This window comes from Xiphophorus couchianus, chromosome 6 (genome assembly GCF_001444195.1).
Source record: "Xiphophorus couchianus chromosome 6, X_couchianus-1.0, whole genome shotgun sequence".
Classification (NCBI taxonomy): Eukaryota; Metazoa; Chordata; class Actinopteri; order Cyprinodontiformes; family Poeciliidae; genus Xiphophorus; species Xiphophorus couchianus.
Genome location: NC_040233.1, coordinates 12,233,351 through 12,344,821, shown reverse-complemented (window position 1 = coordinate 12,344,821; position 111,471 = coordinate 12,233,351). Strand labels below are relative to the sequence as shown.

At 39.4% G+C, this 111,471-nt stretch overlaps 2 protein-coding genes and 1 long non-coding RNA gene across 6 annotated transcripts; 2 read left to right on the top strand and 1 right to left on the bottom strand.

Moving 5' to 3' along the window:
- The first annotated feature begins 4,038 nt into the window (after positions 1–4,038).
- Positions 4,039–9,204, top strand: tm6sf2a (transmembrane 6 superfamily member 2a). 2 transcript variants are annotated; one of them, XM_028020893.1, is made up of 10 exons: positions 4,039–4,350; positions 5,456–5,559; positions 5,640–5,737; positions 5,828–5,928; positions 6,015–6,097; positions 6,187–6,311; positions 7,194–7,295; positions 7,384–7,476; positions 7,568–7,687; positions 8,347–9,204. In XM_028020893.1, exons 2-10 carry the CDS (start codon positions 5,475–5,477, stop codon positions 8,554–8,556), a joined length of 1,017 nt encoding a protein of 338 aa, XP_027876694.1. In that variant the 5' UTR covers positions 4,039–4,350; positions 5,456–5,474; the 3' UTR covers positions 8,557–9,204. The 2 variants fall into 2 exon arrangements, with proteins under 2 accessions (XP_027876694.1, XP_027876693.1); XM_028020892.1 differs by lacking the exon at positions 4,039–4,350 and adding an exon at positions 4,357–4,633.
- Positions 9,205–10,166: 962 nt separating this feature from the next.
- Positions 10,167–59,340, bottom strand: LOC114146628 (neurocan core protein-like). Of its 3 annotated transcripts, XM_028020890.1 has the most exons (21): positions 59,191–59,340; positions 58,951–59,097; positions 43,526–43,608; positions 40,662–40,865; positions 37,377–37,559; positions 36,797–36,971; positions 34,921–35,048; positions 33,875–34,159; positions 33,250–33,387; positions 33,037–33,132; positions 31,488–31,645; positions 31,255–31,411; positions 26,767–27,909; positions 22,755–22,871; positions 19,807–19,920; positions 17,337–17,388; positions 17,073–17,179; positions 16,710–16,792; positions 13,591–13,735; positions 12,469–12,651; positions 10,167–11,502 (listed from the first exon to the last, which is right to left on the bottom strand). In XM_028020890.1, the coding sequence occupies exons 3-21, from the start codon at positions 43,596–43,598 to the stop codon at positions 11,384–11,386; spliced, it is 3,660 nt and encodes a 1,219-aa protein (XP_027876691.1). In that variant the 5' UTR covers positions 43,599–43,608; positions 58,951–59,097; positions 59,191–59,340; the 3' UTR covers positions 10,167–11,383. The 3 variants fall into 3 exon arrangements, with proteins under 3 accessions (XP_027876691.1, XP_027876690.1, XP_027876692.1); XM_028020889.1 differs by having other exon boundaries at positions 58,951–59,311; XM_028020891.1 differs by having other exon boundaries at positions 43,526–43,605; positions 58,951–59,311.
- A 30,097-nt stretch (positions 59,341–89,437) lies between these two features.
- LOC114147114 (uncharacterized) lies at positions 89,438–103,646 on the top strand. Its single transcript, XR_003596025.1, has 3 exons — positions 89,438–89,642; positions 94,279–94,373; positions 102,921–103,646. It is a non-coding gene; the product is annotated as an uncharacterized LOC114147114 (long non-coding RNA).
- Positions 103,647–111,471: the final 7,825 nt, after the last annotated feature.

Sequence of the window (111,471 nt, the reverse complement as noted above, 5' to 3'; positions counted from 1 at the left end):
GGTTTGTAAATAAACAAACGTCTTTTCGGGGTGAGAGTTCCTTGTATGTGAACGTCGTACCCGTTCTTATATTTTTCAGAGACATAAAATCTGGCATTTCTCTTCCTACTCCCAAGAGACTTTCTAGGTGCCCTAGGAGCATGAAACTGAGAAGTAGGGGAATGTAGGACAGACAGAGTTAATAGGATTGAGTGGGTCATAGACCAATATCAGCTTTCCATCTGCAGGGATTAATGATATCTGCGAGTAGAGGTAGATAGTAATGCGGAAAAGAGGCTTATGGTCATAAGTGACCGGGCTGCACACTGAGATATTTACAGTGCCTTAGAAAAGGATTCATAACTTTTTAACTTCTACAATTTTTTTCACACTACAGTACATGAAAAACTGCAGTGTTTGTAGTGTAGTGTGTTGGAGTTTAAAATGAGTAAATAGTAGATAATTGTAATGTAGGGAGCAAGTGCTACATTGTTTTTCTTATAAATAAAAATCTAAAAAAATAGAAAAAATAAAAACAAAGAAAGCCATAATTTCAGTTTATCACAGTAAACATCAGGAAGAAGGCGAGCTGATTAGATGAGTTTAATTACCGTATTTGACCTGCATGCCATGTGTGGTGGAAAAAACTAAACACATCAACCACAATGTGAAACATAGCATCATTAATAATGATAACGATGAAGCATCATTATGGTGTGGGATACTTCTCTTCGTAGACACTGGGGAAACTGGTCAGTGTTAAAGGAATGATGCATAGAGCAACATAGAGGACAACCATGAAAGAAAATCTCTTGGAGGCTGCTAAAGAGTTTCCAGGGTGGAGGTTTGACTTCCAGCAGAGCAACCCTGAACCAAAGGTTTAATTCAAAAAACATTTTTTGTTACGATGACCCAGTCAAAGAGAGAGCAAAATATAAGAATCATTTAAAACTTGAAAATCTGTTCAATCCTAACGCTGGCAGAGGTTTCTCAAAAGACCTTCTGTCATATATAATGTTATTTGACAATGAAACACTTTGGATTTTTGTACCACATAACATCACAGTGCAATTTTCGTGATTTAAATGTCAGGATGTAAAAACAGTTTGAGAAAAATATTATTTTCCCACAGCTTTAAATAAATAATTGCCTTGTCATCTTGAATTCCTCTTAAACACAACAGGCTCTAGTATGTTATAATAATTTAACATCATTATTTTAATATCACATAATGCTTTGTAGCTTCTTAGAAAACCCAGTTCTGCCTCATGAAATGTTATAAAAGAGCAAAAATGTCATCATGCTGTCCCACATGAAGAAAAATGACCAAGATGAGAAAAAGAGATGGATGAACTTACCAGTGGTTAGGAGAAATTACCGCTGCTCATCTTTTTTGCTTGAATCAGGGAACAAAAGGGACTCCAAACAGGATTAAACTCTATCGTATCTCTGGAAGCAAACACAGAAAGGACAGAAAACGGTTAGTCAGGTAAACAAGAGTTACCGTGGTGAAACTGACTATTTCTGCTTTTCACCACAAGAAATGCAGTCATTTCTTTTATCCTCACAGATCTATGTGCTGCGTCTCTAAGAGGCTGGCGTCGTCTCGGGTTTAGACTCTTCTTTTTGCAACTGGAAATTCTTGAAAAACTGGCGAGTGAGAAACTGCCACTCAATGATGGTGATGGTTATGTTTGCGAAGAGAATGAACCAGGAGACCGGGTGCATGCCATAGTAAAAGACGGGAGCCATGAGCAGAGGTGAGGAGACGACGGGGAGGTCAGACAGAACCAGCGGCCGACAGGCTATTAGAAGAGCAACGCTGTGTGTGTGTGCCTTTATCAAGGTGTTCTTCAGTAATCCTTGACAGGATTTGGTTGGCATAAACTCATCGTCACCACCTTTTCTTTGAGTCATCAAATGACAGAATAGAGTGGTTCATTTCAGGCCACCCTAACAAACCACTACCAATATGAAAGATGATAAGGGAAGAAGACTTCATTAAAATTACCTGTTAGGAAGATTCCTGGTGCATTTACTTGAAAAGACAACTTTCCCCAGGTACAAAAAAAAAAGCTGAAATCAGAACGAATTCTTCTCCACAGAAAGCACTACAAGCTGAAAAGCCCCTGCAGACTAGTCCTAAGCAAAAACAGCAGCCAGTCACTCAGTCGGGTGCATCCATGCTGCGGCGCTCAGGCTGGGGTCACTATCTTCTTGGGCTTGTCCTCTGGCTCTACCATCCACTTTAGGTAAGCGTCGCCCAGGATGAAGGCCCAGTAAAAGACGGTCAGAGATGTGTTTACGGTCATGATGCCGATGATCAGAGGATGTATCATGGTGGCAGACTAGGTAACACCTACAAAAAAAAACTGTGTCAAATCAGATGAAACAAAGTGTGTCTGGTGTGTGGGCACAGAGTTGACTGTGTTTAATCGCCTCGCCGCCTGCTTCTACTCTCTTCCTGAACTCCCCACCCTTCTATACTCGCTCTAAGTTTCTGTGGCAACAGCAGCCTAATCCTCTTCAGCAGCTTTGTTGCAGAAGATAAGGTTGCTTTGAATGCATCCTTGCAGTGTAAATGCCGTTCATCTGTCCGAAGGTGTTGCATAATGAATATTTATTCTTCACAATGAGCCCTTAAAGAGGGTGGAAGCCGATATTTATTGAAGCAAAAGTGAGTGAATGTGCTTCAGATTACACTGTTACTGACACAAAGGAATAATCTTTGTTCTGGACATTATGTTCTCCGTCCGATATAATCCACAATTTAATCAAGACTGAAAACATCAGACGCAGGAGTTCTTAATCATACACCAAGCAGGACAGATGGATCCTTGAATGAACCGCAGGGACCACCGGAGACAAGACAACGTGTGCAGATGGACCTCCACATGTGCGCCTACAATCCACCAGCTGTGTGGCGTTAGAAAGCAAAACCGAAGAAATGGAGGTCAGCGTATTAAAAAGAAAAACACACCAACTCTATCGTTGGCAATTCGACGCTAGGCAATTCTCACAAAGTTCTGTGTTTAACCCTGCTAAGTAACAGCGAGAACAATCTGCTGGTAAGTGCAAACATGAATTACGTTCTCTAATTGCTGTCTTTGTATTGGTTTTGTGTCTAGTTGGACATTAAGTATGTCCCAAGTGTTTGCATGGTGCACCAATTATCAGATTTGTTTTCATTTTCTTCAGGTCACCGTCTTGATTAGTGACCCAGTAACATCTTGTTGTTGAGAGACGTGTATTTTTCACCTGGGCTGAATGAACTTTCTCACAAGCACCTACGCACCCAAGACTAAAAAGCCTTGCCTTATTATGAAAAAAATATATGTAGAATTATATGATCAGGTTTTTAGTTACATAAAACCCCCAAAACAAACATATATAAATTATTGAATAAAAAATCTTATCAAATTGGGTCAATTTAATAAGTACAGAAGGGAGTCCAATTAAATAAGTAAAGAACATTAAATGGAGTGAATATGTCCTGTACCACTGACTTTCCTTTAAAGGAAATGTTAAAGCTAGCATTGCTCATTGCCTAGCTACAAAAATATTGCTCATTTCAGTATGAATAGTACAGAAGAGGATTAGGACCACTGAAAAAATAATAATTCTGACTTTAATCTCAGAATAATGAGGAAAAAAGTCAAAATTCTTACTTTTTTTCCACAATTCTGAGATTACAGTCAGAATTTTATTTTTTTCTGTGGCCCTAATCCTCTTCCGTACAATAGCGGTGCCATTAATTATGAGTTGCACTGAAAGAACTGAACAACCACAGGTTGGTGGCTGAATATAGATTCACCGATAGGGGGCAGTGTGTGCAAACGTCCCACTGACCTGCTGTGAAAATGACAAAAAAAAACCAAATTGCTTTAATCTTTGTATCTGTATCTTCTAATATCTGTGCTAAAAATTGCGCTTTTATTTAGGAAATTTTGGAGGTCAAAAAAATAAAATTCACGATTAGTCACTACAACAAAGAAATTGCATGATTATTTGACTAAATAGAAAACATGGCGCATGGCTGAAGTTTGCGGCAGATAGAGGGAGACAGACAATAGAAATGCTCCTCTGTTTTATATCTAGAGATGACAAACAAGCCAGAGGATCCAGGCTAAATGATGAAATGCGGATGCAATAATAAACCACAGCGTAATAATTGGTTAGTCTCTGTTTAAAGCGGCATTTGTTTTCATCCCTCTGCTCTGACCGAACCTGCGAGAGGCAGCAGCGCGCTGGGAGGCCTTTCTCCTTTCTGACAGGCGCCAGAGGAAGAGGAGTCCTAAGCTGAACTTTGAAACGTACAACCTGATAGCTGGCGTGTTGGAGCAACACCATTGCTTCATCACAGATCAAAAGGTAACGAGTGACACTCCTTTAAAGCTTCTACTTCCCATCTGCCGCACTGGAGAGAGCTCTTGGCCTTGGTCATGCCTCTTTATGCCGCCAGTGAGCACCTTTAGGCTGGGAACGCTTCTGTCTGCAGCGTGTTTCTTTTTTTTTTTTTTTTTTTTAAACACACCTGGAGTTTGAAGAACACGGCTACAGAGATGAAGCCACCGGTGGAGGTCAGCGTCTTCCTGCTCTCTCTGTTGGGTCCTGGAGTTTTATTCACAATGAATCATATCCCTGCATTTCAGGAGTAAGTTCACCATCGTTTATCCTGTCTCCACTCTACAGGTGGTGCTTCTCTTAAGTTTTTTTCTCAGCAATTTAGATCGAAAAGGGAAACTCGCACAACACAGAGATTGACATATTTCACTTGTTTATTTCTGATCTGATCATTTTTGATGAATACGGCTTGCAGATATAATTAAATCTCCAGAAAGAAATCATATAGAAAGGTCATGTTGTGACCACCACAAACTGCTGACTTGACAGTATAGCCCAGCAGTCAGGCATTCCGACCAGCTTCAGTGAGGGTAATAGAAAAATGGTCATTGAAAAAGAAAGCATGACTAATATTAATGGAAAGTTAGGTGGAAGAAAGAAGGCTGAAAGCAGCATAGATAACAGCAGCCCTGTTAGATTTGTGATTTAAAGGCCTGACACAGGATTTGCAAGGCATGGACAACTGCTTTGGTGAAATAACTGCGTAGGTTCATTTTGGGCACAGCAATTTACTGAAAGTTATAATCACGTAGAAATTCTGTTTTATTTGTGAATTAAAAGGATGAAACCAATCAGCAAATTCAGAGCAACTCATTCTTTTCTTTCTTTCTTTTTTTTCTTTACATTTCTGTGCAGTTTCAGGGAGGTCAGTGCATCTAAAGTTATATGGCACAAAATTAAAAATGCAAGTGTTATCTGATAGCTGATACATTTTGGCTGCAGGCAACAGCTAGCTAAACAATAAGCTGAGCATAAAACCACGTTTTTTTATCAGACATTCATGCTTATTTGTTCTAACTTGGATAAATTGTGAACTTCATCAGAGAAATCATTGTTCCCTTTGTCACCATAGACCTCTTCCTATCCTGGGAATGGGAATGTTTGTCCTGGGATCCGTTCTTCTTTTGCTCATCCTCACAGTGCGACACAAAACAAAAGTGGACCCCTTGTTCTATGGTACAGACACATTGCTTAATGCTAATGTGCAGAATAAATAAGTAGTTCTATTATTTCATTGGTTTCCTCTCTATTTGTAGTATTTGCAGAGTTTACGTTTGGCGGCATGGTGGGTTTGACCAACGCTTTAGAGCAGGACAGGTTCATCTCCGGCTTTATGGACTTTTACCTAAAGATGGTAAAGTAACCAAACTCAGATTTATGCAATTAATCTTTTCTTTTAAAAACAAACACAATAAAACAGTATTTTGAAATCTTTTCTCTCCAGGGTGAGCCTCATCTTAGCACCTCCTATGCTGTGATGATGTCTTATTGGGAGGTTGCTCACCTCATCCTGTTGCTCACAATCATTCACCGCATGTTTTCAGGGTGAGCTGCTGCATCAGAACCATCCCAGATGTTTCACTGTGTGTTTTCACCGAGACCCCTGATGGACTCTGTGGTTTCTTTCACAGGAAGTCCTACCGAAGCCTGGGTCTGTTGTGGGCTGGGTCCTCCATCGCCAATCAAATTGTCCTTATTCCGGGGGTGGTAATTGGTGAGAAATGCTAAACATTTAACTCCTCTGATTGGTCTGAATGTCTCTCTATGCAGATTTTTATTTTTTTTGCTTCTTGGTTTTTGCAGGCAAGTATGGGTCCAACATCCGGCCGGCCTTTTTTAGGAATGCCCCCTTCTTCTTGGTGTCTTTTTGGGCAGCGTCGCTGTTCTTTAGCAGACCCAGAGAGATGCCAATTGTCACGGCAGACAAGGTGCAGTTCTGTCTCAACTCTGAGGATGGGATTGATTTGTTTTATTTATCTAGACATGCTTTCATTAGTGATAGGAAATCTCTATTTTATGATTTAGAAGCTTGTCATTTTTTTCTTCAACATTTCAAAATTTTTACTAAACCTTCAATTTATGAGTTACTCCAAGTTTTCAAAATGACTAGCCTAAAAATATTTTTGATTAACTAGCTTAATATCTGTCATATGTAAGATTTTTTTAAATAGATATATTTTTGAAAAACTAGACAAATTGAAATATTTCAATAATCAAAGCTTTTTTAATCTATGTTACAAAAAAGAACAGTTAATATTGATTATTAATGCAGAATTTGAGTAGCAGGAAGAACTTAAGATTTATTGTAGAGTTATCTTTTTAATTTTATTTTAATATTAGAGAATGTAAAAAGTTCCAGCTTGGCTGATTAGACCTTCAAATAAGGTAATTATAGTTAAATAAAATTTTTATTTAAAAACCAAAATTGTATCTCAGGAAGTAAATTTGTCATAAAGGAAAACATCAGAATCAGCTTAATTCACCAAGATTGTGCACGCAAACAAGGAATTTGATTTTAAGTCAACATAAGTAAACATGATATTGCTAATAAAATATTGACATTTATTTATGTCCTTTCTACTTCTACAAACAGTTATGAGTTTCACTCATAACATTCACTTTCCAATAAAAGTCCATTTGAACCACACTGCTTTTTCTAATTCTTTATTAAGCTGGAAAACAGAAGCATAAATTGTGATTTATGTAACAGAGCAATAGCTGCGTTTGTTGGTGTTCAATCACAGTGTTGGATTATTGCATGTATGCTATAATCAGTAGCTACATTAAGTTATATTGTTTCTTCTGATCAGATTGCTGCAGAGCAGAAGAAAGGTCTGCTGTCTCGACCTGCCGACCTGCTCCTGTCACTCCTCTTACTGGGAGCTGTGGCTTTCTTTGTGTTCAGAGGCTTTGTGAGTAACACAGCACAGGCCTGACTCCTTCTGCAGACTCATTAGGTCACAGGTTTGAATACCTGTCTGCCCTGCTGTTTTGCTCCAGGTGGTGTTGGACTGTCCTCTGGACGCCTGCTTTACCTACATCTACCAGTATGAGCCGTACCTCAAAGACCCAGTGGGCTTCTCCAGGGTTATGGTCAGTCCAGAAACTTAAAAAAATGATCCCGCGGCTGAGATCAGACGCATGCATCCTGTTCACAAACTCTATCTCATCTCATTTATTACAGATGCTGGTGTATTTTTTCTATGCTGTGCCCCTGGTGAGCATTCTTCTCTACGGCCTGAACACACCTGGATGCAGCTGGATGTTGGACTGGACCATCTTCTTTGCTGGAGCCATGGCTCAGGTACAGAGCATTGCAAAACAAGTTTTACTGGGATTTTATGTAACGAATCAAAGCATTGGTGAATTGTGAAATTAACATGACAAATCTTGCTATTTGTTATAAGCCATGTAGGGGACACAGTAAAATAAGAAAAGTAACAGTGAAAGTATTGAGCTGAGGGGGAAGGGTGCTTTTTTCAGCTAGTCAGAGTTAACAGGAAGACATGTAACAGAACAATGACACCAAGCATGCAGCCAGACCTCCTGTAACAAGTTTTAAATAATATTTGTTTATTAGAATGGTCCAGTCAATTTTGAGACCTTAAACCTTAATCCAGCTGAGAAACTGTGGCAGCAACGGAAATATGATGTCTACAGAAACTCTCCAACCTTTTCAATTGAACTAGAGCTTTTTTATAAGAAGAATTGATTGAAAATTTATGGAAAGCTGGTAGACATGTATCCTAGAAGACGTGCAACTGTGATTGTAACTAAAGGTTTAGATGTCATTTTCCTTCCATTTCTCCATTATCCTAATTTAATACATTCTGTGCCTTGAAAACAAATGTAGGAAATGGATACTTTTCCAAGATGCTTCAACTGTGTTTCTATTTTTGCTGCTGTTAATGTTTCACTGCCCCCTGATGACCTCTTCCTCCTCGCCTGCTGCTTTACCCCCAGACTCAGTGGTGTCATATCGGAGCATCTCTGCACTCCCGTACTCCCTTCACGTACCGAACCCCAGCAGACAAAAGATGGCCGGTTATCGCCCTCAATGTGCTGCTCGCCATTGTGCCCGCTCTGCTGGCCCTCCGCTGCCGCACCAACCCGGCTTTTCTCATGAAACCTGTTCCCAAGGGACAGAGCAACGACGACAAGAAGAAAAACTAGGACCACACACCTGGCACTGAATGTCGAAGAATACTTCACGTGTTGAAAAGGCGAATGCTTTCAGGGGAGTGCACCAACTGAAAGAAACGGTACTCTTTTTCTCCCCCTAATCTTAAAACCCAGAGGGGATTTAGAAACTTTGCTCTCTGGATCAACTTTTTCAAATCGGCCATCTCACACGGCACTCCCTCTGTGGACTGTTGGACCCTGATTAAGACGTGCCGCTGATGGAGGTGAGGGACTGCGATCAGATCAGCTTTCAGGCGACTCATACAGATACCTGGTCGCAAAATTTAGATTACGAATCTTGATCTAACAGTTTATTTACACGTGTCTGTATATCCCAACTAAAATTCTATTTATTTCAGCTTTGTTTTACTGTTGTGAAAATGTTCAGATTTGACCCTTTTTGAAAACAAGTGTGTGAGACATTTATTGGTATTCCATCAAACACAAGGGTGTGTCCTCATTTTCTTGTCTAGTCCAAAAATGATCTCACTGCAGGTCAGAGTTCACGTTTTTGACCTTTTGCTTAGTAAGTTCAACAGTTCAATAACCAGATTTACTACTTTATGCTGTACTGGTCGGTGCATCTCAGTGTTTCATGTTGTGGTTTATTTTGTACAATAAAGAAAAAATAACACAGAACTGTGAATATTTTTTGCACTGATGAGCAGGAACATTGATATTCTCCCCTCGTGCTCCTTGTCGTTTGTGCCTCTAGAAAACCGTATATAAAAACTTAAAATGACTCGGGCTTTTATAGATTTAACAATACTGTTTCAGCAGCTGTCAATATTGTCCCCAAGCAGAAACGTATTCAGCGCTGTGCAGAGTGCACCGCTGCAGTTATCAACCTGATAAGAGGTGAACCCTGTAAATAGGTGAGCTCTTGCATGTGTTTGTCACATTCACACAAAAAAAACCCCACTGGTCAGGAGTCCATATGCCTTAATCAGTGAGCCAAAATGTAGGTCACACGTGTTGAATTCAATGTAAAAATGGATTTAATTAATCAAATATGTGTCGAGCAAAGTGTGATTTTTTAAAATTTATTTTCTCTTAAAATATCTTGTTCGCAGAAATGCAAAAGGTTGAGGACTGATTTTTGCGGTTGAATCAAAAGTGTAATTATTGAGTCTAGAGACTGTTTGGCTGTTAAAACTATAGACTGTGTCAAAGCTCATGGCTTCACAACACGACTGGCAGCATTTTTCATTCAACATTCATGGCTTCATTATGAAAGTCACTGGTTGTTTTCAGTTCCAAAGCTGTTTTTATTTTAGCCAAGTTATGTGCTTTTTTTTAAGCACAAAAGAAAAATAAACCGCATGAGATGACTACAGAAGACTTTGCTTATTCAATAGCATCACATTACTAGGGATCTTGTTCATCCCTAGTCCTCTGCAGCACAGATGCATTTATTTTTATTTGGAAAACCATTTTAAAACCAGCCTATTACTTTCCTTCTACTTCTTAGTGATGGCCTATTTTTTGTTGATTTGTCAGATAAAATTTAAATAAAATTTAAATAAAAATTCACAGGGTGCAGAAACTTTTCCAACACCTAGTATATGTTGTTGGTCTCGATTTAAAGAAAACGTATAAAGTTTAGCTTTTCCTTTTGTTCACTTTATTAAGAATGAAATACAACAGCAAGACAAAAAGTCATTGGAACACCAAAAAAGTAGATGACTGATCCAATATCAAAGGGACTAAAGAGAAAAAATAGTGACATTCTACTCATCAGATACACACAGCCGTGCAAATTTTCAAGATGTTTAGCAAATCCGTTACAATCAAGTGTTTAGCTCAAGCTTTTTCCTTATCCCAGCCACACAATCTGCTGTATGTCTATGGGACACATCTATTAAATCATTCTGAAGGAGTTGATTTGAACAAAGTCCAGCAATGGATCAGCTAATAACACAGAACATATTTACAAACCAGAGATTAGAGAAAAACCAAAGGATTTGCTACCGACTGGTATAGAAAAATGGTGTTACACAGACTTCCTGGAGTGTAAGTACAAAAAAAAAGCTTTTTCACTAGCAGATCATCCGTAATAAATAGTAACATTACACAAACAGCACGTATTAGAAAAAGCATGTCAGTAAGAATAAAACAGAGCAGCTATTAAAAAAGCTTAATGAAGAAAAAAAAAGCAACAGCTCACAGCAAAAGCACAAACAGCTCAGGGTTACAAAGAAACGCACGCTAGCTTGCATCGTAGCCGTCTGTGGGAACAGGACACTAGGACGAGTTAATTTTCATGTAGACCAGTGGTTTTCAACTCCAGTCCTCAAGAGACGGTGTCCTGCAGCTTTTAGATGTGTCCCTCGTCCAACAGACCTAAAGCAAACGACTGAATCACTTCCTCGGTATTCAGTCAACTCCTGCTAATTAATTGGAACAGAAACACATCGAAAAGTTGCAGAACTTTACACGAGTTGAAGACCACTGATGTGGAACAAAAGATTGAAATTAGATTTTTTTTAAATGAGACATTTCTCTAATTTTCCATCTGACATGCATACACTCACACACATTTACACACTGATGTCTACCTGACAGAAAGGGACGGGGTCATCGTTAATTAGGATGACAAGTTAGAAAGGTGTTCACAGCCCAATTAAAAGAAGCATCAAAACAACCAAACTCAGAGATCAGACAGTGGAGGTTAGCTGTATGTTAGAGACGACCTTATTTATCAAAAGTAGTAAAAGCTAAGCTGAGAGCAAGGGGAGAAGCAGGAACATAGGAACTACTCTCTTCCTGTACGGGCCATGGTTAGCACCTAGGCGTTGCGGATGTTGTATTATTTGGTTCAGTAGTAGCTTTGAGCGTCCTCTCTGGGTTTGTGGCCTTCTCCTCCGTGTCTCCGGTTCCTGCGATGTTCATGGTGCTGGTTGTGATGATGGCGTCTGTACCGGTGCGAATGCCGAGCTGGAGGAAAAACCGTCGGTGTCAATTTTCTTTGAACAAAATGTTTCAGTGTTGGACACAAAATGATCACAAAGAGAAATAAAGTCGGGGTTTTTTCCATACTATGAAACCACAAACTCAGACATCACAAACTCAGCTTTGTCAGCCAGCACAGCAGCTAACAAAAGTAGCAGCATTTCAGAAAACAAAAAATACAGCCGTAAATTAAATTAAGACAGAGGCGAAAAGTTAAGTGGTGTTGTCAAGCTGCACTTGAGCCGAGCGCAACAAAGTAAAATGCTTTTCATATTTCTAAAAATTAAACAAAAAATTTCACATTCTACTTTGCTTTGGCTCAAAGATATAATTGATTTTGGGATCATTTTATAGGAAGTGGCAGGATTCAGGAACCAGATAAGTTCTAAAAAGTTCCAAAAAGTGCCTGGAAAATTCCCCAATATGTATCTGATAAGTTCCAAAAAGTACCCAACAGTTCCTACAACAGGGGTGGGCAATCCTGGTCTTCGAGGGCCAGTGTCCTGCAACTCTTAGATATCTCCCTGGTCCAACACACTTCAATCCAACAGCTGATTCACCTCCCAAGTGCAATCAAGTTCTCCAGAGCCCTTCTAATATTTGACTCAGTTGTGTTGAAGTAGAGCTACATCTAAAAGTTGCAGGAGACCGGCCCTCCACCCCTGTTCTAGAAAGTGCCATGTATACCTTCCTGAAAGCAACTAATAATATCCCCCCCAAAAACAACCTTTCAGATCCAGGAAACGAACCATCTATTCAGGTTAGGTTCCTGGAAAGTATCCGGGGAAAACAGCTGGTGAGTTCTAGGATGTAGATGATAAGTTGCAGGAAAGTTTCACAGAGGTTAACCTTTGAGTTCCTAAAAAGCTCTAGAAAGTATCTGGAAAGTTCCAACAACAACACAGTGTTCCCTCTAAGACCACTGACGCGAGACCACAGAGTCAAACTCACACTTTGTGCAGATGATCCTGGGACGCTCCCAGCTGCCGTCGGCCCGGCAGCGAGAAGTCGGGATGTGGCGTTGGTAGAAGCCCTCGGAGCATTGGTAGCGCACCACAGAGTGGATCTCGTAGTGTGACCTCCGCCGGCCAATCAAATGAGCGTTCTCCACTGCTGGCGGGGTCCCACATAACACTGTCAGAAATATTTCAAATCACATAAATTAACAGGAGACAGCTGAATAGATATCCTTTATCCACTGTTTCTTTTTTAATGTAGGAGGAAAACATTTAAAAGTCGCTCTAATGAGAGACAGTACACACACACTGCCACCAGATGGCAGTGTGTATGATGAGTCAAGCTCAACTACAATCAAAGGGAGGTTTGAGTATGTCTCTGCAGAGGACTAATCTATGAGATTACAGACAAACAAACAAACACCTTCATCTCAAACAGCCTGTCCTTGTGTTTCCTCACTCCTTTAGCACCTCATAACTTTACTTCATGTCTTCAGTGTACTTCCTTTGCTTCCTACAGGCTCTATCTGCATTCACAGTAAGAATGGTTTGCTCCCAAACTGCGAGGATGAATACTAAGGCAACCTGGTAAAAAACTGTCCAGAGGACATTTAGATGATATTTATGAACCTGGCAATAACCGGCAATAACTGCAACATCAGTTCTGGAGCTGGAGTGAGCATACATGGGACCGAAGGCACCTATGGGAGAAAGATTGAGATTAATATCACTTTCTCTCAAAAAATCAATATGGGTTTGGGCAGAATTGCAACTTCACTTAAGTGTGTGTTTGTCATAAATTTCTTTTAGGGGATGAGACAGTATCAGTAAGGTGAAGCTTTAAAGTTTGGGTCAAGCGAATGAGAAATTTTACCAAAGTAAAAAAGCAGGAACAACATGAACAGGGAACAAAAGCTGGTGATGAGCACTGATGACTAAAAGGAGGCCAGCTTGTCACACACACAAACACCCAGGTGGTGTTTTTCCTATGAATAATGCATTTTACATAGCGAGGGAACTTTATTGATTTATTTACTGTGAAATTCTGAACATTGTTTTCTGAAGTTACAATGACAGGGAAGGCTTTCCCAGGTGATGTGAGCAGATTGTTCCCTACCTGTGCCTTTCTTGCAGATGTAGGGCAGATTGTAGTTGCAGGGCACGTCGTTCCACTTGCCATCCTCATGGGCAATAGTCACCACACAGTCCTCACCGCCTGCAAAGAAATTATCTGGCTGGCTTTCCCTCCAGTTCTCATAAACCTGCATAACAACAAACAGCAACCGTCAATATGTGCTTTCATGTAAGTCCTGCAAGAATGGACCATTTAAAGACGTAATTCAAGTGGGCTCAGTTAAAAGCAAAAAAGCAGTTTTCTTACTTGTAGTACATAAACCCTTCTTAAGACTTCATTTAGCATAAATACCAATTAGGTGGTTCCAGAGGGCGAAGCTATTTGCTTGTTGGCGAAGGATGAAGGTGAAAGTGGATCTCTACTGTCTTAAAACGACAAAAATCCCCAAAAGGTCGAGGCGGTTTTGTGAGAATATTGTTTGACGAGCTTTTAAACCGCGGCTAAACAACTAATCTGTATGTGTACAAAGTGAAGATGCCAAGAGACTTTTGAATGAAACTAAGAAATTATAATGCATCAGAATCTCACTTCAAATTTCCCGAATTATCACTTTAAGAATGTTAATAATGCAATTTAGAAGAATAATTATGAGGTTTAGCAAACAAATAAGAACAAGTTAGAATTTTAATTCAATGTCAGAGCATGCTACTCTGAAAAAGTGTTTCCATTCTTATTATATCATGAATCAACTGTGGTCAAACAAGTTGTTGTTTTTTTTTCCTTTATCTTGATCCATAAATCACCTAAACAGAGCCTGACTCACAACATGAAGTAGGCTTAAAGTTTTAAAAAAGTAACACATCATGCCCGGATCTAAATAAAATTAAAAACAGATGAGATACAAGATCGTAGTCTGGAAAAGTTTAGGAAGTCTAATGCTTTGTATGCCTTGAACTGTCCTTGGAGTGGCCAGCGTATCTAAACTAAGGTCACAAAAAATGCCTGTTTTCCATAAATTAAATTCATATTTATAAAGACTTTTTTCTATTTATCCTGGTTATGTTTGTCTGATTTAAAAATGTAAATTTTTACACGAAGATCTGAAACATTTCAGTGTGATAAGTAGCTGAAGAAATCTGTAATAAATTAATTGTTAAGTAGCTTTCAAAATTCAGTCACTCAGGTCCAAACTATCTTTTTTTTAACTCATCAAACCTGTTGTTATTTAAAAGAAGAGTCAGAGGCCAATTTAGTTACTGCAAACATTCAAACTTAACCACAGCCTCCCTGATACAACTAAAACAACGCAGTAAAACAGCATCAGTTCAAAGCTTAAAGAAATTATTTCAGATGAATGAAAACCTTAATTCTGCTTTTAACATGTAGATGTGGGAAGTAAAACTGCCCACATCTTCCCATTCTTTCACACACTCCATCAAAACATGTTTGCATTAAACATTCATAGGTGAGGATGAACGAGTGTGTGCCTTAATCATACATGAAGGAAACTGAGAAGACGACAATACGATGATTCAAACGATTGTTGCCCAGAAAAATGTTATTTAAAAGAAAAAAAAGTAAAAACTGAAAAAGTAATACCACACATTTCAGAAGAAATGATTAGAGGAGCATCTCCAATTAGCTATTTTAGAACATCCTACCACAGGGATTAAGACAGGCTTAAAGGGATTTTTCTCCTACTCGTCTCTGAGAGTGTGAGGATCTGGTGTAAAGATCTTCATGAGAGACTGTGTGGGCTTTTTTCTGCACTCGGTTGTGCTGATATTCATTCTGCTCATTCAGAACATTACAGCTATGTCTTTTGGCATTGATATCTTCTATGGTTTATGAAATATTCATCTTTTTGTGATCTTCTTGGGCCACATTGAAATGAAAAGAACATCCGATAATTTCAGAAAAAATCTGCAAAACTCTTTGCACTCTTTTACAGCTTACTACTTCCAAATACTTTCAGCTGGAAATGCCGTTCAAACATTCAAATATACTCATATTGTTCATTGTACTTCCTTTTATTTCAGCTTGTTCATATCTTTTACTGATTTAATAAAATCCCTCTTCATGTTTTTGCTTACATTATACTCAGTCTTCAGGAAAAAAACATGGGTTGATCTGGTCGATAAACAGATAAGCAACAATGGCTCACTAGCTCTGAGGAATCCCAAACCTTCTAACCCTACTTCACACTGCACCTGACCTCCTGGTGGGCCCAAATGGAGAGGACTTTACTAGTTTTGGTCTAAACCAGGCCAAGCACCAGGAGCCAAAGTTTGATCTAGTTGCTCCTCCTAAGCCTGACATCAGGACATTTCCAAGGTTCACCAAATGACATGGTGTCGGTTCATTGAGATCCTTGGATCAGTTCGATAAATTTCCTGTGCTCAGTTTGCCATGGGAGGCCCAAAGCTGTCCCCAGGGTCACAACCCATCAACTTGGTTGTTCTCTGGAGGTCTAGGATCAGTTTTTGCCTCAAGCAGAGGAGCTCAGATATGTTGGTTTCTTGTCCATGATTAATGGTAAGATGAATTTGGAGATGAATAAATGTACTGGGGCCTTAATCAGCTTCTTCTGTAGGTTTGCTGCATTCAGCCTGAGAGGCAGGGACGGTTTGAGCTCCATCATTCAGGGTTCTGGCAAAATTGAAGAAAGAACTTGAGGTTTGAAAATCCTTTTTGAAGGAGACATTAAGGCAGAACCAGAACTTGCTTGGACTACAGCAGTTCTGGTCTGGGAATGCCTTGGGAAACTCTCATGGTGTGTTCACACCAAATGCATCTTGAACATCAGGTGCATCTGGTTCACATCCAAATCTATTGGAGGTGTGTTTTTAGCGTTTAGCGCTGCGTGATTTGTACCGTTTGGAGCGTTTAACGCATCAAGCGCGTCCAACGCTTAACATAGATTTTGAATATACACCAGACGCGTCTGACGCTCAAAACACGGTTGTTGTGAACGCGCCATCAGAATGAGCTGGAGTATGTTGTAAGGCCAGTTTTTGTATGACACTAATAGATAGATGACTGTATATTAATCATATATTATCCAAACTTTCACCTCAGCATTAATATTTCCATCAAGCAGGAGTTAGTGCTGTCCGCATATTTTAAAATCTGTTATTTGTGTAGTGTGTGTCGTAGCTGACCAGATCATTGCCGTCTGTCCACTGAAAGTCCTCCTCCACTGTGCGATCATTCAGACCGAACCAGGCGTTGTCATGACCCAGACCTAAAAACAAGCAAACAGTGTAAGGATGAGATTTGTTTTATTACCCCAACTAGTTGATTTTAACACCTTTTTTTTAGTCTTGTGGGATTTGCTTAGTTTTACTGCCTTTGTCTTTGTTTTCTCCTGCATTAGACTCTTAGAAGATGATGTTTTTTATGTCCTGCTTCAATTTTAGTCACCTATTTGTTTTACTTTAAGTTATTGTGGTTCTGACTAAAAAGTGCGGCAATTATTTTTTTTGATTCTCTCTTGCGTTACGTTTTTGTTGTGTCACACATACCGTTAATAAACTCCTGCTCAGCGACAGAAAGGACGCTGCTGAGATGGGCACTGTGTTCTCTGCAGTCCTTCTCTGCATCCTCCCAGGTGTGTCTGTGGCTGAAGTACCTGTGAGAAAACAGCGAGTGAATCCACATTTAGCACAAATTCAGGTTTAAATGGTTATTTGTGAGCAAATAATGGACAATGTGTAAACGTGTGAGCAATACAAATGAATGATATCAGCTTTTTTTTTTCAGCATTGTAACATCATCTGCTCTCATACCTGTAGCAGTGGCCATGAAACTTCCTCCAGCCATGCTCACAACCTTCAACATCTGAATAGAGCGAGAGAGAAATGAGAAGTAAAACTAATCTCCCCCTCAAATTGCAGTTAAACGCAGAAGGCCAGATAATCATTAGATGAAAAGCCTGTGGAGGATGCGAGGAAGACGGAGTGTTCTGTCTCATTTGGCAAATAAAGACTAAAATATATGACTGTGGCATCTGGAGAAGTTAAATACTTGAACCATAATTATATGTGCCTACTTTCCATTCACAGCACATGTGGCCCTGTCTCTGCACTATTGGTATTCATTAATAACACCAAGGCCTGTGCATTCATTTATAACTGCAAAGCTCAGATATTCATTAATTCTCATTAAGCTGGTGCAGACACACACAGAGAGGCTCCCACCTGGAGCTGGATGTGACTGGAACCAGTGAGGTGAGGAGTCATTACATCTGTATGTTGGAGTGTATTGTGATGAGTGTGAATTGTTTTGTTTTGTGCACGTCAATCAATCTGGCTGATAGAACAAATAATCTTTAGTTTATTTTTGTCAAATTGTTGACTGAAACATGCCTCATGTTATATAGCATTGGTTTCTAGATTTTAATTTATATTCATGATATATACAATTTTTAATTTTATTTTTTACTCTTTACAATTTTTAAAAAAAAATATATATATATATACAAATTTTACATTTTAACATTTCTGGTTTTTTTTTTTTTACTTATCCTGTTGCAATCACAAACTTCAATGTGTTTTATTTGTATTTTATAAGGTCGTGCTACATAAATTAGTGCATGATTATGGGTAGGAGTAAGTAGGGGTAAATATTAACGCTTGGGTTTGATTTAGGTCTGACTGGACCGTTCTAACATGTCATTATGTTTTGATCTAAACCATTGCATTTTTATTGATTTGGACTTGTTGGTTTCAGATAAACATTCAATCAGTGACTCTAATCTTACTCTTCCGAAGCATCAGATTTTATGCATGCACAGATAACTTTTGTTGACAAAAACTCCTACTTGAGTTGTGGATTTCTGATTTCTTGGTTGTTTATCTCTTTCCTTTCATAGCCTGTCATTCTGGCTGGACGGCCATGTTTTGGTAGGTTGCTGCCATGAAAATCTCCATTTTCAGACAGTGGGCTGAATAGAGCTCGTGGGATGCTATTTCATAGCCTCACCTTGCTTTATAATTTTCCATAATTTTATCTCTGACCTGTCTGCTGTGATGTTTGGTCTTCATGATGCTGTTTGTCCATTAATATTCTCTAACAAACCTCCGAGGCCTTCACAAAACAGCTGTCTCTACAGTGAGATTAAATTACACTCAGGGCCACTGTGCTGACTAATTGGGTCACACCTGAAGGCAATTGGTTGTACTGGATTTCATTTAGACTAAAATAGACCGTTAGTTGAATACTAATGGATGTCACATCTTTCATGTGTGTTGCTGTAAATGAAATTAAATGAAAGGATTTACTAAATCTTTCCAGTTTACAGTTTTAGGCTAAATTGTGTTGCTTTATTATATGAAATCTCAGTAAAACACATTAAACTGGTTGTCGTTTGGTTTCTCCATCTAAACACACTTGGGTTTAACAGGTACAAATAATTTATTTGCTGTATTTTTACTAGGAGATCGATTTTTTTTTTTTTTGTCATTTAGCTAGCTTTGCAGTGTAGCACAAGTATTACTTATTGCTCTTTCATCTGAAGCAAAATTGTTTCTTTTATGGTGTCTAAGATTCTTTTTGCTCTTTTCATGACAGATATATCTGCAGTAAAGGGTAGATGTTCAGTTACCTGTGCAATAAAAACTCTAAAATATTCATGCAAATATTTTTTTCCAACAGCTAACACTATAATATATTCAACTACACTGCTGCTGGTGCATTAATCATAATGTATGTAGTTGCTTAAAAAAAACAAAACAGACTGGAACGCAGTGCTGCAAATTAGGGATGAAATGCAGATTCCTGCTGCAAATTTTGCGATCGATTGAAATCTGCCCTTGCTCCTTTTTCTGCTGACTGGAAAAAAAAACGTGCAAATCATACACAATCCAGGCATAAGCATTTGATCGCCGTTGAGATTTGAGTCAGACTTCATCATCCTGCAGCTGTGACACACGCAGACACCTTGTCAGAAAGGTGAGCTAAGACGTGGCTGTGCTTTGACACACAGCGCCAACAGATCCTGCACATTGATTAGGATTATTTCCTCCTGCAGAGCAAGCTTCAATCCTTTCAAAGCCAACAATGGGGTGACTGGAAATCGTTGAGAAGAAAACTCGTCAGCGTGGTCGCAAGCAACAAATTAGTTGCCGCTCTGCTTTCTACCAACATTTCTTTTGAACAAGCAAAAAAAAAAAAAGAGAGACAAAAAAATGTCACTCCCTCAGTTGGGAATCATCAGATTTCTCAATGTGTGCATGACTGCAGCACTCCCTCTCTCACCTTTCTCACATGTGTCTCCTCCGTAGCTTGGCAGGCAGAGGCAGAGGAATGAATCAATCTTGTCGACGCAAGTTCCTCCATTTTCACAAGGCTCGGACTGGCAGTCGTCGACGTCTGTGTGGAGGGGAGAAAAAAAAGCAGCAGGAACAGACCAGATTCAGATTTCATTAGGGTTCAAATTAGACATAATGTATTCTGCTCATGTCTGGTTTACTGAGAGATCTGGAAAAAAAACAAAAACAAAAAAAAACCAGCGTTGCAATTCAGATTCCGAAACAAAATGAGCTGGTGATTAGTTCTGCCTTAAATAGTAAAATGTGTCCTTGTTGGTGAGTACATTATCATAATTCAAACAGGATGTGAGGGGAATACAAACAGGCTACCCCCACTTTTATTGTTTGTGCTCATTCTCTTGTAGAGGAAGGCACTTTGAGAGGCTTTGAAGTGTTATTATGTTTACAGAGCCTAATGCTTTCTTATGCATATTGTCTTTATCTACAAATAAAGGCATGAGAGCAACACGTCTGCCTCTATACATTATGTACGTTAATTCAATGACAGTGCTGTCATAAATTTTGTTGTATGACTCAGCAGATCAGTCTGCACCCAGCTGAGGGTCTGGGCTGAGCCCCCCTTGTTCTGGCAGATCCCCCCCTGCTGAGGCGGCTTTCAGAAACTCAAGGCAGCTGCTGTACAGTAGCGTACGCTCAGGGCAAAATCAAGGCAGGGGAAGATAGTATTTCTCTGCAGAGCTCAATAGAATATCACTTTATAATGGTAAATAGATGTCTTCTCCTTGGCACAGCACACAATCACCAGGACTAAAGAAATACATTTAAATTTAAAGCAGACGTGAAAGAAAAGTATAGCCATTTACCGGATCAAATTTACTTTCCGACATTCTAATGGTTTCTTGGTTTGAAGCAAAAACAGGGCTAAGCAGGAAAAAGGTCAGCAGCTGAGAGAAGCTGAATGTGTTCGACAGATCAAACCAAATTGACCTTCAGCCTCATCCAAGACATCCACATTTCATCATTAGACTCTGAGCGCAGGCGGCGACAGGACATCAATATTCACACAGGATACTTTAGGCTCACACAGAGTAGGATGTACTGTTCTACTATAAAGGCAAGTGAAATTATTATATAAAATAACATTCTAAGCCGTTTGTCTTTGTTGAGGTGTTTTAGTGTTGTGTCTGACTTTAATCTGACAGCTTGTACATTTGTGATTGTTCATCTGGTCTAGTTAAACCTTTAACCACTTAAATTTATATCCAATCACACAGAAAATATTTGCGTTTCTGCTGTAAATAAAATGCTAATTCATTAGAGATTCTAGATTTATAAATTTCTCCTACAAGTTGTGCAAGTTACAGTGCGATACTAGTTAGAAACACTTAAGAAATAAAAAAAGAAATTGATGAAGATTCTCTATTTATGCAATATATATTTATATATATCATGTGGATTCCTACATAGCTGCAGCTGGATGCTTCTGATCTTTGGAGAATAAATGTTCTCCAAAGCTGTAGTTCTCTTGCAGATGGGAACAAATTGTCTTCCAGTATTTCCTCATATTTTGCCTGTAGCATAAAGAGCTGATTGCAGCTCTTCATACCGCAATCACTCGAGTCACAATCGCTGAACTTGGGTCCATTTCACTCATCGTGAGACAACTCCAGCTGAATGGACCTCTGTTGAATTGGGTCAGTCACTTTAAAGAGGGGGAATATGTATATAATCACTTATTTTAGGTGGAGTATTTTTTGTATTAATTTGTCATTATTTTGTAGAAATCAGTTTCCACTTTCACAGAAGAGTTTTTGTTAAATTTTGTTGCTCATTACTGATATGGAAATGCAACAAAAAGAGTAAATCTGAGGTTGTGAATAGTTTTTATAGGCCCTGTATATCGTTGTGGTAACCGTTTGCCAGAAACAAATTGCATAAAGATCCAATAAAAGCAGTTCTTTTCTAAGGATGCTGTTGTGCTTTGAAACAGCCCTAGTTTTCTCTTTTATGTAGAAGCTCTTTATCTCAGAGTGATTCATCGATAATGTTCCATAACTTAAACAACAACAACATTTTTCTAAGGATGATCATTTGCTGAGCTGAAAATTTCTAAAAAGCTGCAAAACTCCAAAGAAAAACTTTGAAAGACCTTCAGAAAAGCTGAAGCACTACAGATGAAAACAACCTTAAAAGATTAGAGGTGAAACTGGCTGCTTTGAGGCTAACAACATAAAGAAACAGAATAGCTCAAAAATTAGAACTACTTTAAAGCTATATATATACCTCTCAAGAGACAATATGTTGTTGACCTAAATGAATAATAAGACAGCAGCAAGTAAACCTACTGGACGTGGAATAATTGTCTAGCAATGTATTAGACGCAATTTAAATGTTTTTACAACTGAATCAAAATCGATTCTTTTATCATTTTTAATTATGATCATTAGAGGAGCTATTGTTTATTTCTCAAGGGGCAAGAGATCAATTCAACCTTAAATATTTAAGAAACTCTATTGAATTGTTTTGAGTGTAATGGAAAGTTATGGAAACGATTCAGAGCAAGCAGACATTTGAGCCAAACTAGAGCACCCACCAAGAAGCAGAAAAATAAAATAACCCCCCCCCAGAAATCTTTATGTAAACTCTGAAGTTTAACTTTGAGGAATCCAAATGATCATCCTACTCTGACAGTCTCATGACCTTGAAGCCTCTCCTCCATTCTAGGGGGGAGCAGCGTGGCCTTTGACCTGCCAATCATCCGTTGGAGAGCCTCATTTCATTATGTAAGGGCTGACTCACTGAAATCATGTCAAACTGTGTGTTCGCTTGGAGTGAGTGCGTGTGTGTGTGTGTGTGCGTGCGTGTGTGTGTGTGTGTGTGTGCGTGTGTGTGTGTGTGTGCGTGTGTGTGTGTGCGTGCGTGTCGCTCACCCACCGATCTCACAGTTCTCCCCAGCGTATCCTTGTGGGCAGTAGCAGCTGTAGCCCGTCCCCTGAGGAAGGCACTTTCCTCCGTGCAGACACGGGTTAGTCACGCAGGGCTCCACCTCAGCTAAACGAGACAGAAGAGCACGAGAGACGGAGTTAATTAGTGATTCTGTGAATTCATGGTCAAATAGATCCAAGCCAGTCATTATTTCCGTGTTAATCCTGGATGATTAGGAGGATTTTGATGTGAGATCAGTTTATTAACCAGAAACAACAACAACAAAAAAAACAACATCCCAAATAGTTTATCATCGGTGCCGTTCACCCAAAAAACATATTCCCTCCCCACGTCTGTTCAAACGGATCCGGATCGCATCAACCCCGCCATCCACTTACAGCCACCGTTGTCATGGTTACCATATGGAAAGCGAGCCTCGGCTAGCTCCGCCAGGCGTAGTGGGCAGCGTGAGAACTTCAGACATTAGCCATCCTCAACAGAAATGAGCAGACCTCCCGCTGAGTGCTTCATTCATCCCCTAAATGTCTGCGTGTGTGTGGTCGCCCCCTCCTCCCTCTCCCCCTTCTACAAACACAAATTTCCATATCAATGGGCCAGTCACCACGTGTTTCCCTCCTGATCCGCTCATTATTGCAACTTAAGGTCTTTGGAAAGCTGTGGCTCGTTCAGTCTGGGCATAGAAAAGCTCAGTTGTGGGAGTCTTTGTTCTTCCAGCTCCGTCTCCGACACTGAAGGCTGCTTTCCGGAGGACGGCCGGGGGAGTGGGGGTTGCAGGCTTGTCTGTTTGGGTTTGGTGCGGGGTACAAAATAAAAATAAAAACATCATTACTTTGGCTTCGGTTTGCCCTGAAACTAAACCCAATTTTATGCATGGTACAAAAATTATATAATTGTTTTAAATGAAGCAAAATCAAATTCTTGTTTTCAAAATTGACTTAAGTTTGGCTATAAAATATATTTTAAAAAATCAACGAACATAAAATAATTCATGAAATATTCACGATATGATGAAAGTATGTAAACTTCTCACGGGCACCAAGCTACAGCCTTGCCGCATAATTAATATGTCCCACTACTCCTCTCTGCTGCCTCTTTGAATTCTGCTGAAGTCAGGAGCTGAAAAACATCCGTGCATTTCATTTTCCGTACGTCAGCCCCAGCATCAGTCAAGGTCATCGCCCATCCTGACAGACATATCAGCTGTTATAGCAGAAGAAGATTTATGAAAGAACTCATGTGAGCGCTGGGTAAACCGTGCAGGATTTGGCCGTTCATTAAAGCGAGTGGTGCAGAAAAATCTATATTCTCTGGGAGGAGCTGACAGAGTGGCCTGCACACCAGCAGCAGCTCAAACAACGTCAACAATGAGCTAAAAATCCTGATAATAAGCTAGTATATTATCTGTATTTGGAGAGTGATGAAAGTGTGAGCTAGTTTTTTAGAAGGACAGCACACAAAAAAAGGGTGACAACAAAACATAAAAAACCTTCGATGGAATATAAAGTTACGGAAAGAAGCTCAGGTCAGTGGAAAGTAATGTGAGAGTTGACGAGCTGCCGAATGTCCTGCAATCCAACCTGAGGTTTCTACTTTCAGTTCGCTCTCTGTGATTGAACCGACAGAGGAAGTGCTCCATCGTCCATTGAGCCGAACACATGCTGACCGTCACCAGCATCCAAACTCTACAACCAACAGGGGCGGAACACGTGCTGAAGTTCACGAAACAGAAGCAGAAGATGGGGGTCGTTATTCAAGTCCAATCTCCTGCATCCATTCACTTCTGCTGCTGTTGTGGCAAAGACATCAGCGTGGGTGTGCGTGTGTGTGTGTGTTTATGGCCCTCTATGGCTCCAGGGTCTCTCAGTCAATCAATCAGCCCTCATACCGAGCCCCAGCAGCCCAGATGGTTGCCCTCGGCTCCTTTGTCGATACAGTTTACAGCTGTTCTCCATCTGCAGAGTCCTCTCTCTCCCCCCGAGGAAGTGTTTCAAAACGCCTGCTGCAGACATGAGCCGCTTTCAGAGGCAACAAAAATACATCGGTGCGAAAATGTGCGATGGCATCATGCCCACGGGGGGTTCTTTAAAACACCCAGAGTTGGGATGTTTTGTGGATCTGCCCTCATTATCAAGCAAGTAATATGTAGTAAACCAGGTGGCCGGTTCGGCGCTTGACTGAGATGTCGTCGTGCTAGCAGACTTAATCATGGAGGTTTTTTGTTTGGTGGAAGGCGCGTGCGTGGCGTCGACTTGTAGTGGAAATAAAAGGCTTGCACTGAAGAGGTGGGGCGGCGGAGCGGGGAGTATGCTGAATAAATCAGCCAATGGCAAGGTCAGAGAAAATGAAAAACAGACTTAAAGGAAGATTCTGCTTCTTTTAAATGATCGGAACCAAGATTAATATCTTTTTTATTCATGCAGGCAGACATGCTGTAATGGAGGATTATTTTCACACAAAGCATCTTCAAAAACAATGTGTCTCGCTGGGACATGTGTTGTCTAGCTCGCTGGCATTATCACAATAAGCTAAAAAAACAGAGATTATTATCAGATGGTGGAGAGAAATTTTTATTTTTCCCATCTGAATCCCATTTTCCTGAGGTTATCCTTCCTCCTACCCTTCTCTGGACGCCTTGGCATTAAATTCAGGTAGTGGTTAAAATAATTCACTGACACATCATCTGTTTTTATACATTAAACACACTTGACTTTTTGCAGACATGTTTTGTACAAGTCAAATATAATCTAAAAATACATCTAAGAAATGTAATAGCATATTGCCAGCGTCCAAAACATTAGACTATATTTGGTCCTGACTAGCTAGAATTTATTGATACCTCTGGGAGATTTGTTTCTAGATTTTTAGGTCATTTAAAAAAAGAAAGATCAACATGTTTCTTCTGATTGGCAGTAATATTGTGGTTTTAATTGGTCTAGCCAGAGTCCAATCTTAAATCTGATAGAGACTGATATACAAAGTGATGCTCAGCAATTAAGATGGCTTTATTTTGCTGCAACAACAAAAATGGCCCCTCTGCCCTGTCATTATTAGGAGGGGTATAAATGATTTTCAATAACTTGGTCAACTAAGAATAACTTGTAAATTAAAATTATTACATCTTTTATATTGTTTTGTTATCTTTTCAGATATGCATGATTTTTTGTTATCAGAAACAAACTGATAAAATTTTAGGTTTAAAACTGGAAACAATTTTAAACCTAAATCTGCCAGGAATAAAATCAGCATGAATTTTATTCCTGCTTGGTCAAAAACAGCAGGATTTAAGTGCAAAATGTGAACTTGCAATGCTTCCAAACTATGCTTTTAGGGCACACTCATGTTGTGATGATTTATTTGTGGAGCATTTTTATACCTCAAAAACTTGGGTTGGAAATTTGCAAAGGAAGAAAAAAATGGTAAAAAGGTAAAGAGACCACCACCTGAAGGGAGAACAGAGTGGATGGCTCAGAGGTCAAAGGGCAGATGTTTCCTCCAGCAGTTTTTGGCAGACTCCCTCTGACAAAAGACTCCCTCTTTTGTCAGAGCTAACAGACAAAAGACACCCTCAATGTGTCAGAAAATAAACTTCCAGAAGAAGCCAACATGGCGCCCATGATCTAAATTTTACAAACAAGTTTTCAGTCGGGTATGTTTATTCGGAAAGCAACATTTTTGTTTCTCTTTGGTTTTCTGTTGATGTTTAAACTACTTTAAATAGAGTAAAAAAGAAACCCTACATTATCCAATAGGGAGAAGAATTAGCCAAATTGCCCAACTTTGGATTAGTTGTTTGTGGTTTGATATTAAATCACACATCGTAAGTTATGAAACTACAGCATCTCTGACTGTGAACCTTTCTTTGGGGATGCATCGGACACAATAACTGCATGAGGTGAGGTCCACCACAACAACAGTGAAAGAAGACTTTCTTTGACTTGCTTTCAAAAAACTAACATATATTGCAGCCAAGTTTAATGTCTAAAATCAGACTCATGCTTACCTGTTGGACTGACAGTTGTGGTGCTGATGTTGCCTCCTTCTCCCCGGACGCTGTCTTCATCCGATACACCAGGTAAGATGGTCCCTGATCCCACAGCATGAGACCAAGCGGACTCCTCGTCATCCTGGGGCCCCAACAGAGACAGCGGATACTCCAGAGAGCCATTCACCTTCTCCTCTAGGACAAAGGGAAGGGATGCTAGGGAGTCATTGGAGTTGTCCTTGACATTTGCCTGAAGTGAAGGAACCAATCCTGTGGTTTGAGTCTCAGTAGTAGAGTGGGAAGAGGTTGGTGGTAGTGATGGAGTCAGGGTTGAGATCTGGGAATAGGATGGGGAGAAGGAACTGCTTGGAGGTGAGAAGGAGGAGGTAGAGGCGTGGGATGGGGATGGGTGGGAAGGTTGAGACTCTAACAGGGACTTTGCTGATGGAGAGGAGGATATGGGTGGTGAGGGTGATGAAGTTAGAGATGGAGAAGATGACAGAGTTTGAATTGTCTCCTGCGGGGTAGACAGAGAGGAGTTTTCTGTTGCCGATAGCGTGGTCTGATCTCTGGCTGTAGAGGAGTCGTCCTCAGTCCCAGTTGTGGTCGTCTCTGTGGTCACCAGTGGACCTGTGGCTGTGGTTGTGGTGGTTGTGGTGGACTGTCCTTTTCTATGACCCCTCTCTCTGGATCTTTCTCTGGATCGCTCTCTAGGTTTACTGTCAGCCGGTCGCCGTGAGACTTGAATCTCCCCTTTTGCCTCTGCACCGGTGATTTCACCACTCCCCTCCTCCTCTGCTTTCCCTCTCTCCTCTCCTCTCCTTCTGTCTTCTCCTCTGCTCCTATCCTCCCCTCGGTGTTTCTTCCCCCTTCCTCTTCCTCCCCTGCCGCTGGCCCTGGAGGTCACGGTCTCTGCTCTCTTGTCTGCCAGCTTGGTCGTGGTCTCCATTTGGACAGTGATCCAGGGTTCCTTACTGGAGACTTCAGGTGAAGAGCTGGAGGGAATGAGGGTGTGGGTCTCCGAGCTTGTGAAGGTCTCTGTTGTCAGAGAGTCACTGGAGGAAGTCAGAGTGGATGCTGGGTGTGTGGGAGAATCTTCTCTGGACGGTGCAGACGCTGCAGGGGGGCTGCTGAACCATGAGCTCCCCCAGGAAAATAGACCTGTGAAAAATAAGAAAATAACGACGACAGAGAAGCAAAAGACAAAAATAAGACTTTGTAAAAATATTCACATCACTTGAATGCTTCCAGATTTTGTCAATCTACAACCACAAACTTTGTATGTTGGCATTTTATGAGACAGGCCAACACGAAGCAGTGAAATATTAATAATTGGGAGGAAAATAGTGCATCAATTACAAAACATTGTATGTAATTAAACACTAAAAGGACAAGTGGCAGCACTGGTTAATTGAGATATAAACCCTCAAAAGGGCAGACATGCTTTATGGGTGCTTCACCCAGCCATAATCTATTTTAAATCAGGTCTTCTTATTGATCTTCAATGTCCAAGAGGAAATTCTAACCTCAGAATTGATATTTCCGACTTTGACCTTGGAAATTCTGACTTTTAAGAACACATCAAACACACAAAAATATGTTTAAGTTTCCAAAGAGCTAAATCAGCAGGGTAAACCACCTCCATCTGGTGTCAATATACAGTATACACCTCTGTTGAACTCCTGAAACAATGTGGGAATATTGTAAAAATATCTGTAAACGGTTGTATTCACTGCATTTCCAGAAATTACTCTGGAATCAAGTGTGAAGGAAACTTGAATTTGTCAAAGTAAGTCATATTTATGAGTGTTAAAGGACAACTATGTACTTTTTAAACTAACGATTGTGTCTAATATTGATGGTAGCTGTTAGGCCTGCCATCAATCACAGCTTGTTAAGACTCCTACAGAAGAGGCAGACTGAGCCGCACAGAAAGGTCAGCCTGACTTCAGTTTGTCGGCACTCTTCAATCCTATATAGCAGTTTGCGCTTTTCTTACACATGTACCTCCTCCGCTGTTCACACTGAAATCCTTTATTTACTGCAGTGATGCCTGCAAGCATTTTAGCTTGCTTGACACCGTATTTGGCACACACTGCATGTTACATCTAAAACATATCCTTTGGATATTTCAGACCTATTTCAGCTGGAAACCACTCCAGAGCCACAGTATCTACCTGCAGGCTCTGAAGTTGAACAGGCTGCCATTTCTTTGAGGCATGTTGAGAAACACAATCATGTAGAGTTGGACTGCAAGTTCCAACTACACTATTTCATAAAGTAGTAAAATAAAACTGTGGCAATGTGGAAGAGAAGGTGAATAAATCTCCCAATGCTAAGATTGCGCACAATGCATGGGAAAAATCTGCATGTATTAAAAAATCATATCAACCGATCAATCATAAGTCTCTTTTTTTATATTTGAGTCTCATGTTGATCAAAAGTCTGTTTCTCTGAAGAGTAAATTATCTTTTTGAAATCAGAAAATACAATTGAAGCCGGGAGTTTACATACACCAAATAAAAAGACTTTTTTTTTTTCCACTCTGTCTGAAGTTAACTTAAATCAGACTAAACTTTTTGTTTTAGGTTAATAAACTACAAAATTATGTCTATTTGCTAAATGCCACAATTCTGAGAGAAAGAATATGTCAAATGTATTTATTAATGACATCAAAATCAGAAGTTTACATACATTTCCACAGCATTTCGAATCACTGGCTTTAAACTGGATGACAGGTGTCAAACCTCTTAGGTTTTCTTCCACAAGCTATGAAATCGCCTCACTCTAACGCACCTTTTCAGACCTACCAATACAATCTCCATAGGATTAAGATCAGAGTGGTGTGATGATTGCACTAAAACATTAACTTTGTCATCAATAAGCCACTTTGTAATCACTTAGCTTTATGCTTCAGGTTATTGTCCATTTGGGAGACCAATCTGTGTCCAAGCTTTAACTTCCTGGCTGAATTCTTTAGATTTTGCTTTAATATTTCTACATAACGGCCTTTCTTCTTGAAGCCATCTATTTTATGAAGTGCACCAGTTCCTCCTGCAGCAGTAATAAAGTCCCACAACATATTTTGAAATTGGGGTGGTGTTTTTCCTCCAAATGTAATGATGGTCAAATAGTTCCACTTTAGTTTCACCAGACCTTAGGACATGTCTCCAGGTATGAAGATCTTTGTCTCTGTGTGTATGTTAAACTATTAATAATCACACTAGTATAATTAATAGGTAAGTAAGAACACATAAACAAACAAACTCTGAAAGAGCTGGAGATTGAATGTTATGGTTGTCTTCACCTGATAAGGATTTTATCAAATGGTCTCTCTCTGGAAAGGTAAACTCACAGCTTGTGTACATAATTGGGATTTTTATCAGCATCTCACCTGATCTGGCTGTTTTCACAGGTGTTCAAACTTTTAACGTCAACTTGTAAAAAAAAAAAAAAAAAAAAAGTGAAAATCTATTTTGATCAAAGATTATGGGATGATCCTTTGAATAAAAACAATGCAACTGAATTATTGTCTACGTTCTAACACAGATAAAAACCAACAACCTGATTTTGAAGTTAGTGGTTTTAATGAAGAAATGTGAAGCTAAAGGGACATAAATCTTTCCACAAGACAATGTATCATTCGTACATTAGAGTAACCTGTTAAAATCCTCTTCTTCGAACTTATACCTGAACTCAGAGTCACTTCCTAATCTTGGTGCTTGGGGCCACCTGCCCTGCATGTTTTAGATGTTCCCTCACTTTAACACACGCGGTTTAATTGGACAAATTACTCTCTCAGCATGTCGTAAAGTTCAGAGGAAGCCTTTTAATGACCCCATCAAGTCTTGTGTAGCAGAGAAACATCTAAGATGGGCAGAGTAGTGGATCTGAAGGACTATGGTTAGAAAAAAACACATTAGCTCATTTAAAAAAAGAGAAGAGGAACACAGTTTCTCCTCTCATGTTCTAGTCCCTTTCCACAGGGACGCTATGAAGCGTTAGGAAGAGATCCCAAGTAAAAATGTTACAGATATGACTTTAAGCTGCATGAATTAAATCTAAATATTACAATGTTTGGAACAATCACACAATTTTTATTTTTAAATGTTTTTGCATCAGTGGGGAAATGTGTTTAGATCAGAAAAACACCTTCTCTGCTGACTTCTAGCTCCTTCTTTAACCTCATCTGCTTTTGCACCTCCAGGTGCATTCAGGGACAAAAATATCTTTTAAAATTAGATCCATTTTTAGATCACCAGCAGAACGATGTTGGAAAGAGGACATGAGGGGGCCCAGTTTAGGAAATGAGATGAGCCTGCTGTGGTCCTGTGAAAAGCAAACCCATTCATCCTTTACACAGCAGAGTCCACTTACAGGTTTCAGGCGGTCCTGGTGTGTATTTGAAAAACTTGAACTGATTAAGATGTGCAGACAACCACACTGGTGTGTGTCTGAACAGGCTACTACTAGCTTGTGGTTTTAAAGTGTGACAATTGTATTTACCAGGAGAAACCGGGCTGGGATCTTTTTGCTCGTTGAGTGTCTGTTTCGTTGTAATTTCTTCATCATGTCCGCTTGGTGCTTTGGTTCCTTCCTCATCCTCTGTTCCCATCAAATAGTTCCAAGGTTTCCAAATTGACTTCACGATTTTTGTGATCGCCTGAAGAAGTAAGACTGTGGTGAATATGTGTTGAAGCTTTTTCAAATGTTCTAAAATAATTAGAAATAAAACCAACTTTTTTCTCTGTGGGTGTTGGGTGAGCAGGAGGCTGCAGAAACTCCCCAGAATCGGGCCCAGGCTCCGGCAGCTCCCCCCAGTCAAAAGAGCTCTGCCCTGGGGTCAGCTGAAGGGTCACGAACGACTCTGAGGACTCAGAAGACCAGGGATCCAAAGCTACGAATAATCACACATGAAGTTACTCACAACTGGTTTCAATGTCAAAATCACACCTCCACATTTTTCATTGTTCCTGGCTGGTTTCTGCTGCTGATCTTCGCCTGGTTTCTGTGTTGAAATTTTTCATGTCCTTCCAGAAGTTGGAAAATTTTACACACTCCATCAAGAATCTATCGATACCCCAGCTTTGGAAAAAAAAATTAAGAGCTCATTGCACTGAATCCCATTGAAAACCTCGTGGTTATTCCACCAAATATTGATCTCTGAACTCTTCCTGACTTAAAACATTAGTATTGTTGGTTTCCCTTCATCCTGGCATATCAGTGAAAGAAGGAGGAGTTATGAAAAATTATATTTATTTTTAAAAATTATAGACGGCCTGCATAAGATTGTAGCTCTCCATGGCAGCAGAGGAAGTACACAAATCTATTCAGTCCATGTCGGCCACACTTCCAAAAATATTGAGCAATTAAAGTTGGATCAAGAGGAAACTTTAAGACATTTTATTGTGGGCAAGGATATAGTGATCCTAGTCAAGCTTACAATTTCTGGTAAGTTTCATAATTATATACTTGCTGGATATCCCCAGGCTTTGTAAATACCTGTACAATTTTATTGTTTCTTTTATGCGTTTTTTAAAAATACTCCAGCTCAAGATCAAGCTGGTGTCACAACAAAACATTAAAAATTGGGTAAAATCAGGCTAGCTGTAAGCTTAATCGGAAATACCATATTTTTCGGACTATAAGTCGCTACTTTTTTCCCACGTTTTGAACCATGCGGTTTATAGCCCAGTTCGGCTTTTCTGTGGATTTTTCTTCAATCACTAGGGGGCTCTTTAGCAGGAAGTGAATCATTGGAAGTCAAAATCAAAGAAGAAAGTGCTAATCTTAATGTAGAGCAAAAACATGCTAGCAGTAGGCACGACGGAGAAATGTTTTCAAACTTATCCCCCCTCATCATGGAAACAACATGAAGAAGTTCATATGATGCAGTTTTTAAGTTGAAGGCTATCGATCTGGCAGCAGAGGAGGGAAATAGAGCCGCTGCACGTAAGCTCGGCGTGAACGGATCCATGGTTCTGCGTTGGAGACGCAGCGCTGCGTCCTTAATGGCAGCTTTATTGTGGAAAACCGAAAGCGGCGGAGATACCAGCGGCTCATAGCCCGGTGACGTTTCCAGTTTGTTTGTTTGTTTTTCTTTAAACTTTGTGGGTGCGGCTTATAGTAAGGTGCGCTCTATAGTCCGGAAAATACGGTATATGATTGGAAAACATCACACTGTAACAAATCTGATAGAAGAGTTTAAGTTTTTGAATTGGATGTAAGAACTGTTAAAGCAAATGATTTAACATCCATTCAAGCAGCAGTAGAAGTTCTCAAACTTACAGGTTCTGTTAGAGGACTCCTCTTCTTCGATGTCAACCAGTCCTGTCCAGCTGGACAGGACTGGTTGTCCAGTTGGGCTGCTGCTTTCAGAGGAATCTATACGAAAGCAAAATTAAATCATCACTCACTACCAGTTTGTAGTTTGTTTCTGCTGTGTCTGATAAGCTAAGTAATTGGCTGATCTGAGACCCAAGTTGTAAATGGATGTAAAACCTGTGAGCGTGGCGGTTTGCTGTGTCGTCACATTGGAGCTTTCAGTCTCTGCAGAGTCAGCATCACCTGTGAGATAGCTCCAGGGCTTCCACGGGGAGCTGTAAATCTCAGAGACGCTCCCTGTATCCTTCACTTTACCTGGGAAAGAAGTTAAAGAGCCGTTCCCTTACATTCATCCTTTAAATACCTAAAAGCTCTGTGTGTTTGGATTTAGCTAAAAGGAAAAAAAAAATGGCAGCATAATTCAAGGCAGATCGTCTCGACATCTTGGTATTTAAAATTTCCTATCCTCTGTCTCTTTCTCCCGTAGTGACTGTCAATCCAGTGGTTTCTTGGATGCACAAAGTGAGGATCAGAGAAGAGTGTTGCCATAGTTACACAGATCAGCAATTACTTTTATTGTCATTTTTATTGCGTTAATAGCAGACGAGTCTTCAGTTAGAAGTGATATGGTCCTTTCAACCTAACACTCCTTTCTGTCGACATTTTATGCAAAGTTGATTGGAAGCAATATTTTCAGCAAATATCCATATTCAAATATAATATTTGGTTCTCCACACTATATATTGTCATAACAGCTGCTGTTAATCCAGCCAGCAGCTTTCTTTACATAATGAAACAATACCTCTGTAGCAGTAGGTGTCATATAGCGCAGTGGTGTTGTCATCAGTGGCGTTGGGTGTGATGGTGTGGACTCCTGGCTGACTCCCACCACATTCTGGGCGGGGCCAGGCGACGGGGTAGCGGACGCTGCCGTCAGAAAGCCAGCCCGGGGCGCAGCTGTCCAGACCGGCCCTCCACGCCAGGTGAAGCTGCCCCACGGTGGCCAGCTGGCCCCCGAGGGACACGCAGCGGTCTGAGGCTGAGGAAAGCGAGAGCCGGCCTGGAACTGAGGTGTGAAAGACTTCGCCTGATGGAGACAGAAATATGACATTAATAAATCAATAACATTTTACTTTTATGCAACTTAGTTCCAGACATTTAACAATTAACATTTGAGGCTATTTTGAAGCCGAGAACCTGATCTGGGCTTGGTAACACTGATGAATTAATTCTTTGACTCTAAACGGAGAAATTTTAAACTTTTTCTGCTGCTCTACTGTAAAAACAGAACACCTGAGTCATGACTATCATAAATTAAAACACACCTCTAGTTTTGCCTCCACACCAGGTCCTGCAGGCTCATGTGGGGGTGTAGTCAAAGGAGAAGCATCATAGTTCAGTTTTTGGCTTAGACAGTGATATCTAATTTTTTAAAACTGTCCAAAGTTGATGTAAGCTTTGTCAAATCAAAAGCAAAGATTTGTTTGAAGACTGACATTAAAAGCCTTAACATCAAGTTTTTTGTTGTTGTTGTTGTTTTAAAAATACAATTAACTTATGCTTTGGACTGATGTTTGCTCGTTTCCAATTGACTTTTCACAACAAAGCAGATCTCTGACACTGGTGGAAATAACTCTGTACCAAAAGAAAACCAGAAACAACCTTATTAATGTCTTTTTCAGAATTTTGTGAAGGTGAAAAGAAAAAAGGTTTTATAAAATACTTTATCCCCACTGTGACGCTCTGATGTTGCAACAGAATGTGATGCAAGCAACTGTATAAAAGCCAAAGGCTGTGACAGGTTTTGATGTGTTTCATGTGTGTGTGCATGCTTGCGTGTGTGTGTACCATCGAGTTCTTCTGCAAAACAGTACACATCAAACATCTCTTTCGGGTCTCTCTTCCCGTAATTCCTCACTCCGGCAGAGTACTCCTTGTGTCCATAGCAACCCAGCTCAGGCAGCTGGACCGAATATCTGTGGACATGAACATGTAGGAGTCATGAATGGGTGTTAACCTCGTTATTTAGAGCTAATAATAGGAAAATAACAGCTTAAATGACTCATGAACATTTTACTGCACACATCTTTTCTCAGCCTACATGCTAAAGGTTCTTTGCTTCTTCAAATTGTGATTTTAAATGTCATTTAATAATTTCTTATCTGTATTCACATTTAAAGGGCACAGGATTTGTTTATATTCTGGAATGATGACGAGAGAAGAGATGGCTAAAGATTACATGACAGCAATGTAGATGGAGGGTCAAAGCAGAAAGACAGAAAAATAATTGAACCGGAGGAGAGAAATAAAGATGTCATATAAAGGAATAAGAAAGAAGTAGAGGTTATTTTAAGGAATATAAAATCTGTGAACCAGATTTACAAATAAGCCTGTTTTAAGCAGGGAATGCTAGTTGCTCACACTGAGACTGAGATTCCCCCCTAATTCACACTCTTCACACTTTCTCATGCCAAATATCCAGGTTTTTACACAGTGAAAAACAAACTCACTAGCTATCATGCTGTGGTGAAAAGCAGGAGCCTCACAAGCCCTATTTAGAGACAAGATAGCTGCACTGCAAAGGAAAAGGTTTCATACCAATCAGGAGCAAGTGAGAAAATTTCCACTGGCTTGTTCATTAAAAGTTTTCCACCAGAGTTATCACCTCTAAATAACTTCCACAATCACAAATAAATTATACTTTCCAGCTGAAGTCAAAGCATTTCAACCCTGCTGTACAATATCTGATTTTGTAGTCAGACTGAAGAACATTTAAGGTGTTTGGCTTCTAAGTTTTATTGTCCACAAACTCTTAAAGAAGCAACAAATTAGCATTTATTCAAAAATGTACTTGTGCACTGAATTTTATGAAACTGTAAGCTTTATACTCTAGCTTTGCATCATCAAACCAGGTAACACATACATATTAACCACAACATACTTTTTGCTTTACTTGGAGACTAAAAAGGGTTCTGGATCCAATCTAGTCATTTAAGGGACTCCCTTTTTCTACAAGAAATGTAGTTTGTTTATTTCCATAAAGATATTGCATGCTTAGTTTGTTGTTCAGCACGAAAAAAGAATCTAAAAATTTATAAGGAGTTTGTTTTTGGTGGGGTTTTTTTTTTTAACAAACTGATTAAGATATTTATGCATATAACAAAAAACGTTTCACATGTTCCCCTTCTAAAATACACCTGGATTGGCACATTTACCAGGCCTCTCTAGAGCATGTTGACATGCTGAAGAGGTAATTTAGCTGCCCGAATCAGCTGAGTTGCAGCAGTAACTCATCTAAAACACGCTAGATTCAAGCCCTTGACAGCTGGAGATGGAAACCATTAGGGTAAAAACAGCAACACGTGGATATGAAATTGGGATAAAAAATCTGCAAAGGACTGAAATGACCCAGAGCCAAGAGTAAATTATTGATTCAGCCCTGGTTTAGCACACATTCAGGAGGAGCACAGCAAAACGTGTAAGTAATATTAGCTCTCTGATTTGCATGCATATTAATTGCATTGTCAACCCAGTCTCTCAAAATCTCCCTTAATTACAATATTCTGCTTTAATTTAATATTCAGCCGTGGCTGTAATACCAAAAAAAAAATCATCTATTTAATTAACAGATGCATCAGTAATAAAAGTAATCATTTGTTTACTGTTCACAGGCATTACGACTAGAGTGTAACTGGTGGACATCAGGCGGCGGTCGTGTCCTCACCGGACAGTCTGATCAGCCAACCATCCAGCCGAACAGCTGGCCAAGCCGTCACGGTGCGCCGCCCACAGCTGGGCCGGCGACGCCATCTGAGCCGAGTTTTCCTGGCAGGCTCGCTGGGCCTCGGTGAAGGAGAGGGCATAGCGGGCGTTCGGAGCCTGGTAGTGAAACACCACGCCTACACACGGAGACAGACACAGGTGGTAAACCGACTCACTTCTCCTCTTTTGACAGATTCACCAGCTCAGGTTTTAAATCAATAAACACGTGGAATGCATCTGCGAGCACTTCAGTGTGACTGCAAACAGATCAATCCAGCATAATCTGCGTTTGAGGGGGAAAATACGCAACGTTACATGGATTCCGCGAAAATACTTTAATTAAATTATTCATTATTCAAGAGCAGAACAAGATAACCGAAGCAGCACAGGCACGGAGAGCACTAAGTTACATTAACTTAGGCACTTAGTATGAAATGAGTAGGCTGTATTAATGATATAAAATCACAAATTATCTGCTCTGTATTAACACGTTCAGAATAAATGAATTGGGTTAAAGTGGCCTGTTGTGTCTGTTGCATTACCGGAAACCAGTAGGGGCACAGCGTCCCTCTCATAGTCACCGTCCACCACAACCTGACAGTGGTAAGTGCCTGAGTCGTTGGTACGGAGACTGGAGATCTCCATAGTAGCATTCAGCGGATTGGCAGAGTATCCTGGCAGCGCGACACGGCCACTGAAAGCCTTATTCACCTTGACTACGTCACCTTTGGCACACAGAGAGAGAGGTTTCTTCGTTACAAATGCTTACTGGTATTCTGTAGGTTTTAGAAGCAGCACAACTTTAAAAGTGTCGGACATAAAATGTCCGACACAACGTCTTCTGTGTCTTGCAAAAATAATGAATACCCCATGAACTTCTAATGATGTGATTATATGTGTTGGATCAACACAATGTAGTACATAATTATGACTTGGAAGAATTACATTACAAAGTTTTGACTTGGCTTTTTTAACAAATCAATCAACAGCTCAACAATATTAATTGTTCTATTTACAACTACAATGCCTTGGTTAAAGTTATGATTGAGACACAGCAAACATGTGGATGAAAGTGATCTGCTCAGATGTGAACAAAATTAACTTTTTGGCCCAACTGAAAAATGCTGTATAAATAATAAAACTAATATTACTAATAAAAACAATACATTTTGATTATTTAATCTGAATACACTACAATATGATTGAGGAATTGTGTGCAAGGGCTGCACAGTGGCGCAGTTGGTAGCACTGTTGCCTTGCAGCAAGAAGGTCCTGGGTTCGATTCCCGGCCGGGGTCTTTCTGCATGGAGTTTGCATGTTCTCCCTGTGCATGCGTGGGTTCTCTCCGGGTACTCCGGCTTCCTCCCACAGTCCAAAAACATGACTGTCAGGTCAATTGGTTTCTCTAAATTCTCCCTAGGTGTGAGTGTGTGTGTGCATGGTTGTTTGTCCTGTGTGTCTCTGTGTTGCCCTGCGACAGACTGGCGACCTGTCCAGGGTGTACCCCGCCTCTCGCCCGGAACGTAGCTGGAGATGGGCACCAGCAACCCTCCCGACCCCATTAGGGACAAGGGTGAACAGAAAATGGATGGATGGTTGGAATTGTGTGCAATAGACACATGCACAAAATGCAGGTACTAAAAAGCATTGACTCAAAGAGAAGTGAAAACAAATACACCCGTTTTTTTGCGTATACCCAGCGATCATTGAGTGAGAGTTGAGGCACTGGTCACCAGTCCATCAGAGTGCACACATCTTTAGAAAAACAATTACTCATTTTACCTTCATTCACAATTATGCACTTGTAACCCCCATAAACTATGCTGATCTGTCTGTATGTTTAATGTGTTTGTTAGTTCTTAGAATGTCCTGTAGAGGGCACTAGACCCACATTTCTCCTGTGTCGGTACGAGAAGAAGAGTAAAGAAGAGAGAAGAAGAAAAAAGAAATGGCAGACTAAGCACATTTCAGCAGAAGTAGAGAAGTTACTACGCATAAGTGCTGCTGTGATATGAGAGAAATCTGTTTATTTTGAACTGGATAATGTACATTCTGTTCTGAGATTTCTCCGGTGAGTCTGTTGTTTTATTTTCAGCTGCTTACTTACGCAGAATGGCTACCTAGCTGGAGCTAACGTTGCTCAGTTTTATTCGAACTGGATAAAAACCCAACCGGGGTATAAAGTGTCGCTCTGTAAGCAGCATAACTCTGTGAAATGAGACTGTTTATGATGACGTGATGTTTATTAAGTCACTTCTTTATTACTGATAGTTTTTGGTTTATTTTAAACGCTAATTAGATTTTCACTGAGAAGTAATTGAAAGATTTCTCTGATTTGCGTATACCTGCATGATCGGTTAACGCTCTGCATGCAGGTTGTTGTTTTTTTTTTTTTGGACGACCGATATCTGAACGAACCAGTGGTTCCAGAACCATGAGGGTTCCGCCGCCATCTTTGTGACTCGGACTGAAGCCTGGAGAGACGGAGGGCCTGGTGCTGCTGGATGTTTTGCGTGGACAACAGATAAGCTTATTGAACAAAAAGGGGGCCCCAAATCTTTTTTTTTTTTATTCCACGAACTATTTGTTCATTAACATTTTCATAACGGACAACTTATGTGCACATTGACTGAACTGACTGAACTGTTATATGGAAGGACTAACTGGAATATGTAATTTCTTTTGTTGAAATAAGCTTTAAAGCTACTGTTTAAAAAAACTACCCTCAATTTTCTATATATTAATCTGATATTTTTATATAAGGGTGGACAATTTAAGTTTTATACCTTAATTTTATTAAGGTAATTAGTGTTACCTGGATTATTATTTTTTTTGTGGGGAAAGAAAAATAAACTTGAGTTGTTAAAACTTGTATGCTTATCATCCTCCTGTGTGACCCTAGAACAAAAGTAACTTTCCTACTGAATTTATTGCTAATTAAATTAAGCAGTGGTTACACACTACTTTGTTTTGAATTATCTTACAGAAGAACAATAAAATAGATTGACATTAGGGGTTGTGGCATGATAAATTGTGAAAAAGGATAGAAATATTTTTGTAAACCATGAGCCCAGTTTGCTTTATTGAGCAGAGAATTGACTATTTATATGTGGTGACGTGTTTCTGAGTTTGTCTCCAAACTGATGAGCAGATTCTTACTGAACGATGAAAGCTGAGATGAGCTCTTAAGCTGTCGGTTTCCTCGAATCTAAACCTGAGGTAAAACTGAATCTCTTTAGATGTTATTTGCTCCCAGCTGTCAAGCTGTAAACTAAGTCTCCCCCTTGTGAATATTCAGAAGGTTTTTTTTACCAAAAAACATCTGCCAGTGCAGCTCCTGAAAGCTGTGAAACTGACTTAAATCTGTAGAACAACAAAAAACACCAAAAGATAGTGTCAAAGAAAACAGTGGGTGTACTGAAACCTTTGATCTGTGCACATTATCTGGTGTAAATATAAAACAGTTTATTTCGTGGAGGATTTTTGAAGTGTGGTTCTGTTGTGTTCATATAAGGAGGTAATATCTACAACAGACGACTGAGGGTTGGTGAAATATTGCATTGGCTAAGTGAAAACAATTTTTTTTTTGACTGTTAAAAGGTTCATAACAATCTTTAATGCTTAATCAATTATAGTTATTTTAAAGAGATAAATGCCCTCTTAGTTTTGAACTAAGTCTTTGATGAGCCATTATCTTCAGGCACCACTATCTTGGTGTCTTTACATTGTTGGTAAAGACACCAAGAATGTTGTCTGCTACCTCTAAGACAGTAACATCTCATAAGCCACAAATAAAAAATTATGATTTTAAAGAAAGCATTTATTACCTTTAGCTGAAAGTACTGTCTGCTCCAGTGGAGCGCCATGCCCTCCCGCCGGTGGCCTGATGTGAGTCCACAGCAGGTGTGGAGGCTGGTGGGAGGAGCTGGTCCTGAGGGTGAAGACACATGGGAGGACAGCTTTGCCTGCAAGCATTTGCTGGACTGTGGGATACGTAATCCTACGCATGTTAACTATGGAAGAGGCTGCACCTAAAGAAGTAAACAAAAAGTAATTATTACTTTTATGGAGGGTATCTGTGTATAAATATACCATATGAAATGAAGTAAAATGTAAGTATTTGACTCGTAGTTTTTTTTGGTAGTTTTATTTTTAGGCACAGAAACAGACTATTAGTCAAAATTAATAATTGATTTCATGTCATTTAGTGAAATAAATCTTAGATTTTTTGCCCGACCAATCAGTCAACAGAAGGAGAAATTGTGAATGATGATTTTCTCTACTGTTTTAGCAATGACCTAACGTTTTTTGCCAACTGCCAATAAATTTCAAGAAGAAGGATTTTAGCAATGGCTGCAGAGGAAGTTCAGTCTGTGTTGGTCTTCCAAATATTGAATTAAGATTAACAGCTTCTTAGCATCAAACTGGCGTGTTACGTATGTAATAATTATCCAAATGTTAGCAATTGGGTAAAATTTAAAACCTCAACACTGCCCACATCTCCATGAAGCAATCGTTTCTCAACAGCAGAGGATCCATACTCTCTGTACGAAACAAACTAGCGTAGATCAAAGGGCTTATTTTTAGTTTTGAGCCAATGTGGGACATAGATTAACTTGTCAGATTATGACTCCAGGCGGACACCGGCATCCTCATGACTAAATAGATTTTAAAGTCATTCAGTCACACGTACCCCAGATGTCTGCGTGAAAGACTTTTATATATGCACACTTTAAATTGATGAGTAAGGTTGCTATAATAATGGGCGTCTGCCAATTTTTGTTTTTGAACAATTCTAAGCTTTTTTGGAGTAATTCTATGAAATTTGGCTCCTTTTTCCCCTCCCTGGTCCAACCATGTCATCTCCATCCCGTCCTAGAACTACAATCTACAGAAAAAGTCTTGCAGAAGATATTTCATTATTCTTCAAATGTTTCAAAAAGTTAACATCTTATCTTTTATTGTGTCATGAGTGCCAACTTAAACCAACTACTTTAGCAGCATAAAGAGCAATGTTTATTAAAAAGCTAACATGACTTTAAAAACAGTCTTGCAGAAAATCACAGACAGAGAAACTGAATCCCACAGAGTTGTTTTCATCTGCATATAGATTGGGGCTTTCACAAGCTGACCCCCCAGGGAGGCGCTCTGTCAGCAGACGACGCCCTGCTGCCTCCCTTTAAATCACATGTAATCATAACAATCTCAAAAGAAAAATACAGAGCCCAGGCACAGTAACAAGCAGGAATGATGCAGGGGAAAAACAATGCAGAAACCAAGACAGGCAGCACAACAAGCATGACTTCGCTCTGTGATAACAATTAGAGAGAGACCAATAGAAATCAAGGACAATCTTGTAATTTCTTTATTTTCTGTTTGATACCAAACGACGACCTTAATCAACCTGCAGCACATTTTTCTCTTTTCTGTGTCTTAGTCCTTATAATAAAAAATAAATCTGGATCAGCTAGGAAAAGCCAAACACGATGAACTAGGCTTTGCTTTTAAATGAATAGTAAGCTGTAGCAGATATTAGTTATGTATTTGTAAGCTTATTTGTAATCCTAGCAGGAGCCTGTACTGTAACCCAGTTGTGTCTATCAAGTGAAAAGATGAGGATGAAGTAATTTCTTTTGATTCTATACAAACATTTTCTTCAATATCATTTTTTTAGGTTGTATTTTAAATATTATTGTAAAACCGCTCCCTAACTTGCCGAATCAGGTCATATTACTGAATCTCAAGAGCCTTATATCTAAGAGGTACTGGCTCCTTTTACACTTACTCCTGTTATTCACCTGCTCTCAATTAACCCATTCAAGAACATGCTCCTCCAGATGTTTTTTAAAAAAAATATTGGTTACTCTTTCTTTTGTCCATACCAGCTTTTTGAGACCAACAAACTTCAGATGAGTTAGAATTTGTCATGAAAATAATGCATTGAATTAAATCCATTTTTCATTTAAATTCTGCTTTCTTTTGTCAAATGTCATTTCCATGTGCTTTCTTCCTTTTGGCCGTAATCAGTTCCTGCTGCAAATGTTAACATAAGTCCTGGTGGGAAATCCTGCTTTAATTCGTTGCATAAAACAATTGTCTGGCCTGTCCACTTTTGTCCTTCAACAGAAACAAACAGAACATGATTGAATGTGGAGAAGAACCACTATCTGTTGAGGTAATGATTAAATTTAGCAAATCATTGATGCAGGTGCAGTTCAATAACAATCCCAGGCTGAAGAGCACAATGCATGCCAATTTCAGAGAAAGTAATTAAAGCCAAGAACTTATCTGCGTCGCTCTCAGCCAGCGAGCTGCATGAGGTACAACAAACCTGTAATAATCCAGCTGCAACCTGCAGCTCTGAGATTTTCTGCCTTTTGTTTCATAATCAGAAATTTTCAAAGATAATTGTGACGGAGCAGATGTTTGGCTAAATGGCTCTGGAGGCGCTCCAGCTTTATTCCTGCGAGCTTGTTCGCCAACATCCTCTGCATGTCAGCTCTCGCAGCATTCATATTAATGCAAAATGTGTTTATTTTGTCGTGTAAAGCACTTGTTTTGTATTCCGATCCAGTTCTTCCACTTTTTCTGTCGGTATCACCACGAACAGCTGTGTGCAGACATAACTTTTACATCCAACCATGGCAAGGAGGAAACTAAAATATGGAGGGGAAAAAGACTGAGGACTCACCAGAGCCTGAAGAGAGCAGCAGCATGAGAGCAAAAAAGATCTGATGCCCAGCTGCAGTCCGACTTAACACCATCCTGGACCTGCTGAGAGAGAGAAGAAAAACAAGATGGATGGGAAGGAAAACTGAATCAGAGGTGCTGCACCCAAAGACAAACTGCATGTACTGTTGTAACTCGCAAGAAAATATTTATATTTATGCACAACAGTAAAATGTGTTCTTATTTCAAGACCAATGTAAGCTCTAAACAAATTGTCATAATTTGTTAGGATCCAGAAACATTTGGGTCTCAGTCCTGCCCAGAAATAGTTATATTTTCATTCAGAAGCAGGAAAAGAACATTTCAGTATGTAATGACATTTAACTTTGTTTAAAAAAATAGTCAATTATTAGTCATGTTACATACCTAAAATGACTAATATCCTCATTTCTATCCTCATCATAAAACTATTTAATACTTATATAAAACATTAATACAAACATTCATCCATTTTGCAAAGCCAATCTACTCAAAATCGCTGTGGAAATAAGTTAGACGCTGCACTGCATTAGATGTTTATTCATTAACAGAATATGACATCGGGATGTAAACGTACATCCCACCCAACAATATTCATGTTATCAGGCCAAATTTTGTGCTGAATCAGTCTGATGTCTGTGAATCTGAAACTCAAACTGTACGTATAAATATTAATTTTTAATGTAAGCATGGAATGAAAGCATTTCAGATAAACATGTTAGTCTTACAGACCTCATCTTATTGTGGTTCTGGTGACCCAAAGCCTCTGAAATGGTTCTGAATCCCTTTTCAGACTGATAGATGTTAATGAGTCTCTTTCTCATCTGTTGGGGCATGGTGCGTTGCTTTTTAAGACCTTTTAGTCTACTTCCCTTAGCCAGGCAAGTTGTAATTAAGTCTGACAGTAATCAGGCTACTAAAACTGACTAATAACCTGTGGTTATTCACTCTGAGTTCATGATTTGACAAATCAAATTACATCTTCAATGAGGGTCAGGCTAATTGACTCATCATTTGGCAACTATATTTGTCGTGAAAATATTGTTTAATGTCTACCAATAAAACTATGCTCTTGTTTCGAAAACATTTAGCCTGTTTTGTGGGATTCCATCACGACTATTTACAGACAAATCACAAACAAGAAACTCTAGCACTCAGGATGTTCCAGACAGCACACAGCACCAAGGTCTTGAGAAACTGTGAACAAAAGAGGTGTTCTTCAAAGAACAATAAAATCAAAATTACAAATGTAAACTTTAGTATCTGAAGCGCAATGCTGTTTAATCGTCTGCCATGTTTAAGAATTTGTTTACTTTTCTAATTACTAGGTATCTATAGGAAGGGCTTGCTGCAGTAAAAAACGAGGCTGCTGCATCTCTTCTGCACAACACTAGGAAAATCCTGCCACACATCAAAAATGAGTTGCTGACTTTGCCAGAGGATTTGGCTTGGTGCCTGAAGCTTTACAGTTCAATGAAGAGATGCCTGAGACAGGGCTGGCATGAAATGGAGATGAAGTCGGGAGCATGAGATCTGAAGAAAACGCAGTTCTGGTGTTTGTTTTAAGGTGAAATTAGGAAACATAAACAAATTTAAATTCTTAATTGACCTTCATTTGTGCCTTCATGTAACTGCACAGGTTACAAGAAGAATCACACATTAGTCAGAGCCAAAATTAGGCATCTAGATTAGACGGTCTCAGTTTCACTTACATAAACTAAATAATTCATCCAAGACGGGCCTCTTTGCATTCACCAAGGTAACAGCAACACATGCCAACAGCATCCCTCATGCTTTGAATGACGATTATGCAACAGCAGCTCAGCTCAGGAACGGCAAGAATAATGGTGGCTCTCTTTCCTGACCATGTGAAAGTTTAGTCAAACCTTCAAAACTAGAGCCGAAGTGTGTGAGTCAAAGGAGAGTGTTTCTCTGCCAAACTACACTTTCATTAAGCAACAATTTGTTGTGCAGGTGTTATTAGTGGGCAGCCATTTCAGCCCTCTGAATGTGGGTAAGGCGCCACTCTGCGGGCATCCTGGTTCTGGGGACCTCATGATGGGCTGTGACAGATTGGGGGCGAACCGTTGGACTCTGTGCATGTAGAAGACCTGAACCATTGGTAGATCATGTTGGGTGGCTGACAAGTGATTTCTAAAAGCCTGGAGAGGGTCGTGACACCAAGGAGTTTACCCGGAGAGTATTGTATTGGAGGGGGCGAGGACTGGCAGGGACCCACCAGCAGCTCTCCACAGTGACATTACTAAAGGTTTAGCTCGATGGATAACGCACCAAAGTACAACACTTTATGCCCATAGACGGCAACCATTCAGAGATTTGCCAGTGGGCATTTACAACATACAGTCCACTGGAGATGCAATCACACCAGCAGCATACTAAACCAGACTCATCCTTTGTTCAGGACGAGACATCAGATGTTGTGAACGCCTTCTTCTAAATGTCCCCCTTTCAGACTCTCGGGCACAGTTGTGTCTCAGAGGAAAAAAAGAGCCAGAAGTTTCTAAAATGCTTCAGTGGACTTCAATGTGAATGTCCATCTGACACATTTTTGTCATGTTGTCTGAATGGGATGCGTTCTAGGCTCATTGTACGAGCGAGCGAGCAGAGTGACAAAGATGTAAAAGGAGCTAACAGACGGGGCTGGCAGGCCTGCATTATGGCTGTCACTTTGTTAAAGCAGGACACCAAGTGGCCCCCGTGGTCATCGCGACGCAAGCACCAGGACTCGACTCACATCTCCTGTAAAGCTGCAGCCGGTGGGAAAACGTAGAGAGAAGCCAGCAGGAGTCTGGAGTGCTAGAGTTAGCTACTCATAAAAACATTCTTATCACCCAAACCCAAAAAAAACACTTAAAACTTATTGACCACAATGTGATATTTACCAGAGATTTAAGCTCAACTTCTAATCAAGCTCATCTTGCTGATTCTTGCTCTCCAAGGACAGACTTGCCTCGTTTATTTATTGTTGTAGGTTCTGTCTTTTCCTCTATCTCTTTTAGCCTCTTTTAACTGCTTACACGCACATACTGCAGCTTACATTACTATGTTTATGTGTGTCTGCCGGCAGTCACATATAAACTGCCGACAGTCAGTTTATGTGTGACTTTTCTACATAAACATGCAGAAAAGAATTAAAAACTAAACATGCGCTACAGTCTTTACCTCACTTGGTTTCATCCATAAGGTTTGCTAAGTGTGGCCCAGGGCTGGATGGTGAATGTAGCTCTGTGTCTGTTCCATTTGTATGACATGTGTGGCTTGTAACATTTGATCATTTTTTGGCATGAAAACCTGCTTTTATATGTAACCAAATCTCATTATTTCTCGAGCTAATTTACACTCAGGGGTTCTGGTCGGGTCATGAAGCTGGTAAACGGACCTGGTGGAGCACAGAGACAAAAATGAATGAACTCCAACACAGTTGAACAACTCTTTCCATTTTCAGATCATGCATTGAACAGCGATGAGATGATAACACTTTATGTATAACATATCAGGTAAAGAGACCTTTTCATTTTATGAAATAAGTCCTGACTTTGATCTAAACCCTTAAAGATCTGGAAGCCATCACCAAAGAAAAAAACTTCAAAATGCCACTGAAGCAACACTTCCCATCAATTATAAAAAAGGCTTTTCTAGAGAATTTTCTATCGATATATGATTCTATTCAATGAGCCAAGTAAGGTAGAAAGCACAAAAATTTTGAACTTTTTAAAATCTTTCTTTGTAAAAAAAAACAAACTTCTAAAGCAGGGGTGTCAAACTCCAGTCCTCGAGGGCCGCAGTCCTGCCACCTGAATAGAACAATTAAGTCATTAGCAAAGTTCTGGAGAACTGATCTACACAAGGAGGAGGTAATTAAGCCGTTTCATTCCAGTGGTTTGTACCTGTGGCACATCTAAAATCTGCAGGACTGCGGCCCTCGAGGACTGGAGTTTGAGACCTTCTACTTCTACTTTTTGTCGGTCTGTTGAACAAAATCACAAGTGAATACATTGAAATATGTGGAATCTCACAACCATGAGATGTGACAGGTTTTGCATGTGAAATACTGCAAAGAGTGCTACTTAGCTCGCTTTGACCAGCTGGAGGTCCCTTTATTATCCCAAATATTTTAAACTTTCTCCATCTGGAAATATTTCCATTACACTGAATAATCTTGAAAGCTCATCTTCATACTTATGGATTCATTACACGTAGCTAAATCTCAAAATGTAAAAGTCCTGGAGTCCTAAATGATTAACGCAATTTGACATCAGTAAAGCAACATGTCTCTCCTGCTAAAGCCTGTAAGACTAAGTGAACATGCAAATCAGTTTGTAAATACATACACTTTGGTGCCACCGGAGGCTGCTCCATCTGGGGAATTTTTCATTTCTCTATTTAACTCGGGAAACTCTGATGTTGGAGGCCTGAGTGATGCATGATTGAAGACCCAATGTTTCTTCATTGGGTTTATTGTAGGGAGACCGTGTGAGTTATGGCGCTTTGAGCGGAGCACATCAGTCAGCGGATCACGCAGAGATGTAAATGCTCTGTGGCAAGAATCACTTTGTTTCCTGCAGTTTCATAAAACAGGCAGAGAGAGGTTTCAGACATTTAATGTTTGAAAAAAAATCGAATTTGACAAAGTATGGAGAAAGAAGAATGTGCACCCCCTCTGACTTTGGTGCTTCACTGAACAAAAGGAACATCAGCTCTTGAGTAAAAGAGTAAGAAATTGTAATCTAATTTCCTAAACCAATGTGGTCCAAAGGAAAAACTTAATATTAACCTATAAATAAGTCATGCTACTAAAGCTGGACCTGCTGGTGTGTTTTGGATCGTCCTGCTGCATAACTAAAGTGCATTTCCGTGCAAAATCACAATCCTGAATCAGGATTTTCATGGTTGCACCACTTATGATGAAAAAAAGAGATCTCTTGTTACTGGCACCTTTTTTATTTTGGTAAGACTTTATGAGCAGATTTGCACTTTAGCACTTTATTTAGCACTGCACTTTATGCATAAATTAGCACATCAATAGCATCATTTGCATACTAAAAGTTCTAACTATTTGTTAAATATTTATTGAGTCTGTTCATAGTTAGCATGTAGCATTTTTCCCAAGTCTTGCACAGCTGCTCTTCAATAAGACGTGTGACAGCTGATCATAAGAAGAAAAGAGTTGCTACTTGGAGCAAAAAGGATTTACAGTGCAGTGAAAAAATGTTTGTGTCTAAAGCCAAGAGGTAAATGTGTTGTTAGTATTTTATTCTTACACTATGCAGTTGCTCTGTTTGCACTGAGGAAAATTCCCTCACCTCCTGAATATTTAAAATTTAGGCTCCAAGTGAAAGCAACCTGACCTACTTTTTGATTAATTCTGCTAATATTTTGATGTCTTGGGGTGATAAAAAAAAATTAAAATGTGATACCAACCTTGAATATGTATTAAAAATGTATTAACTTTTACATGTAATTTACAAAACACACACATAAAAGAATAAATATGTTATTGCTGTACTGAAGTAGGCTGTTTGATAATGGGTGTATTTGTTTGTAGGTTATATTTGTGTGTGTGGGGCTCTGACAGTCAGAGATGTGTGGCTAAAAAGTCACACAAAAACACTTTAAGGACACTTTTCAATCTCACAGTTCAACCTCCGACTGTGACCCAACAAAGAAAGCCTCAATCATACCTAATAATCATTTTCTCTTAATAGTAAGGTGTGTGTCTTCATGTTGCTTTTTGTACAGCATTGTATTTGCAACAAGCATTTCAAATACTATAAGTAACACCGATAGGGTGAGAAATCCTACACCAAAGCACGTTTTCATGGAGAAAATTGCTTTTCCAAAGACCCTTGTTGCAGAGAGAGTGGAGTTAATTCTGCTAGAAGTTACTTTGGTGACCTATGCAAGCACACCTGAAAACAGTGTAGTGTACAAACAATAACCAGCACTTTAAATCTGACATGGCGAATTGCCCTTTCTGAATAATTGCAGCCATCTTTGTTCTCGCCATTTAGAGCATTTTTCTCTGCACCAGAGCAATTCTAGGCACATGTTTTCCTCCTAATAATCTTGTTTATCTGTTAAAAAAGAATCTCAGGTTTAAAACTACCAGGATATTTTTTTTATTAAGTTGTCTCTTCGTCTTCTTGCTTCAGATTTGACAGAACACGAATTATGGAGACTTAGGACTCTGTTTTCCCATAAGAGAAATGGTGAAAGAAGTTTAAAAAGAAGAGCAAATGCTGTGTTTTTCAAAGGAGGTTTTAATCCTTTCATGTAAAGAGCATGGTGACAACACTAAAGACCAAGATTAATTTGAACAACTATTAAAAAGTTCTGCTAAAACCTGCCGGAAGAACAGGAACAGACAAGAGTTACAGGAAAGGGTTTTTTTCTCTCCTCCCTGTAGGGAGCTGACAGGAGAAGGCAATTCCTTCCCTCTCCTTCTTCTTTAATCATATCTCACAAAACTATTACCTCCAGAGAGAAGCAGAGTGAGCAGCAGAATAGCAGCTCTAGATAAGTGACAGACAAAGTGGTGTGGGGAGAAGGATGAAGGAAGACGACTGAAAGGAAGGTCATCTTATCAACATTTTAAAAATAATAACGCTGCCATGATGAAAGCTTCTCAGAAAAGGCGCCTGCACAAGCTCCATGAGTCTTATTAATTTACATTTTGTCCGGGAAAAAGTAGGCAGCGGGTAATTCGTGCATAATGACTGAAATTCATGTTTTTGCTTTCACAGAAACACGTTTTGTCAACAAGTTCCAAGAATATGCAGGGAAATCCAGCCAGAGACCATATAAACCACGGTCTGTTTTGTTCCACTTCAAAAACAGAAAACCGAGAACCAGAAGCAAGGTGAACCCAGCTGAATCAGGTATTCACTGCATGAACACAGGTCCACAGCTCGTCTTTGTGTTCTGAATGCCAGCATGGCGACTAATCACTCTCAAAGCAGCTAATGACTCATGCAGGGTTCAGATCGAGGGAGAACTCTGACAAGATGCCAGTCCTCCCAGCTTAAGATTATACATGAAGGGTTGTTCAACGGGCTGCAGACAGGCCAGCGTAAACTCTGGCTTAATGTATGAGCAGTGAAACCAGGCGAAGGAGGCAATTTTGTTTCATTTTGAAGATTATTTAGCTGAAAGGTTCAAGAAGAGATAACGGGGAAAATCTCTTGCCCGCCGAGTAAAAGATGTAATTTCAGCACCGACTGCAGACGCAGCCTTGATTTAGACTTAAATTTCTACAAAGAAGCTGTAGCTAAGCAAAAACCTTTTTCACATTTTGTCATATTACAGCTGCAAACCTTAATGCATTTCGTTGGGATTTGATGTGTCATACTGTGTCTGTATTCAGCCTTATTAAGTCTGTCTTGTTGAACCACTTTTCGTTGAAGTTGCAAATATTGGGGGGATTTGTCTCAACCACTCCACCCATACAGTCAGATCAAAAATCCAAGCTTCTTCTGGACATTTCTCATTTTAGTTTGGAAGAAGCTGCAACATATGCTAAGTATCTTCATCCCACTGCCTACATCCAAAGATTTATTTGTTCAATGATCATTTCAGCTGCTTTTAATCACTCTTTTGGTTAAAGGTCTACAAGACAGTTTCATTAGGAGTAACTCTGAAATATGATTTTCCTTTTACAATTTGCAAAGTTGTTTTTGTAAATGAGAACTAATTCTCAATCAGCTTACCTGGTTAAGTAAAGGTTAATTGTCTTTGCACAACAGCTCAAGTTCAGTCTAGAACGAGAACTTCTCTGAATATCCATTTTCAAGTCTTCCCACCGGTTCTAGGTTGGATTTAAGTCTGGACTTTGACTAGGCAATTCTAACACATGAATTAGTTTTTACTCAAACCATTGGATTCTAGCTTTGGCTGTGTATTTAGTAATTATCCCGTTGAAAGGTGAACGTTTTCCTCAGTCTCAACTGATCACAGCCTCAAAACATTTTTCCTGAACTTAGCTCCATCTACTCTGATCAGCATGATGCAGCCTCCACCATGTTCTAAGCTAAGATACACATCACAACACCATAGATTCTGCAAAAATACAAGCAAGGACCAACGAAGCTCCAGTCACTGACGAAAAAACAGTTGTTTTAAACCAATTAATCTAAATACATTTGGTTAGGAAACATTATTTAAATGTGTGCCTGTAAATGTGTGAGAACGAAAAATTGTCATATAAGTTCCAAAGGAAATGGAAAGCAGTGGGCGCGATAGATCCGTCTCTGTGTAATTAAGCAGAGCTTGTTTCTGTAACGCATAAATCCAAGCAACTTCAAACAATTTTTAACCAGACATTTTATTAATAGGAAATAAATATGTCAAAACATAGAAGGGATGAATAAATCATTAAACTCTGATATCTAAATATTGATATAGATATATAAACTGTGATGTTGTCTTTAGAGTCAGGACAATTTCCAAGTGTTCCTATCAATATAGGACCCTGTCTACTGTATCCAAAGAAAAATGACATTTTATGGATTCAACAAATCCAATGAAAGGACTTCTAATTAGCCTGTCTGCACAATGAGAGGCTTTCAGAACGGCAGCCAGTGGATTTGTTGGTCTAATATGATTGTTTAAAGAAAATCAATTCCTCTCTACCTTTTTAAGTAGGTGGCAATATCAGACTGAAAATGACAAGAGAGAATTGGGCTTTGTCTCAGAAAATAATTTAACAGAAAAATCCAACAAGGGAATGGGTCTGCAAATAAGCTGCAAGCTGGAAGGTATATTTATAGGCCATGTGTTGTCCACTTGAATGAATGAATGAATGAATGAATGAATGAATGAATGAATGAATGAAAAGCTTAATTATGATTATTTATCGCCGATGTTGAAATCATGAACCTTAACCTCAAACAAAATTCACATAAAATAATTTTTTTCCTAATTTCTTTGTGATCTTTTTCTACTTCAAAGAATCTAATCATTTGGTTAGAATTTCAATTGATTAAGTGAAAACTGGCGTATCACATCCCACAGACGGACTGGAAACTGCAGGAACCATTACCGTTCTTTCACTGTAAAAAAAAAAAAAAAGAAACCCCAGATTTTAGATTGTTTTGCATTTCATTGTAGATTCACAAGAATTTCCACTTTTCTGAATCAATAATATGTCTGTTTAGATCCTTGTTTATATAATCGTTTAGCACCAAGATTATATCTGAATAATTTTTTACCACTACAGATCATTAATCAGTTTGAAAACTTGTCTTTGGTCAAGAAGACATTTTTGTCCCCTGCGCTGCATCGTGTCTACAGTGAAACGTGTTGGTGTTTGTTTTTAGTACCGTATTCCCAAATGACAAAAATAAATAAATGCCTCTACTGCAACTTTTCAAACCAAAGATCAATTGGATTTATTTTCACTCACTGCTGCAACTGGAGAAACCTGAGAGTGAATACATGAACTAATGCGTTTATAAAGTTTGCTTTTAAATGAATTTTTGCTATTTTTGAGCTAATTTAAGCACAGAAAATGTGTTTAATGTAATTAATTCATCTGGGGGGTCAAAGGTTAGAGTCCTGAGGCTTTTGAATGTCAATGAGGGCTCAGGTGCAAGAAGCGCAGCTATCACTGAATACACTAACTCTGGGGGTTTACGCCATCTATTTCTCTAAATCAAAAGAGATGGCCAAAGGGAGCTCACATTTCTGTCCCCCAAAAGAAAACAGCGCATCAATAAAATAAAACAGAACAAATGTGGACAGGACGGTGGGACATCGTCCAAGAGCCCCACATCCTTAATGACGGTCTAACTCTGCCAGAATACAAATGACGAATGCAAAGAAAAAGAAAGCTCTGCCCTTCAAGTGTTTATCTCCAGAAGCTGGAGCATCTGCTCCTCCATACATCAGCACCCAACAATAACAGCTAAAACCTGCTGAAAGGAGTTGCTTCAAATCGGATGACATTAATAAACATAGAGGCGGCGGCTGCTGAGCGTGCAGAAGGTGAGTCATTTTCCTAATCCCCGTGTTGCAGAGGCTGATTTGATGCAGCCTAGAGGAACTCTTTTCTTATCCAACTGTGAAGCCAAACATTTTTCTTCTCCCAAACCTTCAAGGAGAGCCGCAGCCAGGTCCAAAGACAAAAGGGAGGAATTCGGTCTTTGTGTGTTCAGATGTGGCCTCATCTATGCTTCTAATGATTGGCCTGTTGGCCTGCTTTGGCCCCTCCCTGTCTTAAGACTGAAGTTGACTGATGGATTGGTGCATCCAATCCCCGGTGGGTTTTGGCGTGAGGGCACTCAGTCTGAAAGAGGGACTCGCTCCTCCACATGAGAGAGAGGCAGAGTGTGAGACTAAGTCCCCATCCGGCAGCTAGAACACACCAACTAATCACTTATTCCCCTGTTTCACAATGTTTGGCAGCTTGATTACAGGAGCGAAATATTTGGGAGCTGTCCAGTGCTGAACCAGGGATCCTTTTGGCTCCAGTGACTGGAAAGGTATTGCTAGTTTAAAGCATATTACAGTGAGCAAAGCACAAACTAAAAACAGATGATAAAATTCCCACGTCAGTTCGGTCTGGTTCTCAGTCGGCTCTACAGTGAAAACCTCGACAGTAAACCAGTGCACCAAATGAAATAAATTCTCCTTAAAGGTGGCGTGCTTATATTGCATTGAGCATGTGGTTTGCTCAGAGGTGAAGCTTATTTTGATCAGAAGTTGGCCGCTGTAAGTGAGAGCTGGTGCTCATTTGCATTTATATAGCCTCATTCTATTAGCTATTACCACTGTATTAGGGCAGGAATTGAAGCTATAGTCACATAAGTGACATATTAGTGTGAGCACCTCCTTACCAGAGAGAATATCAAACTATAGCTGAGTACTACTTTTGGCTTGTAGAGAAAATACAACCTCAACAAAAATCTTAATGGAGACAGCTGAATAATCTATTCACTTATGATCTATTTTGTAAAACTTTCTAGTTTTTTAATAAACAAAATGGACTACTTTCATTTGAAATACTGAGTCAGCTCAAAGTATTCTCCAGTTTACATTGGATAATCTCTACGCGCTCAGTTGTTTACAGCAGTGTTTTCAGAAAGCTTTTGTCAAACGGGAGCCACTTGACCAACCTGAGGATAACATGACATCAGTTTTATTGCTTACATGCTGTTGTCATGTATCAGCTGGAGACAGGCAGGATAATGAGCCACTGATATCTTTTAAAAATTTCATACAGTCAAAGTAAACAAATGAGTACATGTACAGCTTCTAAAGACATCTGCTGTCCTGTCTTAGTTATCTTTATAAAAAAATACCTCCACCTATTGTGGATTCAGGAATCACCTATCCGCAGATTTTTCTGTGGAATGTAACTCCAAATTATTCTGCAATACCGATCTGTTCGTGGATTTGTTTTTTCATAGAGCATATCTAAAATATTCAAAGGTAACGTTGCTTGGGAAGCTGAATTATGTAATGCTGCTTGACGTATTAATGGTTGGTTTTTACAGAGCAGGATTACTGATAATATGCCACTGTGTTGAGTTTTGAACAAACTTGAGTCCTCTATTCCTCTGCCTTACCACACCCACTTACAAAGATGTAACAAAGACTTTAAACTTGACTTAGACGTATGCTTTGCTTCAATGCTGAACAGTTCAAAGTTAGCTCCTCTGGGTTGCCGTAGTGTACACAATGATTGGTTGTCATAGTATCGCTCCGGAGCGCAGGTCATTAACCAGAGCAGTAAATAAATCACCGCTGTGAAAAAGATGCACACATTTTCCTGTAAAAAGGTGTTTGAGTTATTAACCTGGAATGTTTCCAGTTCATTGGACAACAATACTTCATAACAATCTGTTTCTGAACACTTTCAAAAATGACTTTGGGTCATTTCAGCATTTTCAAAACCAAACAAATTTAACACATTTATGAGCTCTGACTCTCTTGCTCTAGGGGCCATCATAAAGACACACATCAGAACACAGCACTTCCTTTTGCATTTATTTATAAAATAAAACGTCCCTGTGATCGACTCAACACGTCATACTTCATTCCTTGTTTTGTAATTTTATCAGCTACCTCAAAGCCTTTGTTGTTCAGACTTAACAAGGCTTTTAATTGCATGGTTTCCAAACAATCTTTGAAATCCTTTAATTCAAACTAAGAAAGAATCTAAAATTGTCCACAGGGGTAAACAAACGTCAACAATGGATTACAAAGATTGTAGGTCCTTAATAACAAAAGCCAATCCCCTTTAATTTTATTCAGAAAATCAATATTAGATGGTGTTATAAGTTATCTTTGAACATGAAAGCATGTTCATATATTCCCTTTTAATTTACAAAATAATTCACAATCAGCCTTTTTAAAAGCTGAGTTGAATGTTCCAAAAAAGATGAAGCTGTTGAATGTTTTATGTGCTCAATTATTATAAAGATTTGAATTTATAACCTGCAGCAATTATGAGTTTAGGCAGAATAAACAATTTCAGTGAACATCTCTGGCTTTTCCAGAGAAAAAACTGAATGTGTTTATTTTCAAAACCAATCAGCAAATTGGACAACAAATAAAAATAAAATTCTTTCCGTCTGCTTGAAAAATGATCGAAAGTCGACATTTAAGTTCATCGTGATAAATGATTAACTAACAGCTCCGCAGTGTCTCAAAGGATTTGACGAAGCTCTTCCACGTTCCACTCACTGCTCCAAACTGACTCCAGGCGGTGCCGAGTCAGACATGATGCAGTAAACCAAGGGTGAGAAGATGCAAAGTGAGCAGCAACATGACGAACGGCTGGAATAAGCGGGTACTCTATTTGAGAATCGGAGCTTTCTTCTTCCTTTTTAACTGTGCTCTCTGATGCGTCTGCTCCCATGCACTCATCTGCAAACTTGATTTATCACCCATGCCAGGTTCCATCGAAGCTAATTCTCTAATTGCTATATGCTCTCATTAACACACGTGGACAGGAAGAAGATGCATTTTGGCCCTTCCTTGCCTTATTCCTGGATGTGGTCTCATCCTGGAGGCTCCACCTCCCCGTCCCTGTGTCACCCCCTCACATGCATACATATCGCCTGAGCTCCAGCTCCTCTCCAATGTACCACTTCCTTGTTAACCTTGTCTCTCTTTGTGTCGCTGACACACAGCCAGCGGTGGGCGTGCTAACAGGGGCAGCAGGAGGAAGACAACACTTGGACTTCTCCAGACTGAAGTGGTAAATGGAAACAGAATAGGCTTTTATTGGTCGACGGGAGGTCTCTCATATTCACAGACAATACAGCTCATTTGTCAAGGTGACCTGATGTGTTCTTCCCCTCCGCTGGTGATTTGTACATGCCGGGGTTTGTTTACAGAGGGGCTCTCATCAATGACGTGGGATGAATGTCCTCTCGGCACCACAGAATCAATCTTTTTTTTCCCCGTCGTTTGCTCGCTTTATGTGGCGTTCCTGCAGTTCACGATTATTCAGAACTAATAAAAAGTTGGTTTGGTGAGACATGAGGTGATTTGTAATCATCCAGGGTGAGTGGCGCAAGTGTTAGCTCTGAGGGTGGCTCGATGGGACGTCTGATGTTGGTACTTCCTCTGCAACATGTTGCCTGTTGATTTAAACTACTACAGATTCGGGAAACTCAGGGGCACAAAAAAGAGGGGTTCAGGAGTGCCTAGTGCCCCTCCTTACGTATTTGATGTCCCCATTGCCTGGCTAGACAGCATTATATGAAAAAATATATATTTTTAGGAACATAAGTGTAACAGAAAAAAACATGAGTTGATATAACTTCTAACATGTCTTTATTTATCTAAAGATGCATATGACATTATTTTTTCCTTTTTAGAAACGTTTAAATCTCCCTGTTCTCTGGAAGAACATTTATTGTAAAGAAAACTCTCTTACTTACTTTTCCAGTAAATTTTAAGTCTAAATTAATGGATTTAAGTCATTCATAGAGTTCAAATAGGCTACTGCAAGAGCGGGATTTCATTTTGGAGTATCAGAGTAAAATGGGTGAATACAAATTCACACCACACTTTTTGGATTTTTACTGGACGGTTGCATATAAAAAAAATGTAAACTGTGCATACTCTTTCTTTGTTTTCTTTCATTTTGATTTATATCTGGCTTCACGTTGCCATCTCATGTGCACAAACTGTAATTTATCAATGAGGAGGGGCTGAGGGTGCAACTTCAATCCCCAAGAGCTTCTGTGCTTCAGAGGTTAAAAAAAAAAAGTCCTGCACAACCTGGTGACATGCTGAGGAAGTAATTCAGTCATTTGAATCAGGTGTGTTGGAGCAGGAAGATATCTAAAACATTGGCATAAATACTTTATTAAACAGTTTTACCCTCTAGTAATTCATTAAAATCAGTCTTGAGCCAATCAAATTTGAACTTTTTGTTGAAATCCGATTGGTTGCCCCGTGGCAGTTTTCGCCTGAATGGCGCCTTGAGCAAGTCTCTCCTTCTGCCACCCTCCAAGCTACTGAAACTGAGAAATTGAAATTGATATTCTGCTACTCAAGATGTCAGCTCCCCGCTGACGGTACATGCCTAAAAGCAACAGAAAACCTGTTCAGTGCACAACTGACAGATCTCATATATATATATATATATATATATATATATATATATATATATATATATATATATATATATATATATATAATGCTTGTATAACCCTCTCCTTTCCCCTACAAATGCTGCCATGTGCAACTGCCCAAAATAGCCAACTTTAAAACCAAACCTCAACATTATTAGTGACCACCAACCTATGGCCACTCCTTACAAAAAAAAAACTTTCTGGTGTTGCCCTGAGAGGAACACCTGTTCAAGTGTTCAGATCTGCTTTTATAGCATAAACCAGCAGAAATCACCACTTTTGATTCCCCCTGTCATCGAAGAAGAAATGCAGATGGGTTATTGCTCTCTTGAGAGAGAGCTAAGTAAGGACGCGCTAACAAGGTAACTTGCTGGGTCGATGATTAATGCATGGAGCTACACAGGTCATAAATATAGTCCAATATTAAAAGCTCTGAGTTCTGAATAATTGAAGACATCCCAAACTGTGTGATTTGTGGGCGTGTGGAAAGCTCATGCCGTGATTGCGCGATGTTGATTGTTCCACATGAAAGAAAAAAAAGACTTCTTTTTTAATTCGTTGAAATTTGTAGTTTTTGTTTCAACTCAACTTGCTCCAGAAGAGTGTTTTTCATACATAGCTGTCTAAGAATGTCAAACCACTTTTTAAAAAAAAAAATAAAATAAAATGCTCTGAAAGCGCACGATGAGAGCGAGGCAGGCGCCTCCGGTCACTTGAAGGCTTGAGCAATGACACACTGACCAAATGACTTGATTTCATAAAGCATGCGGGAGGTGAATACTGATTCCCAGATTCTTACCGTATGTGTGACAGAAAAGATGCGTCTCGCTGGTGCAATCCTCAGGAATGTCAGGAGGAAGCTTTGCGCCTCGGAGCAGGTGCTCTAACCAAAAGCCCCGAGCGGCTGCACAAACCGACGAATTAGGCTCGAAACAGCACTTTGCAGCTGCAGAAAAAAAAAAAAAAAAAAACCCGAGCTGAGTGCGTGCACTAAGCGCTCCGGGAATTTTCTCCCCGCCACACACACACATACACACACTTTTCACTCTTTTCTCATCGTAATTTTTTCCTTGCTGAGAAGATACGCGCCGGTCATCCCAGCAGACGCTGTTATCTGCTAGATCAGATACAGAGAAGAGAGAGAGAGAGAGAGAGAGAGAGAGAGATGCTCTGTCCGTCCCCCTCCGCACCGGTAGGGAGAGAGGCAGAATCGGGCTGAACAAAGAGGCAAGCGGGGGCAGCCAGACGCAGCGCCCCCTTTCCAAGAGGTGATGGAGAGGGAGAGAGAGTGGGGGTGGACTTTATGAGACCATAATCCGATTCCTACATAAACCCCAAACGCTGATCTAGTCTCTGAGCAAAGAAAGTAGAATTTAACCCCCCCCCCCCCCCCCCCCCATGAGATTACAGTGACCATCCCCTGAACCCCACTGATGTCTCTTCTTCATATAATTTTTATACACATCCACCAAGTGACACATCTAATCTCATGTTTCTGCCAGTCTCCTTCGTTAATAAGACAGAAACCAAACATCTTGTTGCGGTTTTTTTTCTCCAGCTGCAGTGTGCAGAAGTTACTGTTTTCAATAACGCTGAGCAGATTTAAGTGTAACACATCTGTCACGGAAGCATCTCCAAATCTGCCCAAATCTCAGAGCTGCAGCTGTGTTCGTGCAGCCTCATGCAACCAGCAGCATCTTTCATCTCAACGCTGAGGACTCACTGTAAGGCTGCCTGACCACAGGTTGAGCCTCCAACACTGATTTCTGTCGGTGATAAAGTGAGGGAGAAGTGCAGAACTCTACTCCTCTTTGTTATTTATCAGGTCTGCAGTTTTTCCGGATGGCTTTAAATAATGCATCTTTCCCCTGTGAGACTGAGACAGGAGTTGGTTTTGGAACAGATTCTTAATAATCAGTAATCGCAAAAATGGTTTTCATTGACTTGTGTAATGTGTTTGTGCTTTGCAGGAAAGGGAAATTCTTCTGTTAGATCAGGGGTCTCAAACTCCAGTCCTTGAGGGCCACTGTCCTGCAGTTTTTAGATGTGCCACAGGTACAAAACACTGGAATGAAATGGCTTAATTACCTCCTCCTTGTGTAGATAAGTTCTCCGAGCCCTGCTAATGACCTAATTATTCTATTCAGGTGTGGTGCAGCAGAGGCACATCTAAAAGTTGCAGGACTGCGGCCCTCGAGGACTGGAGTTTGAGACCCCTGTGTTAGATGTTAATAAAAAGCTATTGGTCATTTTAAGCTGATTTTGACTCTGCTGACTTTCCGCTCCTTATCTTATTGAACAATCAGTCTGAATTGACAGTTTCTCTCCGCTTGATATTTTTAGAACATACCCAATAACATTTTATGGCCAGTATCAAGATAAATCATATGAAGTGGTTTTAGGTTTAGGCGGTGCAAGCCAAGGGAGGTTCCTGGTTCAGATATATTTTATTGTCTGTGTGAAGAAATGCTTCTTCATTCTGACCTGATTCATTGCAGATCTGTCTGTTTGCATGGGCTTGTGTCTTGTGGGAAGGTAAATTTCAGACTTTGCAGAAACCTGACTGACTTTCAGCTGGAAAACAGTCACTATAAAATGCCCTGCTTCTGTACTTTTCTTTAAAGCACCAACATCATCACTATACACTTAACAACCACTTTATTAGGTATACCTTGCTAGTACTGGGTTGGCCCCCCTTTTTGCCTTCAGAACTTCCTTATCGTTTGTGGCAGAGATTCAACAAGGTACTGGAATCATTCCTCAGAGAGTCTGGTCCATATTGACATGATAGCATCACGCAGTTGCTGCAGATTGGTCGGCTGCACACCCATGATGCGAATCTCCCGTTCCATTACATCCCAAAAGCTACTCTTTTGGACTGAGATCTGGTGATTAGGGTGGAGGCCAATCGACTACAATCAGCTCATTGGCATGTTCAGGAAACCAGTCTGAGATTATTTGTGCTTTATGACATCCTGCTGGAAGTAGCCATCTGAAGATGGCTAACGGGACTAATGGACCCAAAGTGTGCCAGGAAAATATCCCCCACACCATTGCACCACCACCAGGCTGAACCGTTGAGACAAGGCAGGATGGATCCATGCTTTCATGTTGTTGACACCAAATTCTGACCCTACCATCCGAATGTCGCAGCAGAAATCGAGACTCATCGGACCAGACAACATTTTTACAATCTTCCCATGTCAAATTTTGGTGAGCCTGTGTGAATTGTTTCCTGTTCTTAGCTGACAGGAGTGACATCCGGTGTGGTTCTCTGCTGTTGTAGCCCATCCGATTCAAGGTCGATGTGTTGTACGTTCAGAGATGCTCTTCTCCACACCTAAGTTGTAACTAGTGGTTATTTGAGCTACTGTTGCCGTTCCATCAGCTTAAACCAGTCTGACCAAAACATTGCTTTCAGATGGTTTACTTGTGGTTCAAGGTAGTTGGTGGTGATGGGGGATGTACTAGACACTATCATAACATTCACATTCCTGGAGGGATGCGGGGGTTTCATGTTGCCCCCTACAAGATGCTGCCCCGGGTGGTTGCCCATGTCGCTCCCATCAGGACCCGCCACTGAGAGTAATTAATCATCACAAAAAGAATATCTTCCAATGAAGTTACTGCTTAAACGCTCGCTTAAAATAGCTCATTCTAGACTTCTGCTTAATAAAACTAACTAACCCGACAAAGCTTTAAAAAAAAGCAACGCCAAACAAGAATGCAAAGACAGATCTGAACAACCTAAAAGGACTGAAAGCTTCACGAGACAGTGAGCTGCAGGATGTTTTAAATAGGATTTACAGTTAACTGTTAGGAGCAAAACACTTAGTGGCCACGGTGTGCTGCGCATCAAGCTTATACATGATGTCTGTGAACTTCTTATCACTTCTTATTCTTGCTGCAAAATCTTCACTTCTCCACAGCTTTATTTCTGGCATGTCTGGTGTCTTTGGTAATCTTTTGGATACTTAGAGAAACACACAATGTCTTCACAGAACAGCTGAATTCAAACCAATTAGTTGAACCAGATTTTATTTCGGAGCATCAGAGTAAGAGGGGGTGAATGCAAATTCACACCACATTTTTTTTAGATTTTCACTAAAAACATGTAAACTGCGTGTAAAAGTTATGTGCCACTTGTGTTGGTCTGTAGCTCAAAATCTCCCTAAAGGCTGATCTGGTGGTGTTTGGATAATATATGTAAGTTTTTCCAATTGTTTATGGAAATTATCTGCAGTTCAGCATTGACTGGACGATAAATGAGATCAAACAGATACAGTCATTATAATTCAGCTGGAAATTGATCCGGTGGAACTGAAACCAAGGCAGCAGCATCTGAAGCATGTAGGAGTTTCATATAACAAGTATTGATTTCTCTTATCAAACAGTGTAGACTTACAGCTCAGAGCTCAGCTGAGGTAAAATGATATAAGCATTGTCTTAATTTTCCTTTGTACGCTGACTAAAAGCTCAAGATGAAAATGATGTGTGGATAATTGTCAATTTGGTTGCCTCTTTGTTGTCAGACGTGTAACAGAAAGCGTGCAGCAACAAATGATCGCGCACGCCAGCGAGCCGCAGCCGGCTTCGACAACCTCGGGGCAAAGTCGTTCAACCATAGAAACATCTTTTCATATCTGTTGTTCTTTGCCTCGTGATAACCGAGCAGAATATAAATGCTTCAAAAATAAAAAATAAAAACACAATCAATTTTTGCAACAACAAAAAAATAAAATAATAATAATAATAATTGCTTTTTTTTTTCTCGTATCAAGTTGCATCTTTTGGCTCAGTTTGAATCCCTGAGCAGGTTTTGCTTAAAGGGCAAAAATTAGTTCTGACCAAACGCCATGAAATGTTTTCTGTTGTATTTGTGAACAAGAGAAAGAGAAACACAAGAAAAGAAATACTTTTAATCACTTGAATACAGAAAATAATTTTTGTAGGCTGAACTTTTCCACATTTTGTCAAATTTACTACTACAAACCTTCAAAATGTCTGATTTGACTTTTATGTTTCAGACCGACACACATAAGTGCAGAGCTATTAAAAAGTATGACACAATGTTTTATAATTATGCTACAAATGTAGGAGTAAGGTGTGATGTTCAGCCCCCTCTACTATGAGCCCCTCAAAGGAAATATAGTGCAACCGTCATAGAATTAGTAAACAGAGTCTCTCTACGTGTAAGTTAATGTCTGTATAGATACGAGTTTTCTCTGGAGGCACCAGAGGTTTGTTACAGGACATTAGTTAACAAACAGCATCGTGCAGAGGAAGAAACACAGCAGACAGCTCAGGGAGAAAGAGTTGGAGAATTTTATAGCATCATTGTTCGACCTGTCATGTTAACACATCCTGCTGGACGATAAATTGTCCCAGAATTGATTGCGATGAACAATAATGTTGTTTTGAGAACATTTTCAATTAATATAATAGTTATAATGGCATAAAAATGCAAGCACACATTCACAAAGATCAATAAACTTTAAATTCTAATTAACATTTAAACACTGGAACTGGAAGAGATTTGGAAGATCCCAGATAAATACAGAAAACAACAGAAACAACAAACCTTCCTTCCACAGGACATTTTGCACTTGTTTGTGATAGTCTGAGAATCCCAATAAAACAGATTAAAGTTTTTCAACATAATGAGACATGATGTGTAGCGAACTCGTGTGGTTTGAATACTTTTACAGCATATTTTACAAGGCAGCACATGCACAGACAGGATTTTGTTGACACGGCTTATCAGTGCTCTGGAAGTATCAGGGAAAAAGAGACGGGGGGGAAGAGGGCTCATAAACCTCCTGCTGAATCTTAGATTGCCTCAAAAATAGACTGAGGCAGAAGGAGAAAGATTAACAGGAGCACTAAACTCTGCTCTAAGAGTCTAACAGCAAAGACTTGAGGGAGCCGCTCCCCGGAGCTATGAGCACACGAAGCAGCCCATCATCATCTGCACACAGGAACAAACAACTATAGAGTAAAAAATGTTTGCACCGTGCTGCTTCCTGTTTGCTCTGTGGCCTTATAGCTGCAGCACAGGAGATGCTGTTGGGACAAAATACACCGAATTACATTAATGTTATTTACAGTTTCCTGCAGAGGCCGAGAGCTAACATTTAGATCTGCTATGAGATTATATATTGAATTACACAGTATGCAACTTGTAGCTCACAGACGCACAACACATTCTTGTAAAGCACTTTGTATTTTTCTTTGTGTGAAAAGCACTACGTAAATAAATACTTACTTGCTTACTTAAGTACTTGCTTGCTTGTTTACTTATGGGAGCTGGTTTCACTCAGGCTTGATGTTAGTTGTGACTTTTGGAAATGTCATGAACCTCAGCAGCACACAGATAAACACTGCCAGTCGCTCCTCTGATATAAAGCTGCTGTCCCTTCACAGAAAACTTATCGAGGGCAAAATCTAAAAGGCAACACAGGAACTATTTCTGGGAAGCTCTTCCAAGTTCTTACAGGGAGCGAAGTGATTCTGTTGGTGGAGCATGTGCAACTCTCCAAAGGATTCAGGAAAGCATATAACGAGGCTGTCTGCAGCTTTTTCCAGTGCTGGTTGATGAGGTGTGTTCAAGCTCCTGAGTTGACTTGTTATTTACAGGGTATGGGGTTAACGTAGAAAGATCAAAAGAGCCACATAAAACGAGAGGAAGCCGGATATCTCCTGGTGGAGCGAGAGGTCCCCTGAACTGGATTTTATAAAGTCTGCTATTAAGTTTGCTGATGGGGCAGATTTGGTGTTAGCCACCACGCTGCGTCTGAAACGTTTCCAAGCCAAAGCAGAGCCCCATTTGCATGGCGGCAGCCATGGAGGAAGTCACAGAGACGTTGTTGGCACGGCGCAATCTACATTTCTACACTTTTTTATACAGTCAGGCCACATATTCACTGGATTCTCTTCGCTTTCACCTCCTTTTCTTGTGGTGGTTTCAGGGATTAAGGCTCGCCTGTTCCTTTTGGATGCATCTGTTTCTGAGACAGCAGCTTATTTTGGTGCTCCCTGTCAATCACTTTGGCACTGTTATACCACACCGTAAATCTGCTGAATGGTTTACGGAATGTTGCAAAAGTATAAATAACCTTTGAACCATTTCACATTCGTGTCAGATTTCCACAACAAATTTCAATGTATTTCATATGAAGATGAAGGATAAATGATACATTATTTCCTCTTGCTCTTCTTCTCTTTCTTTTTTTTTATTGAATAGAAATCTGGAACATATTGCTACATTCTGAATTTACCTCTACAGAAAGATTTTGCTGCTAATCTTTACTACACATTGATGTTTTTTTTTAGTTCATTCTTTTTGGCAAAATATCTTAATTTCAGTCAGGTTGGACAGAAAATATAAGCAAACTTCAGTTCTCAATTGGGTTTAGGACAAAAATACACACTGACATGCTTTGATCCGAACCATTTCAGTGCGGCTGAGTTGCCTGTTTGGGGTTGTTATCCAGAAGATTGATGTCTCTGGCATTAATCTTCATTACTACCAGAAACATTAATAAAGATTTCCCCTTCCAAAACGGGAAATCTTTCCTGTCAGATTTGTCATGTCGTGGTCAGTGTTCAGCCTTCCTTGTGTCTTTACGATGCTGTTTTGAAGACCTTGTCATTCTCTTCTGTTTCACAATTGTGAACCGGATTGTGTTGGTCTACCAAATAAAATCCCAATGGCACACAATAAAACATGACGCTTGTTATGTGACAAGAAGTGGAAAAGGTGATGTTTCATCTCTGCAGATGAGTGATGATGCATCACGGCCTGCTGCTGCTCCTGCTCTCTGTAGAGGAAACATCACAGCTTTGACTCGACATGTGAGCCGTGTTGCTTTTGAAATGTAATTCTGTTGCTTAAGTTCATGTTTTTCTGCTGCTACTTCTGGTCATTACTCTGTCTGGTAGACAGGATATATATATAAATATATATATATATATATATATATATATATGCCTCCATTTCTTTGTGCGAGTTAAAAGATCCATCTTCGCAGAACGGGGGCACCGCAGCCGGTCTCAGCGTAACCTTTAGCTGTTCTTGCATTTCAGTCACAAAATCCATGCAGCTGTGGCTTCTGAGGTGACGACTCTTAAAGAAAGAGTCCAAAGACATCTCACAACCCTTCTGTTATTTAAAATAAAATGAATTGAGCTGTATAATTTTATCAGACATTGACGTTTATTAATTTTAAACACAGTATTTTTGACTTCATTGGTAGATACAGTTTATTCAGTTGTCATGGAGACGTTTCAGCTATCGTAGCTTTTGCTGACCTGAGATAGTGGACAGCTGGGGGAAAATGAAGGGAGACGTTCAGATCAAAGCTGACATTTTAATTTAAAAGGGGAATAAAGTATTTTCATGAATATGATTTATGAGGACAACTCATCTGAAATTTATACCTGCCCAAGGAGTTTACGCACGGTCATCAACATAAAATGCTCTCAAGAACAAAGCGAGTCACTTACCAGAAACATTAATAATTTCCACAAAACAAAATTTAAAAAAAAAGCTACTTAAAGCAAGATTTTGTGTTGCTACAGTTTTATTTTAGGTCATGACACTAAATATGTCTCAGTTTCAGCTTGGATCCAAATAATGAGGAGGTCCTGGCTACCTGGGAAAGAAGTGAGAAATTAAAAGAACAAAAAAACATCACAAAGCAGAGTGGAAGCAAACAAGGAAGCAGAAATAAGGAGGAGGAGAGAACAAAAGGCACTACAAACTCCAAATCCGAAATAGATTCGTCTCAGTGATAACACATGCTTGAGCTCCACGCTTCTGAGGCACACTGATACTATTTTTGGTTTTGCATTTCTTTGAGTTTTTCCATTGTTCCTTTCTTTCTTTCCTTCTTTCTTTTTTTCTTTCTTTCCTTCTTTCTTTTTTTCTTTTCTTCAAATGTTCTGAGTGTTTTGTTTGGGTTTATTTACGGTTTGTCAAATAATCCATCGTGCGGACCTTAAAACCAGTTTGTAAAACTATTCACTCTCATGTGACACTTCTAGCTACACAGACACATCCAGCCCCCGCCCCCCCCAAAAAATAGCAAAAAAGAATAAGTAAATATAAGTTTGTCGATATGCAAAAGTAAGCATTCGTTTACCTTGGCAATTAAAATTCAGGTCATATGTGACGGAGCAGCTGTTTGCGTGGGTGTGTGTGGGGGTGTGTAAGCTCTCACATGAGCCCGTTCTCCTGCATGATTGGGGCGTGAACGTATGACTGGAACATGTGTGAGTGTGTGTCTCTAATGAGGTCTGCTGTGCAGCGTCTGTGGTCCGTTCACAGTCAGCCTTCATCCTGCTTCTCGTCCTCTGCTTTCTTTCATCCAGCCTTCATTACAGCACAGAAAGTAAACAAAAAGAAAAGATGCTCTATAATGGAACCTCTGCTGTCAAGGTTTTTAGATGCATTCACAGAAAAACACACATATACATCCATAGTCTTGAGTTTTATCATTTCTCATCTCCTGTGCTGAAATAAAAGTAAAGTTTTTCTTATTTTTTGTCATGTTACTTTGCTGTTGATAAATTTCTCCATAATAAAAGATTAACATATTATATTCTCAGAAATAGCTTACTGACATAATCATCTGTTCTCCCACTGAAACTTTATTTTTCACAATTTATCAGAACAAACTCTGTTCTGTTCTGTTTACTCCAAGCCACTATATTCTTTTAAATCCAATTTCCTCTCTTGTCTCTCGTTCTTCCCTGCAATGCTTTACTGTAACTCTATTATTGATTGGGTTTTTTTTACACTGCTTTTAACAAAACCAATCTCCTGTACAAGCGTTTTATTTTCCATAGGTACAAGCCACCATATATCAAAAAAAAAAAAAATTGTGATTTGTTTGAAATGTGAAACGTTAGGTCAAGAGAGAGTTCACCGATAATTACATGTTGGCTGACGTTCCACTGGCCTCCGTGTTGTTGCAGTAAAGATATTGCAGTGGCACAATTTCACTGAAAATGTAAGAAAAACTTTAGCACCTCTTTTCTACATCCATTCTCTGTATACAACTCTAACTTCGCTCTTGATTGAATTATGAAATAGTGAAATAGTAAAACAGGTTGGACTTTCTCTCTTTGTGCGTCTAACAGCGTGTTTCAGTTTTATTGCCTAACAACCGTGTCTCTCGCCGAAGCCCCAACCCAGTTTCTTTGCACTCATCTTCTGCTTCCTTTTGCCAGAAAACATGCTCCACTTCCTCTGCTCTTCGTCTGAACATCTCTCACCATGTTCAAGGACTGTATTTCATGAGAGAGTAAACAGCTTTCATCACGCTTGTCTTGTCATCACTCTCTCTCTCTTCTGTCTGACGTTGAAACAAAACAACAACAAAAAAAACACCAACCTTCACCATTTACTGTCACTCAAAAAGACAGAGGCCTTTGCCCAAAACTTCATTTAATTTCCTCTGAGATTTACAATGAAGTGTATTGGCTGACAAAATCTAGAAATATATCTGCATCTCTGTAAAGATTGGCCTTCATAAGATATACTAAACTAAATCAAGCTACATAAATACATATGCCTCCAAATCTATTAACATATGATAAACAATAAAACAGTAACAGATTCAATACAATGGAAATCTGAAAATCCCACTAGAACTGGTCATTTCAATTTTAATCACCAATATGCTTATTAATGATTTACATAAGTTGTCAGAAGTGCACAGATATAGGATAAGAACATAGATAATAACAAAATGAAAAGTATATTACTAAAAGGGTAGAGTGGAAGTTTTATGACCAGAATTATGATTAATTACAGCCCAAATTTTATCCCAAGTTTGTTGGGTTTATTGGAGGAAAGGAGTTTTCATAATGAGTTATGATGTTAAATGTTTATCTGAGGGGAAAAAGAAGGAAAAAATGAGAAGGAACTAAAAGAACCAGCTTTGATGCAACAGTTTCCAACTACAGAGTTTAGAACAGGAATTGATTTATTTACAAAAAAAAACATTGAAATAGCACAAAGTTGCAACAAATACATCTAAAAGGCTGTTCAAACATTTGACTTCATAAACTAGCCTCACTGCTGCCCTGGAGTGCTGCTGTTAGTTGCACTGGTAAGTGGCAGCAAGAAGGTCCTGGGTTCAAATCCTGACCTGGTGTCTTTCTGCAGTAAATTATCATGTTTTCCTCAATGACAATAGAACAAGTCTCCCCCTCTCTAAAGTATAAACTCAGAGCTGTGAATAACTGCAGAGTTTAAAGGAAAGTTAAGTGGCAGAGGAAGCAACTCCAGGTGAGCCAGTGTTGACCCATCGGATCCCTAACCCCTGAATCGCCGATAAGAAGGGCCGTGCTGTCGGCTCTGCAATCCGACTGCAGTGTCATTTCTCTCTGGGAGACAAATTTGTGTCTCAGCAGGTTCAATTTTCCCCCCGCTTGTCTCTGAAACTGCAGATGGGGAAAATACTGAGACACAGCTGCTCAGCTAGGAGAGGCACAGGTTGGCTGGTTTCTCTTCAGCGACTCACTGGTTTCTGAGCAGCTATTTATAAAGTTATCTTAATGAATAACTTGTATTATTCAGATATAATGTAAAATGAACCTTTTTTAGCTTTATATCATGTTATAATGTTATTCCTTCATCTAAAACATACCAGGAGTGTTTCTATGATTCATTCATGAATGGATGAGAAATGTTTAATCTCCTGTGGCAACCATTCAGTGGAGCCTGAACACCTTCTCATACAAATCGCTTTTTCCACAAAGCTCCTCCTTGGAGCTGCAGTCTTCAAGTTTCTGCCTCACGAAAGACCCATCCCTCATAACCTTCCATACACGGCTCCTTCAGACTAGCGGCAGCAGCAATTAGCAAACATCTGGTGGAACTTTCTACTGAGCTCATTATGCAAACTGCTTCTCAGTGCGACGCTTCTAAGAACGATGCTAAAATGGAGGAGCACATTGTGATGACGCGATGAAAGCGGAGTGTCAGAAAGAGCAGGAGCTTCTTAAAGAGACAGAGGCCCATTTCAAGGCATCAAATTACAAAGTCAAATTTTCTTTATATAACTGAAGGTAACATAGTTACTTGATTGTGCTATAAAATGGCACCATGAGCTTGAAAAACACATAATGACACTACTTTAAAGAAATGCGCAAGAGAAAATTAGAAAGTCACATTTGTTTCATCTTGATGAATTTGATTGAAGCTTTTGTTTGATGGTTCTGTCTCTGTGTTTATGGGAGAGTCGTTTTCCTTTCCTCTCAGTTAGTACTATTATACGGACATTATTACACCAAGGCTGAAACAGAATTGGTTATTTTTTTACACTTAATTGTTTACATTTTCAGAGAAAAGAAATCCATAATATATTTCTGGCTAGAAGCAGAAGTTTAATAACAATAAATTATTGAAATTTATTCATTTCAAAAACTTTCCTAAGATGAATAGATAGAATAAGATGATTCATTTAAGCAGTATTGATGGACATTTATTGATATACACACAGATAAACAACATCTAGCAAACATCACATTTCACACAAGTTGAACAATTTAAGGATCTTTACCCTCAAGATGAAATATTGATACTTTCATTTTATATCAAGAGGCCTTGTGCATGAGTTTACATTCAAATGTCTGTGCGTCTCTAACCCTACAGAGTTCAAAGCTATTGTGAGAGTAATCAACAGCTCAGATCCGCTTAATATTCGGGTTGAGCTCATGGGAGTCCCGTTTATGTGCTTCAAAGAAATTCAGGAGAGCGGTTCCACAAACCCAGAAATAGATCTTTGCTGCAGACCAATGACATCTTTTCAGGAAAGAAAAGCCATTCGCTGTGATTCACATGGCAGGAAATGTCCTGCTTATGGCTGTTTCACTGACTGAAGGACTGAGCAGTTTGTGGCCATAGATTAAGCTGTAAAATCAGCATCATATCAGCAGGAGCCTGGCTGTCTACAGGTTGAAAATAAACCAGGGCCAGACCATTCAACTGGATAATAATCCACAGCACTATCAACTTTAATGAAACAGAAAGATCTTGAATTATTGATTAAAATTTTGTGTCTGAGTCATATTAAAGTTTGCCAGAGGCAGGATTTAAAACTGACACCGTGTACCTGAAAACTTTAATGAAGGAGTGGAAAAAATATACTGAACTTTAAAAATTAGATTTTTTTTATACCTCAAACTGCATATAAAATTTTTTCTGCTGTTTCTCATCTGATCTTTTCTTTGTGAAATGTATAATTAAATCTGCCTCCATCCTGCATTTTTGTCTTGACATTTTCACGTCTTCCCACATATTGTGTTTTGGTCTGGGCTTCGACTGAACCATTCCCAAATAAGTAATTATGTTTAGGTTGGTCACTTTGGCCAGCTTTCAGATGGTTGCAGAAGAAAAGCATGCTAAGGCATGATGGTGCCACCACCGTGTTTCAAAATAGAATTGAAATATCTTTTATTGTTGCTCACAATAAAGGATATTAGCAGCAAAGTGATCAGCAAACGGAAGCAGACTGACTCCCACATAGATAGCTATAGTAATAAAACACTAAGGAAATCAGACTATATCTAGAGTCTGTGGGTGTAATCAGATTTATGAAGTGCAGCAGAAACACTTTTCCTCTAAAAAGATTATTTCTGTGGAGCCAGTGCAGCTTTACTTTATTGTACTTTGCTTTAATCTTCCAGACTGTTTCTCTGATTAACGTTCTCTTTGCTCGACCAGGTTAGCTGGACGGCCATGACTTGCAGGTCTACTCTCTCTAATATCACACAGTTTGGAATATTGTTTTATAATCTAAACATCTCCACGACTTTATCTCTGACCTCTCACCTCTCTTGTGTGTTCCTTGGTCTTTATGATACTAATGTTCTCAGAACTAGGAGGCTTTCACACAACGGCATTTTCACTGAGATTCAGTTAAATCAATGCAGACTCTACACCAGTCTACACTACACCAAATCTAGCCTTTTAATCTGGAATCTAGACTTCAGATTGCACCAATAAATCCCTCCAGTTTTTCACAAATCTGCAAAAATTCACACAAAAGCAACTTTTTTTCTGATTTTGCTGCAAATTTTCTCAAAATTGGTCAAAAACATTGAGTTTAAGTGACTGCTGCTTCAGATTTACAGGTAATAGTTTGTAAGTGATATGGCGAGTAACAAAAAGTCACATTTAGCATCATACATTGGTGCAAATATTGTAAAAATTCCTTACAAACATTTCTAAATTGCCGTCGCAAAATCTGTAATTTTGATTGCAAAGAAAACACTAAAGCAATCACAAAATTCTTGCGTAAAAGTTATTTATTGATATTTAAACAGTTTAATTAGTGTTGTCAATATATTATGGCACAACCGGTCATTTAAGAATATTCAGATTTTTATAGATTTATTATAAAATGAAAATGAGTTTACACCCCTGCTCTACACATCGATTTAAACACAAAATCAAAACAACCATCTGTTGCCTTCAGATAAAAACTGGTTGCTTTGGGTTTTATTTAGGGGAATCAGTAAAAGGTCTACATACAAAAATATATCATACTTGTCAGATTATTTATGGAAAAATGCCCTGTATATGATCTAGCTCTTCATATTTCTGCTGAATAATGAATCATTTGAAGAAAAAAATTTGTGTTTTAACTCAAATATTTCTCCTTTATGTGGACACACTGTTACAAAGAGGAATGATTAAGTGTTTTCTTGTTCTAACATGTTGATAAAGTCAGTCACTGTGATTGGCTCTACTTTCTTTTTAACATGGCCACTGCGCTCTCTCCTTTTCACAGACTCCCACGTCTATCGCCTCTAATGAAAACGCCCATCTGTTGGTTTCTCCTAATTACAACACATTTGGCGTGTCTGAAAATTAACTCAGCAGGAGACCAACATATTTTTCTGAAAGCACAGAACTCCACGGGAGCCTCTGTGCATGGTGAAGGTGCATGTTTGTTAAAATGAAAGTTAAAAAGAAGCATTCAGAACCTCAGATAAAGTCTGATCTGATAGATGTGACTCCTTAGTATGTTGGTTCACTTTCACTTGGCGGCAGGAACAAGGTGTGATAATAAGACTGAGTAATGATCACCAAGTCACAGCTGATGTGTGTGTGCAAACTGATGACATGGAAACATTAGTTTTCATTTAGATCCATGGTTCTGACCATCTTTTACAGCCCTGTTTGTTTACATTCAAGACTTGAGAGAAATGCATGCTCCCGACCTCGGCATAAACAGTTTTAACAATTTGCAGACAGCATGCATTAAGCAAATCGTGTGATAAAGAGAAATGATGTAATTTCTTGTCCTCTCCTTAACTGAAACAGTTAAACTGAGCCTGCTTTGTATTAAACTTTCCTGCCAAGGATTTGCTGTGTTCACCAGAGAGATTCGTCCTTCAGCTGTTTATGAAATATAATTATAACCAACCCTAGGAACATCTTTCTGCTTTGTGTCTTTTTGTGCTCTTGTTCTGGGTTTAGTGCGGTGAAGATAAGTGGAGGGGGGGCATGCCGTTTGAGGATTTTACAGACGCACTCTAGCATAAAGCTCCATGAGAAAAAAAACAATCAGCAGCATTTAGGATTGCTGGTATCTTCCATGAGACTGTGTGCTGTGTTAAAGCACAGCTTCCCTCCTTCCAACGTGTTATTGATCCCTGAGCATAAAGCTCATACATCTCAATGCAAAGATGCACTCTTACACACCTGTCCAGCTGGCTAACAACCCCACTGATTAATGCATTGGACTCTGGGGGGCAAAAGCGGCAATCTCATTAAAGTGCAGGAGGGTTCAGGAAGCTGAACTGGATCTTGGCCCCCTCCCACTGTCCTCTCGTCCATTTTTTTTTTTTGCAGAGCTGTGACAACATCTGCCACTCTTCTCCCCCCTGCTGTCACTTCTTTGCTCCCAAACATCAGGAGGGACATACTTGAAGGATGCTGAGTGTTTGTCCTCAGACACGACGCTCCAGAGATTCAGCATCACAATATCAGTTTGATTAAGCTGAAGGACAGAGGAGAATTGACTTGTTTTTCAATGTGTTTTCTCTGAAACACCACAGGGACTGAAATAAAATTTTTCCCCCTAGTAAACCTTGATAGAGCAGAAAAAACGAAAAAGGTTTAGTCTATTTCATCAATTAGCACAAGTTCAATGTTCAGAATAAGGAGAGAGAAGAATCAGGATCAACAGGACTCCTGGTCCATTAAAAGTGGTGCTATAGGGCCACCTGGTGGGCATAATGGGTATCACAAGCAAACGAAGCAAAAACCAAAGGAGGGAAATTAGTTTTAAAAAGTCAATAAAATTGATTTAAGCAGATATCAAGTGTTTACCTGTTACATTTTTCTGACGTTTTTGTGTTATTTTCATGTCCATACAGTTTTTTAATTAATTTGATTTTATTATACTTTTTGTTTTCTTCCCCGAAGATAAACAATAATTAAACTGAGTAATTATTACAGATTTGTTTTTGTTGCTTTTCTAGGGTCAGTTCTGCTGTGTTTTTGTATTAATGCATGAGAAAAATTAAAATAACTCCATAAAACACGTCATGGAAACCACAGAACAAGCTGAGCTTGGTCATCACCTGAAAAATATCATATATATTTATTTTTTTCAGAATCATTTAAGTGAGATACTTTATTTTATTCCCATTTAAGAATTATTTATCTAGTTCATCTATATGAATTAGTCCATGCCCAGTATATAGTACTTAACTGAAAAGTTAGAAAAGCTGTTAAAGTCTATAAACATTGTATTCAGACTGAAATAAACAAAAACACAGCCACTAAATAGATCACGTTTAAGCTAAAACTGAATATCTATGAGTTTCCTTGTTAAAACTATTGTCTTTCATTAATACATTGTGATTCCCCCATGAAGTGCGTCAGTTTTTCTGACTTATCCTGTTTGTAGGAGAGAAGTTTGTGATTTACAGTAATAGAGAGAAAACCTTTGTGTTGCCGTTTTAATTTGTCATTTTACAACCTTGGAAAAAAGATGCTGCTGGAAGATGTTCAGTTGTCTACACACAACTTACTATTGTCTCCTAATTTTAGCAGCTGTACAGCTGCATAAACTGGCTTTGAAAAACAAACAACTTTTAAAGAACTCTAAATCATGCTGTATTTAAAGCGATGTCTTTTATTCAGATAAAGAATAAAACTGTACTAATTTGGATGCTGGCACAATTTTAATCATACAATTGATTCTGCAGATAAAACCATGTCTTTAACAAGCTGATGTACTGTACATGTCTGATTAACAGGAAACAATAACCCAACAAGAAAAGCTGAAACACTGGAAAAGATTTCAAAACTTGATCAAATAGCAGAAATGAACAAAGTGGGAAAGTCGTGAAATGGAAACATCCGTACAGACTGTTACGACTGGCTCAGTAATAACAAAAATGTGAGACCAAGCTATACCAAGTTAAAGGTGCAAATAAAAAGGAATATAACACTACAGAGAATGTGAGTCAGTATCAGCAACATAATGCCAATGTTTGAATGTGTTGTATGTACGCATATGGACATGTTGAGATACCGAAACAAAATGTACACATGGAAGGGAGCTGATGTCTGCCGAGCACAACAAGCATCAGCAGGCAGAGTGGACAGCGAGCGTAACCCCAGAGGAGGAACCAGCCAGGCTTAAGGATGCTACGCTCTGGATTAGCGCATTAGCCACACCTGCACAGAGGAGGGGAAACACACAAACACCTGCAGCCCAGCTTATAAGGTCTAGGGCCGTAACACAGACCAAGAATAGATACCAGGAATTTTGTTTCTGACGTTTTTCTGAATGACATGGGATCTAAATGATAAAAGCCAAGCCTCAATCATGATTAAGTTGGTCAGAGACACAGTCATGGACTGTGGATGAAGGTGGTTCTCAAACTGACATTTTAGTTAGTTTTGGTTTTTCATCAGCCCAAAGTTGGCCTGCCAAGTATCGCATCATTTTTCATCACAATTTCCTGCAAGTAATTCCACTAAAGCCATTCTTTAGTACTGGCATAATTTCAATTACATGGCCAATAATCATTTTGAAACTCAATCCAACTAAAAATGTACACTGGAAACTAAACAAAAAATAATTACAGAATGTATAAATTGCCTGACAACTGCTATACAAGTATACTTGAAATCTGGTTGATGAACTATTTGATATTCAGGTCCATGCACCAACGCAGTCAAGCTGTCACAAAAGCACAGGAGATGTGAGAAAATGATAATTATTTGCTGTTTATGGCAAATTCAACTAAAATCTGATGTCTTTTGTGTCTTGAGATACTAAAAAATATTAATTAATTTGCTGTTTGTTTGCATAATGATGAAAACATGACCTGCAGTATCAAATATTAAAGCAAGACAGGAACCAATCCACCACCTACACCTAACTGCTGCTGTTCCCGCTGTGTCCAGTAGGAGTCACCCTCCTTCCTTGTGGGTCCCCGTCACCGTGAGACGCATCGACCTCTCAGATGGATCCGCAGCCCACCTCCCATTAATCAGTCTACCTTTATTCATACTGACAACAAAAAAATAATCAAATAGGGAGGAGTGGGACACCGCAACAATGCTTTTTAGAGAAATGACACTGGGTAATATATGCAAAGTGGGAATAAAGGGAGTTTATGGAGTCAAGGAGTTCACGTGTCCCTTCTGATCTTATATCCCAAACTTACTGGTCTGATATAATATTACAACATAAACCATCATAATTAACAGAACTCAGTGAATTCAGTTACTGCAATAAATTAACTTTTCAAGAATATTCAGATTATTAAATCTGACTGTATATCTTGTTTTTACACAGTCTTGCCATGTTACAATAAAATTCTTCTTGCTGCTTTTGTTCTTTGGCAATTTTTTTTTTTTTTTTTTTTCTGTCTCACCGGATCCAAAACCCACAGTCCGCAAAATGAACCTGAAACAATCTGTCTCTCTGCTGGCTGGCTGCTCGCTGTTTCCCACCCAAATCAAAAGGGGTGAGTCGTATAGAGGGGGGTCACGTCTGGCCACCTCTCAGGAGAATAACGGGGTCTCTGTCTGCTCTCCAAACCTCCAACGGTTCTCCACTGTCCCTATGGCAACCGCCCAGGACCCTGGAAGGCCCCCAGACTGGAACATCCAAACAGATGCCCATAATTAACGTGGCTATATGGAGGTGTCAGTGCTGCCAGTCTGCCTTACGGGGAGGCAGACCCTCTCCCTGACCTGTCAGGGGTCCGTAGGGCTAAGTAAAAAATGACTGTCCTCTGGTGTGTGTGTGTGTGTGTGTGTGTGTGGGTGTGTGTGTAGGCGTGTGTGTGATATGGGTCTGAGATGGGAACTTTCTGCCTCTCTACTCCACACAATCCCTGATTTTTTTACATTTTTTTTTGTCTTTATAAATAATATCTAATGTACACTATGTTTAAAACTCCCCTGTATATGAAACATGCTTAGAGGTCACTACTGTGTGTTTCTTTGTTTACATGAGTGAGATGTGAGCCTGACAGCTCATCCATGCACTGTCTCACTGACACGGCTGGGTGACCGTCAAATTGCGTCTCATCTTCCCAACCACCAGACCTTGTTAAAACATATACATTTAGAAATTCATAACTTTGCTTACAGCTATCGACTGCTGGTGCGACCTTTGCAGACCTCTGTCTGAAAAGACTTGATGAGTTTTACTTGGATTTTAAATTAACAGAATCAGAGCATTGTTTTGGAGTGGAAGGAAACAAATACATTGTTTTCACTTTTCCTATTTACAAATAAAAGTCTGATAAAATGTGGTTTGCATTTGTTTTCAGGTTTTTTGGAGTTGGTCTCTTCCAGCTTTCCGATGTTTTGAGAAATAAAATAGCTCAAGCTCAGACAGATTGAACAGAGACTGCTAAAATCAAATTTCAAGACTTGACATTAATTCTCTTGTTGATTTAGGTTTGGACTGGACCATTGTGAAACATCCACATGCTTTCATCTAAACTTTCAGAACTAGTGTGCATTTTGTCCTGCTGGACTGAGAACTTCCACATCATTCTCAAGTGATTTGAAGCCTTAAGCAAGTTTTCTTCCCAGATTGTTCTGTATGTTTTCTAGCTCAATTCCTTTCGCACACTGATGGAAAGCATTGCCCCACAATAATACTACATAGTTTTCCCAGGCTATGGCCTATTCTCAGTGATGTGTCTTGCAAGGTTTCCTACATATATAAAAAATAATTTTGGTCTCATCTGACCAGAGCATCTATGTTCACTCTGTCCCTACATGGTGCAACAAACTATGAATGGAAGTTCTTATGGTTTTCTTTTTGCCACCCTTCCATAAAGTCTATATAATGAATAATTGCCCCGCCAAAGTCTGTAATGGCAGCTCTTCCGGAGATGCCATTACCTCCTGGCTGCACAGCTAAATACAGCAGCAACCTCCTAACTCAATCTTTAGTTTCAGTTGTGCCATGTTCCTGTCATTTTCAGACAATTGAATTAACAACGCTTCGTACAGTAGTTAAAATCTTGGGTTAGTGTTTTATAACATTACCCACTTTAAAAGTTTCAGCAGTTTTCTTCCTGACCCGTCTGCTGTGTTGATCAGCCTTCATGATGCTGGTTAGTGTTCGCCGACAAACCTCAGAGGCCTTCGAAGAACAGCTGGATCTAGTACTGGGATTAAATTATTCACAACTTGTCTCAGTTTAAATGTGCTCTCTGGATGCACTGCTTTTTATTTAGGGGCAACATAAACACAAAGCAAGGCACACTATTTCCTATGTCCTGCATGTATTTCGTTATTGTCACATTTCTGGCTGTCGTGAGACAAAATAAGAAATGTTTAAAATGTACCCTTTAGTGCTGCAATAAAGAAACTTTTTGTCACGTATTTATTGTGAAAACTGGCAGCAGCAAATGCATTTCAAATTTGTGACTTTTAGACGCTGGTCACATGTTTATTAGATGCAGATCAGGTAATAGTTTTGTGAATAATTAAGCGTACATATTTGATGGCTCATGTTTTCCTGAGACAATTTTTAACACAAAAATCCTGCGATCTTGTTAAATAGCATCACCATCACTGTTCTGTGACCTTCACAGAGCGACTGATCCGATTCCTTAACATGTTAAAGATGCATCCATCTGCTGACTCCAAAGGTCACAGAATGCAGTGTCCACTTGTTTACGAGTTCATCAACACCCCAGTGGTCAGCGGCACACTCTGCTGCTTGGTCAGGGGTCAAAGGATTGAGTTCACCTCTGACCTGGCCAGCCCCCTGTAATAAAACGTTTCCCCTCACACTCATCAATTGGTTCCTTTCAGGAGGACCTCAGAGACACAAATATAAAACGTCTTAATGAGGTTGTCCAAACCCAACTTTACATGCCCGTTAAAAACAGGCCAGTGAAAGGCCGGAAGCTTGTAAATCCAGTACAATGCAAATACTAGTTATTAGATTCTGATCTGAGGAGGTGACATGCAGATGTGAAGGGTAATTTCAGATACACTGTAATGACGGAAGACTGGAAATTCCCAGGCAGAAAGAGAGAGCAGAATTATTTTCTTTAGATAAAACTCTCCTCTTCAGAGATAGAAGTAAAGAAACTAAATTATGAGTGAACAATGTATTCCCTGGAGAGGATCAGCGAGACAGACAGCTATATGGGACCTCATGTTCAGAACCTTTGGGAGGTGGGACAGGGGCTGTCTGGGACAGAGTCAGCCAATTATACTCTGGCTAGACACTCTTACATGCCATGCATGTGGGAATCCCCTGAAATCTAGCAACTCTCAGGTCCTGCTCATTATTATGCAGAAAAAGAGAGGAAAAGGGAAATGAAAACTGAAAATGTTCTTCTAATTTTTAAAAATGTGTGGCTTAATGTGTAAAAAGTACTCTGTCGCTTTATTCTATACATACTAATATTATCTATATTTGTGTATAAATTGTGTAACCTGCAAAATAAGTTCACTGTGAGGAATAAAACATTTTTGAAACATATCTATGGAAACAATATGAATATTTTGTGAGGAATCGCGACATATTCAGTCTTTGAAGGGCTGAAAGCAGTCATTTTAAAAAGCTGTTGATGGTAATAAACAATCAGTCTTTCAACATTCTGTTTGTGCTTTTAATTTCCATATACTCTTATTCTTCTTCCGATAGTTTAACTCTGTTATTTAGGATTTGCTATAATTCTTTTGTATGTGTTTTTACATTTTCTTTTAAATGATATTGAGTTTATGATTATTGTATAAAATGCACGCTGACTTTTTTCACCTTCATATTAAAGTGTCAGTTTTTATCAAAGATATTCAGCTGCACAAAACAATTGCAGAAACACATAGCACAACAGATGGAGGTTGAAATATGCAAACATCAAAAATAAATCACTTTAATCAAAGTATAATAATGAAATAAGAATGTCCCAATGACTAGATTATTTATTTTTTTCATTAAAATTTGTTTTAAAAAAAACAAAACAAAGATATGCTAGCAATTATTCAATATTTTTCAATATCTCAGTGAAAAACTGAATGTTTGTTTGTTGTTCCTCCTTTTCATATATGCTGTATTTTAAAGAATTTATTGCACATCGTTATGTAATTTAGGTATAACCATTTAAACTCTCAAGTACTCTGAACTGAATCTGATTAAATGTTCATGTGTATTAAAAAGAGTGAAATATGTCTTATTTTAACACAGATCCATAAAACAAACCAACTCCAGCATCAATAACTTCCTCCATCACAGTGTAAAAAGAAAAACACACACATTACCGGTTATAAGGTGGTGGAAAGTGTCGTCCTCGTTGACTGAATATGTGTTGGAACATGAGGCTAAACGATAGAAAACTTGTTCAGGTTGCAGCTGATGTCTTTTTGCAGCAGTTCATATCAAACTCCACATCAATTCCCAACGTTAGGAAGCCAAAGGCCTCCATATATTGACAGGAGTCGGCCTCTCGTCTCCACGTTATTTCAAATTCACTTTTTAATCTTCAATATCATTATCATTCACAAAATGCATTTTAAACATCAAATTTGGTGTTTGTTTTTTTTTTTGTCATTATCCAGGCTTTTAAAAAAATGGAAGCATTTTTCTTTATTCTTGTTTGTGGATTACTTGAGAAAGCTTAAATGTTTAATGAGTAAGAAAGAGAATACAATTTTAAGGATTTATCCCAGAAACTTCTTAGTGCATTTCATCATTAAAATTAAGATTTTAATCTACATTTCCTGTTGTGTAATGTTAAGTTGTACTTTTATTCCCTGAGTTTATTGCATTTTTTCAGTAATTTAATCCTCTGTTGCCTTTTGTTCCTTATCGAGCTGTAAATAAATTCATGTTGTGCATGAATGTGTTTTATAACTAACAAGCCTTTCCTTACTTTGAGTTACTTTGACTCCATGAACTCAAAGGAAAGCTAAACGATTTAGTGAACTTTGGGGGTGCAGAATAAAGCAGAGCAGAGCACTTTTCATCTGAAATGGAGATGTGATGAAGGAGCTCAGATACATGACGAGTGATAAAGTTATTGGAAGAAATTAGGCTTTACATTGCTGCAAGCAGCAGGCATGGCATTTTCTTTGCAACCATCTGTTGGCTCAGCAGAAGCAGAGTGAGTGAGACTCAGATACTCAGTGAAAGTAACAAGAAAAACACAATTTAAAGCTGATTAAAGATATTAGAATGACTCCATCTTTTGAACACATAGGGACCAAGTCTACACATCTAATATCCAACATGCTGAGGGTCTAAAGGGAGGATTATTCATCGTCATGCTAACAGCTGCTGCTACAGGAAGTTATTCCAACAAGCTGCAATTAGCTTTTACAATGATTCTTGCAAAAATGAAAATAGAATGCACAGTGAAACTCTCTTTTTATTTCCACCCTTTCCATTATGGTTTTCATTGTATCAGATTAATTTTCATTTCAGGCTGACAATGCACGATTTGACTGGATTCAAATTGAAAAAGCACTGATGCAACTTTACCAATGATTCAGTCTTGTATCTGTTTTCTCTTCCTACACTAGAAAAAAAACTTTCAATATTTGTAGCAGTAGCCTTAACTAACTATTTTTGAGCATGTTCATTTCTCAACTTTACTGTATAAACATAACAATAGCAATTTAGCATAGCTGACAAAACTGCTCATCATGTCTGCAAAGTCCTAAATATTTGTTTCTATCCAGATAAAAAAATATTATTGATACGTCTGTGACTGTATTAGCTTGTTTTTTTTTTTTAACTTTGCTCAAAATATCAGCATGAGGCAAAAGGCTGGAAAATGTCAGGTTAAATATACTGATTTTAAATAGATCACCTTTTTTTGTTGTCTGTAGTAAAATTGTCTTTTTGTTTACATCTATGAAACCACTGATGTAAACTTTATTTCAAACTTATCTGAGTCTGCTTACCTTGAGCTGACTCTTTGAGGAAACATATGACATTACACCAGTTAATGTGCAGCTCTGCCTCAGTAAATCTGACAGAAATTACATGGAAAAATTAGAATATAAAAATATATTTTTTTATGTTATTCATAGTGATTATTATTCACTGTCTCATATCCTAATCTGTCAACAATCTGTGCATTTATTCACAGATTAGTACTGCTGTCAAGAAAATGCTCTCAATCCTAATTCTGTCTAAAACCTTAATAGTCAAGAAAAAATAAAATAAAATAAATAAATATATATATATATATTTGACACATTCCAGACAGAAAATAATTATGCTTATCTTTTTGTTTATGTTGAAAACTTAAAGTTAAATTGCTCAGAGATGCTTCATTTGTTAGACAGTGGCTATCATGGCTTACATGTACGCGTGTGTGAGGGGGATGCGGGCATGCGCGCGTGTGTTTGTACGTGTGTTTATACGGGGGTGGGCGAGTGTGTGTGTGTGTGTGTGTGTGTGTGTGTGTGTGTGTGTGTGTGTGTGTGTGTGTGTGTGTGTGTGTGTGTGTGTGTGTGTTGGGGTGACCCTGAATAAAATGTGATGGAAAACCTTAATGGCTTCATCACCGAAATCACTGCCTTCTTCAAGTGTTATTCGTAACATTAAGAACTATTTTTATTACTGAATTTACTTTTGTTCGGTTTGGAGAAAATGAAGTTAACACATATATTTTTTTCTATTTACTTGTTTACTCTTTAAGTGAAAACTGAAGCCCAACAGAAGCCTCTTTTCTCTGTTTGCCAGCTCAAAGAGCCGCTGACAGCCTCACACTGGGCCTGTGTGTTTCTGTCTGCCTCTGAATGCAAGGTGGCGAACTCTCCCACGGCGGGGAGTGCGCGCCTTTTCGGAATTAGCCACGCGGCACGCCTTGCGCTTTGAGCTTGAACTTGACCAGAGGAATGCGACTCGTGGGAACGTCGGCTCGAGGCTGCCCTCCTCCATTCGGGGCTCGCGGGCCGGTGTCAGCCGTGATTAGCATAAAACCCAGCCCGCCTCAAATTAAGGCACGAGGACTCGGGCTCGCGGTCCCCCTTTCACGCCAGGCAGAGGAGGAATTAACAGGTCTCTGTGTGTGTTATTCAGCTTCATTATTCACAACTTTTACAAAGCCCCCCCCCCCCCCCCCCCCCACACACACACACACACACACGCACCCCAGCACACACACACGCGCGTGTGTCATGGTTTGTGACTTAGCTTTTAAACAATTTTTTTTCACCAACTTTAGCATTAGTACTTCTTGCTGCTTTTGCTTTTAAAAAAAAATCAAGATTACTTTGAACTTATTTCAATGTTTGAATCTGATTAAATAATTGAACTGAATTTTAATGTAAATATTTGTTGCTGTTTCTGTTTCTCATGACTGGACACTTATAGATACAAAACAAGCCTTTTCAGTGAGAATACATTTTTTATTTGTTTGTTTGTTTAAATTAAGTTGACTTGTTTTAGATTAAATGACTTAAATTCACTTATGTTTAGTGTAAAAGTGTTGCATGTTGAGATTCATCTGTTTCTCAACCTTTCATATTGTTGAATGAACTCTGGTTGGTATTAGAATGAATTACATGAATTAGAGAAGCAATATTTACTGTCCAACCAAAAGCTTTAAAACATTAAAACTCTCAACCCCAAAAAAGTAACAGTAGAACACGCTAATCTTTCATTTATTTTCTTTGCTATAATTAGTTTATAGCTATTTTACTCCACCTTAGAAAGTTGTCTGAGGTTGTATCTTGACCTGTTTTTTTTGTTTGTTTGTTTTCTTTTGTCCGTCTAATACAGCCAATGCAAAGATAACATGCACCATTTTGCTTTTATAAAACGGATTTAAGTGGCCGCATAAACACTTGACACGAAATGACATTTTTCTCACTCAGTTTAGACTGATCAGAAATCTAATTCATTCAAAATTGACAAACAACAAAATACTTATGGAAGAATCTTTTTTTGATGCTAAATCTTATGATTGATGGTCATTTAAGCAGCAATAGATCACAAGATAAAACAATGTTGCTCTCTCCTTTATTTTGTGTGGAAGAGAACATTGCAGTCATCCCTAAAAGTTGTTTCCAAAACACAGTCATATTTGCGTGATTTTACAATGATTCAAAATTGAAAAGCACCAATACAATAACCTGTCATCAGAAAATAAAGGTTAAATGTTTATGTGTTACTTCAGTCTCTAAAGGACTGCTTGTAGCTTTTAGACAACTGTTTAATGCACAATGTTAAATGAATTGCTCAAAGAAATTCAGGAAATATACCATTCTGGCCCAGGGGTTGCCTTTCAGGTGTTTGTTCAAATAAAAGAGTTGTTGTTATAATTAGTAGGTGGTGGAGGTGGTTAGAAATCAATTCTCAAGTACTGTTCCACCAACATTACAAAGAAATGTTCTCCAAAATGCAGTTTTCACAACAAAATTCCAACATTGTATTGTAATGTATAGAATGCAGCTTACAAAAGAATCAAAAACTGGGTATAAAGTAAAAATAAAAAACAATTTTAACACTTGATAATAGAAATAAGAGAAAGAATCAAGACTGTCAGGCCAAAATTATAGAAATAAATTGATCTATATTCAGTTAAAGGCAGAGTGATCTTAAATATTGTAGTGTAAAACCTGCACACTACAATATGTAGTAGTGTTCTGTCCTCTATCCAGTCACAAACCAATTCAATTCAGAGACTTTTTTTCCTGTAAATAATGAAAATGACGCATTCCACCAATAAATATCTATTTTAATTAGTTGGAAATAGTCTTAGAATTGATCACAAGAATAGCAGAACCAATGAAGATAATAATAATAATAATAATAATAATAATAATAATAATAATAATAATAATAATAATAATAATAATAATAATAATAATAATAATAATAATAATAATAATAATCTTACTTTTAATATTAATATCAGGTTCAACAGGTGCACCTCTCAAGCAAAGAATAAAACAATATATTTTTCTCCTTTATTCGATTAAAAACAAGCAGTTTAGTAATAATTGCAGATTGATTTTTTTTTTCTTTACATCAATGATAATTTATTTGTTTTTGCTCCTGCTACTGCTTTTTGTTGTTTTGTTCTTCCATTGAAACGCAGTTTTTGTATAAATATATTGCCTGTAACTGATGTTGTCGTGGTTATTTATTTGCCTCTGGGAAGTTTGGTGGTTTCATTCTTGGTTACTCTGAAATGAAGAAGTCTGCAGTGTTTTCCTCACCGACGCGTGGCGCTGTTTCACACCATGGAGTTTGCCTTATTTTACTGTACGCTGCTCTGCTTTAGTTAACATGTCCTGCCTTTTTAAAACACACACATGCTGTTCTTATTTTAATCATTTTCAAACGAATCCCTGAATGTATGTCTTTTACTTACACTAGTATCAGACACATTTTGTCACAGTGCCTAAAACAGATAATAATAATAATGATTTACTTACGATTTTTTTTTTTTAGCTTTAACTAAATATATATGTGTATAAATATTTACTGTATATATTAAATCAAATAAAATGTCCGTTCCCTTTCCTTAATAATGTGAATTTGGCCAGCAGTTTTGCAGTTTGCAGCCTTCCACTCAGAGTTTTAGTGAATTGTATTATTTTTTTTCCCCCCCGACAGCAGAGATACAAAATTATAGAAGCTATTGAATCCAGCCTAACTGTGACCTGCTTCTTTCTGTCAGATTAGATGAATGTAAGTTCAGCAAATGCATCAAATGTCAGATAATGGCTAAACTACGGATTACGATAAATTAATTCTGGTACCACGCAGCTATATGCTTTAAAAAAAACGTAATGATGTTTTTATACCACGTCCTTCACCACGTGGTCATTTTAAATTCTCCTCAGCCCAAAGCTTTATTTCAAAATAAAACCCTCGAAATGTCTATTTTTGTCTGCTTTGAACCTCTTTACGTGCATAAAAATTATTAATCCTCCTCTGTGACACATTTGATAGGCCACGCGCCGTCTGTCCGCCCTCCTCCTTCCTCTATACTCATCATCATCTTCATCATCATCACCCTTCCCGGATCCTTCCCACCTCTCTCTCTTTCTCTGCTGTCTTCAGCCGCAGCTCCTCTCTGCCCCTCTCCATCCGGTAAGAAATTATGTATTTCTTTTTTCCTTTCATGATAATAATAATAATTTCCGTGGCTATAGATTTCTGTCAAGAATGTTAGCATATGGGTATGGTTATTGTTGAGCAGTTTTGCTTCTTTCAAAAGGACAGGATTGACAGTGGAAATATGATGTGAACTCAGCTGTAAAGTCGGCAAAAAAAAATGGCTTAATTATAAGCTTTTCTCACATTTTAAAAGGCTGAAAAGACGCGAGATGTATTGGCATTTATTCCCAGGTTTTGCAGGGTTACATTTTTGAGAAACACAATCGTGACAAAGCACATATTGAACTACCAAAAACACTAAAACATTCCCCAGCTGATCTTGTTTTCTTGATCCGCGCACACATTACTTTTTCCATTGGTTTTCCCATTTACCTGCCAATTAGTTTTAAACAAACTGCAACGTCTAATGAGGGCCTCCACTGCCATGTGCTGATGTGGCGCGAGAGGGAAGAAGAGGAGGAGGATGAGGAGCATGAGGAGGCCCCGGGCATCGCTGCAGTGCAGAGTTCAGCGGGGAGATATTGTTGTGAGCCTGGGAAAGTGTAGCGGGGCTGACGCCAGACTCTGTAGAGCTGAGGCGAGGGGGAGACCTGGAGGATCCCAGACCGGATTGTCATGTTAATTCCCCCTCGGTGCGTTGTTGAACTTGATGTTGACTTCTTTCTTTTCTCTCTCTCGCTCGCTCTTTTCCCCCCTTTCTGAAAGGGGCTGGTTGGGGGGTGGAGGGGAGGAGGAGGGGTGTCTCTCTGTCACTTATTTGTGGGAAAGTTCATCTCTTTTACACACACATACACGCACGTACGCTCTCTCTCTCTCACACACACACACACACACACACACACACACACCATATGTGTGTATAAACATCTATAAACTACAAGTTAATTTTTTTTAAAATTTTACTAACTTTAGGTTTAGAGAAATTAATTTAACCCTATAAAGTATAATTTTCCAATAAGATAAATTACCCGAAGATTATATAACAACTAAAGTTTCTTCCAAAAACCAAAACATTTTCGTATATTTCTTTAAGCTCTAAAAAAGGTGATTGTAGATCACAAACAGCAGATCCTGCGTCCAGTGAAGTTTGTTGCTTTAATTGTCGATGGACACAAATAATATATATATATATATATATATATATATATATATATGTGTGTGTGTGTGTGGGTGTGTGTGTGTGTGTGTGTGTGTGTGTGCGTGCGTGTGTGTGTGTTTATTTTCCTATGTTATTAACTTCACAGTTACCATCATGCTGGAGTGTTAAATGAGATGCATGATGAGGATGCAAGTGCATGCAGTCGTTTTGGACGCGTGTGCCCAATGCTGAGCCTGCTGTGCAAGTAATACACAATTTAGCAAAAGAAAAATAAGCGCTAGATTAATTTCCCTTCCTGTTTTACGCTTGCCCACAGTGTGGTAATGGGAAGATCTGCAGCGTGACAGCAGCAGCAACGCTATATGGAGGAATACAGTTCGGCATGTATGTGCTGCTGCAGCCTCCAGGATGCCAACAGATTGTTCAGGCGCAATAATCAGATTTGTAGCGTCTACTATATTTGATGCCGTTGCAACTAAGAACTGTAGTCCTGGTATTTTGCTGCAATTCACATGCACACGAAAACTAAAAAAAAAATTAATTTGAGAAACTTGCTTGCCAGATGCAGAGACTCAAAAGCCATCACTGTAATCGCTGCTCAACATCTTTTCTCTTCAGGTATCAGTCACACCAGAAGCCCGAGTATCATCAAACGAATTTGGCCGCGAATGCAGCGAGACTAAATGCTTTTAGAGTAACAGAAAGCCCTTGTTTCTCAGAAAAGCAACTGAGCAGTCAGGTTATGTAATATTAAAATTGAAAATTGGCGCTTTGCGTTACAGGATCTGGGATAATGCATGTGTTTTATATTTACGTAAAAGATTTTGAAATAATGTATCAGCAAACATCACGAACCAGATCACTTATTGTCATGAAAATATAGGCCACCAGTAACTGCTACTTCTAATACGTGTAGACTGCAATATATATATATATATATATATATATATATATATATATATATATATATATATATATATATATATATATATATATATATATATATATATATAACTTAATGTAAACAACTGCAAAACGTTAGCTGGAGATAGGCACCAGCACCCCTCCCGACCCCATTAGGGACACGGGTGTTAGAAAATGGATAGATGGATGGATGGATGGATGGATGGATGGACAACTGCAACATGGTCCTGTTTCAGCTAGAATTGAATGAAGATTTCTCAGCAGTTGTTGGTCATTTTTATATTTCCAAATAGCTCCAAGTCAGTCTGAACTGTTACAGATTGAAAAGGAGATTATAGCCGAATATTCTCTCTGAACTTTATTTAATAATTCAGCTTTCCAAAAACGGGCATACTTTTTTTTAGCACGTATGTAATTACAGAATCAGATTTGATTCGTTCCCATCTGCGCCGGTGCTAATTGGCTGCTGGTAATAATCCACGCAGCAGTGCGTGCTTAGAGCCCCAATAATGAGGATAATTGGGACAATCGGCTCCCTGATTGACAGACACCTGCATTCATTTTCACGTTGGCTTTGATAATCCGTGCTTCCCGCCTCTCTCTCTCTCTCTCTCTCTCTCTCTCTCTCTCCATCCGAGGCGGAGTTTATCCCCTCAGCTTCCCGTGTGCGCTCTCAGTCAGTGGCAGCCTGCATGTGTGAGGCACAGGATGCTGCTCAGTCCGCCCTAATATAGGGGACACTTTGTTGCATTAATAATCGGCGAGTTCATTGGAGGTAATACAGCTATCGATGTAATTTAGGTAACATTTCGAAAGGAGGACCTGAAGAGCATAAATGAATGGAGTTAGCCCAATGAACAAGTAAGTAGGATACCAGCTTATTAACACGTTTTTGTGTTTCTAACATGCATGATTTTCAGCATCAATTGTGCATTTGAGTTTTAAAAGCTGAGCTATAGTATTTGTAATGCCAGTTTAGGTCATATATTTGATGCTGAAATTTGGGGGGGTGTGGTGGGGGGGACTGCAAAAGAAGCTGCCACATCTGAATGTGTAGAGGTGGGTTGCACCGTGCGCAGAGGGGTTTCTAGACCTTTATGTAACATTAACTGCAGGTCTGACCAGCACATAAGTGGTGGGAAGACTTTAAGCACATGCTGTTGAGTGGAGTTAATCTGCAAGTAAAAGTGTTGATGCGTTTGGTTGCCTCAACCTACATGCGTAACTTTGTTTCAACTGAATAAATCATAAAAGAGTGAATGTGTTTGATTATGGTGAGAATCCCGTTCTAGCTATGTGTGTGAGGGAATATGTGTGTGTGTGTGTTTGAGAGAGACAGAGAGAAAGAGAGAAGGGGGGTGGAGGGGAGTCGGTGCAGAAGGACCACAGGAAGGCTCTCTCCATCTATCCTTCCTCTGTATGCATTTCCTCTGCGGGGCGGCCCTTTTAAGAGACAGCGGGTCAGATTGTGTCTTTGGTTATCTAGCTGTATGAGTTTTAATTTCATAAAGCTAGAGAACCGAAAGTACGAACTGACGCCGAGCACTTCGGAGCTGACGGTCGACTCTCCGCTCGTCGTGAAGGAGGAGGAGGAAGAGGAGGATGCCGGGGCGGGCAGCAGCGAGGAGGAATCGGCAGGGACGGATGGTGAGCGCCGCCGCAGCTGGAGCAGGAGGAGTGATGGAAGGAGCTGGGGTGAAACTACCTCCAGGATGATTTGAAACCATCCTCGTTGCCGACAACGCTTACTGGAAGCCACATGCGTGCGTGTGTGTGAGGGCGTGATTGAGCCTGCTGGACTCGTTGATACCTCGGCCTGTTTATGTCCAACAAATCTGTCCAACTTTGGGACATACGGGCGTGCTGCGTGTTGGGAACAACCCTGAACGCCCTTAAAGCGGGATGTTTCTAGTTCTCATAACTATGTGGGTGTTACACCGGCAATATCTTGAGGGAGCTACAGAAATAGTTAAAGGGTTCGTGTGATTGGTCGAACCACGGCTCATGTGACGGTGTTGGCATCAGCAGAATCAGTCAAGGGCTTTCTGTGACGTGTCACGTGTGTTATTGTGGTTACATATTTGTCCGAAAGTGCGTGTAGACTTCATTTAGACAAGTAATGTCTGAATGCCCTCTTCCTTTAAAACGATAATATCCAAGACGGTGATACTGAAACATTTAGCCAACATTTCCATATGGACCACATGCAGGTAATGGGCCTCAACTGGGATTATCTGCAGGTTACACACTTTACTATAAGCATGTGAATTGCTTATAGTTTAAGATTGATCACTCTGGGCAAAATGTGAGTCTTACATGTACCTTTTCTACAATGGTCCAAAATACTCATTCGGGAATTTAAACACTGTTGCAGCATTTTTGGCTTTTTGGAGGTGTAAATAGCATTGCTTGATCTTTGACGTTCTTAGTTTAATCCTATGAAAGCAAACTAAAAAAATCTACCAAATGTCAGCGGACTACAAGGGCAGCCTTCCAGCTTTTAACAGCTTTCATGCAAATATTGCGTTATGTTGCAATATTGTTGCAGGTTTGCCAAACGTGTGGGATGTCAGCACATCTTGATCCAGACTAGATTGTTCTTTTCAACCACTTTAGACCCAGCTGAGACGTCCATAGAGCTCCTTGCTTGTTTTGCTGTCATGGTTTGTATTTAAAGCCGTAGCATATGTCGCTTGGAACTTGTTTCTGTGTTTTTACTATTTTTGGATCAGGCAAGTCACAGCTGTGTCCACTCGGTGATAGTTTTCATTACAGCCTCATAAGGGATGAAAGTGTGTTTGTACTCTTGTCTACCCAGAAGTGGAGAAAGAAAAAAGATTTTTCTCCAGGATGTTTTTTTTTTTTCAATTTTAGTTGCCTTGTTGTTCCTGAAGGTCAAATTATTCAGATTGGGGGAAATTACAACCGTAGTTCTGGTAATTGTGAACTCACGCAGCTCATTTTCTGTGTGTGCTGTATGTATAGCACCTTTGTATGGCAGCATCATTGTTTCCTTGTGTGCACCACATTCACTGAAGTCAAACATCTGGCCAGCACGCAGATGTCTTCAGTAATTCTGTAGTGACTAGGTACATTTGACAAAATTTACATTACTAAGGCTTTGCAATCGAGCGGACTGTAGAGCGAACCATGAGGTATGAATTAGACCTTAGTCAGCTTATGTGGGCCCACTCAATGGTCACCCACCCACATGGGGCCCACACACACACACATACACACACACACACACACTGACTGAGAGGTACTATCTCACTAAACACTAATGTTTTTTAACTACTGGCCAAACTTGAAAGATTTCTCAAAACTATGATTCTACAGGACTTGAAATATTTCAGTTTGCTGTATCATGTCATAAAAAAATATAACAAGCAAAAATATGTACTCGTCCATTGCACTTGTATGATTGGTTGAAAATTTCGAGTTATGTGTGTCTAGTTTTGAAATTGGAACTAAAAAATAACTAAAAGCTGGCTTGCTGTCAAAACTGCAAGAGTGATAGTTCCTTTCCAACCAACTAATTTTTCAGTTTAAAATGGCCGCCTTGTGTATAAAATTTGTAAAAAAAAACAATTTATCTGCATTTCTTTCAATCTTTCACACAACCTTTTGTGAATGGGTGCTATTGTTAAAACTATCATAGTATGAGATTATATTAAGTTATCCTAATCACAGAGCATGTCTGCAACCAAATCCAACTGCTTTTCAAGCCTGGAACTAAAACATTGAAGATGGATTAGATGTAAGCCATTGTAGTTTATAGTGCAAGTTCTTGCCATTTTTTCATTGTTTCTCTGTAGGGACGGTTCTGTTGCAATGATCAATATGGTGAAAGAACACATCATTTTGTCTTTTGGTGCTATTGAGTTCTACCCCACAGCTGATTTATTTGTAGTTAACATTTTATATAATTTTCTGCTAACCACTAAAGGCAACCCAACTACCACCAGTTGTGCCCATTGAACCATGTTGCCAGTGGCTTTAACTAAACTGACATTGAGAGAATGATGCCCACAGAATCACAAGTGCTTGACAAATCTCAGTAAAACACAGTCAGAAAGAATTGAACCCAAGGAGCATTCCTATTGATTAGGAGAGTCGTAGTTTTTATTCTTTGAAAGAACTGTATCAAAATAGACCTGTTAGTCTCTGATATAATAGGTGCATTTCTAACTGGGCTGGTTTAGGAGGATTTGTGGGACTGGAGAGAGGCCTGGTATCTGAATCACACTCCGTTAGGCATGCAGCTGTGGATGGATTTGGTTTTGAGGTACATATCAACTTCTAGGTTTTTAAGCCTTATCCATATGAAAATACTGTACTTTTTCTAAAACGACCTTTGCTTCACATAGACGCAATATAATCTATAGATATCCTCATTCTTGTAAAATAAGACTGTATATTATTGTAGCTAAGCTATATGTCTGTGTGCTGATGCAAGTCAGGCACTAAAATTTACCAAAAACAAAAAAGTCATGGGTCAGGTGTTCAAAGCTTCCTTTTGTGCAGTGTGAATTGGACTGATAATTAGCTCAGAGATGGAGCTGCATCATTCATTTCATCTCCAACATAAAAAAAACAATGAAATAAAACATCTCATATTTTCAAACTTTACTTTGGAAAAAATGTGCTCACCAAGCACCCATTCATTAGAAAGATAAGTAAAAATGCATATTTTGTGAATCTGAAACCAAAAACCCTGGCTACAGTCTGGTCCATCACACAACAAAGCCTTTGCTCACCTGTTTTTCTTATTTTTTTTTACAAGCTTTCAGTCATAGTTGGACATGGAAGATGCATTCAAATTTGTTTCACTATAAGTAAATTGTTTTTCCATTCGCCTGCTCTGTAATAACTAAATAGGACATCGGCTGTAGAGTTTGATCTATTCTTGGCGCAGAATTGGAAAGCCTCAAAGATGACTGAATATCCCTGAAGTCCCAGCATGCTCCATTTAGACCATGACTGACAGTATTTGATGTGCACTGTTGAACAAGACGGCTCAAATCTGTTTTTTTTTGTTGTTGTGTACGTATCTCTGGTTTTGATGTCGGAGCAAATATAAATTGGTGGAAGGTTAATTTATGCTGAGGTTATGCAATTTGTATTTTATGCTCAATTTAAGATCAAAGGGTGTTTTTTTTGTTTGTTTTTTTACAATCGTTGTATTTATACACTGTCACACATTTCATTATACTGCCTAGAAAAATATTATTTAGTCCACCATCTTTCTGGATTTTGTAACTTCCAATTTTTTTATTACATTTCTATATCAATTAAGCAAGATTTATTTTATGCATAATATCCTATTTAGTGAAGTAGACAATTAAGAGAAACCAGAAAAATATAAAACACACTCAACAGACTCCCATTGTGGCAAGGTCAACACAAATACATGAATTAATTTGTGAAAATAATCAAGAATACTCTCTCTCATATACGGTGCTTCAATAATGAGTGTTTTATTTTGTATTTGTAGGAAAATGTTGTCAGTGCTGCTCCAGAAGGATGCATTAGCCGGCGTTGAAGAAAATCTGCCAGTAAACAGGATGAGGAGCGACTGTCAGCCTGCAGGTAAATATTCAAAATGGCAGAACTCATGATATCGAGTGGAGATGTGCAGGAGGTTGTACGTCCGCTGCAAATAAAACAAGTCAGGAGATGTTGGAAGCTTGAAGACAATTTTGTTTAGAGTTGTTAGCTTGCTGCAGAGCTTTGCAGGTGACTGATTGTTATCCATTTTATGGTGTTTTAGTTGTATGAATGTGAAAAAGACAAATGAAGAAAGCATGAATTGAAAAAGTCTCTGGTTCAATTCGCCTTTTTGTGAATTCACACCACAAATACCCTCACATTCCCATTTTGTTCCCACAATTAAACCATTTCCTACTTAAACCTTTAAATATCAGTGTTTTTTCTTTGGAAGCATTTTTCATTAATTATGGAGGTAAATAAATAGTCATGAAAACTCTCAAATCTCACATTTAGTTTATTGTATCCTACATTCTTAAGAAGGTTCTTATTTTTAGTTGATTCTTATGAAATAAGAAAGATTATGACCGCTGATCATACCAATATAAATCTAAGGAACCTCCTCCTCCTTGTGGTTAATATTTATTGGACTCTCAGAACAATATTTCTCAAAGAGCTGACAATCAGTAACATATAAAAATGACTTAATCGTTCGTTGTCACCAGTGGCGGTTTTTCATTGGGCAATATGTCTCATTGCTTAGGACTGCATGGCTAATAACTAAAGTTAAAAATTTAGTCTGTCTCTGAACAAGTATTATATTATGAAATGTCCAGTAAATGGAGAATGAGTGAATCTTGTTTTGTGCATCGTGCACTGTAAACAAAACAAAACAAAAAAACATTAGCAGCTAAACAGTATGTAGTGAGTCATGCTGAAGTTAGTGTCTGATTTGTATCTTTAAATTCAATGCTACTGGTGCCTCTTTGGATCTGAATCTGCACCACATTCTCCTGTACAATATATGAAAACCTGCATTAATAAAATGTGGGGAATTTCTGCTTTTCACAAAAATAATTTAAAAGTAATTCAGAAATTTATTCTACTTTTGAAAACATAAAAAGGAAGGCTGACTCACCTAGGACGTCATTTAACCATAAGTCATGAAAAGTTACTAAACGTGGCATCAAAAATCGTCCACTGTATCAGTTTCATATATTTAGTAACAAAGTGACCAACATTATACAAGTGTAAAATAACCTGCGAACAAGAGGAACAACTTTGTTATAAAGATTTACCAATCAGTTGGTGATGAATCAGGCAATTTGTCCTTAATCAGAACTGACTGGTGATCAACAGTCCAAATGCAGCTAAAATTATGATTTCCTATATATTTCATGCATCAAAATTCCCGTTGTTTTTCAGATAAATGTTTGGGAAGAATGTTTTGATGCAAAATGGAAATTTTGTTATTTCTCGATTTTCTGTTGGATTCAAAACTATTACTCAAAGAAAACATGGCACACAATTTTCTCTTTTACATCTTAAAAACTTTAGGACAAAGAAATCTAAATCACTTAAACCTCATAGAAAACCAAAACTCACCATTTGCAAAGAAAATCCTGTTCTGTACATTTACTATATCATAATCCCAACAAAACAAGTTCTAATCAATTAAAAAGGATCATGTAAGACATCTGCTCTTTTTAGCATAAGAGCTAAATGTCAAATGAATAGCATTTGTATACACTACAGGAAACGCACAGTGTGTAACGGCGTTAGGCTGCATGCTGCAGTGTAAACGTCCTGATCTGAACGAATGAACCAGGGCCTCCATGTTGAATCCCATCATTACTCTCTTCTTTGAAGTATTTGCATTTTTTTTTGTCCATTTCGTGCATCACGCCCCTCACCTTCCTCACTCTCAGACACACGCAGCGTTCTGTTTCCTTCTCTTGCATTCAGCTGTTTTATCCCTTTAACCACCGTGATCCCATTTGTCAGGTAGAGTGTGCCGTAGGTGCAGGAGAGGTGGCCGTGTAATCTTTGCTGCAGTTCTTTATCCCGTTAGGAGCATGGAGGCTCGCCTAGGGTTTGGACCTGCTCATGTGGAAAGAGTGTTTGGGTGGCTCTGTCCGTTTCTACCCTAATGCCTCGACAAGCCACCTCCCCTTATCTAAAGTCGTGTGATTAGCATGGGCACAATTTGCAAGAGCACATTCGTATTTTAGCAAAGTGTGCAAATATTTTGAGTCCAAAATTACACACTGTGTTCGATGTTTTCGCCCTTTCAGATTTCAAAGATGCATGAATGAAATGAAAATATTTTTTGTTAAATCTTAAAATGGTAAATCTCAGGATTTTCCCATGACAAGCCGAGCAATTAGGAATTAGACGTTAACCGCATATTGTCAAGTCTAGGTCACATGTTCATGGTAGCACAACCTTGGAGCCTCAATAGAAACCCCAGTTATTCAAATTTGCTGGGGAGCTCTTTAAGTCACCAAGATTTTCCCAAGCTTTACATTAGCATATGCAAGGAGGAGCCTGTCCTGCTGTTTTCTAAAGTGGATGTAAATTATAACCACAGTATTATACAGGCTGATAGGAGATAAATCTCTGCAGTAATGCAATGCAGCCAGTTGCAATCGTGGGGGTAGAGGGGGGAGGATTTTGAGTTTGTGTGTGTGTGTGTGTGTGTGTGTGTGTGTGTGTGTGTGTGTGTGTGTGAAGGAGGGGTACTGTACAAAAGCAAGTGACAGATGGAATACAGACCAACGAAGCTCTTGCTATCCGTCATGCTAAACTGTCCTTTCATCAGCTTTTGCTTTGCAGATTCGTTGCTTCATTTGTGAGAAAACTTAAACGTTGGTCCCAGAACAGGCATTAGGTACAGCTGTGTCGTCGGTGAGACAGTTTAGAAAGTGTGCACTTGGCTTTTTAAAACCAATATTAACATGGGAGGGGGAGATTAGTAAATCGAAACTTACACTTGTGCGGTCCGAAAGGCTGAGGGTCTTCAGGCCTCACGAGCCGAGTGGAGATCTCTTTGGAATCGCTATGCAAACTAGGGCTTGAATAATGAGATGTATTTATGAAGGGCTGGGAAGGGGGTCCTGCTTTTGAAACAGCATGCTGGAGTCTGAATGGAACAGAAAGAGGAGAAGGGAGGTGAGGGGGTTTCTTGGACAAGAGAAAAAGGGGGTGCATGGACAGAAAAGTGAGGGTTATTAAGGGGGGCCCCCAAGCAGTCTAGGCCTCAGCCAGGCAGCTGTGAAAAGGGGTCCCGTCTTTTTCCCACGCCCAGCAAGACGCGAAACACTGCCGCGGCTTGCTAGGGTCAAGTCCCGTCGCTAATATATACACACATATACATAGGCACATGCACACGCTTAGAAAGCAGAGACGGTGCAGCATAAAAGTTGTGCAAATTAACAAGCTGTCTGGGAGGTGACACGGAGGAGGGGGGTGCAGTCGCCTGCTATTCCCTCCCGAATGCGTTGCACTCCCATCAGGGGTCAGCGGGCTTCACGAGACAACAGTTAGGTCATAACTTCAACTTGAACTTAAAATTTAGACTGAAACAGTAAAGGACTTCCACTGTGTTTTTGCCCCTTTTGAGAATATTTTTAACATTTCTCTCCTAAAAACAATACATACAGATTACTGTAAGAATATATACTCTTTTTGAAAATAGAATAGAAAAGAAATTGAAAAACAGACCTTCTTGCACATAACGCAGTGGTGTTGATTGATTAATTGTATTGCATTAGCTCAAAGTTTCTATTCAAAATCCAAACATTTTAAATAATTTTAGCATTACTCCCATTATTTTTGCAGAATTTGCTGCTCCCATTCACTCAGTTAAACTTGGCTTCATGTTTCATCAGTGGTTTCACCTCAAATTCACTCTCGAAGTTACGTTTGCATGACCACAGTGGAACTTCTACTCATTTTCTGAAAATGTAAGTAAACCCAAATCCTCAAATCACTTAAAGACTTCCACATTTACATTTTAGAGGCTTTGCTTTTGTCCTAAAACATGCCTCATAATTTTATCAGATTTGCCTCATTTGTTTGTAATATGAGTTCACACACATATTTAACTACTTTTTTTTTATTTTTTTTGGCTTGGTCCCTCCCATACATCCCTTCTATCCCTCTCTGGATGAGGCATGGCACACCAAACAAAATGGTGCAGCGTTCACTTCCCTCCCGGCTCACTTCCATCGCTGCATCAGGGATTCGCAGAGCGGTGTCACACTAATTCAGGTCCCCCTGCCTCCTGGAGCCCTTTGCTTTAATTCTAGTCTGAGGAAAAAAGAAAAATGTGCCGTCTATCCTTGTGAATAGAAGAACAGTGAATATCGTCACACTCGCTCTGTCTTCCTGCCTGACTCTCCCTCAGTCTCTAACTCATCTTGCTCTCCTCATTATCATGTTCCCTCCTATTTAGATGAGCTTCAAAATAGAGAGGGAGAGCCTTTCTAATTAGCTCTGTAAAGATGCTTTGTTGTGGTCAGTGCGGCCGCCGGTGTGTGCATTGAAAGGAAGATGTGTGACAGCTAGTGTTGGCATTGAGAAAGTGTGTATAGGGCCCTTAATGAGGTTTGTTAGCGGAGTGCGTATCCCGCTGTTTGAACGCGTTTACGGCTGCCTTTGAAGGAACAGAGATGAAGAGAGCGAAGGAGTCTTTCAGTGTGGTGTGGCAGGTTGCAGGATGCAGATGATGCATTATGCTCCGCGTGGTTTCCATCCAAATGGCAAACGCGAGGTGGATTGTGCTTTACATGCAGACTGTTCGGGATAACTGTGGGAAATTTACTCCGGTTACAGTTCCTGTCAGAAATAGACTCAAATATTTACCGAGTTATCCTGGAGAAAACATACCTAAGAGGCTGCTGTATTGTTTAACAAAATAAAAGCTTGCATCTCTGCTTAAAACGTGATATAAAAAAATGAAAGGGTGATTTTTACAATAGAGAGTTAAAGTGTGGTTGCATCAGAAAAACAGCAGCGATTATAGAGGGCTGAAACCAGATGAAGGTGGAGGAAAAGGGAAAAATAGGTTAGGAAATGAGGGATTTTGTAGAGCCACCGAGCCAGCCTGCTGGGCCTGCCTGCTGCCTCAGAGATTGTAAACTGTCACTCAGGATGCAGACACAGAGGCAAGACAGAAATCATTTGCCCATATTACCCTCCAATACAGGAGCCGCCGTTAACATGTCCCCTTGTTCCCTATCTCCCCCTCCATCTGCAGCTGGTATTTTTCTGTGCCTCTGCCCGTGCACATGCATGTATATGAACTGGCCGCCCCTCAGAGAGGTTTTTCTCCTCTCTCTTGATAGAATGAGTCAGCTTGCAGTATGCTCTCCCCCTCATTGTTCAATGGTTCGTTGCCTCTCCGTAGGAGGCAGGCAGAGAGTGTTTGGGCTCTTTTGCCCCTGTTTTACCAGTTTACCAGTGTAATCCTTTACACTGGCACAATGAGCTTTCACTCCAGCCACAGGATTCTATTAGTCTCCCAGAGAGGCACGGGATCTCCATAAACATTTTTGAGCTTCTCTTGCAACTCCCTCCTAACCACGTATGCAGCCTCGTGGCATCAAACATCCAGGCTGGGAGTTTCTTCTGGTTTAAATGACAACCTCCCCCCTTCATTATGATTAAGGAGATTTACCTGCAGAGTAAAAGCAAATGCACTTACCAACATCTTGTTAACTGTCAGCTTCACTCCCAAAACAATGCATCTGCACTGAGCAGAAGCAACAAGCATGAGCTCAATCTAATACGTACTGAAGAATTATACTTTCAAAAGCGGCATTTTTTTTCTTTTTTCATGACGAGAGTTTTCTTGGGCTGTATTCCCCTCCCACACCTGCTGCTGCACACTTCTGGTCAACTGGCTGAAAGAAGGCCTCTACTCATTTCAGCTAGCCTACAAAAACAAATGTGGCTTCTTAATTATTCATGGGCACGAACAAACATGAGCAAGAGTGTGTCTTTGTCGCCATTACAAAGCTAACCTAGTTTACAATTAACTGTTGCTAGTGGCTTGTCTGCAGAATGGCTACCTTAGCAGATAGCCTGACTAAATAAAAAAAATTCAGCTTGAGAGAGCAAGAAAGGCAAAAATCTAAGTTTTAGTTATAAGCACATATAAGTTGTTAACATTTTAACCAAAATGTTATATTATTTTAGCAGCAGTGTAAATAGTTGTTGCTTTTCTTTCTTTTACCTAAGAACAATTGGATAATGTTAAATTTGTTTTCATTTAAATTATTGACACTACCTGTGGTGTTTTTACTCTAGGTTATCATACTGCAAGTGTCTAATCTCTGCACCTTACACTTTGAAATCAAAATCAGTGGATACACTTTTGTCCTTTTATGTTGGGTAGAAATTCTGTATTGAATTCATAATATGGATTCTTTTTTACCAACTCAAACCAAATGTCAACGAGAAAGCTGACACTCACCGCTTTGCCTTGAATCGTCAAACCTTGGCAGCTTAGAGCTTTCATTAGTTGTCATTTCACCTCAAATATCAGACAGATATAAGAACATGAATTTTTTTTTTCTTCAATAAAAATAAAGGCATGCTGCAGTTAAGTGCTGTTGGTAATTTTATTAGTAGGTTTCTCCCTAAATTTGGTGGTTTTTAGCTATCTATGTATCTACTTCTTGCAAATCCACTCTACAACTTTATCGAGACTTACTGATTTTTAGTCTTTCAACCTTGTAAGGCCAAACAAAGAGAGCAGCAGCATCCTGAATGGTCAACTATCCCAGCTTCAGGTCTTGTATCCAAATTCCTGGCCTTACTATGATGTGTCGTCTGTATTCTTTAACTCTGCTGAATGTTGAAATGTCGAAACAGCAGCACATTATGTCATTACGTTGAACGGCTGAGTGATGACAATTAATCAATGTAATAACTTTGTTGCCACATTCATTTAAAAGAATGTTTCACACTAACAACAAAAATAACAAAACATTACTGCTGACTGCACAACATGGATGTGATTAATGTTAACATTCAATAGATATTATTCAGTCCATCTGTTGTATTTTCATATGTGTGAATGAAAGCAGATATTTGTATTTGTGACAAAATATGAAAAAGAATGTAACATTGCTTGTTCAGAATAAAAAGGAAAAAAAGCTAAATATTGAACAAAAATCACAAACAAATTAACATTATGATCTCTAGAAGATCATTTCTTGGACAGCTATATTATTCAGACAGATTCAGGTAATTAATGTTATTAAAGTATTGCAAAAGAAACTAGTTAATATAAAAAGAAAGTATCTGATGTCTTCGTGCTTCAAAGGTCATCTTTACTGTTAAGGAAATTATTACATGATGCGTCTTGCATAATTCATTTTAAACCTGAAGAATTTATACAACCTTCAAATTTACACAGCGTTTGCACCCTGATCATTTTTTTTATCACAGTAACATTTCTGAATATTGCTAAAAAGCATTTCAGAGATTTTTCAAACGTCATGATTTGTGATGCTGCCTGTGAGATTTATTTCTGTCTCTCAAGTCCAAAGCCACGGATCACAGTGTTCGCCTCTCCTCTGTCCCTCCTGCACCCAAACATATCACTCTTGCTCCTGTTTCTCTCTCCTCCCCCCTCCCTGGGCCCTCTCTCAGCTCCCATCTTAATAATGCTCTTCTCTTTCACACCGCGTGGAGGGCTGCCCTGAACCAACATTGTCCCTTGCACTGCCTCTGGTGGAGGGAAGGGGGCCATTGTGTGTGAAGGAATGGCGAGTTAACACCCATGCCTGAACCCCCTCAATGGGGACATTGTGTCTGAATCTTCCTCAAGCTCACCCGATCTCGCCCCCACGTCACCTTCCTCCCCAGCAGGGCGAACCAGGGGCGACTCGGGCTGCTTTGCTATTATATTATTATGTTTAGATATTTTTGTTGTTGGGTTTTTTTTTTCTTTAGTTTTTAAAGCTGCACGTAATGACACGCTGAAATTCACTAAAACCCTTCTCATATCTGACCTCGGACCGTTTAACCCGCCGCTTTTTGTATCTCATTATTTTTCAAGCAACTCAAACTGCGATGTATATGCTTTGTAGCTGGTTCGAAGGAAATTTGAGGGCTGGTGGGTGTACGGTTGCAAAAAGGAGGCCCCAGCAATTCATTTTTTTTTCCTCAGAAAAAAAAAGAACAAAGAAGCACACAAAGGACCTTATCGTATTAGCATGATAACAGCATTCAGAATACTTCAAGATGAATCTCAACAAAGAACTCTGTGAAGATTAAATTATTACCGCTATTTTCCAAATGAAGAGGTTATAGTGTGATTATTTTAACCTGGAAGATTTAGATTTATATGTAGCCCTTTTACATGGGAGCAGAGACGGCTGCTTTTCTTTGCACACAGCAGTATGAGCATTTTTATTTTATTTTTTATTTATTTATTGTGTGTGTGTGTGTGTGTGTGTGTTTGCAGCAGCAAGAGCCTTGGGGTGGGTTACAAAAGAGCAAGTTGGTGTTTTCTTCCCACATATTTTTAATCAAAGTGTTAGTGTTTACATTTGCATTTGCATTGAGCAGAGGGATGCTGAGTGCTAAAGGTGAGATTTTGAAAAGCACTCTGCTTTGCCTTGTATTTTTTTACAGATGGAAACAAGGGTGGGTGGCTGGAAGGCTGGATAAAGGCTGGTGGATGACTGAACCTGGCGACCCAGTGCAGCTCATCATCATTGCCGGGGGCCTCTCGTCTTCTTCCTCGTCTCCCATGGCTCGTACCGCCATCCAGGGGTCTAGCAGAGCCCAGCGAAGCCCAGCCGGGGAGCTAGTGAGTGGGCTGGGAAGGATGGAAAAGGTCCCTGAAGGCAAAAATCACCTCTGGAGCTATCAGCGTGCTAGAGAAATCGATATGAAACACAGAATCTTCACAGCTTTGAGTGGGGTTTCCTGTGTTTTTAAGTGTGTGGCCTGGAGGCCCTGCAGACCTGCAAAGGACATCCCCTGCGTGTCTCTTTCAGCTTCAGCCCCAGCTCCTTCTCTGGACCTGAGCCCTGATCTCCACTGGCTGTGTGTGGTTCTGCTGAAGGGTGTTTCTCCCCAAATGATACCCAGAGTTTTAAAAGACCGCTCTGAGGCATATTCCCCCCACCCACCCGTCACGAGATTGACACATCCCACCACCTTCTGCCTCTGGCAACCAGCTTGGAAGTTCTGCCTTTGACTCACTCTCCATCTTCAGCTCATCCACGGCTTATTCCCCAACTAGTTTTCGCATTTGACAAACAGACACTGCGATCTTTATTTTCCACCTCCACTCTTGGCTCACACTTCCAATGATGAGCTCCAGACAGATGTCTTTCAAAAGCAGACACACCGGAAAATGACGATTGAACTTTTTTTTTCTGCTTTTTTTTCCCATCATGCCTATTATTCAATTTGAGACCGTTCATATTATTAACTGGCTGGAAAGAGAAGAGGACTGAAGATCAGAAACCTTTCAGTGGAGATAGTAAAATGGCAAGTATCTATGTAACAGAATCAGAAACTATCTGAAATACCCTCTGTGTGTTCCTGTGTGTAATTGTCTGTGGGTGTGTGTGTGTGTGTGTGTATAGTTGCTTTGCTAAAGTTTGAACTTCTTTTGAATTTTGTCACATTACCAGCACAATCTTTTTTATTAGGATTTTATCTGACAGATCAGCTCCAAGTAATGGATAGTTGTAAAGTAAAATGGAAATGATGCATCATTTTTAAAGTTAGTGTCGCTTACATATGTATGAAACCCTCAGTAGTTAATGTAGAATTAAGGCTGCAGATATTTTGGGGTTTGTCTCCGCCAACTTTGAACATGTAGACAGAAGAGCTCAAGCTCAGTCAGATTGGACAGAATCTCGCATTTGTATTTAGACCTGGACTTTTTCAAAAATATCGTTCTGATTAACCTGAAGGTAAAACCAAGTCTCACCTTTTAGTTCAGATTAAGCTTTCATTTTCAATAGAATAGAATATGAATATTCTTTGCTCCAAACCCTTTCAAAAAATGTCTGACTTTCCGTGGGGTCATTTTTCTGCTGAAAGGTAAAAATATGTCTAGTCTCAAGTATTTCGCATCATGTACAGCATGATGATGCCTCCACCACGTTTCACCTCAGAAATGCTTTAAGGTGATGTGAGTTAGTTTTCTGATGCATTTAGATTTTTGCATGTAGGAAAAAAAGTTTATTGTGTTCCTTAAATGGCTTAAAACAAACCATAAACTAGACTTCCTGTTGCTCCCTTTGTTCCCCTTTTTTCCAGATTTATGCGGCGTATCGATGTTTGAGTTAAACGAGCTTCTTAGCTGCTTCTCTGATTAATCCTCTCCTTGTCCAGACCTGTCTGTTTTGGTGTACAGCCATATTTGGGCAGTTTTTCATGCTCTTTACAACTACGGTTGATGGATTGAACAGAGCACTTCAACATTTAGGTTAATGTTTTATTCCTTATCCCTGTTTTAATCTTCTCCAGAACTTTATTGTTGACAAGTCTGCTGTGTTCCTTGGTCTTCGTGATGCTGTTTGTTCACTAATATTCTCTAGCAAACCTCACAGAACATCTGGATTTATACTGAGATCAGATTACATTCTACTGGATTATTTGGTTGATCTGCTTTTTAAACAAAAGTATTGGGGAGAAGTTAGCCTGAACACAAATATACCCTAATCATTTTCATATTTTGTTTGTAAAAAAAAAAGTTTTATTTCCATGAACTATGTTGTAGTGGTTTGTCGTGTAAAATCTCTTTTAAAATGCACTGGGATTTGTGGCTGTATCATGACAAAACGTGGACAAGGGTGTGAATGCTTTTGCAAGACGCTTTATGAATGAGAGACAGAGTAACTGTAAGAACTAAATCAGCTGACTTTACTGGAGTATTTTTGCTCAAAAATGAAAACATGATCATTTGAGAAAGGCTTTGAACAGATGGAGTAAATTTTCTACAATAGGAAAGCTCAGTGTGTGCATGAATGTACTGTACATGCTTGGCCTTTAGAGTGTTTGAGTGCAATCTGCAGCAGCAACACTGTAAAAATCCAAAGCTCCCAAACTGCTGTCACCATCAGCGTGATGCAGCATGGCTCGTTTCCATCCAGATGGGCACAGCTTCAGACAAAATGGCCGCCGGTCTTTCCTCCTCTGCCAAAGATGGCGAGCGCATCGCTATCGTCTGCCATCTGTGCATCCGTTAACTGTCGTATGTAAATCTGGGGCTAATTGCATTTGCATAACCTCTAACCGAAGGCGGCGGTGGTGTTCTTCGCCAAAGCTGGATCCAGCAAAGGCGGCGTTGGTGGAAAACAAGCCGGAGCGAGGGGATGTTTGTTTTTCCACTCCGGGCTTCAACTGTTGGGAACCTCGTAAAGCATTTGATGGGAGTTTTAGCGTACATGAGATCAAGTGTCTAGACGTTTGGTGCCATATGGTGCTCGTGTTTGCATGCGATTTCCTCGCATGCAAATGACACTGTACAAAGGATTAAGCCAGAGCTTTGTTTAATCAGATATTGCCCCGTCACGCATTCACACACAGACATACATAATGCACAGATTAACCAAAAAAAGAAGGTCTGGCGTAGTCTAATTAAGACAAAGGGCTGCGGGCCCAATGAAGTCCAGATGCACGCCGACCGAGATGGTCTTGTGTTCATGCACATGGATGTCTGGTTACCATGGCACTAAACAAACCATAGGATGATGGAGTTCTTTAGAAAAAGAGTCTCATATGAATCATAAAAACCCACCAGCCAGAAGTAAATGAGTCAAATTAACCACTTGGTGTGGTTTTTAGAGTTTGGAGTAGCACTGTAAAAAATAATATCCTGCACGAGTTGATATGTAACCTCAAGCAGCTGTTTTTGCATTCGCCTGAACTGGTGCTTTTGGGGGGGGGTGCTGCTTCATCTGATCAGGGCAGCTGAGCAACAAAGCAGCGCTCCTATTTGCATTTTGCCCATCGAGGCAGCTGCTGCGTCGTACAGTTAGGTCTGGTGTGGGCAGCAAAATGGCGGTCACGCGAATCATGGGCTCTGTCTGCTGGTCGTGGGAGCTGAGGAGCAGAGAGCAGAGAGGACGACATGTGGGGGAGGACGTAGGGGGGCTGGGGAGGTTTTTTAGGGTGTCTGGTTTGAGGGAGACATGGGTTACAGGGTCCAGACTACGGGGTGGGGGTAGATGGAGCGAAAGGTTATTTGAGGAAGGGGATGGCGGCGGCTGGGGGTGTCTGGATTTCAGAAGGATCCATTAATGAAGAACTGAATGGTGGGGGGTGAATTTGTCTGCATATGCGAACACGTCTTGACCCATTTGCATAGGCTGACGAAGATGTCCATATGCCGCGCCTACCCGCCCTCCGTCGCCTTCCCCTCTATCTGCTTTGCCCCCTTTCCCATCTGACAGTCACATTATCAGAAGAAGATGCTCTCACCCATTTCTCACAATAATCCTCAAACACCCCCTGCTACACGGGAGCCTGGCGCTCGCCACATAATCGTTTCCGTGGGTTACAGCAGCCAGTGCGAGCGCTCCGAGCGTCTCTCAGCCAATGGGCAGGTCGTCAAGAAGGAGGAAGAGGAAGGAAAAGGCAAGGCGAGTCAGGAGTTTACCCTTGATGTGCTGGAGAACGAAACAACAAAACAAGTGCAGGATGGAAACAAAGAGAGGGAAGCATGGCACTGAGGGAGGGGGAGGGACAATGCAAGTCGGGCATTATATTATAATACGCTTGTGTGTTGCAAATACAGCTAAATTTTGTGTGCCTGTCAGACATGGTCCTGTAGAATACCTACAGATCATTTGAAAGGGAGCAAAAAAAGCCTCAATGGCTCTGAGCCATGGCAACCAGGGTCATCAAGCAAAAAGTCAGACAGCACAGACACAGACACAATGCAAATCTTCATAATGTTTTCTTATGAATACCGCCACGGTGAGGTCTGAGCTCAGAGCGTGGGAATCCTGCGAGGACATATGCAGATCAGCCAGGCTCCGGCTAGACGGCCCTTCCAGCATGAATAGTCCTGCAGCAGGTGAAAGAGGACCCTGGAGTTCAAGGGTCAAGGCCAGTCAAGAGGTTGTCTGGTTCATGAGTGGCACACATCCGTGTGTGTGTGTGCGTGAGTGTTTGGCGATCGTCTGGGTCTTGTCAAATGCAAATGAAATCACAGGGCTATTTGATAAGCACTCCTATCCATTATTGGCTCCGTTTTGTTTGTTCGGAGAGGATCGGGCCGGGTCCTTCATCATATTGTTGCAGACAGGCAGAAAGACGGGCAGGCTGTAGTTAGACCACCCTCGCTAAAGGAGGGATTGTGTTGTCTGCTAAGCCTTTTCTTCTCACACCTCTGCTTTTCTGTGGCATTTTTTTCTCTGACTGACATGTTGGTCTCTGCAGCGAGACGCCTGTCTTTGTTTCTCACTGATTGACGGCAACATTTTCAGCAAGGCTCTGCCTTTCCATGATCGAGGAGATAGCCAAGAGTGCACAGGTTTATAAACTTGCACTTCTCCATCTTTTGTTGAGAAGAGAAAGAATGGTCATACGTTACAATATTCTTTACAAGAAGAAAACATTAACTTTACAAATCACTTCTGTAGCTTCACAAGCAAAATAATATGATATGTGATAGAAAATGTCCAGATTTTTAGTTCTTTTTTATGTAATAACACCTTGACATCATGTTTTGGTTTAATTGAAGATTTAAAATATTTTTTGTATCATCAGCTTTTTATTGTTACAGGAGCAATATCTTTAATTGAATATATGAATGGAAAACAAATATTAATGCTGGTCTAGCTAAAAACGATTTAAAGTGTAAGTGTTCAGAGCACTTGAATGTTTCTCATTTTGTCACATTATAGCTTAAAACATCAGTATATTTCATTGCGATTTTATCAGATGGGCCAACAAGACATAGCGCTCAATTGTGAAGTGGATGGAAAATGATGAGTGGTTTTAAAAATATTTTAGAATATCTGAAAACAGTGTTTTGCTTTTGTATTTGGTCTCACTAAAAAAGGATTTGCAGAACAATCTTCTTGTCGTTTGGCTCCCTCAGTGTTGTACTGCACTGGAATTATATTTCTGTTTTTTTTTGCAACAAAGTTCAAACTCAGTTCTGTAAGATCATATGAACGTTACATCAACTTTCAAATCTTTCCGAGTATTTCAATCTACATTTAAATCTGGCCTTTGACTGGGCCATTCTGAAACAGTGGTATGCTTTGATTTAACTGTTCCATTGTAGCTATTGTTGCATGTTGAAGGAAGGTGAACTTCCATTCGAGTCTCCCATCTTTGCAGCCTCTTTACATCTTCAGACACATTCACATTTTTGAATGTGAATTTCACTGTGTCTCTTCAGTGAGGAGTACCTGATCTCTTTAGGAGCTTTGTAAGGGGAGATTGAGGTCGAAGGAGCAGCGCTGGCTCACTCCACTCCTTCATGCTGGTGGCTTCAGGCTTCATTAGCTCCACAGACTGGGACAGTTCCCTCACGGTCCCCTCAACAGGCCCACAGACCTGCTGGCTCTGGCACAGCCTCGGCCTCGTGTAGGGAAAGAGAGGGCGGAAATGTCTGTGTTCTGCTGCTGCTTTGTCTGCATGTTGGGTCCCTGCACCGCTAAAATGTTACCTGGACCCGTCTGTCTCTCATATGCTAAATAATTTTCCTGTTTTTTGTTTCACACACACCCTGCTCTGTTCTTTGTTCAATAATCTCCATTCTTAGTGGGGGGTTTTCATCCTCTGGTGACTTGATTCATCATCTGAAAGCCTTTGCTTTATTTTATTTGTGGACTTATTTCAACTTTCCTTGAAACTCTAAACATCCCATAATTATTTCTTCCAATGCCAATAAATGTGTTTTTGCATCTATAAAGCCTCACGAGGAATTTGACATTTCCATAACAGTGGTGCTGGATAGAAACTATTGGCAAATAAACAAAATAAAGCAACACAAATCAAAAATCTCCTCTTAGTTCTCACACAGACATTTTAGTTTCTCATTGACAGAAATGGTTTCCCGTTTTGTGGTCATTCCATCGTGTGATCTAGCTGAGGAGACAGTGGGCTTTTAAGGGAAGGCATCTAAAGCCTAATGCATATTATTCATAGACCTTGAAGATTTCTACATGTCATCACCACAAACCTACATACATTTTTCAAATTGTTTTACAAATAAAAATGTAAAATATTGGCACGCATTTGCAGTTAACACCATTCAATGGTGTACATATGTTGGGGAAATTTGATAACGGATAAATAAATATGGACTTTTGTTGTTTTATCTTGTTGTTTGTACACCATAAAAAGTGATTTATTATGCTTCAATTTGCATTTATACATTATGAGGAAGTTCCTAAATATGAAACATGCAAATTCCCTGGCTTTTTATGTAAAATATGAATATATTATTTATTGGCATTCAGTATTGGCTTGAGATTCTCCAGCGAGAACATCTTAAAGTTTTGTACACACCATTTTAGCCAGTTCTGATTTCTCTTAAAGAGAAGAGATGGTGGTCGTCAAGCTGATATTTTAAATAACGTTTTATTCTCTGTTAGTGACTAGCATGGCTAGCATTACCAAACCAGGACTCATTGTGTTTCATCTGTTCTGTAAATTTCACCTTAACTTTGAGATTTCCAAAAGTCAAACATTTTCTAGAGCTCAGGTCTCATTTCAGGCCAAGAATGAAAACTTAAAATGATTAAAAACAGATCAACTTTAATACAATACGATTCCTGATGTTCCTGATGACAAGATGCTGCTCTTCCCTTGACTTTAACTGCATGTTTTTACATTTTAGCAACAAACATACATGTGTTTTGTTCTTATTTCATGATAAATCAACACAAAGTAGTGCATAATTATGAAATGGAACAAAAAAGATGCATGATTTTTTCTTATTATTATTCAAATAAAATCTGGTAAGTGTGCCGTGCATATGAATTTGTCTTAGATTTTCAAACCAGTGAAGGATTTCCATTCACATTGCCACATTCTTCCACCTTATAATTGAGCACTGGCTGCTGTCCGTGATATACCAACACTGAGCAATTTCCTTGTGCATACCTACAGTTTGTCGATCCAACAGGCTAATAATTTGTTGATCTTCTTTGGACTTTATTCAAAGTGTAGTGAAAGTGAGGAAAAGTTTGTAAAACCCAGAAAGAGATCCAAGCCATGAGTCAGAAATAGAAGTCGTGGTGGTAGATGTTGGAGGAATGAGGGTACAACAACGCTGTGGCCTGGTTTGTGGTTCCACAGGGATAGAGACACTTTCACATGTCCCCTGCATAACAAGATAGGAGGAGCTCCTTAACACTCACACATGATGCATATGCACACACACACACACTCCCTCTAAGGGAGCTAGGACTTGATTTATGCAGCTTTGTTGTTGAGGCAGCAGGAAACTTATTGCCCCAGATTTGAAGTAAAACCACCATCGCACATGCAGCAGTTAACGCAATTCAGCTGAATCCAGCCATTTCTGCACCAAAATTATTTATTCATTTTTTTAAGGTTTTTTTTATATAGTTTTATATGTATATATATATATGACACGTACTGCACACATGCTTGTACATTTTAGTCATTCAAACCTCTGACCTTGTCCTGCTACGAGGCATTTCTTCTCACAGGCCGAAGCTACACACACACACTCGCACGCACACACCCCAACATGGTTGGCTTTATTGGCAGAGCCGTGGCTCGGCCACCCATTCAGGGCTCAGTCACGGCCACTTAGAGCGCAGCAGACTCAGGGATTCAGACTAGCTGTGATCCAATGACATGTATTTATAATGAGGGAGCTTCTGGAACGTCTTTGTTGGACAGACACAATTTCAGAAGGGGTGTGTGTGTGTGTGTGTGTGTTCGATGATGCTGGATTTAAAGAAACTCGAATTAGTCCTACAGTTTCATCTCACACTTTAGCACGACCTCAGCAAACGCTGCCTTTTTTCCTTTTTTTTGTGTTTTTTTTACCTTTTAATATAATAGAAGACGGGATAATTTTTGTTAGACATGTGAAAAGTTTAACAACCATTTCGGTAATCATACAGAACTTCATTGTCAGATTCTGCTTAAGATGACTTAAACCCAAAGCTTGGTCATAACAGCTCTGCCAAATCATCAAATTCTATACTTTTATAACACAAAT

Bases quoted from the DNA above. Each gene is read 5' to 3' on its own strand.
- tm6sf2a (XM_028020892.1), top strand. From the start codon at position 4,542: ATGAAGCCACCGGTGGAGGTCAGCGTCTTCCTGCTCTCTCTGTTGGGT. The intron at 5,560-5,639 runs GTACAGACACAT...CTCTATTTGTAG, and splicing joins AGTGGACCCCTTGTTCTATG to TATTTGCAGAGTTTACGTTT. The intron at 5,738-5,827 runs GTAAAGTAACCA...TTTTCTCTCCAG, and splicing joins TGGACTTTTACCTAAAGATG to GGTGAGCCTCATCTTAGCAC.
- LOC114146628 (XM_028020890.1), bottom strand. From the start codon at position 43,598: ATGGTGTTAAGTCGGACTGCAGCTGGGCATCAGATCTTTTTTGCTCTC. The intron at 34,160-34,920 runs GTACACACACAC...TGTCTCCATCAG, and splicing joins TTTTGCAGAAGAACTCGATG to GCGAAGTCTTTCACACCTCA. The intron at 22,872-26,766 runs GTAAGCATGAGT...TGTCTCGTTTAG, and splicing joins CACAACTGTCAGTCCAACAG to CTGAGGTGGAGCCCTGCGTG.